This window comes from Thalassophryne amazonica, chromosome 16, assembly GCF_902500255.1.
Source record: "Thalassophryne amazonica chromosome 16, fThaAma1.1, whole genome shotgun sequence".
NCBI classification, from domain to species: Eukaryota; Metazoa; Chordata; class Actinopteri; order Batrachoidiformes; family Batrachoididae; genus Thalassophryne; species Thalassophryne amazonica.
In genome coordinates, this window is record NC_047118.1 from 35,801,625 (window position 1) to 35,945,803 (window position 144,179).

Sequence of the window (144,179 nt, forward strand, 5' to 3'; positions counted from 1 at the left end):
TCTTATTGTATTCATTTTTTTTTTTTACTGAATTGTATATATTTTTATTTTTCATTCACTGGCTTGTCTAAAGCCAGCAGGCTGTGTAAGTGATGTACACATTGTACTTTATTATTTTCAGTTTTTTTTTTGTATCATATTGTCAAGTGTTGTTTTCACTTTGAAATGAAACAGCATTATCTGTAACATTTTCGCATTAGTAACCTTGATTTATTTCCATTTCATTGTATATAGCTGTAATAATGTGGACAAATACTGGAAACACTGCTCCAATTACTCGAATTAAAGCTGTCTAGAAATCTCTTCTAAATGACTGGACAACACCTACTACATAGTCAAAGTTTTTTTTTATTATTATTTGTATGGCAACATTGTTGAATTATGTTCCACATTCTTCTATATGCACAAGTGGAAACAGATTTTTGCCTGTTACATAAAGAGAACAAACGACCCGCCCCAAAAAAACCTTAATATATAACATTAGAAGAGACACATTTAAATAAACCTTATGTTCAGTAACACTGCCCTTAGTTTCTTATCTCTAAAACTTTGACACAGTTTCAGCATCGTTCCATTTTATTTTGCTGAGGTACACTTTTTTTTAAAAAGCAGAATCCTTGCACAAAAGCTCTACTACAAATCAGAGTAAAAACCTGCACAAGTTCCTTCTGTACACAGAGTGTTTTTAGGTCAAATCAATAACATAGAAATACAATAAAAAAAAATTCTGAAAATTAGTTTAAAGTGACCAGTAATGCCATTAACATTACGTAAAACCTGAAAAAAACATTAACATTAGTGTCAGGAGTTTGTAACAGATGCATTATACATACATACAATGTGTTCAAAAATTGTGCAAAATGGCTCCGATGTGAGACATTTAAATCAAGTGAAACTGGACTTTCACAGCAACAGGCTTCATTAAGAAAGTGCACATAAACATTTCTTTAAAAGAAAATGTATATTCCATTTTAAACAATATAAGTGTCAAGTCTGGGAGAATGTGCTGGTGCCACCCCATGCACACATACCATCACTTGATCACAAAAAAAGCCATGGTGACCCCCCCCCCCCCCGAAAAAAACCACAGAACCCATAAAAATTGTAATAAATCCTACAAAGATCCAGCAAATCTTAAGCACATTTTAAGAAATTTGATAGACCTAAACTTCAGTCTGTGTACGATCATTCCCCAAGGTTTCAGTTATGTTGGTCGCTTTGCATAAAAGTCATGTTCTTTCAAAATCATGCTCCAAATGGTATGATTTGTAGGCAAAATAGGCCTCCAGGCAAAATAGCTTTTCCTTGGTTGATCAAGACATTTTGGGGAAGATGACGACATGTCTTGATCAACCAAGGACAATACATTTGCAGGATTTATGACAATTTTTATGGGTTCTGTTTGTTTTTTTTGGGGGGAGGGGGGGTCCTCCTGTATCTGCCACCATCAGGTGATGGTTGGGCATCCCCTCGTAGTGGGATCCGGCTCGGTTCTGGACGGACGTGTCCTATCCTCAAGCCTGCCCACACGTCACCCAACGTGTAATTGACTGTAGTTCCAAAACTTGCTGTTGTCTGTATTCCGTTGTGCACAATTTACAACATTAAATTGTTACTGTTTGGCTTATCCATTGCCCGTTCTTTTACGCCCCCTGTTGTGGGTCCATGTTCCTACACTTTCACAACACTTAAGCCACCACATGAACCAACTACTCTAGAAAGAGAGAAAAGCATAAACACAGCACATAGCGCTGTGTGTATGTTGTGTTGTCTACCACGATGTGTATCTCCTAAACTCATTTACTGCCATTGTTTAAATCTCGTTTTACTGTATCAATATAACACAGAGCTAAGTGGCTAAAAGACTCGAATGCATTAGCGAGCGCAGTCACCTGGTTCTGTACAGCAGAAGCAGTTCATAAATATTGATGATTAATCAGTTGGCTGCAAGGTTCCATTATCTCACACCATCCAAAGGAAAAAGGAGCGAGAAAATGAAACAGAATGACAAACAGCACTGCCTGTAGAATCTAATCCATAAACACCAAACTTTACAGCATTTTTGCAGCATGTCTGGATGCAAAATCTGCTCTAAAATATATCGCAAAAAAGAAAAAAAATTGCAGTAAAAAGCACTTAGCAGTTTAAAATAAAGTAAAAGTACCCTACAGTTTGATCACTTCAGTCCAGTTATTCTTTAATGGACTGAGTACTGAAAAAGTAAATACTTTGCTTTCTCTCTGAAATTTGATCTGTTGCCTTCTTTAATTACATACAAATAGTTATGTAACCTCTGCTTTTTGACCAAATACGTGCTACAAAATCTGACCTTTTCAATGACCAAAAAAAAAAAAAAAAGATATTTACACTTAGCAGAAATTCCAGAGGACTTACGGTAAACATATTTACACATAATCAAAAGATACAACAATCCAGTCACCTATGTTGTCACATGGACCATAAAATAAGCACAAGAACATAATTTAAGAGCAAAGTGGTGCATATTTTCCTTGATGACCATTAGCAGACTTTATGTTCAGTATGATGCCAATGAAGGCTTCTGCCAGCATTCGATGCCGAGTTATCAACGTTATCAACAATAAATTATTCATACAGTTGAAAAGCTGAAGCAGGTAATTGGGTTTGTGAGTGTGCAGTGCATTCCAAAACAAATTAAAATGATAAAATCTGACACTAATAGCGGAGGACAACATGGTCCAAGGTCAGTAAGATCAAAGTAAAGGCATCATCATCATCATCACCATGATTACACTTCTGTGTGTAGAAATAAAAGCATAATTGCAACTGAAAAATGGCACTTTAAAGAAGAAAATAATATTAAATACACACACACACACACACACACACACACACACACACACACACACACACACACACACACACACACACACACACACACACACACACACACACACACACACACACACACACACACACACATCAGCCTCTTGTTCCACAAACTCACTACTTGCACCCTTCGTCCACCTCCTCCTTCTCTCCTCCTACTCCTCACCACTCACAGCAGCAGAGGAAGTTGCAGGACGCCCCCTCTGGGCCACGGAATTTGCCAGAGCTGGGCGTGTCCGTGCACCGTGCAATGAAAGCATGCAGGTCTGTTGTGCGCACCTGCTCCTGTGTTTGGGCCTGCAGGAAAACAACATAATGTTTAAGAACAATATGCAGGCACACTTATGTCAAGGCTGAATAACTTTAGAATCTTACGGAGGGATTGGCAACAAATTTAACTCAGATCATGCTGACAGAAATTTCAACAGGGGTGGTAGCCAAGTTGTTAGTGCACTTGGTTTCAGTACAGAAGGTTCCTGGTTCAAACCCCACCCCTGCCACGTTTCCTCATGTAATGTGGAGTTGTGCCAAATCAACATGCCGATCCACCTTGGATCTGCTGTGACGACCCCAAGTGCAAAAAAAAACCCCCCAAAAAAACAGGGGATCAGCCGAAGGGACTTACTTTTTACTCTGAAGGAAATTTCACTCCTTTTTGAGGTCAAAAACACAGAAGAGCCTCCATCAAAGTTGTTCATGATTTTCCATTGTAAATTTCAAAAAAAGAAAATGTCTCTAATTTTGGAAATCTAAAATTATGATTCTTGAAAAATCATATCTTGCGAATATATTTCGCTGGCCAAAAGTAAATGATGTGCTGATTACATTTACACAAATAAATGACACAAATTTATATAAAATTATTATTTTGATCTACCATCGCTTTCCAGTGAATTTTCTGATGAAAATTACGTATGAATATGCACCAATTTTTGTGCATTACTGTTGTGTTCTATCCCCTGTCCTTATGTCCTGTTGGTTAGTTGTGGTGGTTTTGTGTCTTGTTTAGTTGGTTTCTTAACTACAATACAGAGGGTTTTTATTTTATTTTATACTTTAGCCATTGTTTATTTGTTTCTATGTCTCAGCCAGTGTTGAGTTCCTGTTTAGTTTCTCTGTACACATTTTCAGTTTGATCATTATTTATGGTTTTGTTTTAAGTGCTACTCACCTAGGTTCTTTGTAGTTTGATGTTTCATGCCATCATTCAGTCCCTGTGTGTGTTTGTAGACATGGTCTTGTCATTTGTCATCTTGTCAGTTCCTCACAGCTAGTTCTCATCATAATCACCTCATCTATCACTTGTGATCTTGTTACATGTCACTATAGAAGTTTGTCACTGTTCTGCCTTTTTTGCTGGATTATTCTGGTCCATTTGGTTCTGTTTGTGGTATTAATTCCTATTTGATTGTCTCCCTTTTCTCCGTGCTGCTGCTAACTCTCCTCCCTTGTTCTTGATCTGGTCCAAAACTGTGGAAGAATCAGTTCTGTGTGTTTCATCTTCTGCAGCAGTAAAATAGTTTACACCTTACTCCTGTTTGGTCTCTCTGCATTTTGAGGTTCAGTTCTTCACAAATCATAACAACTACTTTTTCATATGCTTTACTACAAATTATTCGTAAGAACAGGCTGAACTAATTCATCATCAATCCAGCATCCACTAACCAACCAGCAGGTGGTAGAAATATCTGAGATATTACATAGGCAAAACAAAGTTGCTTTTGTGATTGATGTGACGCACCAAAGTTCACCATATTCAAAAGCGCTATTCCTCATTGTGTGTTCTTTCAATTTGTTTATAAGATGATAGCATTTAATGTTTTTGAGTTATTGTCTTAACAAGCTGTAGTGGATTCATTCATTCATCTATTCATGCTCTGCATTTTAGTTTGTACATGCCTAGGTTTTTCCAAAGCTTTGGAAATTTGCTTGGGTTTTCATGTTAAACACCCTCAAAACACCACAATTTCCACTAAATTGCTTAGAAACAAAACAAAACCTGCAGTTCATTCACAGGTTTGTGAAACCAAGACGTGCCAAAAGAAACTAAAGTGGCATTACCATGATGGTGTCATAGGCTCCAGTGATGAGAGCGATGAAGAGGGACAGCACCATGTAGATGAAAAGGGACATGAAGGTGTAAAGGTAGACCTGGCTGAAGATCCACACCAGCGTGCCGCTTTGCTCCATCTCAGTGAAAGTCACAAACATGTCATCTCCATTGATCAGCGAAAACAGGCACTCAGACACCATAGACAAGGAACGAAACTGTGGAACGACAGCGCCGCCAAACACATCATCAGTGAAAGTGATCCACTCTTTTCTGCAGCAGCAGCTGTTGCAGACAGGTGACATTACCAGTGAGGAAATGGATCAATCAAATGATGTTAATCTCTGTCCATATGTTCCGCTCTGTGTTCATTTTATTGTTCTTATTTCGCTTGTTTGAAGTTTGCATTATGTAATGTTTGAGTACTGGCCCACACTTTAAGCTTTCACTTGTTTAACATGGGCTCAGAGCAGCTCCAGGATTCAGCTCCGGGATCAGTAGAACAATTTGCTGTGCCACAGTCCTTATTTTAGCAAAGAGCACTAGAGACTAAATGTCATGACCCACATTTTTTTAATGTCAGTGTTCTTTTCTCATTAAATAAGGGCTGCAAACAGTAGTTTCTGGAGGGCAAAATATGAAAATCATGTTATTTCTGGCCGTTAAAGGAGTCATATTACGCAAAATCTACTTTGAGCATTTGTAATGGTTACATATATTTGGAGTTTCATGTTAAACACTTCGAAAGTCCCACATTTCTGACCATGTATGGATATGTTCTTGATAAAAGCACAGAGTGTATATACACAGTAAATTTTGCAGAGTAAAATATACTCTGCTAGGATAACATTTGGTCCCAGTCCAGATAGAGTTAAATATACTCTATTAAAGTGCTAAGTCAATTATCAGAGGGTAAAATCAACTATATCATGCTGTGAATGACTCTTGTTGGAGTTGAAAAATGTGATCTGACAAGATGGTAGAGCTGATTTCACTCCATAATAGAGTGTAATTAACTTTATTTGGACTGGGACCAAATGTTATCCAGGCAGAGTATATTTTACTCTGCAAAATTTACTGTGTGTGTGTGTCTATATATATATATATATATATATATATATATATATATATATATATATATATATATATATATATATATATATATATATATATATATATATATATATATATATATATGGTGGCTTGAAAAAGTATTCAGCCCCTTGGTATTTCATGCACTTTAATTTGTTTATGGCATTTCAAATACAAAAAGTAAATCAGTCTTCTGACTATAAAAATTTCTAAAATTATCTTCTTTAAACTCAAACGGGAAAGTAAATCTCTACAAGTTTATATAAATTAATTAAAATATAAAAGCCAAGATGATGGGTTGCATAAGTAATCAGCCCCTTTGGTATAATAGATGGATTAATGAACATTTCCAAGTCACTGAATATGTCTTGGAAATGATGAAGTGGCACAGAGGAGGGTTTAAAACATTAAATCAAGGCTTGCATCTCAGATGTACTTTCTGGCAAATTGTAGCTGAACTTTCAGGTCTTCTTTTTAGTAAAACCCTCCTCTGTACCACTTCATCCTGAGGCTGTATAACTGGGGATACAAAATGCAAAACATTCACAATGCATAATTTCTCCAATCACAGCCACAGAAGCCAGTAACTTTTTCTGGGTTGTCTGGGTGTCTTGGTGGCTTTCCTCACTCTTCTTCTTACACAGTCACTCAGTTTTTGAGAACTGTCTACTCCACACAGATTTACCAGAGAGTGCCATACTGTTTGTACTTCTTCATAATGTCAAGTTCAAGACATATTCAGTGACTTGAAAATTTTCATGTATCCATCCCCTGACTTGTCTGAAGAAAACTGGCAATTAAACTGATTATTTACAGGTATTATAACAAAGGGGCTGATTACTTACCCATCTTCTTGGATTTTATATTTTTAATTAATTTATATCAAGTTGTACAGATTTACTTTCAGTTTGAATCTAAGGAAGATAATTTTAGAAATTTTTATGTTGAGAAGCCTGATTTACTTTTTGTATTTGAAATGCCATAAACAAATTAAAATACATAAAATACCAAGGGGCTGAATACTTTTGCAAGCCACCATATATACATATATATATATATATATATGCCACCATCTTGGCAATATAGTCCACTTCCCACCCAATCCAGAAATGGGTAAAGAGGAGGACCCTGGGAAAGATCTATCTTATCTTATCTGCATGACCTGGGCGGTACAAATGATACCCATTGTTTAAATAGCTTAAACTGATGAATTATATAACCCACCCACCCACCCACCCACACATACACACACACACACACACACACACACACACACACACACACACACACACACACACACACACACACACACACACACACACACACACACAAAATATAGTCATGGGAGGGAAACTACAGAGAGCTACATTTTTTATTTTTGTACCAGGGTGTAAACAGGCTTATTTCTGCTGTAAATGTTAAACACGGGTTTCTATGAGGAGTGATTCACTTTTGCATTCAACAAGTGGCTATTCAAGAAATTGCAGGTTTTGGCTCTTCTGCATTGACTTCATTTCTTCAGCACCGGAGGTTGCCCCTTGGCTAAAGGCAAAATTTATGTCAAAAATGGGATCATTTTAGATTCTGTGACATATGTATCTGAACTTGTGGTTCTTTTGTGAGATACTCTCAGTGGGTTGGTTTGGCGGTTAAAAAAAAAAAACACTGCAGATTCCTCTCTCACAAAGGCCAGAAAAGCTGCTCCTTTCCATTTAAAGTGACAGAGACCAGGATTTGCTATTTTAGGATTCTTCACCTTAGTTTCAGTATGGGGTATTTTTGGAAAACATTTTTTTGTATCAGTTTATAAGACACCTGCTGACCTATACTGGCTTGCTTTAGAGGTACCTAATGTGGACACCTTGAGAAATGATGCGTCTATTCATTCCAAATTAGAGACACTTCATAGTACATGTACAATACCTTCTTGTGATAAGGCCCAAGCACAATCCACCCGCAGAAGCAGTATCCCATATAAATGGCGGCTGCACAGCAGCAGAAGCGGATAACATTTGGAAAAGCAGCTCTGAGAGTCACAATCAGGATCTGTGGAATAATTTGACATAATAAACCAGTGAATCCTCTGTTTATAGATCAAAAAGAGAAACAAAAATAACCATTCCGGGGGGGGGGGGGGGGGGTGCATGTACATTTAAGGATATAAGTTTACACATACCTATTCCACATTACATTTTTTAAACAATATGTATTATGCCTGAAGGTAAATCCATCAATTTCTGGAATCTGCTGTCTAAAAGGGGCCTTCATCTCGTATGTAAATTGTTGACTGACTATAAATCTGGTATCAGGAATAAACCCTGAAATAAATCTTATTTGTAACTATTATTTTTTTCATTAGCTTATAAGAAAACATTGTAAACATTCTCACTGACTTAAACATATTGTTGCTCAAATAAATATGTGGAGTACAAGAATATGGTCTTGAGCCAAGGTGTATGTCAACTTATATCCAGAAATATATGTCACGTACGTTGTACTTCTGGAAGAAGCTGAGGTAGCGGATGACTCCCACCCACACCAACAGAGTGGAGGTTCCCAGGAGGATCGCACACATGTCATAAGATGACAAATTCTGCATGAGACAGTCAGAATAGTAACAGCGTTAATGACCAGCAATTGGAAGTTATTTCTACAAGATATCAATTTTATAACTTTTGTAATGTTACCTTAGACTCTATACTTATTTTGATGAAGCTGCCAATGATCGTGAACATGTCACTGATGATGAGCAGAATGTACCAGCCATTAATGAACTCCATTCTTTCTCCCCAGCTCACACCTCGGCCAAGTCGTCGTTTGAAATATTGTACGTACTCCTGGATGGGAAATATAAAAACAAATGAAATCAGAAGCCATATAATGACTTAAAATACACACATTCTGAACATCAACAATACTTTACTGTGATTCAAAAGGCAAAGACTAGTTCAAGTCACAATATATGTTCAAAGATCTGTTTCCAAAATCATGAAGTCATACATTAACAATTAAATCAGCAGTGTTCAGCCCAAAATATGAGTGATATTTTATTAATACCATATTATGAATACAAGATAGACTTTTTTCTTAGAAATGCATTTGAAAAAAATGGGGTTGTCTTATATTCAGGGTTTATACTTTTGCATGTCACATATTTATATGCTACAGTAGGTGGCACCAAATAAGCATAAAACAAGTGTGCCTCTCTAGCTATCAGTGCTGCATGATAGACACTGATCACCCAACATGAATTTCTTAAAACCTGTTAAGCTATTAAGATGTTAAGGTATCAATGGATACCCTGATTGCAGCATCTGAGAAGGTTGAGTGTCAAATCAGAGTATCTGGGTTTGCAGTTGCACAGCATTAAGACTAAGGGCCCTGTCCCACTGGCGTTTAGAAGGATTTGCGTATGGATTGCACACAAAATTGGCCCATATTCGCCAAACATCCGCAAATCCGTGTAACATGCCTGTATGAGTCGGCTGTCATCTGAACACGCCCGTGATCATCTGCAGAGGCACGCATGTCCGCAGCCAGGATTTTTGAGCTGTTCAAAAATCTGAATGCGGATGACATCCGCCTTACATACTCCATATATACTCAATTCATACACAATACATACTCACTCTATGCGCTGTATATCTGGCGTTAACCGCTGATATCCGCAACTGACGGGGATTTGCGGCTTGGCAGCAGACTGGGACAGTGTGTAAAACAGATATATCGCATGCCCATCATGTCCACATCACAAACTAAAATATGTTGTAGCGAATGCATACAAATTGGCCACGAATAAAGCGTTTTCATTACATCTGCTTTGCAGCTGATTTGCGGACAATCTGTGAATGCATAACAAACACGTCACATAAACCCAAAGTGTGGCAGAAAGCGACAAACCTGCCAGTCAGTGCCAGTCCGGCTGTGTAAATCCACAAAGACATAGCTGCTGCAATCCAGGACTTTTATTTAACACCAACAAAAGGAAGAGTTGCTGTTTAGCAGCGGCTTCCCCCTCCCGCTCCCCAAACTCATGAACAGTTAACCCTCGCATGACAACACTCTGTGATCAACTTGTCCAAGTCCAGCAAATGCTCCAGAGGCTGTATTGTTAGTGTGAATAGTGATGCCGAAAGGAGCGAGTGCGCTTCTTTTATGACCGCAATGCAGATGCCGTGCACGCGCAACACATGTGCGATGCATTCATAATACACCCGTAACACTGCCGTGTCGGATCAGTTTCCTCACTACATGCGTTATATAACCATTATTGTTCATCATATATTCGCTATATATTATTAATATATCCGTAATTCATACTGGGACCTTTGTCATTTTTGGCCATTTTTGTTGCAGACAACAACGAACGCCCGCGATTTGTGTACTCAATTCATGCACAAGTAATCCTCTCTCCAGTGGGACAGGGCCCTAAGATCCAGGCTTTCAGTGACTCGACCACCTAAAGTGCAGCTGTACACAGTGAAAGTAGAGGCATTCACACATCTTGGTAGTTACATTCATGTCTCTGGGTCCTCACCCTCTGATATCAGGAGACATCTGGAAAGAGCTTACAAACTCATGAGTTCGCTGAAGATGTCAATGCTAATATCTCTGAGGAGAATGCAGGTCCAAGTCTTTAGGGTCCTGGTGCTTCCTGTCTTACTGTGTGGTTGTGAGACTTGGACACTAACCAGTGACAAAAGGTAATGACTAGATGTCTTTACTCTATTTTGGGCACCACTGGAAACAGTTCTTGTCACATGAGCGGTTACTTAGGAAGACTCAGATGAGGAGTATCACAAATTATGAGGGAACATCAGCAATGACATTTGGACCACCTGGTGCACTGGGTACTTCAGTGTTGAAGAACCTGGTCAAAGCTTAGGGGACGCCCACATGCCACCTGGCTAGCCGATAAATGGTTACTTTTGAGAGGTGGGGATGGACCAGTTGTCTGCCTGGGTTGTTACCATCCAGGTGGTTGCTTGGTGCCATGGATGCTTCAATGCATGGCTGAGTATTCCATTAACTTTAACTAGTAATGACTTCATGACTTTCTTTGCTAACAAAATTTTGACTATTAGAGAAAAAATTACTCATAACCATCCCAAAGATGTATCGTTATCTTTGGCTGCTTTCAGTGATGCCGGTATTTGGTTAGACTCTTTCTCTCCGGTTGTTCTGTCTGAGTTATTTTCATTGGTTGCTTCGTCCAAACCATCGGCATGTTTATTGGACCCCATTCCTGCCAGGCTGCTCAAGGAAGTCCTACCATTATTTAATGCTTCAATCTTAAATATGATCAATCTATCTTTGTTAGTTGGTTATGTACCACAGGCCTTTAAGGTGGCAGTAATTAAACCATTACTTAAAAAGCCATCACTTGACCCAGCTATCTTAGCTAATTATAGGCCAATTTCCAACCTTCCTTTTCTCTCAAAGATTCTTGAGAGGGTAGTTGTAAAACAGCTAACTGATCACCTGCAGAGGAATGGTCTATTTGAAGAGTTTCAGTCAGGTTTTAGAATTCATCATAGTACAGAAACAGCATTAGTGAAGGTTACAAATGATCTTCTTATGGCTTCGGACAGTGGACTTATCTCTGTGCTTGTTCTGTTGGACCTCAGTGCTGCTTTTGATACTGTTGACCATAAAATTTTATTACAGAGATTAGAGCATGTCATAGGTATTAAAGGCACTGCGCTGCGGTGGTTTGAATCATAATTTGTCTAATAGATTACAGTTTGTTCATGTAAATGGGGAATCTTCTTCACAGACTAAAGTTAATTATGGAGTTCCACAAGGTTCTGTGCTAGGACCAATTTTATTCACTTTATACATGCTTCCCTTAGGCAGTATTATTAGACGGTATTGCTTAAATTTTCATTGTTACGCAGATGATACCCAGCTTTATCTATCCATGAAGCCAGAGGATACACACCAATTAGCTAAACTGCAGGATTGTCTTACAGACATAAAGACATGGATGACCTCTAATTTCCTGCTTTTAAACTCAGATAAAACTGAAGTTATTGTACTTGGCCCCACAAATCTTAGAAGCATGGTGTCTAACCAGATCGTTACTCTGGATGGCATTTCCCTGATCTCTAGTAATACTGTGAGAAATCTTGGAGTCATTTTTGATCAGGATATGTCATTCAAAGCGCATATTAAACAAATATGTAGGACTGCCTTTTTGCATTTACGCAATATCTCTAAAATCAGAAAGGTCTTGTCTCAGAGTGATGCTGAAAAACTAATTCATGCATTTATTTCCTCTAGGCTGGACTATTGTAATTCATTATTATCAGGTTGTCCTAAAAGTTCCCTAAAAAGCCTTCAGTTGGTTCAGAATGCTGCAGCTAGAGTACTGACGGGGACTAGCAGGAGAGAGCATATCTCACCCGTGTTGGCCTCTCTTCATTGGCTTCCTGTTAATTCTAGAATAGAATTTAAAATTCTTCTTCTTACTTATAAGGTTTTGAATAATCAGGTCCCATCTTATCTTAGGGACCTCGTAGTAATATTACCCCATTAGAGCGCTTCGCTCTCAGACTGCGGGCTTACTTGTAGTTCCTAGGGTTTGTAAGAGTAGAATGGGAGGCAGAGCCTTCAGCTTTCAGGCTCCTCTCCTGTGGAACCAGCTCCCAATTCAGATCAGGGAGACAGATACCCTCTCTACTTTTAAGATTAGGCTTAAAACTTTCCTTTTCGCTAAGGCTTATAGTTAGGGCTGGATCGGGTGACCCTGGACCATCCCTTGGTTATGCTGCTTTAGACGTAGATTGTGGGGGGGTTCCCATGATGCACTGTTTCTTTCTCTTTTTGCTCCGTATGCATCACTCTGCATTTAATCATTAGTGATCGATCTCTGCCCCCCTTCACGGCATGTCTTTTTCCTGGTTTTTTCCCTCAGCCCCAACCAGTCTCAGCAGAAGACTGCCCCTCCCTGAGCCTGGTTCTGCTGGGGGTTTCTTCCTGTTGAAAGGGAGTTTTTCCTTCCCACTGTTGCCAAGTGCTTGCTCATAGGGGGTCGTTTTGACCGTTGGGGTTTTTCATAATTGTTGTATGGCCTTGCCTTACAGTATGGAGCGCCTTGGGGCAACTGTTTGTTGTGATTTGGCGCTATATAAGAAAAAAGTTGATTGATTGATTGATTGATGAGCACACAGTCACAGACCTGACCTGCTAAGATATTTAAAATCATGCCAAAATATAAGAACATTGTTTTCTTACATGTTGCAGAAGGATGCCTCTGAGAATGGAACGCCCACAGAGCACCAGAGAAAGCAGGCAGACCAATGCCACCAACACGTCAAAGACCTCCCGTGCGTAATTCTCAGCTGAGAGGAGCATTGGAGACAGGAGGAGGCAAAGTGAGAAAACTGGAGATTGTGCGAATGCTACAGTGGCCACCAGCTCTTACTCACCATGCCCAGATACGTTGGGGTCTTTGCACTCCTGTATGGAGGCCTCATTCTGGAGGCTGATCTTAACTCTGCCGCTGTGCGCTCTGTTATCCATCACAATCTGATAACACAGGCAAGAGCTGGCATGAACATGAGGGGGTTTCCAGGCAATTCTTCTTATCCGAATACCTATCTCAGGATTCTTTTGATTTTTATCCCCAAAGTGTAATTTAAGAAATGATAATGACTGAAGAGACAGATTTCTACTGGTTTGGAGAAATGCATCTCCAGCAACAGAAAAGGACTATTACACTGAAGAGAGTGACGGAAAAAAGTAGAAGAGTTAAATTCACCGTGATAGCAAAGGTGTAGCAGTTGGGGATTTCATTGTTAATGATGGTTTGTATATTGATAGCCTTCAACTGGAAATCAATTGTTACATTGATCAGCCTGGAAACAAATACACAACAGAGATATAGTTAAACGTGAACAGAGGGTTAGGGTTAACCCGAACAGAGAATTTGTCTTTTTATTCTAATGTAGTCTTGCATTAAAACAGTTCTGTTTTCTAACTTGTAAAACTTGAGAGTGAAGTTCTTGTAGTCACTGTTGACTGGAAAAGAAAGTGGTGGACTCAGGCCAATACATTCTGGAAAATATCAGAAAATAACATTAGAGGGGGGGCATGGGGACATTTTACAGTGAAACAAATGATGTTCTTTTTCCATTTTAAACATCCTGATTTGGATGTGGAATTGCCCATGTAAAGCTTATATCTCTTTCTTATCATCACCAAATCAGCTGATGCATGCAGCTACCTTCTTTCCAGAGTTACAGATGTGCGGCTTTGCTATAAAATGATCAAAAGTAAGCTTCCACACTGTGTTATTGGGATTAGGAACTATTTCAAGCTTGTAAAAGTAGGGCACAGTTGCAGGTCACATCTTGACATTTATGAAGCAACAAAATGACTCACTCACACATTCCTTAAGGCCCAAAAAAGGGGGATGGGGGGCTGCTATTCAAATGTGAAAATGGAGAATTTAATGGAAAGAATTAGGAACAATCGTCCTACCAGTGACAATGTAGGGGTCGATGTCAAACGTGTCATTGGCGGGGTCGATAGTTCCCTTCCTGTAGTACCTCTGGCAGAGAGACAGTGCACTTCTGTTCACCCCAGCGCCTAACACGTATGCATACTTTCCCAGCGAGATCTGAGGCAGTGCCAAGTACTGAAGGAGATAAGTCAGGTTAAAACTGAAACAGGTGCAACTGATTATTTGAACCATGTTTGCCTGTTTATTCCCCTACTGCTCCTGGTTTCTGTGGCTGATTTCCACCAAGGTTGACCCAAGAATTGCCCTTAACCTGTTTATGCCCAGATTTTTTTTATAAGTGGAAAAAGTTGCATTAGTACCTTTCAGATTTTTTACTGCGTGTAGAAAATGACAGTGATACACTTTGGCAACAATTGTTGCCAGTGAGACAAAATGGGTTAAAGAGCTTGTTTTGACAAAGCCCAAGTTCACTGGGGTCAAAAGTCAAAATTTAAACCTTTACTGTCCTACACTCTGATGTCCACCACCTTGGCACACATTTGTAGATGGGTTCTGGAATTGCATGACAAAATCAAGTATACCAAAGGTCAATCATTGAGGTGAAAAGCCAAAATTTTAAGTATTCACTACAATGTGCCCCAGACTTGGCACACATACTATGGAGGTGGGTACCAGGGCTGCCTACACAAGGTCAAATATGCCAAAGGTCAATCATTGGGGTTGATATAACTGGGATCAATGATCAAAATTTAAGTTTTTCACTTCAATTTACACAAAACCTGGCAATCCAGTAGCTGGATTCTCAACATGTCCACATTTACCAAAATTCAAATGTCTCAGCCAAAGACCGATCACTGGAGTCAAAGTCATTGGGATCAAAGGTCAAAATTTTATTTTTCACTTCAATTTGAACCAAAGTTGGTGCGCATGTTTACGTGCATTCTGGAATTCCCCAGCAAGGTCAAATTTACTAAAGGTCAACCACTAGGGCCAAGGTCATGTCTGCCTGTCTGCTGGCCGACTCATCCCAGGTCCTTCTGCTGATTTCTACCAAACTTGGTATGTCAGTGAGAGTAGATCCAAAATTACCCTTAAAGACTTCATGTTGACAAAGGTCAAACACACACTTAGTTGGAGTCCAGAAATGCCCTGGCACTTTCAGCCTGAGGTCAATTATTTGAGTGAAGGTAAAAATTATTAGGGTCAAACGTCAGGTTGCTGTTGCTTTTACAGTCTTCATGCACAAGAGTACTATTAACTAGAATAACATTAAGAAAACAATGAACATCTAAAAACAGATCCGACCTCACACTGTTTTACACAGTGGAATATTTAAACGAACACAGGAAATTTTGCTGAGTAAAATTTGCTCTGCTGGGATAGCATTTGATCCCAGTCCAAACAGAGCCAATTATACTCTATCACAGAGCTAAACCAACTCAAAACAGTGTAAAATCAACTCTTATTGGAGTAAAACCACTTGCATTGAACAGATGGTGTTGCAGGCCAAACGGTCCTCCGTTAGCCCTGACGTCACTGTGCTTACGTCATCAGTCACGCTTAAAACTGCACTCCAGTCATCATTTATCTCAGCGACAGATTTCTGAAGCTTTTGTACAACAATCCTGTCCGCATAAATTCAGCATTATTCCATAATAACAGATGGCGGAAGCAATCGGAGCAGAGCGGCTGCACAAGCTGTTAGCTGATGCTGACTTTAGAATGATTCAAGAGGTTTTACCTTGTCATCTGATGGTTAATAATCCCATTAATCCATTTGATCGCTTTGGGTGGACAGACTATGTGTCACACGGGCGGCTGGGCTCCAGCATGACACATGCACAGTGGAGGCACGGCGGACCAATGTTTAGGGGCCGGACTGTTCAGTCTGCGACAACTGTTGAGCCAATTCACTCTATGATAGAGTGTAATTTACTCTATTTAGACTGGAATCAAATACTATCCCAGCAGAGTAAATTTTACTCAGCAAAATCTCCTGTGTAGTAACACTCATGTTCATGATGAGTTCAATCGTTTTTAGACTACCTGCTCTATAGCGTAGTGGATATGGCTGTACACCTCGCTCTGCGTGTGGACGGCCTGAGGAGAGTTGTCCTGATAACCTTTCAGGAAAAGGTGCTTGAATGTTGCTGTGATTTCCTCTTTAAATGTCACAACCATCTGGTTACTCAGTCCAAACAGCACCAACTAGGAGAGACAGTCAGGGACAGAAACAACCTTTGACAGTCAGCCAAATCCAGAACCGCATTAAAAGGATGAAACAAGGGAGGTTTTGGACAGCAGCATGTGTTTCACGTTCAGAGGTAAGTCCCCCGCATGCATAATCCAGTACCCACCTGCACAGTTACGATCATGATTTTAAGCAGCTGCAAGCCCAGTTTGAAAGGCTTGCGGCCTTTAGCGTGATACTTGTCACAAGGACTCATAAAGAAGTACTTGAGTTTCCTCCTCAGGGCCTCCTCTTCTTCCTGCTGCTGGTCGAGCTTGCTACCCTCCAGGCCAGTTAGATAGGAGCTCCTTTGACAGTGAAGGTCCCCTGACCCATAGGTGGCAGCAGAGGACAACAGCCTGTCTTTCTCTGAGACCCCCAAAAATGTAAACACAAGGAGACGGACATTTAATCCAGGCTGTTGTTGGAACACTGTCGGTGGACATGCATAGTCAGCAGGACTAGAACACAAGGAAGAGTTTGCACCAACACAAAGCACCAGAAGACAGAAAAGCCTGAATTTAAATGAGAAGTCATCAAAAATAGAAGGAGTCTTTAGAGGTCAGTTCAGGGTTTATTTAAGAGGGACGGTGACATGTACTGTAATATTAAAGAACGCCTAGAAATGATGTTGTAATTACTGTATTTTAGCAGATTTGATATAGATATTTATTTTATAGTGGTTGTGTTGGGGTTTAAGCAACGTTAGTTGTTTAAATTTGTAGGGGAGGCTGGGAACAGCTGCAACAATAAGATCACCTCTTCCACCAAGCTGGAGTCATGTGAAACTTACTGTAAATCGATCACATTCATACATGCATTTTGTTCAACGCAGTACAAGAACAGCTGCACATTTCACAACATTAATGTACAAAAGTAAATTTGTACATTGATATAAAATGAATCATTATGTTAATTTGCAAAAAGCAAAATTATGCCATGGTTGTAATATACACTCACTCGCCACTTCATTAGGTATGCCTGTTAAATCTCATTAAAGCAAGTATTTAATGTATCCAATTACGTACATGGCAGAAACTCAATGCATTTAGGCATTTCAACGTACTGAAGTTCAAACCAAACATCAGAATGGGAAAGCAGGCTGATGACTTAAATGACTTTGAACATGGTTGCTGGAGTGAGACACACTCAAAAAAAAAAAAAGTCTCATTGGATGAACTCAATTCAATTATGTGCAGGATTTCTATCTAATAAATATATGTAGCCCCAACTCAAATAAAACACATCCACGCAAGATAATGTAATGTAATTTAGTTGGGACTACATATGTTTATTAAATGAAATCCAATCCAATGAGTCAGTTTTTGAGTCAGTGTATCACTCAAACAAATGACTCACTGGATGAACTGGAGGAACAGGATTTCCATAAAATCTTGTAGTACAGTGAACGGTAATCGAATGCTTGAATGCGTGAGGACCCTGCTGTAAAGAGACTCATTGTGCTGTATTTAATACTGTTTACGGTGGCTAGCCAGGATGTCCTGAATAAAGATATTTTATTATTAGTATTATTAGTATTATTATTATTTATGACAAGTTAACAAAATAGAGTCAATAGATCTGTGATAAGTAGCTGATTCTGAACGAATTCATCTTCAAGATGAATGTGTTCTAATGCATTTGTAGTCAATGAAATGAGAACAAACTACATATTTGACGATTTAATATTTTGATATTTTAGGGGAAGCTGAGATTCCCTTGCAGTCTTAGAGAAACCGCCTCTGCGGCTGTTAACTATATGAGTGTACTCACAATGTCACACAGGCAAGGGCGCAATTTAGAACTAGAAATTGGGGGGGACAAAGTGCGAGGCCCGCAGGGCCCCCAGAAGCCAACAGTTTCTAGATAAGCTCAGATGCATTCTGAGCATCCAGAACAGTAATTTTAATGTTTTGAGAAGACCATAAAGTGGACACCATTTGACTTATACAATTTGAAACTGTGGATATAAGTACTTTATTCTGAGAGTAGCCAGCATTGATTTTATCAACATCCTGGTGTAAATAAGGTATCACCACATGTGTAGAACTCAAAAAGAATGATAGGTTGAGTTTTCATTAAAAAAAACAACTGCAATGTGGTAAAATGTATTCATAAATATGAAAGAACAGGCTCTTAATAATTATTAACTATCGCATACTGTATTTTATTTTCTCAAGCTTTGTTTTTGCATAAGTTTGAAAAAACAACAGATCATAAGTTTAGGATAAATTACTTATCATGAATTTAATTTTCGAAGTGGCACTAATGACAACACTCATACTGAACATAATTTCGCTTGCATAGACTGATTTTGGAGATTAAGCAATAATTGCAGATGGGCTTTCTGAGGTCCCAGATAGCTTTTCTGATTTCCTTTTCGAACTTTTAGAATTTAGTAAATTAGCATATGGTCCATTGATACTTATGTGTAGACACTAGTCCCTAGAGGCAACTATTTTTGGTTTCAAATCTGGGCAAATGCAGTCCCAGAAAATTCCGAATGTGACAAACAAGAAACAGGTGTAAACAAGTCAATGCTGCTAAAAATACAAACTTGCAGAAACAAAGATACTATTCTGACATGGTTTTACACATAAGACCAACATAGCATGTTTCAAGTATATATGTCAGAAGGTGGGGGGGGGGGATACCATATTCTGTCCCCCCTGGTTGAAAAGGTGGGGGGGACATGTCCCCCCTATCCCCCACCAAATTGCACCCATGCACACAGGTGATTCTTCTTTCATAGCAGAGCTGCAATGATTAATCAATTAATTGGTCATTAATTGCCTATTAAATTAATCAGCAACAATTTTGATCATTAACTGTTCTGAGTCATTTAAAAAACTAACTATCTTTTAGACTGAAAAAAAAAAAAACTTAAATATGAATAATTTCTGGTTATGTTACTAGTTTCTTTACTTCTCTCTGCCAGTAAGCTGAATATCTTTGGGGTGTAGACAAAACAAGACATTTGAAGGCATCATCTTTAGATCTGAAATACACTAATGACATTTCTGACAATTTATGAGCCTAACAACTAATTGATTCCTCAAGAAAATAATCCATTAAGAAAACAACTGTTAGTTGCAGCTCAGCTTCACTGTGGCATAACTCAGTCACAACAAGACCACACAGCAAGAATTTTGCATGACTGGCACTTAAGTCATCAATTTACTGTTAAATAGAAGGAAATATGGCTCTGGCATATTTCCTTCTATTTAACAGAAAACTGATCATGTGCAGCCAATGTACATATTTTAGGCATGTTTCCTTTAGTTTTTAGTGTAGTATGAGTTTTGGGCAATTTGCAGCCATTTTCAATAATTTTTTTTAAACAAGTTTGCCATGGCAATTCGAACCAAGCTCCTGCTGCGGTCGTACAGGGACCGGATAGCCCTTAGCAAAGGACCCCGGACCCCGTACTCCCAGAGCACTCCCCACAGGGTGCCTCGAGGGACATGGTCGAACGCCTTCTCCAGATCCACAAAACACATGGGGACTGGTTGGGCGAACTCCCATGAACCCTCGAGCACCCGATGGAGCGTGTAGAGCTGGTCCAGTGTGCCGTGACCAGGACGAAAACCACACTGCTCCTCCTGAATCCGAGGTTCGACCATCAGTCGAATTCTCCTCTCCAGTACTCTAGAATAGACCTTACCGGGGAGGCTGAGGAGCGTGATCCCCCTATAGTTGGAACACACCCTCTGGTCCCCCTTCTTAAACAGAGGGACCACCACCCCGGTCTGCCAATCCAGAGGCACTGTCCCGATCGCCACGCGATGTTGCAGAGGCGTGTCAGCCAAGACAGTCCCACATCATCCAGAGACTTAAGGTACTCAGGACGGATTTCATCCACCCCGGGAGCCTTGCCACCGAGCAGCTTTCTAACCACCTCGGTGACTTCGGCCTGTGTAATGGATGAGTCCGTCTCTGAGTCCCCAGTCTCTGCTTCCTCTTCGGAAGACGTGACGATGGGATTGAGAGATCCTCGAAGTACTCCTTCCACCGCCCGACAACATCCCCAGTCAGGGTCAACAGCTCCCCACCCGCACCGTAAACAGTGCTGGTGGAGAGCTGCTTCCGCCTCCTAAGGCGTCGGACGGTTTGCCAGAATCTCTTCGAGGCGGACCGATAGTCCTCCTCCATGGCCTCCCCGAACTCCTCCCAGACCTGAGTTTTTGCCTCTGTGACCGCACGGGCTGCAGCACGCTTGGCCTGCCGGTACCTGTCAGCTGCCTCTGGGGTCCCACCTACCAACAAAGATAAGTAGGACACCTTCTTCAGCTTGACGGCATCCCTTACTTCCGGTGTCCACCACCGGGTTCAGGGATTGCCGCCGTGACAGGCACCAGAGACCTTGTGACCACAGCTACGAGTGGCCGCATCGACAATGGAGGTGGAGAACATGGTCCACTCGGACTCCATGTCTCCAACCTCCCCCGGGATCTGGGAGAAGCTCTCCCGGAGGTGGGAGTTGAAGACCTTGCTGACAGAGGGTTCCCAGCAGACCCTCACGATACGTTTGGGCCTGCCAGGTCTGACCGGCTTCCTCCACTCCCAGCGGATCCAACTCACCACCAGGTGGTGATCGGTCGACAGCTCTGCCCCTCTCTTCAGTCGAGTGTCCGAGACACATGGCCGAAGGTCAGATGATACGACTACAAAGTCGATCATCGACCTCCGGCTCAGGGTGTCCTGGTGCCACGTGCACTTATGGACACCCTTGTGCTCGAACATGGTGTTTGTGATGGACAAACTGTGACTAGCACAGAAGTCCAACAACTGAACACCACTCGGGTTCAGATCGGGGAGGCCGTGCTTCCCGATCACCCCCCTCCAGGTCTCACTGTCGCCGCCCACATGGGCGCTGAAATCCCCCAGGAGAACAATGGAGTACTCAGTTGAAGTGCTATCTAGTACCTCTCCCAGGGACTCCAGGAAGGTCGGGTACTCTGCACTGCTGCTCGGCCCGTAGGCCAAGACAACGGTGAGAGACCTGTCCCCGACCCGAAGGCGTAGGGACGCGACCCTCTCGTTCACCGGAGTGAACTCCAACACATGGCGACTGAGCTGGGGAGCAATAAGCAATGCGAACCCAGCTCTCTGCCTCTCCGTGTGGGCAACACCAGAAAAATTAAGCATCCAGCCCCTCTCCAGGAGTTGGGTACCAGAGCCCAAGCTGTGCGTGGAGGTGAGCCCGACTATCTCTAGTCAGTATCTCTCAACCTCCTGCACAAGCTCAGGCTCCTTTCCCTGGTTCACATTGCTGGTAGTAAGTCAAACCTGTTTCCAGTGCACGGTGGCCTCCTCCAGGGCTGCCCTTTGTCACCGGTTCTGTTCATTATTTTTATGGACAGAATTTCTAGGTGCAGCCGGGGGGGGGGGGGGGGGTCTGGTTTGGGAACCACAGAATCTCGTCTCTGCTGTTTGCGGACGGAGGAGCTGGGGGAGGTGTGTGTGGATCGGGAGGTCTGGGCGGCTTTGTTTGAGCTGCTGCCCCCTCGACCCGACTCCGGATAAAGCGGAAGAAAATGGATGGATGGATGGAAGTTTGCCATGGAGTAATTTTCCTAAACTATAAGTATATTATTATGATATGAAACTAAACATTTAGGCCCCATTTTGTCATATATTGACTGGAGTACGTACTAACCGGATCTCACGCCAAGTTCCTGATGGCATCACAAAAAGTGCTATAATCTATTAGTTTGTGATACTGTCATGAAATGGAGTAGATTTTGTGCTGGTGTCATAAAAAAAAAAAAAAAAAAAAAATCCTGAAATCTGGGGTGACATGGTGGGGGAGGAGGGGGGTTGGTGGGATGGGGGATAAAATTAGTGAGCAAAGGGTAACTGTGTCACAAAAATGTAATGTATTTTAATGATGGAATCATGAAGGGAAGGAAAAAATGTAAACCTAGGCTGACTAAAAGAGATTTACATTACGTTTTTTTCTTCTTCCTGTTAGACGGTGACAATGAATCAAAACATGTTTCAATTGTCCCCAGTCTCCCCTATGAAGTGTTTTTCTCTGTGGTATATTTTCCAGTGATAACATTTTATTTTTCCCACAGTATTCAGTATTATCACTCCGGCTAAATGCACCCCCCCCCCCCCCCCCCATACACATTAATATGCGTTTATTAGCTGCGCGCAAGCTGATAATTAACATGTAATGCTTCAGTCAGTGCATTTGTAGCAAAATACTACATTACAAAAGCCAATCATACAGCCACACAATCGATACCCTCAAATAAATCAACTAAAGGAGGTGTGTGTTGCAGATTGTGGATAGAGTCTTATAATGAGGACACGCCGGGGGGCACAAAAATAATTGACAAAAACTGGAAAATGTGCGGTAACAAACCTGTAGCGTTGTCTTGGATATAATTGTGATTTGAAGACGCCATATCGATGCTTTGGGGACAACAGAGGAAAGCCGAAGAACATTAAAATAGATAAAGGATGCGCTCTGTCGTAATGTGGTAAACAGATCGCAGCTTCCTGACTGAGCACGTGACTCCGCCAAGTGACTGGTGCCCGCATCACTGCAGTAGGCGCGCGACAGAAAGTCACCTGGCAAATAGAAATCAATATATTATACGTCCAGAAAAAAAAAAAAAAAAAAAAAAAAAAAATGGAATCAAGACAGCTTTTCATTCACCAACTTTTTTTTTGATGAGTAAAAATTTACTAAATTTCAAGCTGCTGTTTTGTTTTTTATAGAAATACAGTACACATCTTTTAAATTGTGGATTGTTGGCCTCACAATAGTAGTGCTCAATTAGTCTTCTGGAAAATGTCAGTGCCTTCGGAAATAACACTGTAATAAAATTCCCAAGCATTTGCAGCGTATGAATAGGAATAACGCAGAGTTAATAAAACATCCACAACTCTGTAAAAACTAGAGCATATCAATTTTTAGGTGAAGACTAGTGATCCTTCTATTTTTGCCCGTCTTTATAAAACAATCATGCATAACAAAAAATACAGACAGCACACTGATTCATGTAACTTTGACTTGTGCTTTCAGCAGATATGCCACATTAATATTTAATATGCTATTGTTTTTTAATCATTTTAGCAAAATAATACACATACCACTTTTACATATGCATAAAAATTGATGAATATACTCACATCATTTCATAGTTTTACATTTTTATTCAAGGTTACCAGAGAGCACCTTTGATTATATTCAGCACATCAAACACATTATGAATCATTTTAACAGAAATAACAGGGATAATGGAAAATTACCTGGAATGAGTTTCGTGGGTAAAGCTTTCAAATAAAAATTACTGTGTGACATTAAGGTACATGTCAATTTGACAAATATGCTGCAACCATTGTCAATACAAACATTAGTAAGTTACATTTTTAGTTGGTTGTCAAAGCGAGTCAGTGGGAAGACGAACTCTTTGTCACAGATTTATTAGATGTATTTTTCAGTTGTAAGTTGGAAATTCTGACTTCCCAGTTTCCGCCAAATGCAGCAGGAACTTCAAGGCTTGCATAGCCACTTCCTCTTTCACACTGTATGCAAAATCTCACAGGGTGATCACACATTTGCCACTGGATACCCCAAAATACACTTTACTCATCATAAAATTAGCTGTGATTTATGTGATGTGCCACAGAAAAAAACAGCATGTTGTAATAACTAGAGCTCAACATGAAGCAAATTGTCACTTTTGTGAAAAATCAAACTACACCTTTATTATTTTACCTTCAAAGAATGAGCAATGATGTGAATATGTGCAATGAACCAACAAAGTAAAAGAAAATCTACAGTATAATGGCAAAATAATTTGTGCCACTTCATGCTGTACAACAGGAGTGAGATGATCCACAGAAACTTCTAGAGTTGATAGAACTCTCTTCATGCTTCCTGCTCTTTGCGAAGCTCGTTACAGAGCATTCACAGATCCATCAACCTGAATATTCAACTATAACGTATCAGCAGACACAACGAAATTCAGGTGATGACCAACAAATCTCAGTTTCCTGCAGCTCAGAAATGTACAGTAGAAATCGAGGATGATTTAACCTTCGAGTTTTTCTTATCTGCTGTCCAAAGCTTTATCTCTGGTTATAACTGAATCGTTGAACTTGATCATTAGTGTAGTGCCTTTGTGCCAGTGGGCAGTGACCTTGGCAGGGAAGCCGCTGTGTGTGAGGATGGCCTCTACAATGCCAGCAGTAAAGGCAGCACAGTTCAAGCTGCTGTTCTCCTTGGGCACAGAGATGTAAGCGTTAATAAGCGGCTCCTTCTCTATGATGTAGTAGGTTTTGTCATCGTCGTTAGCCTGCTCCAGCTTATCAGCCTCCTTCCCAAACAGAGACTTCCAGACATTAACCTACAGGATAAGAAACTTGCGAATGAATTTCCAACCAGACACATGCTACTTTATAACATGAGCACATTAACATATTTTTTAAAATAAACCATGTGTTCAGAAAACTGGTATATTCCATCCAACAGCCAATCACACCATGTGATATTTAAAAGAGAGAGAGAGAAAAAAAAAAACCCATCTCATAACCACTTACCTTGATGAAAAGCAGCATGTTCAAGAGTTTGGTCTCCCTCTTCCCGTTCTTCTCTCGCAGTACCAGCACATCCAGCAAGCTGGCACCTACTCTCTGACCCATGTCTGCCAGGCGTGTCTGCAGCTCCGACACGGAGTAAACACAGCTCTGACAGTACTGGACCATCTCAGAAAATAGCAGGGCAAAAGCACTCACGCTGACTTCTGTCTTGGGCCGGGTCAGGGGCCGCTCCAAAATGTTGGATTTCCCTCGAGTGAACCGTGTGTCCATTTTCTGTATGGGAGAATGATATTAAAAGCTTCAATCATTTCCCTCCCAACTCATCTTTACTTTGCAGTCACGGTGTTATTCCCGATGGAACGTAACCTCGTGCTACCAGACCCGACTTACCTACCCTACTCATTTTGCTTTTATTGTTAACAATGACTGACTGCTACCCTTCCCTGAAGTCGGCACATTTTGCTGGACTGGTTGACATAGTGTAGGTGTCAGTCAGGAAAAGGTGAATGATGGGAAGAACAGTGTACATTCCAGGCATTTGCTGCTCTTAGTAACCAAGGGGCAAGACAGGTTTTACTGTACGGCTATCACAGTTGCACCTACGCTGATACGAAACCCAAATTCTATTTACTTTGCTGGTAGATGCTTGTGACTTGACTGTAGGCACTGCTGCAGAGGCAAGTAGAGAGGACATGGGCAGAAGAGAGACTGCAAACTAAAAATTCACAGGGAGAAAATTTGTGTTGTCTGTAGCATCTACGACACAGGGAATAACCAGCAGAATTCTACGCTAACATATTTGTGACAGACATATGTGAATCCTTTCCAACATCTTATGTAAACAAAATACATGTCACTATAAGACAATAAAATGATCATTTTCACAAGTAGAAAATACAGTTTAAATGGTTGTATAACAGCGTTTTTGAGAGAAAAGGCACATTACACTTGTCTCGCCTGTGTGGCACCAGAATTTACTGAGAGTTTGTTTGCCCCCTTTCACAGTTTTGCCATGCTTCAGCAGCAAAAATGTGGATGAGTGAGTAAGTGAGTTTGTGTCACATACTTGTGACTTTATTTACCTATAACAGCCTCTAAGAGACTGCGTCACTGTCTAATCGGTCCCCGGAAACACATGAACTAGGAACCACAATTATTTGTTACATCTTTTCTTGTAGCATAATCCCCTGCCTTTGCTTCTCATTCACCGTGTTCAGTATTTTCTTGACAAATTAACTTGTATTCTCAACATCAATAAGGAAATCAATTGCAATAAAACTTGAGAATAAATAAAATAATAAAAAAGTAAAATGATCCTGTCTGGACTGCTTTATCACTTTATTTGTAACTACTAAATATATACATAAACAACATACTGTAATAGTGCAACCAAAGAATCCATCAATCTGTGTATATACTTTCCATCTTTACTTCTTTTTTTCTATTAAAAGGTAAAAGAAAGGGAGGAGATGATCTAGTGGTTAAGTGTTGGGCTTCAGACCAAAGGACCAAGGGCCTTGTGTAGTGAGCACCTCGCATGGCAGCACCCTGACATCGGTGTGTGAGTGTGTTTGTGGGAATGGGTAAATGTGAGGCATAATTGTAAAGTGCTTTGAGCTTCTGATGCAGATGGAAAAGGGCTATTTAAATGCAGTCCATTTACCACACATAGTTTTTTTTTTCTCTCTGTCCAGTCAATAAGTCATTAACATAACAACTCAGGGGTAGACTACAGTACATCTCAAATCACCCAGCAGGTCCCAGGTCACCCTCTCAGATTCTTCTGAAAAAAAATTACAGGTGCTTCTATGGCACAGATACATAAAAACCCAAAATATTAGGTCTGTATCTCCAATAGTATTGAAGCCACATCCCCTGCAAATTTTATTTCATTATAATATATATATCTGGCTGTATCTGCTGTGGCGACCCCGAACAATAACGGGCGCATATATAAATAATATAATAAAATATAATAATACAGCTCACAGTGAAAGCCATCTCTGAGATCTTGCAAGATTTTGCAGGATTTTAAACCTCAATAGGGTGACTTAATTACTGGCTATGGAGAATGAGTCTCAGCCAATAGAAAATCTTTGTTCAGCATATCTAATTAGAGTCCCTTAATTGAGAGCGTAGTCACCTCAGAACATGGTACCATTTTGGGGCCAATTGTGCTGAACTACTTATATTTTCAACATTTTTTTTATTATTATTATTATTTAACCACATACAGCAACACATCCAGGTACAGGTACTATCAAAATAAATATAAAAAGAGTTAAGATGTCAAATTTACAATTATGATGATTTATTTAATTCATTTAAAGCCTAATTTATGCTTCTGCAAAGTGCATGTCAGTTTTAAAGTTCTCCGTCTCTGGATTATGCTTTATTATGGATTAATTTGACCCTCAACAAGCTTTTCTTTCTACAATCATCACCCCCAATTTAAAAGGTAAGATGTGCAATTTCCTCTTTTTCCACTCCGTGTTGTAAAGTTGCAGACTCTTCTGGTCCATTTGTAATCACCGTGCACAATGCAAAAACTATTCAAATATGATGGCAGACTAAGGAGTGACAGCAGAAAAGTATTAAATCCACAGCCTTTTGCTGTGTCTGATTTGTGCACATAAGGCTGCGGGTCAGAGTCTGAGCACAGTGTTGGGGAAAAAAAAAAGGTCAGGCTTTTAATCACAGACTCCGGTGCCACGTGTGAGGGGTTTTTAATGGAAATACATTGCAATTGGATGGGACATTTTATCTGATGTGAGTGAAAAATCCATTATACAAAATCTGTTATATAGGGTGTTTATTACATCCATTACACTGTGTTCACTTTTGTCCGGTGACTGTGAATATCCAGTTTATACGATGACGATTTAGGTGAGTTTTACTGTACATGGGACTGAACAATAAATTTACCTCGCAAAGCTTTGACGATGTTGGCTTCCATCTCACATGGCTGACTTTATTTTCTCAAATTTTTCTTCTGTTCAGATCTATTTGTGCATCCAAATGCACAGCAACCCGTCATTTTCAGCAAATAAATAAATAAAATAGCTACATTTACATGCAGATAAATTAACAGAGATCGCGAGTACAAGCGGCCAAGATGAGTTTCCTCCACAGGGTGGCCTTAGAGATAGGGTGAGGAGCTCGGAGTCAAGCCGCTGCTCCTCCACGTCGAAATGAGCCAGTTGAGGTGGCTCGGGCATCTTTTCCAGATGCCCCCTGTACGCCTCGCTGGAGAGGCATTCCGGGCACGTCCCATCGGGAGGAGGCCCTGGGGAAGACCCAGGACATGCTGGAGGGACGACTGGCTTGGGAACACCTTGGGCTTCCCCCAGAGGAGCTGGGGGAGGTGTGTGTGGATCGGGAGGTCTGGGCGGCTTTGCTTGAGGTGCTGCCCCTGCGACCCAACTCCGGATAAAGCGGAAGAAAATGGATGGATGGACGGAAGGAAATTATCAGTGAATGCTATTTTGGCACGAAGACGGCACCAGGAGTCACATGACTGTTTTTTTCCCCGACTCCTCATGTCGCCACTCTCTCAATTAAGGGACTCTATATCTAATATCCCACAGACTTCTCTACCATCTGCTGGATGAAGCATCCGTCTTCACATTACAAGCTAACAATTTAAACAAGCAAAGGTAGAGAAAAGCATGCCATCTTTTATGTGACCAAATACAAAATATACAAAAAGAATCAGAATGAATAAATGGTTATAAAGTGTGACTCTGTTGATGGCAAACGCAAAGCACATTTCTAAATCTTTGCAACACTTGTTTTTGAACGTTGTTCTGGTGTCCATAGCCCAAATACGATATAAAACACACAACAGAACAAGTAAAAATCAGAGTTAAAGAATGCATAACGTGTGCTTGGGGATGATGCCAATATTGCCGGCACTGTAAATCTCGTTAACTACATATTTGTTACATTTGAAAAAAAAAAATGTATTTCACAGTATAAATGGAAGTAAAGAAACGCGAAAATGCGTATTACTTTTTAAGGGCTTTTTTTATTTCTGTGTATTCACGTAACTAGGTTCTATTAACCTTGCTCTGCTATGTTAAAAACACACACGTTATAATTTATATTTTCTTCCCAGTGCTTGTTTAGCTGTTAGCTCTGCAGCCAGTCACAAACCACCGCTTATCTTTCTCATAATAGCTGTAATAATACAAAGACATTCCGGGAATAAAATAACGCCCGTTAAAACACATAACAAATAACAAACGACAAATTGTCTTGCTTTCCGTAGTGGAGTTTAGTATAAAACGTACCTTTGTATGAGCTAATCCTGCTTAGCAGGGTTTCGTTCCTCTTTTTTTTTTTCCTCCAACCACAGCATAAACGGCACAGCGCCATCTATTGTTCAGGAGCTGATATCAGCAAATTTATGATTGTGATTATCGATTATTCCGTCAAGGTACTTCCTAAAATTGATCAACAATGTAGATTTAAAAACTTTTTATTTAATTGAAACTGCCACAAAATCCTCCATGTAATGTGGCATTGCGTCAGGAAGGGCATCGGGCGTAAAACCTGTGCCAATTCAACATGCAGATCCACCTTGGATTTGGAGGACCTGGTCAATGACCTGAAGAGAGCTGGGACCACAGTCACAAAGATTACATTAGTAACACATGATGCTGCCATGGTTTAAAATCCTGCAGGGCAGCAAGGTCCCCCTGCTCAAGTCATTCATTACATTCATTATATATATATATATATATATATATATATATAGAGAGAGAGAGAGAGAGAGAGAGAGAGAGAGAGAGAGAGAGAGAGAGAGAGAGAGAGAGAGAAATTTTCAAAGCAGCAAAGACATATTGGCAAGGTTAGAGCCAAAGAAGGTTTCCCATTTTCTTCACTAATGGCTTCAAAGATGAATAAAACTTGCCAGTGATGTTCGACCAATTAACCAATGTCCTATTCCTTTCTGAATTTATATACAGTATATACTCGTATACGCATCACTCATCTTCAACCGCTTTTCCGGGTTCGGGTCGCGGGGGCAACAGCTCCAGCAGGGGACCCCAGACTTCCCTTTCCCAGGCCACATTGACCACCTCTGACTGGGGGATCTTGAGGTCTTCCCAGGCCAGTGTGGAGATATAATCTCACCACCTAGTCCTGGGTCTTCCCCGGGGTCTCCTCCCAGATGGACATGCCTGGAACACCTCCCTTGGCGCCCAGGATGCCTTGTTTTTATTTGATATGATTCATTTCTCATTTAAAAGTAGTTCTTAATGGGATTTATTCATAACCGACATAGATAATGATGGATTTCAACATTAAACATACAGAAATGTTTCCATTACATCTTTGTCAGATAAATGACCCATTAAGAACAGGGTGTAGTCTTTTAAGCCTTTGCTGCCTCATTGTGTCATTAACACTATTGACTTTGTGTTTCATTGTATAGCTTAGTGTTTGCACATTTCTATGTTGCGTTGGAATATTTGATCGTCTTATCTGCATCCCAGAACTTCTGCAACGGGTTTTCCATTGTCACACTGAGCCTGTGTCTACTTCCTGTTACCACAGACTCGACAGCTATAAACTCACTTTCAATTTTTTCCCCCCAAACAACATTAATGTGTATATATATAAAGGCTACATATCATTTAACAGTGTTCTTTCCAGCTGGTTTAGCTGTAAAGAAACCCTGCAGACTGTTGATCCAGTCAAACCCACCCCCTGGCTACCTGCTGGAGGGTGTTCTTGATCTGGACAGCTGTTACAAAGGGAGTTTCCTCCAATTTCCACAAAAACAGCTGAACAGCCAAGTGTGGGAGAAGGTGTAGATACTGCTGAGTAGATGTCCTGTAATATCTTAAATATTCATCCCGTTTTCATGCACACAACATGAAAGTAAGCTGAAAGTCTGTCCTTTGGGCTAAATTAATTTGTTTGCCGTGGAAGACACATAAAATAATGATAACTTCAACAGTGTGCAGATATTTATGGACCTGGCTGCATATGTGTGTGGGTACTTTTTTTCATTAACCTTGGAATCGTTTTTTTTTTTTTTTTTTGACATGAAAAAGAACACACAATCATTGCATCAGAGAGGACTGTCAGTGATTTATCCAAAAATGTACATTTTAGCTTCCTGACGTGCCCTCAGGAATATTGCTTCACAAGCAGCAGAGACATTCATGAAAAAAAGGGAATTTACTGAAGTACAGTATTGAAACTGAGAATTTTTCAAAAGTGTCCGTCTCATTCATGACCTTGAGCCGGGACCAGTGTAATTTAGGTTCACACGACAGGTGCCAGTTTTCCCACATTGCTCAGTAAACCACAGTAGCAGATTAAATCCAGGCGTGTTTGCAGGACGTGTACAAGTGTTACCCAACCGCCTCCTTACTTTGCATTTCAGCTATAAATAGGAAAGTCATGACAATGTGCTGGACACTCGAGGTGTGGAGTGGCAACTGTCCGGTGCTCAGAGATGTTATTTCACTGGAAATGGGTTGTGACCCTTCTTCTGGCCTTGGTCAGCACCAGAACCAAAGGTAACACCATTTATTTGCACTTGTAGCAGTAGATTCTTTTTTCACTATTATTTTTTTAAAATGATTACTATTACAAAAATCCTGTTTTCTTTTTCTAATGCTGTATTTCCATATTAAATTTTTATTCATGTTTATATGAGTTTTGTTTGTGCAAAAGCTCATTTAAAGGGGAAATGTTGTGCAACATGAGATTTTATCTGACTGCTATTAAATGAAGTTCCAGTTTCATGTTAAACATCCTCAACGTTGTTGCACAATCCTACAATGTTACATGTAGAAACTCCCCACTATACACAAAATTTCACCCTGAAACAGCTCATTTTAGATTTCCTTGACATATGTTACAGGAGTCCATTTCTGAACTCTTGTTTCCTCCGAGACACACCCGTGTGGTCTTTCTGCACCCTGTGGAACAGAACTTCACATTTTTGTGGGATAGAGACAGAGCATAGGGGAAAGGGGCGTGGCCAGCAGTACCATTTAAAGCAACAGGCACAGATACAGGACGTACTCTTCTGGGACTACATTTGGTTCAAATAGAGTTAAATAAGTTTTAACAGTGAGTCATCATATAAATGTTTCTCGAGTTGAACAACTTGATATGATCATAGAGCTGATTTAGCACTATAAAAGAGTATACTTGTTGAACCAAATGTAGCCCAACAGAGTCTGTTTTATACAGGGTGTATAGAGCATTTTTATCTACAAATGTTAATATGTGTTTTTAAGATAAGCTTGTTGAACAGGTTTACAGTTGATAGTTGTAAGGTGACAGATCCAGCAGTAGCAGACCGAGACTTTGAAAATTAAAGAAACTGACAAACAAGCTCATCTCAGGCTATATGTAACTTTAAAACATATGTATGGTGAGAGAAGGAACAAGTGTCTGCTTCAGCTACATCCATCCAAAAAATTTTCCACAGGATTGTGCAGACTTGTGGCTAGTTGTATGAGTTTCAGAATTTAACTGCTGTTAAACAATTAGCAAGTATGTTATTTTTCTTAGTCCGTGGGCCAGATACATTCATCACTACCAACTGGGGGCAAAACACTTGATATGGCATTTTGGAAAATGTATGATAGCCATGCCAGGGTAGTTAGGTAGGGGCCAATGAGGAATTGTGTAACGGAGGCCAGCAGGTGTCGCTATGCAGATGTAGTTAGTAAACTTCACTCCCAACAGCTCAAAAGGATTCTCTGGTCACAAGGCCAGACCCCTGGGTTTTAGCCTTCTGGTTAGAGAGTCTGACTCCCATGCCAAGGATCATGAGTCTGCATCCTGAGGGGAGCGAATAGGTGGAGTCATAACAACACAACATACGAGGTCTGTCAATAAAGTATAGGTCCTTTTTATTTTTTTCAAAAACTATATGGATTTCATTCATATGTTTTTACGTCAGACATGCTTGAACCCTCGTGCGTATGCGTGAGTTTTTCCACGCCTGTCGGTGACGTCATTCGCCTGTGAGCACTCCTTGTGGGAGGAGTCGTCCAGTCCCTCGCCGGAATTCCTTTGTCTGAGAAGTTGCTGAGAGACTGGCGCTTTGTTTGATCAAAATTTTTTCTAAACCTGTGAGACACATCGAAGTGGACACGGTTCGAAAAATTAAGCTGGTTTTCAGTGAAAATTTTAACAGCTGATGAGAGATTTTGAGGTGATACTGTCGCTTTAAGGACTTCCCACGGTGCGAGACGTCGTGCAGCGCTCTCAGGCGCCGTCGTCAGCCTGTTTCAAGCTGAAAACCTCCACATTTCAGGCTCTGTTCAGGACGTCGTGAGAGAACAGAGAAGTTTCAGAAGAAGTCGGTTTCAGCATTTTATCCGGATATTCCACTGTTAAAGGAGATTTTTTTAATGAAAGACGTGCGGACGGATTGCAGCGTCGGCTCGCAGCCGCCGCGACGCTCCGCCACAGGAAAAACACCTCTGTTGGAAGCCTTAAGGACAAGTTGGAACATGTCCAGCTCTTAAACAATTTCTCATATACTCACTCCACTGAAAGCCATCAAAAGCCGCCTGGATTTTACAAATGTTATCAACACGGAGGTGTTTTTCCTGTGCCGCCGCACCGCGCCGGCTGCGTCCCGACGCGCGGACCCGTCCGCACGGACCCGTCCGCACGTCTTTCATAAAAAAAATCTCCTTTAACAGTGGAATATCCGGATAAAATGCTGAAACCGACTTCTTCTGAAACTTCTCTGTTCTCTCACAACGTCCTGGATCAATAGAGCCTGAAATGTGGAGGTTTTCAGCTTGAAACAGGCTGACGATGGCGCCTGAGAGCGCTGCACAACGTCTCGCACCGTGGGAAGTCCTTAAAGCGACAGTATCACCTCGAAATCTCTCATCAGCCGTTAAAATTTTCACTGAAAACCAGCTTAATTTTTCAAACCGTGTCCACTTCAATGTGTCTCACAGGTTTAGAAAAAATTTTGATCAAACAAAGCGCCAGTCTCTCAGCAACTTCTCAGACAAAGGAATTCCGACGACGGGCTGGACGACTCCTCCCACAAGGAGTGCTCACAGGCGGATGACGTCACCGACAGGCGTGGAAAAACTCACGCATGCGCACGAGGGTTCAAGCATGTCTGACGTAAAAACATATGAATGAAATCCATATAGTTTTTGAAAAAAATTAAAAGGACCTATACTTTATTGACAGACCTCGTATAGTGCACCGCTACAGTGATGCCGTGACCTGGATGGGAGTGAATTTAGGGGTGTGAGTGTAACGGAGGCCAGCAGGTGTCGCTGTGCAGATGTAGTTAGTAAACTTCACTCCCAACAGCTCAAAAGGATTCTCTGGTCACAAGGCCAGACCCCTGGGTTTTAGCCTTCTGGTTAGAGTCTGACTCCCATGCTGAGGATCGTGAGTTTGTATCCTGAGGGGAGCGAATGGGTGGAGTCATAACACAACGCAGAGTGCGCTGCTACAATTGCACAAAAATTTCTAAATTTAAAAAATGACCCAGAAATACTGTGAAGTACTCGTATATCACATTATTTTTCTGATGACTGGGATTCAAAAAAGGGTATAGTTTGGGTTATCTATGGCTGAATGTAATGGAGGTATGGGTTAAAAACAGCAAAAATGGTGACAATGGTCAATTTCGAAAACTCAATAACTCCAATAACATTCAGTCATAGACAGGCCCAGTTGTACCTTTTTTACAATCTTTGTGGTCAGACAAATAATGTTGTATGACTGGAGGATCTTTAAATATTGACCTCTAGTTTGAAAGGTTTTGCCACCCTAGGCAGTACTGACACTCCCACTTTAAGAGATCTGGCCCAAAGCCTATCTGATTTATTTCATTTCTGTCTCACTGACAACCACACCTGCTCCAAATCTATCGTCAATGCAGCATTCGCTAACCATCCAGCAGGTGGCAGACACATCTATGGGATATTGTGTAGGAAAAACTAAATTGCTTTTTGGATTGATCTGGTCCATCAAAACTTGCCAAATTTAAATGTGTTTGTTCTTGTAAACCTTTTGAATTTGGCAAGTTATAAGATGATAGCATTTATTATTTCTGAGTTATATTTAAAAACTGGGGGTAGCTATTCTATTTTACAGAGTTCATGTCTAAGCTTTTCCACATTTCCTTCTACAAATATAAATCTTAACTATTTTAATTTGTGAGTTTGTGTGTGTCAGGAAAATGAGCAGCTGTTTGAATCCAAATTTATGGCTTGTTTGTTCTCATCCCCAGCTTCATTTTCCCTCCACATGGATGAGTTCATTGGGGTGGTAAAGCAGGTAGAGGACGAGACACCGACACTGGAGCCCGTAGCTGTACTGAAGAGGCTGCGGATGGCAACCAGACTAAGTGATGCCTTCATTCAGTACTTCCTCCGAAATTCTGGCTCTGATTGGCCTGAAATGAATTCTAACATCTCCTCTTACATTAGAATGGCAGTGGATCACAAGGTGGACAGAGACGCCAGAGAAGAAGGGGTGGTTTTGACTGCTGATGGCACCACTGTTGCTCTTAAACCGGTCCTCTTGGGCATAGAGGCTGGCCTCCTCTCCACAACCGCAGGGCGCGCTCGGGGTCTGTACCAGCTTACTTTGGCCAAAGACCTCGGCCTTTCGCTCAGGCAAGCCCGTGGCTCTGCTTCCTCACGGCGTCTAGGACGTGATGGCTGCTGGGATAGTGTAATCGCTCCTCGAGTGTTCAGGCTCTCAGATAATCCCTCCCTGCTCACAACCGCTCAGATCAATGGAGGCATGGATGGGTTCATTCTTGGACTGGAGGTCTCTGTCAAACCCAAACGTCCTCTTAAGCTCAGCAGTCTGTTGGCAGCATATTACTCCCACTGCCTGGAAAATAAGGCTCTGGATTCAGCGCCACGCCTCATCAGCCGGAACCGCAGGGAGAACTTCAGAAGGCTGGTTGTCCTTCAACTGCTGGCCAGACAGGTGATAAAATCAGTGGAGCTGCACCGCAGAGTGCAGGGGCACCCTAAGATCAACGCAAAGGAAAAGAAGCAGCTAATGACTGTGGCGAAGGAAGGAATGAAGGAGTTCACCCATATGTTCATGGGTGAGTAACTACAGAGAAGCTGAAAGAATAAAAATACACACATGGTAGGAATAATATTTTGGACTGACAGTCATTAATCGTAAGATATGATTACCCATTAATATAATTACTTCAGAAAATGATCCATTATTTCTTCATACTCAGAACAGATTAAACCTTTGCTTCAGAAATTAATTCACTGAACTGAAAGAATTAAAACACTAAATAAAACAAGTGATTCATTAAAAAAAAAAAATGCTTGAACCACTAAATGAAACAGTTGCTTCTAAAAATGATTGCCAATCTGTTTTTGTGACAAATAAATTAAACTATTCTTCAGCAAGTGATTCAGTGTTTCAAATGCTTCCAGTGATTTGTGAAGCAATTGCCTGGGAAAATGGTTCACTGTTTTAAAACAAACGAAAGCATTGCTTCATCAAGTAATCTGCTGAATTAAAAGACTAAAATACAAAATGAAACATCTGCTTCTGAAAAAGATTCATTGTTTCAAAACACACACTAAATAGTGAATCAGTGTTTTGAAAATCTTGTACCACGAGCTGAAACAAATGCCTCTTTTTTTTTTACTCCAAACTAATTAAATCATCGCTTCAGTAAATGATCTAATGGTTCAAAATGCTGGCAACACATTGTGAAACAATTGCTTATGAACGTGTTTCAATATTTTAAGTTGCTAAATGAAGTATAGGATTGTTTGAAATACAAAAGCGTAAAATGAAAGCACTGCTTCTGAAAGTGATCCCATTTTTCAAAATAATCAGAGCACTGAATGAAACCACTCCTTTATTGCTTCTTTGTGTTCATAACAAATAAAAATTGCTTCCAAAGTGAAAACACTAAATAAAACAGCTTGAAACAACAAAGCATTGTTTCAGAATGCAATTCACTGTTCTGAAATAGCTAAAACATTAAATATAGCAATTATTTCTGAAATGGCTTCAAAACACTGAATGAAACAATTTTATAAGAAAATATTTCAATATTTTGAAATGCTTGCAGGTATAAATGCAGGAAAAGCTTCAGAAAATGATCAACTGTCACTATTTCCAAATACTAAAACTGATTCATTGTTTCAGAACATTCCAAGCACTGTTTATAAGCACAGTCTAGGAAAGTGATTCACTAATTTGAAATATTGTAATAATTCTAATTCAAAACACCAACTAAAACAGCTGCATCAGAAAATGATTCTCACTTTTCAACAGCATGAAACACTAAAGGAAACCACTGCTTCAGAAAATGATTCTGTTTCAAGTTGCTCAAAACACGAGGATGGTGACATCTAGTGGAATTCTTGGCTATGCCCTCTACATGCTTGCAGTTTTAACCTCTGTGGTTGTCTTCCAGATTGTCCAGCCATCATCCCGCGATGTATGTGGGGAGCTCGGCCGTACAAAGGAACTCCCACCAACTTGTCCCTCCCTCTCTCTTTCATGTACATCCACCACACCGTCACACCGAGCAAACCCTGTCTGACCTTCGAACAGTGCTCTGAAGGCATGCGCTCCATGCAGCACTTCCACCAGGATGACAGAGGCTGGGATGACATCGGATACAGGTGAAGATTAACGGCACAATGTTAACTAACTTGGTATAAGCATTGTGCATATAGTGAAACAGATAACAGAATATTTACAGAGGAATCTGTCAAATACTGAAACAAGCACCAAATTTGGCACAAATACTCCTTAGACATTTCTCTTTTGTAAACGCACGTTAGCCACCTAAATTTTCAATAGGCTGCCAGGTAGGGGTCAAATAAACAATTAGACAGGGGTCAAAATTTAAAAATGCTCCAATCATATAGTAAACCAGGCCACATTATTTGTTTCATCACAAAGATTCTAAAAAGGTATAGTTTGGACTATCTATAACTGCAGATTATGGAGTTATGTGTTAGAAACAGCAAGAATGGTGACAAAGGTCAGTTTCAGTTTGTACAGGGGTCAAAAATTAAAGTTGCTATAATTTTGGTAAAAAGTGATGCAAATTATTGGTTGAGCTAATAGGATTAATAAATGGAACAGTTTTGACTGTGTTGAATGCTTGGTCTCCAAATTAAAGGCCAAACCTGTGGCATGTGACATATGTTGCACTGTAACATGATAACTAAGCTTGACACATGGTGCAAACTATTCCTTTTTAAAACCCTATTAACTCAACCAATAATTTGCATCACTTTTTACCAAAATTATAGCAACTTTAACTTTTGACCCATACACAAACTGAAACTTTAACTTTTGAGCCATACACAAACTGAAATTGACCTTTGTCACCATTTTTTTTTCTGTTTTTAACTCCATAATATTCCATCACAGATAGTCCAAACTATACCTTTTTGGAATCTTTGTGATCAGACAAATAATGTGATACAGTTTTAAATATGATTGGAGCATTTTTAAATTTTGACCCCTGTGTAACTCTTCATTTGACCCCTAACTGGCTGCCTATTGAAAATTCAAGTGGCTAGCGCCCTTTTACAAAAGAGTAATGTCTAAGGAGTATTTTTGCCAAATTTAGTGCTTGTTTCCAGATATGAACAATTGTTAGTTATCTGCGCCATAGTGATCCAAGAAGCCTATTGATTTTGGGGTCAGTTGGTCAAAAGTAGAAATGACTGAACTGTACTTTATAAAAGTCTTGTGCAGAAAAGCATAATTTTTCATTGGTAATCTTAATGTTTGCACATTGTGCTGTGTATTAGTGCAGATTATGTGATTGTTCCTACCCTTCACCACAACAGCAGAACATTCAGTAAAAAAAACAAACTAGTGTATAATGACCAAAATACCTATGTACATGTTGGTCTCTGGACTGGAATTCAGCCTATATTCATCCGTAAAATACTGAGTTTATGTCCCCTGGGCCCTTACAGCTTTGTAGCCGGTTCTGATGGGTACATCTACGAGGGTCGAGGCTGGCACTGGCAAGGAGCTCACACACTTGGACACAACTCCGTAGGCTACGGGGTTTCCTTTATTGGAGACTACTCGACCACATTGCCATCCCAGAATTCCATGCTGCTGGTGAGAGATCGCTTGGCTTCCTGTGCTGTTGGTGGCGGTCGATTAATGGCCAATTTCACCCTGCAAGGCCACAGGCAGGTAGTGAGCACGTCATGTCCTGGAGATGCTCTGTATGATGAGATCAGAGGCTGGGAGCACTTTGGGGTAAGTCAGAGTGTTGACCAACACAAATAGAGGTATAAAAGAAAAATCAGCTGAGTAAATGGTCGTAGAAACAAAGGATGGATATTAAATTATACATGTGTTGTTCCATTCCACTCAGTTATTTTCTTTGCTATTTCATTTCTTTCTTACAGGAAGTCAAGAAATGAAAATGAAGTGAGCAAATGAAGATTGCTGGAGAAACTGAAACTTAACCAAATAAATCAGTTTCCTTATATTTGCCAGTGGCTTCCCACTCTGTTTTAGTCACTGAATTTTTACCTCTACACAATAAAATTAATCAGATTTGCATAAATGTGATGGGAGAGTGGGCGGCACGGTGGCTTAGTGGTCACTACTGTTGCCTCACAGAAAGAAAGACCCGGGTTTGCTTCCAACTTGGTCCTGTGGATTTGTGTGGGTTCCCTCCAGGTCTTCTGGCTTTTTCCCACTTCCAAAGACATGCAATCCAGGTGGATTGGTGACTCTAAATTGACCGTAGGTGTGAGTGAGAGTGTGCATGAGTTTGTCGGTCTGTATGTGTTGACCTTGTGATAGACTGGCACCCTGTCTGGAATGTACTGCGCCTCTGACCGCTGGGATAATCTTCAGCTCCCACCCTTAACTGGAATAAGTAGGTGTAGAAAATGAGTGAATGAGTGACAGGAAAGAAAGAATCAAGCCTGGAACAGTTTTTATAGAATTTACAATGTTTAGGAAATTAAAAAAAGAATGTTTCAAAAATTAATTTTTGTTTGTAACTTTTATTTTTTTTTTATTGTATGCTTTGTTGATTTTTGTCATTGGTAGTATGATCAAAGCAGATGGTGGCCCCTGTGAGTCTGGTCTGCTTGAGGTTTCTTCCTGCAATGAAAAAATGCCAGAGGGAGTTTTTTTTTTCTTACCACTTTTGCCTACACAGTAAATTTTGCTGAGTAAAATTTACTCTGCTGGGATAACATTTGATCCCAGTCTAAATAGAGTAAAATACACTCTATTATAGAGTGAAATCAACTCTACGGTCTTGTCAAATCAACTGTTTTTACTCCAATAACAGTTGGTTTTACACTGTGATAGAGTTGGTTTAGCACGGTGATAGAGTATGTTTAACTCTATTTGGACTGGGACCAAAAGTTATCCCAGCAGAGTAAATTTTACTCTGCAAAATTTACTGTGTATGTGCTTGCTCTGGAGGGTGGGGGGGGTGGACCTTAATCTAATAAAGGCCCATTTGGGGTGACGTGTGTTGATTTGGCACTATATAAATAAACTGGTAAAGGTGCACTTTTTAAAAAAAATATCTTGTAATAACATTAATTTTAAAAGCTGAGTGTGACGTCAATAAACTGTACAAACATTCTTCAGGAACATCATTCATTCAGAATAACAGCATTATGGTCTATATGGTATTCTTTCAACAGACACACTTTAAAAAAAGGGTACATTCAAGAATCCGGTAATAAGCATTAACTAACACTGAATGAAGACTTAATGTTTTGTATTGATTTAATAATGGTGTTCATGTTGAATGAAGTATTAGTTTATATACTGATCACCATTAATAAAGGATTATGAAAGTTAACTCTTAATCACCATAACTGTGAATTGTTGTTTTGTTTTTACTTTCACTTTTGATACTCTGTGTGCTTCTTACCCCATGTGCTGCTATACAATGCTGCTGGAACCTCAATTTCCCTGAGGGAGTCTTCCCAAGGGATCAATAAAGTTCTAATCTAAATGATTATTACTGCATAAACTAATGTCAATTAATGTACCCTTATTGTAAAGTGTTACACTACACTAGATTAGACGCTTTACTGTCATACTTGTACGTTGTACAATGAAATTTTGTTTAATGCTTCTCAGTCAACAGGCTTTGACAGACAAAAAAAGACAACTTAAACATAGCAACTATAAACATGTAGTTTAAATTAGACAGTATTCTATAAAATTATACAGTATTTAATGTTGAGGTAATACAGTAGGATTAGCTCCAGGACCCTATGACTTGGACCTTCATTCTCGTGTAAAGATATCGGCATTGCCAAACACCTCTGTCGAGTGACCTCATGACTCTATTAGCTCTTCTTAGGCGTCTGTTGCTCTCAAAGGTCGAGGATCCAGAGACATGACTGTCACCGATGATAAGTGAATGTCTCTACAAGTTCAACACTTTCAACACATACAGATATGCTTCTGATGGTTGAGTCCAGAAAGTTATTAAAAGCCTGGATCTTACTCTTGATCCAGGAGAATCGCAAACTCAGATGTGTCCATACTCAGCTTCTCAAGTGCTGCAGTCAGAGAATCCACTGATTCCGCAAAGATCACTTCATTGTCAAGGTCAGTAAAACTTTCCTCACCAACACAAGTACCCAAGTCACTGGCTTCCACAGCCCTACCCAACATCGAGTCTGTGCAAGTGCTGAACAGTGTTGGAACCAGAACACACCCCTGAAGAATGCCAATTTTTTCTGGGAAAACCTCAGAGTCTGTGCCTCCTCGCTGTACAGCCCTCAGACTGGCTGTGATGTCCAGTGGCTTCTTGCTGATCCCATGAATTCTCAGGATGTCCCAGAGATCAGTCTGGTCAACTGAATCCAAGGCTGCAATAAGCAGTAAAAATGTTAAGTTCATCTCACTAAATGACCTTGAAAAAACTATTTAAACTTCACAAAGATGCATTTTAATTCAACTAAAAAGTTCATATAAAATGCACAGTCCATCTTAATTACTTTTCTCAGTGTGGTTAAAAAGCAGGGAAACAAATCTAAAGAATTAAGGCAGAACAACCAGAACTGTGGACTATGACAAGTTCATCCTTATAGCCATCTTAAAAAGATTCTTGTGCCACGAGCGGCAGCACAATCTATTATACAAAAATAATAAGAGGCTTGAGACCATGGACTTTGTATGTTTTTTAATAATTAAATTTAAACTGTCCAGTGTACATTTTAAACCTGATTTTTTATTTCCTTACATCAAATTTTTTAATGTTTGATTCTTTTAATATACTTGTATATATTTGTTAAATTATATACTGTAATTATTTTTTAAAATGGTTAATAGCATTAATTTCTGAAGTCATTCTGAATAATGTCATTTAAAATCACGGGTGCTAATAATTTTCATAGATTGTTTTAAAAAATAATTTTGTTTCCTCTTTTAGTATTATTTATTTTACATGAAGATATTTTAAGATTAAAGACCACATTTTTGTACAAAATATCTTAATTTTTAGTCTATATTAACTGAATGTTAAAATTAAATAAAAGTATTTTGCCCAAGCAGGTGTACGCAAAGGTTTGTATACAACTGCACCACGTGTAGGTAAATAAATAAATAAGTAAATAAATAAATAAAAGGTGGCTCATTTCGATTAGTAATGTAAATGCAGCTTGCAGAAAAATAATTCTATGTTTGGCCAGTAGAGTGCGCAGGATGATTTTACAATAACCAGTAATAAGGTGTTTATGCATATCTTATAGCTTAAAAAAAAAAGAAATCCCGGCAGAAAGAGTTCAAACCCCAATAAGCAAGTTATGCTTGTAACATTCTACGGTTAAAAACAAAATATTTTGCAAAACTTAACGCGAATGTGCTTTTCTATGTAGGCCGAATCATAAATTATGAATGCACATGAATATTTTGTACACTCGCATTAATAATAGTTTTATACATACATATATGTGTGTGCGTGTGTGGGGGGTTAAAAAACGCATTTTATTGCGACATTCCGGCAACATGTTTAACGCTTTTAAACGAAACACCGCTTTGATTCAGTGTTAGCGCGCGCGCATCCATCCACACAAATAACACCAGAGGCAGAAACGTGCAAAGAAAACACCGGCACAAAGTTGAAGTGAATAAACTTGTTGTCGGCGCGTCGGTCGGTGAGGAGTGTGTGGCGGCCCCGGCCCTCCCCGTCGACGTTACGCACGCAGCCGTGGCGTGCCCGCGAGCCAAATAACATGGAGTCGTCCGTCTGGCGTCTTCAAGGGATCCATGCAAAAGCCTGAAGCGGCGATCAAACGCAAACTTTCTACACCGGAGCGTCCGAAGCGTGTCTCCGAGCGTCGTGTCGGTGCGTAAAAAGGCGTCTGTGAGCTGAAGTATGACGATCGGCGCATAAACGGCGCGCCGTCCCCTACCATCCGCAAACCAGCTCCGCTTTCAGTGAGTATTTGCACAATAAAACTACCGTTTGTGGGCGTTCGAGGCTTAAAAATTCATTGTGCGACGACTGATCGTCGGAACGGTCACCTGACAGCGGCCGGATCGATACTACCGCGTCCCGCGGAGCCACACAGGCCAATCCCGTGGGACACCTTGGTGTATCCGGGCATTTTCCTGCTTTTTAGTGGGGCAGCAAGAGAGGACATGGGCCTGAATATAAAGGCCACTTCTTTATGTAACCATCCGGGCGCTTCATTTCATTCTTTAAGAGCAGGCAGACTGTGAAAACGGGTCAGAACAGTCAGCACATCTCATGTTTCAACATTTTTGCCAGGTTGGACCTTATTCTGCATGGTGTAAAATGTGCCATTAATGAAAAATAAATGTCTGTTTTGTTGTGTATTTATTTCTGAATGTTTCTCTGGGCACAGACGAGGAGGAGGCTGCACAATGTAGGAGGTCTGGTCACTGAGGGACTCCATACTGTTCTCTGGGGGATCATGGAGCCTGAAGGGCCCCCTCACACCCCAGGGACCAGCTATGGGCCCCGGACTCCCAACTCAGCACAAAACTCTGATGCATCCATCTTCCTCAACTGCACCTCAGAGGTAAGTTTGTTCAAATTAATCCAGACGTTTTCAAAATGCTCATTAAAGTCTTAGACTTTGTACAGTAGCACTGTAAAAAGCTGGTGAGTCACTTCGACTCAAACATGTTTGAGGAAACGGATTTACTTAAACCATTAAAGATGTACAGACTTCCAAATTTCGCAAAAAAAACAGAAAAATTTAGTTTCTTCTGTAATCCAAGCATTATCATGTTGGTTTATTTTTGAAACAGATTACAAAAATACAGATCATTTTAATGAAGAGAACATATTTACCTGGGGGAATTGATAACAAATGTTTTATTACCTGAGGACAAAATATGGCCATTGGGTATTGCAAAAACTTTGCATCCTTCCGTCCGTCCAACTGTGCTCAGCATAACTCTAGTCCTATTAATGCCAGGGTCTTCAAATTCACAGGGATCATTCTTGGGACACAGACCCTGGACAAGTTCAAAGATGGCCAACCTTGACCTATTTTGAGAGGTCAAAAGGTCACATTCTTTCTCTGCACTCCATTATTGATTACATACTCATACAGCTGAGGGTATTTTTGCATGGCGTTCTATATTTTTCCTTTTAACGCTATTTGCAGGAGGATTTACATGTGTGCATGCATGAGGATTCAAAATTGCTGGATGTTACCTTTGACCTTGTGTGATGAGCATACATGGGGCGTGCACGCTAATATCCAAAAGATGTCTTGTAAATCACTTCAGAGGTGTTATCTGTTTTCAAAAACAGAGTTTTTAGATTTAGAAGTGTTTATTTCCAGCCCAGTCTCACGGTTTGTTTTGCGTGCTTCCGTCAGGAAATGAGTCAAATTTTCGTGACAGGGTTTTTTTTTAAACTCACTATTACTAATCCTACTCCTACCCCCAACCCTACACTCTAAGAAATAAAATGTTGAATTTAATTGATGAAGTTAAGGTAACTTTTTCCACATAACTTTGTCAATTAAGTGCAACACAATATTGGGATTTAAGTAATAATGTTTCATTTGATTTAATTAATGTCCATGACAATGTTGTTTTGCACTTAATTAACAATGCTATGTGGAAAAAGTTACCTTAACTTTATCAATTAAATTCAACATTTTATGCCTAAGAGTGTATGTTTCATTTCTATTAAGAGTGTAACCTTAACCATAACCTAATCCTACTCCTTCCCCCAACCCTAACCATAACCACCCCGACCCCCCCCGACCCCCCCCACCCCCACTTCACTTTTAATTTCATGCAGCCATCACGGAATAAATTATAATGAATTTGTGCTGCTGTGACGAAAATGAGGCGCTTTTCATCACATTATCACGAACCAATAGATTAATGTATATTTTGTGCTGCTGAATCACGACTTGCCGTGAGACTGGGTTGTTATTTCTTGCTAACCTTTGCAAAATATATATATAAAAAACAGATTAGAGTTAGTGTATTTAGAAATAAGATGTTTCTGAGCATTTTCCACTATGTTGGATTATTTGATTCAAGAGAACAGCCAGCACACATCACTGGGCATCTATATTTTGATTGGCTGTCACCATGTGCTTCCCTGCATCCTCCGCTCTAGTCGGGGGAAGCCCCCATGTGATCTATGACATCACTATCATGGACTGTATGGGTCGCTACTGTAAGTAGTTCAAGGCCGTCTGTTCTTTTGAAATTTTCCCCTTCAGGGAAACTATTCATAATTTTTTTTCTAGACAAAGCTAATTTTGATGATATTGGCAATACCACAGTATGAAGGTTTAAAGGTTAATAAACAGAATTCTAGTGTTGCCAAAGAAAATTCTTTAGATGACATAAATCTTAAAAATTTGAAAGGCTGTATAGCTATAAACAATTTTTTACATTTTAACTTTTATCACCATCCAATATGTTATTGGCCTATAATCAAGCTATTTACAGATTTTGTATGATATGATCTGAAAAATTATGCACAATATCTTGTGCATATTCCAATAACCTAACCAAGGCTTTTGACACGGTCAGTCGTGAGGGTTTGTGGAAGATTCTTGCACGCCTTGGCTGCCCTCCAAAGCTCCTCACCATCATCCGCCAGCTGCATGAAGGCCAGATGGGACAAGTGAAGTACAACGGGACTCTGTCCGGCAGCTTCCCCATCTCAAATGGTGTCAAACAAGGTTGCATCCTCGTGCCCACTCTGTTCTCCATCTTCTTTAGCATGATGCTTCGTGAGGTCAAAGAAGACTTGACAGATGGCATCTATATCCGCTTCAGAACCGACGGAAGTCTGTTTAACTTGCGGCGCCTTCTGTCCCACACTAAGATCACAGAACATCTAATCATGGAGCTGCTCTTCGCAGATGACTGCACCCTCGTCGCCCATACGGAGCAAGCCTTGCAGCACATTGTCAACTGTTTTGCTGAAGCAGCAAGAGCCTTCGGCCTCACCATCAGCCTGAGAAAGACAGAAGTGCTATATCAACCGGTCCCCCATACAGCATATACCCCACCCCAAATCAACATCGAGGGTACCAGCCTGAATGCAGTAGAGCACTTCACGTATCTCGGTAGTGTTATCTCAACGACGCATCTGTTGCCAAGGACCTAGACAGTCGCCTTGCCAAGGCCAGCAGTTCTTTTGGTCGACTCTCAAAGAAAGTCTGGCAGAATCATGCACTGCGCCTTTCCACAAAAGTGCAGGTCTACAGAGCCATTGTGGTCCCTACCCTCCTGTATGGAGCTGAAACCTGGGTTCTGTATCGCCAGCAGATCAGATTACTGGAACTCTTTCATCAGCGTTGTCTCCGAAACATCTTTGGGATCAAGTGGCAGGACTACGTCTCAAATGAGGACATCCTTACCAGAGCCAAATTGCCCAGCATGGAGTCTATTATACTCAAACAACAGCTTCGTTGGGCAGGTCACGTAGCCAGGATGGATGATACACGCATGCCGAAATGAATTCTCTTTGGCGAGCTCAAGGAAGGGAGACGAAACCAAGGGGCCCCCAAAAAGCACTGTAAGGCAGCATCTAGCTACAGATAGACTCAGCTGGCGTTCCAGCATCAAATCCGCCAGCCTGAAGTTTGAAGCAGAAAGAAGTGAGGCCTCACACCAGAAGCGTCAAAGACAGAAAGAGTGGGGAGCAGCACAAGCCCAAACTACTCAAGTGTTCATTTGCCCCAAGTGTAACAGGTCTTATGCATCCCGCATCAGACTTTTCAGCCACCAGAGGGCTTGTAGAAAATAAACAAAAAAAAAAAAAGGCCTTCCCACTATCCTCGCAAGCGAGGAAACTGCCAACATTCCAATAAATTTCTGTGCGCAACATGCATTTCATATTTGGTTAAGTTCGGGTTAGGGTTAGAATAACAATAATAATAATAAGTAAAAGACAATTTGCCAGTTTTTATTTTCACTCAAATGATCCACAGTTGTTTAGTTGGTGACATCATCTCACCTCCCAGCAGAAAACCAGTGGGATATATATAAATTCCACACAAAACATACACATTTTTGTGCACATTTTGAACATTTTACTAGAAAATTTTCACGAGAATACACTGTAACGGTTACAGTTTTACACCTGTTCTTTTTGGCATCTATGATTTATTTAATCATTATGCCCCATCACACATACGCCGATTGAGGCCAAATTGCATCAGAATGACACATCCAGACACAATCGGGAAATATTGACTTGTGGTCCGAAGACCAACGGACGGTAGTCTGTGAGCTTCTACATATTTGGTCCCATTCACTCAGCTGTCTCGAGTGTGTTGCACATGTTCAAAACACTCTTGGCGTCATCGAGATGGAACGCACATCTGACAGCAGCCTACATGCAGTTTTTGCGTCATCTGATCCAGGGTTGGGTAGGATTACTTTGAAATGTAATCCAAAAGTAATCAGATTACAAGTAATCCAAATGTATGTACATACATACATGTAATCCACATGCATTCTTTCAAAGTAATCCTACCCAACCTTGATCTGATCGCAGTCTAGATATTCTGATGGCATCAAAACAGCATTTGAAATGATCTGATCGTGGTTGATTGAGCTCTGAGATCGATCAGTCACTGCAAAGTCTGCCAGCATGTTGTGCCACATATGTCCACCTCCACTGACCCCCGGCCAGGGAGGACAAAGGAAATGTTGATATGTAATAACATGTATGTGGCACACATTCATCATATACAGTGAATGTGAACAGCGCACAATCAAACCGAAAGTACCGTGTCCCGCTGCCACTCTCTGTGGTCATGCGCAATAATGCGTAAACTCTGTAGGAGTTGTGATGTGGAACTGTATCCCAGGCTGTGACAACATTATTACACATGAAACTCACCTGCAGCATGGAACCACGATCCTTTCACAGCGCAGAGCGCACAGGAACCAAACTTGTGGTGAAAAGCCTCGCCCCGGCTGAAGAAATTAAATCCCATGTGATGATCCAACCGACATCACGGTGTACAGAGTTGTGTTGTGCTCCTGAAGTGAGCAAAAAAGAAACAAGAAATTAAAGTTTGCTGGAAAGGCTGCGTCTGACGCATGGTGGGACTGCTTGGCCCACTGCCAGTAAACTTTCAGTGAAGGTATCCTGCACGCGCTTAGTGGCTCATGCAGCCTTTTTGAACACACACACAGCTGAGTGATAATTTCAGTCCCACTCGTGTGCGCACGTGTGTGTGAGGAACACAGCACTGCCTCCCACTCCGGTCCCGTTTGCTATCCAAGCGCTTGGACATCAGACAGTCTTAAGCACCTTTTATGGCCGTCTGACAGCAGTCTGTGCCATCTACCTGTTGTCTACATGCGCTTTGGATGCCATCGTGCAGGTGTGAACGAGGTAATCCAGATGTGTTCTGACCACGCCTCTCCCTCCTGACTGCGTCCGATGATGGTAATATTTATCGTTTCGGGAAGGGTTCCTGCACATTCTTGCTATGTGTGACAGGGGCTTTAGCATTAGCGTCTTTTATAGCAGAGCGATTTTTCTGGTTGATTAAAAACCACTATTTTAATGTAATAATAATAATGATGATGATGACAATGATGCTGATGATGCCGATGATAAAAGTAATAATAATAATTTATTATTTTTATTATATCACAGGGAAAAATTAGAAGTATTTTCACTTCACTATATGGGTACTATTTTTGCTTAATGTTTGTCTGATAACATACTCATGGGACACACCTGCAGTTTCTTAGATGTTTTCACTTTTGGGGCTTTGGGATGACTCGTTACTATGCTGCTGGATCATTTTTGGAAGATTAGCCACTTTGGAGAAGGTTTTCTCAGTTTGGATTCTCTGTGGTTCTGTGGAGTCTCTGAGACTTGAAAGGTGTCTTGCATCCCTTCGCATACTGATGTATTTCAAACACCTTCTTCCTCATCTCATCTGATTATTTTTATTTTTAACTTTGGGATTTGAATGAGGCCATGCTACTGAAATAATTCTGTTTAAGCGAGGATTTGCTTGAACAGGGCCGACAGCACTGAGCTCTGGGTGTGTCAAGGTCAGCAGAACTGAGTAATCAAATTCACTTTGGCATATTTGTGGACTTAGTGACTAAGTGTGAAATATTTTATCACACGGACCCAGTTGGTATTGGACAACTTTTATTTTTGCCTCTGTATGAAATATTTTAATCTATAACCTGTGTTTTGTGTTTAACCTAGTTGCCTTTGTTTTATGTGAAATTTAGTTTGAATATCTGAGACAATTAAAATTAGTTAAACAAATAATCAGAAGGGGGCAAACACATTTTCAGTATTAAATATCTCATATTTAATTTTTATAACTAAAATAATACAAAATTAAATATTTCATCAGTTTCTCACTTCTGTGTTTGGTTGATGTGGGTTTTTGTTTTTTTTAATAACCACATGCACTTGCAAGTCTATTTTTTATGTTTAATGAGATTTTGACTCAGGCCTATTTTTCTCATGGACACTTTACATAATGCACAGGAGTAATCACTAGGGCTTCAAACCACTGTTGTTTTTCAGTCAGTTCATTCAAAACAGAATCTATATTTTAGCATTTTTGGTTTTGGGTTCCCGCTTGAAATTATTGTTCATCAACCGATTAGAGCCAAATAGTTAATAACATTCCATGTAAGGCTGTGTGATATAATATGTATCTTTTGACCTATGGAATTTGTATCAGCTATATTTTACTCTGCAATCTGTCACTGGTGTTGGGGAAAGTGTAGTGACACGGACCCACAACAGGGGGCGCAAATGAACGGTCAATAGATGAGCCAAAAGGTAACAATTTAATGTTGTGAATGTGCACAACGAATATACAGACAATCTCAGAATCTGATTATAGTCAATTCACAAAGGTGACGTGTGGGCAGGCTCGAGGATAGAAGACGTCTGTCCTGAGAAGAGCCGGAACCACACGATTTCCACCGCCACAGAACCCGGTGAATACTGGAGCCGCCAAGTCCCGAATTCCCAGGTGATCACCGTCCCCGACTGTCGGATCTGGTACTGCTGGCGAGGAGCACAAACAGTGAGATGTGGGTGTGTGCACACCCAGCAACAAAAACAGTCAGAAGGTGGAAAGTCACCTCCACCTCTAATCACACACATGTGCAGCTCCTGTTAAAGCACTTATCTGGAAGGAGTGAGAGGCGAAGACGTCGGCACTCTCATAAACCACCAATCAGCTGACAAGGCTCCACAGGAAAACGGCTGCAAACAGATCACACGTAAGTCACAGTTCTGACACAGCAGAGAATATTACCTTCACAGGTAGATGATATCTCGGCAATCAGGTGGAGATGACGTCCGGTCTTTATGGAGTGAGATGATGTAGAGCAGATGGGTGACAGCTGTCACTCATTATCTCTTGACAGCTGTCCCGGTTGTGTCCGTGGCGGCAGCGCCCTCTCGTGCCTGAAGCCCGCACTTCAGGCAGGGCGCCCTCTGGTGGTGGGCCAGCAGTACCTCCTCTTCTGGCGGCCCACACAATAGGACCCCCCCCATCGGGCGCCTCCTGGCGCCCGACCAGGCTTGTCCGGGTGACGGCGGTAGAAATCGGCCAGGAGGGCCGGATCCAGGATGAAGCTCCTCTTCACCTAGGAGCATTCTTCGGGTCCATACCCCTCCCAGTCCACCAAATACTGGAACCCCCGGCCCATCCGACGGACGACCAGGAGCCGGCGCACCGTCCAAGCCGGCTCCCCATCGATGATCCGGGCAGGAGGCGGTGCCGGTCCGGGAGCACAGAGGGGCGAGGTGTGGTGAGGTTTGATCCTTGACACATGAAAGACTGGGTGGATCCGCAGTGAAGCTCCAACTCCCGGCTTCACTGCGGATCCACCCAGGACTGAGGATTTTGAGGATTCTGTATGGTCCAATATACCTGTCCTTGAGTTTCGGGGAGTCCACCTGGAGGGGGATGTCCTTTGTGGATAGCCACACCTCCTGCCCGGGCCGGTAAGCAGGGGCCGGGGATCGCCGGCGGTCCGCATGGGTCTTCGCCCTCGTCCGGGCCTTCAACAAGGCAGAACGGGCAGAGCGCCACACCCGACGGGACTTCCGCAGGTGGGCCTGGACCGAGGGCACACCGACCTCTCCCTCCACCACGGGAAACAATGGGGGCTGATACCCCAAACACACCTCAAACGGGGAGAGGCCGGTGGCAGAGGACACCTGGCTGTTATGCGCATACTCGATCCAGGCCAGATGTTCACTCCAGGCCGTCGGGTGTGCGGACGTCACACAGCGCAGGGCTTGCTCCAATTCCTGATTGGCCCGTTCTGCCTGTCCATTGGTCTGCGGGTGATACCCGGACGAGAGGCTCACAGTGGCCCCCAGTTCCCGGCAGAAGCTCCTCCAGACGTGTGAGGAGAACTGGGGACCACGATCAGAGACGATATCGGTAGGTATCCCATGCAGACGGACGACGTGGTGGACCAGGAGGTCTGCTGTCTCCTGGGCTGTTGGGAGCTTCGGGAGGGCCATGAAGTGGGCTGCCTTGGAGAATCGGTCCACTATCGTGAAGATGGTGGTGTTGCCCTGGGACGGCGGGAGGCCCGTGACGAAATCCAGGCCAATATGGGACCAGGGGCGATGAGGCACAGGAAGCGGCTGGAGAAGTCCTTGGGACCTTTTGTGGTCTGCCTTGCCCCTGGCACAGGTGGTGCAGGCCTGGATGTACTCCCGGACGTCGGCGTCCATAGACGCCCACCAGAAGCGCTGCCGGACAACTGCCATGGTCCTTCGCACCCCTGGATATCAGGAGAGCTTGGAACCGTGACAGAAGTCCAAGACTGCAGCTCTGGCCTCTGGTGGGACATACAGACGATTCTTCGGACCAGTTCCGGGGTCCGGGCTCCGTGCCAGGGCCTCCCGGACGGTCTTCTCCACGTCCCAGGTGAGGGTGGCCACGATAGTGGACTCCGGAATGATGGGCTCCGGTGGATCCGACAGCACAGTTTTGACTTCGTCTTCGTGTACCCGGGACAAGGCATCCAATCTCTGGTTCTTGGTCCCGGGGCGATAGGTGATCCGGAAGTCAAAACGTCTGAAGAACAGTGACCAGCGGGCTTGCCTGGGGTTCAGCCGCCTGGCGGTCCTGATATACTCCAGGTTCCGATGGTCAGTGAAAACCGTGAACGGCACAGACGCTCCCTCCAACAGGTGTCTGCACTCCTCAAGAGCCTCTTTCACCGCAAGGAGTTCTCGATTGCCGACATCATAGTTCCGTTCCGCGGGGGTCAACCTGCGAGAAAAGTAGGCACACGGGTGAAGAACCTTATCGGTCTCCCCGCTCTGGGATAGCACGGCTCCTATCCCTGAGTCAGAGGCGTCCACTTCAACCACAAACTGGCGGCTAGGGTCGGGCTGCACCAGAACTGGTGCAGACGAGAACCGGCGCTTCAACTCCTTGAACGCGGCTTCGCACCGATCCGACCAGGTGAAGGGGACTTTTGGAGAGGTCAGGGCTGTCAGGGGGCTAGCTACCTGACTGTAGCCCTTAATGAACCTCCTGTAGAAATTTGCAAAGCCGAGGAACTGTTGCAGCTTCCTACGGCTTGTTGGTTGGGGCCAGTCTCTCACCGCCGCAACCTTAGCCGGATCAGGGGCGACGGAGTTGGAGGAGATGATGAACCCCAGGAAGGACAAAGAGGTGCGGTGAAACTCACACTTCTCGCCCTTCACAAACAGCCGGTTCTCCAACAACCGCTGCAGGACCTGACGTACATGTCGGACATGGGTCTCAGGATCCGGAGAAAAGATGAGTATATCGTCTAGATATACGAAGACGAATCGGTGCAGGAAGTCCCGCAAGACGTTGTTAACCAAGGCTTGGAACGTCGCGGGGGCGTTGGTGAGGCCAAACGGCATGACCAGGTACTCAAAGTGACCTAACGGGGTGTTAAATGCCGTCTTCCATTCGTCTCCCTTCCGGATCCGAACCAGGTGATACGCATTCCTAAGATCCAGCTTAGTAAAGATTTTGGCTCTATGCAGGGGGGTGAACATGGAATCTAACAACGGCAACGGGTATCGGTTGCGAACCGTGATTTCATTCAGCCCCCTGTAATCAATGCATGGACGGAGTCCGCCATCTTTCTTGCCCACAAAAAAGAAACCTGCACCCATCAGGGAGGTGGAGTTCCGGATCAGCCCGGCAGCTAATGAGTCCCGGATGTAGGTCTCCATTGATTCGCGCTCAGGTCGTGAGAGGTTGTACAGCCTGCTGGACGGGAACTCAACGCCTGGAATCAGATCAATGGCACAATCGTACGGACGGTGCGGGGGAAGGGCGAGTGCCAGATCCTTGCTGAAGACATCAGCAAGATCGTGGTACTCAACCGGCACCGCCGTCAGATTGGGAGGGACTTTGACCTCCTCCTTAGCATGTAAACCGGGAGGAACCAAGGATCCTAAACACGCCCGATGGCAGGTTTCGCTCCACTGAACCACCACCCCAGATGGCCAATCAATCCGGGGATTGTGTTTCAACATCCACGGGAAGCCCAAAATCACGTGGGAGGTAGAAGGAGTCACAAAAAACTCGATCTCCTCCTGATGATTCCCAGACACCACCAGAGTTACAGGTTGTGTCTTATGCATGATTAAAGGGAGAAGGGTGCCATCTAGTGCCCGCACCTGCAATGGCGAAGGAAGCGCCACCAGAGGGAGCTCTACCTCCCTTGCCCATCTGCTGTCTAGCAGATTCCCTTCTGACCCCGTGTCCACCAGTGCTGGGGCTTGAAGGGTTAAATCCCCACTCAGGATTGTAACTGGGAGTCGTGTGGCAATATGTGTGTGTCCCACGTGAATGTTATGACCCCCCCTTAGCCCAGTCTCTAAGGGCGGGTGTTGTCGTTTTGGCCGTTTGGGGCAGTTTTTCTGTATGTGCTCTTTTGAGCTGCAGAGAAAACACTCCCCGCGGACCAGCCTCCTCATTCTGTCAGTTGTTCTCATTTTGGCCCTGTGCGTCTCCCTAGCAACGTCAGCAGGGGGAGCTGTTGCCCCACGGAGCGCTGCGGCTGTGGAGCGTGGGGAGGGCGGAACCTTTTTGAACCCGGAAGGGAGAGGGACGGCGCATGCCCGGCCACGTCCTTCGCCTCGCTCCCGACGGCGTTCCTCCAACCGATTGTCTAACCGTATAACGAGATCGATAAGCCCATCTAAATCCCGCGGTTCTTCCTTAGCTACCAGGTGCTCCTTCAGGACCGACGACAGTCCGTTTATGAAGGCGGCGCGGAGCGCAACGTTATTCCAGCCGGACCTCGCAGCCGCGATGCGGAAGTCGACTGCATATTCGGCTGCGCTGCGGCGCCCCTGTCGCATTGACAGCAGCACTGTTGAAGCGGTCTCTCCTCTGTTAGGGTGATCAAAAACAGTTCTGAGCTCCCTCACAAACCCAGTATAAGAGGCAAGGAGCCGTGAACTTTGTTCCCAAAGCGCTGTAGCCCAAGCGCGTGCCTCACCTCGAAGCAAATTAATCACGTAAGCCACCTTGCTGGCATCAGATGCGTACATCACGGGACGTTGTGCAAAGACGAGCGAACACTGCATAAGAAAGTCCGCGCACGTCTCCACACAACCTCCGTACGGCTCTGGGGGGCTTATGTATGCTTCTGGGGATGGTGGGGGGGGTCGTTGAACGACCAGTGGAACGTCTGTATTCGGCACCGGGTCGGCAGGAGGAGGAGCTGCAGCAGCGCCCTGAGCGCGCGCTTCCACCTGTGCGGTGAGAGCCTCCATCCTGCGATTTAGGATGATGTGCTGCTCGGTCATCAGGTCCATCCAAGCGGTAAAGGCGGTGAGGATGTGCTGCAACCCACCAATCACGCCTCCAGCCGACGCCGGTGCACCCTGCTCTTCCATTGGCTGTCCAACAGATGGTTGACGCCCCTCGGGATCCATGACAGTAGCCAAGATATCCTGTTGGGGAAAGTGTAGTGACACGGACCCACAACAGGGGACGCAAATGAACGGTCAATAGATGAGCCAAAAGGTAACAATTTAATGTTGTGAATGTGCACAACGAATATACAGACAATCTCAGAATCTGATTATAGTCAATTCACAAAGGTGACGTGTGGGCAGGCTCGAGGATAGAAGACGTCTGTCCTGAGAAGAGCCGGAACCACACGATTTCCACCGCCACAGAACCCGGTGAATACTGGAGCCGCCAAGTCCCGAATTCCCAGGTGATCACCGTCCCCGACTGTCGGATCTGGTACTGCTGGCGAGGAGCACAAACAGTGAGATGTGGGTGTGTGCACACCCAGCAACAAAAACAGTCAGAAGGTGGAAAGTCACCTCCACCTCTAATCACACACATGTGCAGCTCCTGTTAAAGCACTTATCTGGAAGGAGTGAGAGGCGAAGACGTCGGCACTCTCATAAACCACCAATCAGCTGACAAGGCTCCACAGGAAAACGGCTGCAAACAGATCACACGTAAGTCACAGTTCTGACACAGCAGAGAATATTACCTTCACAGGTAGATGATATCTCGGCAATCAGGTGGAGATGACGTCCGGTCTTTATGTAGTGAGATGATGTAGAGCAGATGGGTGACAGCTGTCACTCATTATCTCTTGACAGCTGTCCCGGTTGTGTCCTTGGCGGCAGCGCCCTCTCGTGCCTGAAGCCCGCACTTCAGGCAGGGCGCCCTCTGGTGGTGGGCCAGCAGTACCTCCTCTTCTGGCGGCCCACACAATAACTGGTGCCACAGGCTATGCTGGGCACATTTCAACCCTAACTGGAGCTAGCTAACTATTTCCAGCATTATTTTTTTCTAAAAAAAAAAAAATAGAATATTATGCAATCTAAAAAGAAACTGCTGTCTCAACGAGAAAAAATAAATGGAACACTTTGCATAGATTTTTTTAAGTTAACTGGGCCCGGCAAAAGACAAACAACAACTTTCAGTTAAGTTGAAATAACTTTGGTTAAGTTGCAATAACTCAGAAAAAAATGTATGCAAATTGTTACATCACTTTTACTCGTTGAGACAGTGGTTCATTTTTTAGAGAGTGAAAACGTTCAATTTTTTGTCAGTTTTTTCATAAAATGAAAAATTTCTATAGTCTAGACTCATTACATATGAATTAAACATTTCAAGCATCTTTTTAATTTTAATTTTGATAAGGCCAACCTGGCGGCACGGTGGCTTAGTGGTTAAATCTGTTGCTTGCTAGAGAGAAAGTTGTGGAATTGCATCCCACCTGGTCCTTTATATATGGAGTTTGCATGTTTTTGCATGGGTTCCCTCAGGGTACTCTGGCTTCCTCTTACTTACAAAGACATGCAGGTTAGGCGAACTGGACATTTCAAATTGACTGTAGGTGTGGGCACGAGTGTGGGTGTTTGTCTCTCTAAATGTCGGCCTTGCGGTAGACTGGTGTACCCTGCCTCGTGTCCTTTGGCCACGGTCTTCCCTGTTACTTGTGCATCTTTTCTGACCACACTTTTCCCTTTCAGTCAACTTTCCATGAATATGCTTTGCTATGGCATTCTGGCATTCAGCCGTTTCAGCAATCACCTTCTGTGACTTACCCTTCTTGTGAAGGGTGTCATTGAGTGTCTTCTGGACAACTGTCAAGTCAGCAGTGTTACCCATGATTGTGGCTGTGTGTACTGATTGAACCAGACTGAGAGACCAATTATATTTATACTGTATAAATAGGTACTCAAACTTGAAATGAAATATTATCATATTTTGAAATATATATTTATTTATAATTTTTGAGCTGGAGGTTATAATGATCAAAATGAAAATTTAAAGAATGCTTGAATTTTTTTAGCTTATATATAATGGGATTGGAATATATAAAATTTTCATTTTCTGAAATAACTGACAAAAAAAAAATGTTTTTATGATACTCATTTTTTTGGAGATGCATGGCTATCAGACACTGATGAAGATGATGTCTAAGACTAACATTTATAAGGTACATAGCACAATATTTACCTATTCTGGTTGGAAACAGGGAGGCCACACCATATTTTACTATAATCACCTGCTGCTGGTGAATTTCTCTCTACCATTCAAAGATGTGCATTAATCAGCCGTCCTGCTTTGTGAAAATTCAGTAAGGTATGTCTTCTAGAATATATTCCTTTTAGAATATAGAATATATAGAATAATATATTATTGTTTACACCTGATGACGTCAGGTCTCAGAAGTGAAGCAAAGTAGAGCCTGATTAGTGCTGGGCTGGGAAGACTGGAGGCTGTGTGTGTTTCTCTATGTACAGTTTGAGTAGCATCATGAAGGGCATCCAGTGTAAAATTTGTGTCAGATTCCAGTGCAGATCTGTACTGGATCCTCTGTGGCGACCTTGTACAACTGGGGGCAGGCAAAAGACAAACAACAACATTCAAAGATGTGCACGATGTACAGAGGAAGACAGGAAGTGAAATCAGCAATAAGTTACTGCAAGCAGAACATAACCGGTTACCATTATTTTATATAAACATTTATTTTCTATAACTTAAAAAAAAATGTTTCTGGTTTTGTTTTTGCTCCTTGAACCTGTTCAAAGCTTTGGTAATCACAGATTGATCCACTGATCTTTTATTTGTGGACAACCTGGTCTACAACCTGAGCCTATATCCTCTTTACATTAATGTTACTGTTTTTGAATAAATTGATTGAATTTAATAATGAAACTAGTTTATAAATTTATTTTTTGTATCTGTTTTCCCTTCAAATCAAAAATTCAGATAAAGGCTACTCTTACTTTGGAGAATTATTGGACGTTCTTTATGTCCTTTTTTGTTACTGAGACAGAATCACAACAAAAGGCAATTGCATTATAAACTGTGTAGAAAATGGTATAATGTAAGATGGCTCAGGTGGACGCAGGATGTCAATAATCTGAAATGCTTTTTGATTGATTCATGATTGGTAATAAACCCCATTTTGCTTCCAACCAGGCCAACAGTTGGGTGGGTTAGTGTAGGAAAGACCACTCAGCAGGCCAAGATCAAGACTCTTCAAATTCCATTAACCCCACAGTGAATTAGGAAAAAGAAGTGTGAAGATGTCAAGTAGTAAGTCCGTTGTAGATCCTTAGGCCCATTGCTGTTCATCCCCAGATAGCACAACATGAAGGAGATGCAGGTTACTTTCCAGACGAAGGTCAGTACCAATTTACAGCTCTGTGGACTGGGACAGTACGCATGAAGTGTCTTGTCCATGGACACATGACTGGGAATTCAGCCCAGGTCTACACATTGGTAGTTCAACCCATTATCCCACTGAGCTACACGCTGTACAAGATTACAAGATTTCCTCAAATAGTTTGAGTTCAATTACCTCATCAGGTGTTACAGTGTATTTTCAAATACAATGGATGCACGTTGCTTTTCTGATTGTTGCTGTTGTTTCATTCACCTGGGAAGCAAACGTACAATTGCTCTGTGTTTTTATTCCCACCACCAGCCTTCATGTTCTCCCAATGTGAGAGACGACCTGATGTCTGCCAAATGCTCGTTGGGCCACAATGGAGATGAGACCTCTGAGCAGACTGAGAGCATTCAGCCCAGTGCCGATCCAGGGAGGAGTGCACAGAGGAAATACAAGTCCTCAGCCTTTTCTTCCTCCCTGAGCTGGGACTCTGACTCGGAGAAAGAAATACTAGATGGTAACACATGGTTAAATACCAACCAAATTCTGCTGCATAGTTTTCAAAGGTAGAAATTGGTACCATGTGGTGATTTGACTGTGCAATAAACTATGTATATAAATCGAGTTTTTCCTGTGTGGCGTCTTGCAAGAATGTAGCCAGGGGGCCCTGATGGATGCCTTAGCACCTACTCCAAACCAAACTTAGTTATTTTTGATTACTGCAGCCTTTGGAATATAGATCAAGCTATTATTATATTTTTAAATGCTGAATAATCGTTCTGAAATTCCAGTATCTAGAGTCATGGCGTTCGTCATCAGATAGCAGTGGCACAGCTTCTGTTGGACCAGGTTTGGAATGGCATGTGCCAAATGCTGTTTCTGGCACCTTGCTTTCAGGGATGGGATGAAAACAGCTTGTCCTCATGGTGAGGGTGGTATGACATCAGGATCCTAACAGACATGTTTGCCGTTTTGCCTCATTTTTATGATCCAGTTATTATTGTTGCTGATGATATCATACAACCGGTCAATCAACTCACCAGACTGGAGTCAAAATGGAGTCCGAATGTTACAAATTTTGTTGTTGTTGCCACCCAAACACTTCTCAAAATTCTGGTGAACTATGCCATGGCCTTTTAGGCTGAGTCAGGCTTTTGCTTCAAATGTAGACGTACCAATGCAGTGTTGTAGTTCCACAGTTCCCACCCTGGGGTACTGGCCCCCTCAAAGAGAGGGGCCAAAGACCATGGTTTGTGTGAGGTGCTATCTACTTTGAGGTTGTTAAAATTAGATGTGCACATGTCAAATAAAATCATAACACACTTACAGGACAATCAAAACCAACTAAACTAATTAAAAGCATAATTGTTTTCATCAGTTAAACTAAAGATAAAAAAACACACAAAATATTTTTTACATTTATTTTTTCATCAATCTTATTCTGGGTTTTTGGGGGGGAGTTGAGGAAGGGGATTCTTAGATACAAATGGGGGGGATCTCTATGGGAAAAGGTTTGGAACTATTGCTGTAGTCTGTAGAAGTTTTAGAAAAAACTCTTTTTCTCTTGCTATTGTTCATTAATTCCAACAGCAAAATTTGAATTAAATGGGTGTCTCTATTTGAAAAAAAATACAGTACGATAATGTGCAACATTTTGTTTAGAAATTACAGAACCACAGGTGTGGCATAAATAATGATGAACATTATCTCAAAATACTAGTGCATAAATGTGCAAATGAAAAACACCTGCATACCCAGACTTTTAAAAATTAAAACCAGTTTTATTAAATGCTCAATTTTGTGTATCTTGTAGAGCCCCCCCGCGCCTCCCCAGAAAATCCTGGCTACACCCCTGGTCACACCCTCTGTAATGTGCGCTTATTGTCATCTCCTTATTGTTCTAAGTGTGACATTGTCTCCTTGTAGTCAAAAGTCTACTCTCTCTCTCTTTATGTAACTTGGACATGTATTATGTTTTTGACTGTGAATTGTGAAGTGTTAAACTGTGAAGTTATTGCTGTGGTTGTGTGTTTTGTGTGCTGTTGTTGTGTGTCAGAGGACGAGCTACAGCACTTTTCAAACCCTCACGGTCTGGCTGCTCACAGCCCTGGATCTCCTTCTTCTGGACTCAGGTAAGGAGGAGTAGCAGTGGGGTGGGGAGCAAGTGGTGTTGTTGGGAGCATCAGCCGGATAACTGACCCTGGATTTATTTTATAAAATTAACATACCGGTACACAATTAACCACAGCCCAATTGTTTTTGCTTTCATTCCAGACTTGATAATGAAGAAGAGAAACAACCTGAAAAAGCGCAGAGCTCGCATAATAAGATGGGCACGTCTGACCCTGTGGAGGGACAGGCCAACGGAAGCACAAAGACAGAAGGGCCAAATACACCTCAGCTTCAACTTGCCGAATGTAAGATGAAGTAAAAAGTCTGCCTACACACTCAACACTTTCTATCTTAAGGTTTCTTTCACTTCTGATTCCTCTGTTTTTGCAGTGTCAGAGAGCAAAGTCTGGAATCTATCTGAGGGAGCTGAAGTGTTTCTGTCCAAAGTAAACCCAGAAGACGCTTGCCAAGTGGAAGATGAAGGAGGTAATGGTGAAAGAGAGGACATAAAAGAGATCCAGGACTCTGAGGAGAGAGATGTATACACCTTCCCTGGAGATTCAGACCCCGAGAGTCCCCCGCCAGCCCCCTGGGCTCACTGCACATTTGTTCAGCGGTGCCGAAAGAAGAGAGTCTTGTTGAAGCCCTTCTCTGGCCTCAGCACATGTAAGTCCACAGTGCCTGAGACAGAAAGCCAGTCTGGATTGAGTCCCCAAAAATCTAAAACTGCAGAGCTAGAACAGTTGAGTCAAGAAGGTGGGAACTGTGACTTTGAGGAACCCAACTTGGGAGGAGTGGAAGAACAGTCAGAGTTTACAGAAAGTGACGGACTCAAAGAAGAAAGTGGGGTTGAGCCCAACAAAGAAATTTTCACCTGTGTGGAATGTAGCATTTACTTCAAAAAGCAGATCCACCTGCAGGAGCACATGTTTGAACACTGTCAAAGTGATTCAGGGGGTGACAGGAGGGACCCTTTAGGAAAAGGTTGCCCCTTTCGGTGTGTGGAGTGTGGATGGAACTTGCCAAATAGGCTTGAGCTGACGCAACACCAAAGGATGCATGAAGAGTCCCGTGTGAAGATCCTGGAGGAGATAGAGAAGCTGAATGAAAATGGGAAAGCAGAGGAGATTCCAAAATCAGATCCAGACTCTGCTGCTGTGCAAGAAGAAAGCTCAGTCTTGATCAAATCGCCACCTCTATCCCCAGCCACCATACCGACACTGGACACAGAACCAGCAATTCTTGCCTCGGACACAACTCCAGCAAATTCATTTCCAACCCAACCACAGTCCCGAGCTGTTTCGTATCGTCGCCGCTTTTTCTGCTCCAAGTGTAACTTCAGCACAAGAACCTCACAGGCACTGTCTAATCATGCAAAGACCCACAATAGAAGGAAAACAGCAAACACCCCAAGTCTCCGGATTAAAGGTCTTGTGGATGATCATGCCCTATCCCGTAGTTCCACTTTACGTTTAGCACCCAGTTCTCTGGCCTGTGCTCACTGTGCCTTTGTAACACAGAACCCATCTATTTTGAGGCAGCACCAAAAACTGGTTCACCCAGGAGACACCTCCATCAGTAGGCCGTGGAGTGATGTGATTAGCCGCCATTCAAAGTCAGGTGTGGGTGCTTTAATTTCCAACAGCTTGGTAGATTCAGACCATGTGTCTGGGTCTGGATCCACCAGTACTCTAGAGGGCAGTCAGCAAGAAGTCATTATTGTGGAGGACAGCACAGAACCCGAGGGTGATCCAGATAAACCAGCTGGAGAGGTTTTTAAGATCACAAGGAGATCCAACAGGAGAGGGAAGGATTGGACTGAACAGGACACATTTCAACTCAGGTTAGAGGATAATGAGCTGTCTGGGAGTGACACGGAACAAGATGAACATCAGAGCACAGATCTTCCCCAAAAGGAGTCACCTGTGAGACTGAAACCACACACCAGAGCACAATCCCGCACAGGTGAGATTAACGGCAACCTGAAGACTCTCAAAAAGAATGCTTTCCAGAAATCAAATACTAATATCAGACAAGATTTCTACATAAACTTTTAGAGTACAGAGCTCTTAATTCACCTATTTGATTGGGAAATGACCAAATATGTTGTGATACCAGATTTACTTGATGGACCAAATGGCTCAAATTCTTGCAGTGTTGTTTCACTTGGCAGCTTTAGCAACTGCTTGGGTACTACAAATTGATGTGGTTACACCTAAAAGCAGATCTAGAAGTAAAGTATGATTGGTGGAAAAAGTGGAGATTAATCACATGGCTACTTTCAAGAATCAAAAGCTTTTAAAATATATTTCAGATTGGGTTATACTGGAACAAATCTTTAAAAAGACATATAAAACAGGTTGATACTGTAGTAGTTTAAAGGCGAGGCTAGTTTTCAGGGAGTGATTGGCACTGCTGTCTTAAAGCAAGGAGGTTATGGGTGTGAATCTAACATGGTGTTTCATATGGAGTTTGTTGCCTTTGTGACCTCCCAAAGGAATTAATATTAGGGTAATATGTAAATCTAAATTGACTTGAGGCTTGTCTCTGTCTTGTGATGGAATGATGACCTGTCCAGAAAGTACAGTTGTGCTCCAAGCTTTATATCCCCTGGCAGAAGTTTTCTGTTTTGGGCCATTTTTCAGAGAATATGAATGAAAACACAAAAGCCTTTTTTTGGTTGGTTAGTGGTTGGGTGAAACTTTTGATCGGGTCATTTGAGTAGTTTCTGTTGTCATTATGATTTAAAAAGAGTAAACAGTTGCTTGACAATAAATGACTTCATCCAACCACTAACCATGAGTGAAAAACGTTTTGTGTTATCATTCATATTCTCTGAAAAATGGCCAAAAACCCCAAAATTCTGCCAGGGTATGTAAACATTTGAGCACTACTATATGTCAAGTGTATGCTGTATTATCATCCAGTCCTTTGTTACCCCCACGCTTAAATTTGTTTTCCCCCTTCAGCAGAACCAGTGGTGGACACAAGTAAGCTTCAACAACTGCTAATTTGCTAACTGAAATGTTAACTGTGGTAAAGCTAAACCACTAAAGCGTTTAGCTGAAGCTCTCACTAACTTGTAACTTTTATTGTATGAATTTTAGCTTTGGCTTGGGTTTTTTGCTCAGAAACCTGAAAAACACATCTAAAGAAATTTAATTTTAATATGTTGTAGTGTAAACATGGAGGTTGTCAAAACGTTTTAACATGCCAAGCTCAGATGATGATCATGATGTACATAAATTATCAAATAATAAACAGTTGTTTCCATTCAACATACAGTTTATTCACAGCACAGAAAGCATTAAAAGAATAAGAAATATTAAGAAATAAAAATATGTGAAAATGATTTTAATAATCTAATTAATACATTTACTCTGGCTTGAGGTGATGCTTGTTACATTTACCTGTTGTGTTGATTTCACTTATTGCATTCGTGCATATGATTTTCAGTTTTAATTTTTTACTGTTTTTGACTGTTCAACTTTATTTTAAAAATGTTAGCTGAATTAAAAACGAGCAGAACTAAATTTAGCGGAAGCTAACTGGTCTGCTAATGGTTTTCAGAGTTAGCTGACAAGCTAATTTGCACACAAAAAGTTAACTTTGTTAATTAGCTGATAAGATGAACTGCCACTGCAGAAAGCAGACTTGAATTATGCGGTCAGCAGCTGAAATTCTGTCAGTCTGGATAAGAATTTTTTTTTAATCAGAATTGATTTCTTGCAATTTACACAGAAAGTTAGCTAGAGAAGCTGCTGCACTGCCATGTGCCACCATAATTTCATATACTTTATACTACTTTATATTATTTTATTACTTCATTGCTTATATTATGTTGGTGTTCTGTTTGTTATTTCTTCTTGTTATTTTTATTAATTATGATCATTATGACCACCAACACCTGAGCACTCTAATTTCGTTCTTTCTTGTCTTACAGTAGTGTTCAGAATAATAGTAGTGCTATGTGACTAAAAAGATTAATCCAGGTTTTGAGTATATTTCTTATTGTTACATGGGAAACAAGGTACCAGTAGATTCAGTAGATTCTCACAAATCCAACAAGACCAAGCATTCATGATATGCACACTCTTAAGGCTATGAAATTGGGCTATTAGTAAAAAAAAAGTAGAAAAGGGGGTGTTCACAATAATAGCAGCATCTGCTGTTGACGCTACAAACTCAAATCTATTATGTTCATACTGCTTTTTTAGCAATTCTGTGAATCACTAAACTAGTATTTAGTTGTATAACCACAGTTTTTCATGATTTCTTCACATCTGTGAGGCATTAATTTTGTTGGTTTGGAACCAAGATTTTGCTCATTTACTAGTGTGCTTGGGGTCATTGTCTTGTTGAAACACCCATTTCAAGAACATGTCTTCTTCAGCATAAGGCAACATGACCTCTTCAAGTATTTTGGCATATCCAAACTGATCCATGATACCTGGTATGCGATATATAGGCCCAACACCATAGTAGGAGAAACATGCCCATATCATGATGCTTGCACCACCATGCTTCACTGTCTTCACTGTGAACTGTGGCTTGAATTCAGAGTTTGGGGGTCGTCTCACAAACTGTCTGCAGCCCTTGGACCCAAAAAGAATAATTTTACTCTCATCAGTCCACAAAATATTCCTCCATTTCTCTTTAGGCCAGTTGATGTGTTCTTTGGCAAATTGTGACCTCTTCTGCACATGTCTTTTATTTAACAGAGGGACTTTGCGGGGGATTCTTGCAAATAAATTAGCTTCACACAGGCGTCTTCTAACTGTCACAGCACTTACAGGTAACTCCAGACTGTTTTTGATCATCCTGGAGCTGATCAATGGGCGATCCTTTGCCATTCTGGTTATTCTTCTATCCATTTTGATGGCTGCTTTCTGTTTTCTTCCACGCGTCTCTGTTTTTTTTTTGTGTCTATTTTAAAGCATTGGAGATCATTGTAGATGATCAGCCTATCATTTTTTGCACCTGCGTATAAGTTTTCCCCTCTCCAATCAACTTTTTAATCAAACTACGCTGTTCTTCTGAACAATGTCTTGAACGTCCCATTTTCCTCAGGCTTTCAAAGAGCAAAACATGTTCAACATGTGCTGGCTTCATCCTTAAATAGGGGACACCTGATTCACACCTGTTTATTCCACAAAATTGACGAACTCACTGACTGAATGCCACACTACTATTATTGTGAACACCCCCTTTTCTACTTTTTTTTTTACTAATATCCCAATTTCATAGCCTTAAGAGTGTGCATATCATGAATGCTTGGTCTTGTTAGATTTGTGAGAATCTACTGAATCTACTGGTACCTTGTTTCCCATGTAACAATAAGAAATATACTCAAAACCTGGATTAATCTTTTTAGTCACATAGCACTACTATTATTCTGAACACTACTGTACATGTTAGAATGACAATAAGGAATCCTTGATCCTTCTTTACAGATGACTGTTCATCGCAGCCTTTAAAGGATGAAGAAAAGCAGAAAATGGGGAAAGACTCAAAAGTTCCTTTCCTGAGGAGGAGCAGCCGGGTTACAGCTGCTTCTGCTAAAATCGACAGCGATGATGACGACGGTGTTGACGCGCAGCGCATGCGACGCTTCCTGTCAAAGAGCATCTGGATCGAAGACAAAGACGAGACGGATGATGATGCAGAAATGCTGAAGAGCGTTGAGAGGAAATGTCCCTACTGCCCTGATCGATTCCATAATGGCATTGGGCTCGCCAATCATGTGAGGGGCCACCTGAACCGAGTGGGTGTCAGCTACAATGTTCGTCACTTCATATCTCCAGAGGAAGTCAATGCCATTGAGAAGAAGTTCTCTTATCAGAAAAAGAAGAAGAAAGGTCAGCACTGTTTCAGTACAAAACACAATCCATACTCTTATTTTATCTGATTGTTTTTGCAACACTAAAGGATTTTTTTTTTGTATTTTTTTTTAATCAGTTGTATTTTTTTATTTTGCAAACCAGTCTTTTAAAAATGGGCACCAACTACCTTTCAGGATTCAGACATATTGCTAATCCTTCTCTGTTGTTGCCCGTCTTCCCTGCAGTTGCCAACTTTGACCCTGACACTTTCAGTGTGATGCACTGTGAGTTCTGTAGTGCTGGGTTCGACACCCGAGCTGGCCTGTCTAGCCACGCCCGAGCCCACCTCCGTGACTTTGGCATCACTAACTGGGACGTTACCATCTCCCCAATACACATCCTGAGGGAACTGTTTCCCAGCAGACCTGAACTTGAAATGCCCACATCTTCCCTGCAGAGCTCCGAGGATGACGAGGATGATGAGGAAATAATTGAGATAAAGCTGGAGGGCGAGTCAGGTGAAAGGTCACCAAGTACTTCTAATGTACCCAATTCAGCATCACCTCATCCGTGGAAGACCGAAGATGAAGAAAACTGCGAAGGTAAGTTTCTTTTCTAATTATCTTTATTATAATTATTGATGCCTCCTGGAAAGTTGTAGTTGCATATTGATTTAAATGTATTGACAGTATAGCTGTTATACTGATTATTGATTGGCATGATATCGCATTTTCATGTCCAACAATGCTATTGATACTGGAACTTTGTCTATTTGTCAATGCCAATCCAATACCTTTTTCCCCATTTTAAAACAACAAATCTGTTCACGAATACATTTGTCTGGGAGTACTTTGCTAATCTAACCATCGACCAAATCATCAACTCAAACTGTGAAGCAAATTTTCTTTTCCCCGAAGGAATATACATAGCATAGACTACAACATGACTCAGATGTACAACAGAAGGTTCAGATTGGATTTTGTTTGTTCTCATTTCGAACTTCCCATCCAGTAATTTTGGCCATTATTGAACCAAAATAGTGGGTCAAGGCGCCCCTGTTCATTACCACAATTAAGGGGGTTGTATTCTGCAGGATTACACAAACTGAAACAGAGCTGCAACTGATGAGTCATTAGTTACCAATTAAGTTTGATTATTTTTCATTGTGTCATTTAAAAACCATTACAACATGCAAAGGTGTCAATGACAGAACACAAGGTTACATCTTCAGCTGTTGTGTGTGTGCCCGCACGTGTGTGTGTGTGTGTATATCCACTCGACAGTTCAAAAGCAGAAAATATTCCATTTACAGAGAAAGAAAGCAGAAAAAGTATCTAAAATGTATATTCGGAAAGCTAGAACCAAAGTAAACTTGGTGCATTTTCTCTTGATATATGACTGAAAACAATGGTTTTCGAATTGGCATAGGCAAGCCTTATGTGGGCAATTTATGTAGCTACAATGATTAAAGAATGCTCCTTTGATGCTGCAAACCAATAAAAATTAATGTTGATGATATTTGTTTGATTTTAATAACAGAAATACCCATTGGTTAGGGGAATGTCATTCCAACATTGCTCTCCCAACGGTGTAACGTCAGAATGTGACAGTGATGTTACATTGAAATGTGGTTGGGTTCCTAACCTGTATCTTGATCTATTTTTAGTTTCTGTCAGAAACCTGTGAGTTTATTTATTTATTTGCACAAAGTAGCAGATGCGTTACTCTTTGATTTTAACATTTATTGTGATCATTTGCATATTATATTGAATCTCTACAGTGAATATAGTCCATGAGCCAGTCATCAGTTTTGACCTAATCGGTACCACTGAAGGTGACTAAACGACACTTAGAATCCAATCTCAGTGTACCATGGCCTACACAAAAATGTATGATAGCCATCCCAGGGTGGTAACTGTAGGCAGGTAGGGGTCAATGAAGAATTACACAGAGGCCAAACTTTAAAAATGCTCCAGTCACGTTGAAAACTATATCATATTTGTCTGATCATAACAATTCCAAAAAAGTATAGTTTGGACTATCTATGACTGAATGTTCTGGAGTTATGGGATAAAAACAGCAAAAATGGTGAAAACGTCAATTTCAGTTTGTACAGGAGGCAAAAGTTAAACTTTCTCCAATTTCAGTAAAAAATTATGCAAATTATTGGTTGAAATAAAAGGATTAATAAATGAAATATTTTTGACTGTGTTGAATGTTTTGGTCTCCAAAACAAAGGTCAAACAAGGTCCATTGGATTCTATGACAGGTGACATATGTTAACCTGTAACGTGATAACTAAGCATGACAGATGGTGCAGACTATTAGAACCCTATAAACCCAAACAATAATTTGCATTTTTTTTTTAATGGAAATTGGTGGAACTTTAACTTTTGACCCCTGTACAAACTGAAATTGACCTTTGTCACCATTTTTGCTGTTTCTACCCCATAACTCCAGAACATTCCATCATAGATAGTTCAAACTCTACTTTTTTGAAATTGTAATAAAGTGTAAATAAAGTGATATATTTTTCAACGTGATTGGAGCATTTTTAAATTTTAACCTCTGTGTAATTCTTCACTGACCCCTACCTGGCTACAGCTACCACCCTGGGATGGTTATACATTTTTGTGTAGGCCATGGTACACTGAGGGTGGATTCTAAGTGTTCTTTAGTCACCTTCAGTGGTACAAAAACCTGCTTGGCTCATGGACTAATATCTATGTTGATCCAGTGTTAGGATTTCTACTCTGATGCAATTTTCAAGTCAGCATCCTGGTTCAAACCCCACCCCTGACACGTTTCTCCATGTAATATGGAGTTGTATCAGGAACGGCATCCGGCGTAAAACTTGTGCCAAATCAACATGCAGATTCTCCTTGGATTTGCTGTGATGACCCCGAGTGTAAACAATGGAGCAGCCACAGGGACTTACTTTGTATTTTTCTGTGTTGACCTACCATCAGTCTTCAACATGAACCAGTATCATTTTGTATGCTGGGATGCGATTACTTCTGCCTGTGGACACCATTTGACTAAAAGTGATTTATAAAGTCTGAGAAATTTTTATGCAGAATTTTAATGCTGCTCGTGATGTAATTTAAACTTTTTCATTTTATGTCTTTCTATTACATTGTTGTATTATGACATCACAAAGGTCTGAAAAGTCAGACTTTTGAGTGGCTTCTTGTTGGCTGGCTGGATTAATAATGGCCATTATTACTTACGGACGCCTGCAAGTAAATAATCTTTATAAATCACACACTATTTTGAATTGTGCATACAATGATCTGCCTCATATCTCGCCCTCTACACGCCCACATTCAACCACAAATGGTCAGTACAAAACAGCTCTTTTCTGTCCTTTGCTGTACCACACTGTGCAGCCCTGGCAAAGGATGCTCATGATGATTCTTCGGTAGAAGTGTCTGAGCAGTTTTGGATCCAGACCAGCCTGCGTCAGCTTCCTCAGGAAGAACATCCTCTGCTGGGGCTTTTTTCACCAGGTTCTGGGTATGTAATGTCCATGTCAGATCCTTGGTGATGTGGGTCCCAAGGAATCTGACTGAGTCCACCCTCTCCACCTCTTCTCCACTGATGTGTAGTGGGGGCTGTGAAACTCTCCTGGTCCTCAAAGTCGGTGATGACCTCCTTGGTTTTGGTGGTATTGAGGACCAGGTCGTTGTCTGCACACCACTGTGTCAGGTGTTTGACCTCCTCCCTGTACCAGGTCTCGTTGTTGTCCCTGATAAGGTCTACCACTGTTGTGTTGTCAGTAAACGTTATCAGGGTGTTGGAGGAGTGAATGGGGACACAGTCCTGGGTAAAGAGGGTGAAGAGTGCTGGACTGAGCACACACCCCTGTGGTGTGCCTGTATTCATGGTTATGGTGCCAGATGTCAGGTTCCCCATCCTGACATTCTGAGGTCTGTCAGGAAATCCATAATCCATGAACAGAGTGAGGTGGAGAGTCTGAGGTTGGCAAGTTTATGGACCAGTTTATGAGGAATGACAGTATTAAATGCACTGGTAAAATCTGCAAAGAGCATCCTGACATGTGTGTTTGGTTGCTCCAGGTGGGGCAGGGCTGTGTGAGGTGCCATGGAGACAGCATCCTCTATAGATCCCTTTTCCCGGTATGCAAACTGATAGCTGTCCAGGTCTGCAGGGATGCTGTTTTTGATGTATGCCCACACCATCTTCTCAAAGCACTTCATAATGACCGGGGTAACGGCAACTGGGCGATAGTTATTGAGGGTGGTGACAGCAGGCCTTTTAGGCACAGGGATAATAGTAGTCCATTTGAGGCAGGTGGGTACAGCAGCATGTTGTAGGGAGAGGATAAAGATGTCCGTGAACACCCCAGCCAGCTGGTCAGCGCAGGTCTTCAGTAGGCAGCCTATCACCCCATCTGGTATGGTGGTGTCGAGCCATTTCAAGGTGGATCTCACCTAGTGCTGCTGGAGGACGAGTGTCGGCTCCTCCTCAGGCTGGATTCTTTCAGCATGCTGGACTCTTCCCTGCTGCTTATCAAAGTGAGCAACGAAGAGGTTCAGGGTGTCGGGGAGATCTGTGTCCTGACTGATCTGTGTGGTGTTGTTTTTATAGTCAGTTTTAAGTCCTTCATCATTCCTTCACTGATGACGTTGCAAGTTTCTTCTTAATTTTGATGTCACAGTTACCTATGGGCATAACTTTAACAAGCTTTCATAAACTTACCACAAGAACCAACATGAAAAGTTCCAAGTAACAGAATAAATATTGTAACAGTTATCTTAGAATTCTTTATATTATGTTACATTTCAGCAGCTGTGGTGCGCTGATTACATATTGTGGTTTAGATTTGACCCAGTTTGCATATTTACAAGTGGAACCAGTCACTCTGGAATAAGAATGGCAGTTTATGACAAAGTATGCATATATGTGACGTGTTATTAAGTGGAATGGAACGTACGAGTTACTGTATGACTCACTCGCCTACAGTGTCATTATACGTGTTATGCTGCCACTCACATCTGTAGACACTCCAAAACATTTGCACACATTGGTCACAGTTAGTGTACATATGCCAACATTTTCCCATCAAATTTGTTTTTATAAATGGCAACGTATGCGTTAAAATTGTCGTGCGCATCACTCAGGTTCTGTTTTGTGTGTGCAGAACTATTATTAACTGGGGCAGATACAGGACCTTGTAAAGTTGTTGAGGTTGGGGGGGGATTTGTGAACAAGAAGGAGGGGAAGGGGGTATGTTCCGGGGGGGAGCTCCCACAAACTTTTAAAATTTTTAGGTGCCATTTGATGCATTTTGGCGCATATTTTACACTACAGAGAAAAGATTGTTTATAACCTGTTTTTTATTCATTTGAATTGTACAATCTTGAATGTGATGCTATGACATTATGATGACAAATAACACAACGTTTGAAATGTCTGTGGCTAAAAAAAGTGAACCTTTGCTACACCTTGCTGAATCATGCTCTTTTACGCACTAGAGTCCCTTGACTGAGGAGAGTAATGTCAACTTAGAACATGGTGCCATTTTGGTTCCAACTGCACTGAACTACTGAATGAACCATTTTTTTTTTAAATAATTTAACCACATACAGCAAAACATCCAGGTACAGGTGCTATCAAAATAAATTTAAAAATAGTTAAGCTATCAAATTTACAGAAATTTCCATTTTACGATGATTTATTTAATGAATTTAAAGCCTGATTTATGCTTCTGCAGCTCTGTAACTCCGTGTCATACAATGACGTGCATGACAGTATTAAAGTTCTCCATCACTAGATTATGCTTTATTATGGATTAATTTGACCCTCAACAAGCTTTTCTTTCTTCAGTCATCACCTCCAATTCAAAGGTAAGCTGTACATTTTCCAATTTTTACTGACTCCGTGTTGTAAAGTTGTGGACTTTTCTGATCCATTTGTAATCAGCGTGCGCACTGCTAAAACTATTAAAATAAGATAGCAGATGCAGAAAAGCATCAAATCACAGCCTTTTGTGTCTGATTTAAAATAAACAGTTGGACTTTTAATCAGGGAAATGACTCCGGTACCACTTTCCTCAAATCGGCACGTGTCAGAGCACTGAACTTTAATTTGTACCTCAGTTACTGTGCATGTCCAGACTGCTTAGGGTTTTTAATGGAAATACATTGCAATCAGATGGGACATTTTATTCAAATGTGAGCGAAAATCTGTTATACAAAATCTGTTTTTTACTGTATTTATTACATGGAAAACAATACAAAAACTTTGTGACTTTTTTGTCCGGTGCAAATATCTGGTTTATACGATGACGGTTTAGTTGAGTTTTACTGTACATGGAACTGAACAGTAAATTACCTCGCAAATCTTTGACGATGATGTCGGCTTCCATCCCACACGGCTGACTTTATTCTTTCCAAATGTTTCTTCTGTTCAGATATGAAGGGAATCTGTACATCTTGAAGCCCTTGCTGTGTCTATTTGTGCATCCAAATGCACAACAACCCGGCATTTTCAGCCAATAAATAAATAAAATAGCTGTGGATTTCAATGCAGATTAACAGCGAATGCTATTTTGGCCCCAAGATGGCACCACGAGTCGCGTGACTGTTTTTTTTTTTTTTTTTTTTTTTTTTTGACTCGTCATGTCGTTACTCTCTCAATCAAGGGATTCTGATAAGAACCCCCACCGCAATGGGTCTGCCCCTGATTAATATGGCACCAGGTTTTGTGAAACTGGAATGTTTGATTTCTGTAAATTGAATTACAAAAAAAATTTAATTTGGTGATAAAAATGATGAATAAGATTAACCACTTTACAGTAGGTTAGTACAAAAAAACGTGTATGTGTGTGTGGTTCCAGACTGACTGTACCCATACAGTTTGGTCTGGATCCAAACCTGTGTGATTACTGGTTGAGGTAATCTGCAGTAGTTGGTGGTTGGTGTTGACCCTGCCTGTTCTTGTAGCTTTCAGGGATCATAATGTGCAAAAATGTACTTTTAGTTATTTTTTTTCCACAATTATGTATGTGCATTTGGGTCTTGATGATGTCACAATAGGTAGCCATTTCGGATCTAATGATAGCAAACAGTGACCGTCCACAGAGAGTGCATGTTTAGACCTAGATCATAGTTTTCTGGATTTGATTGCTAACCTTGTGAATATAGCTGGTGTTGTTTGTGGCCATGATGATATTTGACTGCTTATAAACAGATACAAGCAGAAATTATCTTTCTTGTGTGGAAAAGTGTCCCTACTGGCTGCTAGCTGACAACGTGATGGACGAGCCTCACTTTTGAATATGCTGACCTGCACACATTCTTGGTTGAGGCTCCAAGTGTTCATAGTGTTTGTCATTTATAAAAGACGATTACAACTTTGCTGTTTTAGTGTTTAATGATTTGGCTGACATTCAGATTAATGACACACACCACAGACCAAATCCATGTGCTGCCAAGAAGCAACCCCACATAGCTAACCAAGCTCTCTAAGCCAAATTATACGTCACAATTAAAAGTAACACAGCTCAAAGTAAATCAAAATCCCTCTGAAGTGATTTGAATGAACAGTTCTGTTTTGTTCTGTTCTTGCCATATTATAATCCTACCTTCGTTTTCCTTGTGGATAGCACTTAGCCACTTAGCTAAAATGGCTTTTAACCAGCTCAAAACAAAAAAACAAACAATTCTGTTTTCATTTTGTGATTGTGAAGACCAACAATGATGCAATTTGGCATATTTCTGAAATATTTTCTTGTTTTGAAGAGATATGTGTTTTTAGGTACACTCTGAACAGCAGCAATTTGGTTGTGTCTCAGTTCAGGGGCCGCATCCTTCAAAGGCTACATTCTACAAAGATCTGGTGTTCTGAAACTGTGGAGGTTAAACCTACCAATTTGAAATAAGATGGTCTAGCACATGTAGCATTTTCCGATTGCATCATTAGCTTATCCTACCCCTACCCCCTGTCGCCACACAACTTTGACAGTTGCACATGACCATAGAGTGCACATATACTGGACACACGATGTCGCCCATAGATTATCTGTGTAGACCATAGAGTTACATATATGAAAGGTAGAGTGAGGACTTCCTATACAGCTAATGTAATGCTGCCGTGCCTACATGGGGCACAGCCGCCATTACCAAAGAGGGTAAAAAAGAACACAAAGTACCCAGCTGTGCGATGCTGCGTGTGTGTTAAGTAAATGCAGAGGCCAGAACGCCAGACAGCCAGAAAGAAAACAAAAAGAACAAAGAAATGCAAATAAAAACCCAAGACACACACAGCTGTTTGCCCTCTTTGGTAATGGCACAGCACCTTGCTGGCACACGGCCAGGCGTGAGTCCTCACTCTAGCTTTCATCTACATAACTCTATGATATAGACCTGGAAAAACTATTTTGAAGCCCAAAAATGGTTGCTCTGGGTGTCGCCATGTTGGCAGTGCATTCTGTGTCTACCCCCAACCCATATTTGGATAAAAGAGGTGAAGTGTGAAACCATGCACGACCTGGGTGGGACAAATGTAGCCAGAACACACCCCGTTTTTGAGTTATCAGACATGCTGATGTAGTGGCTTGATCTGTGTTGTGATTTTGGCTCCTCCCACTCATTCCCCTCGGGACACAAACTCACGATTTTTTGGCATGGGAGGCGGATGCTCTGACCAATCGGCTAAAACCCGGGCTGTAACTTGAGTGACCAGAGTATCCTTTGGCTGTTGGGGGAGTGAGACATATTGACAACCATGTGCACAATGACTCCTGCTGGCCTCCATCACACTGACAGGCTAACCTCAGTTCGGTTGTTTATTGAATCATTTTATTTATTTACTTATTTATTTATGGCGACTGAGCAGCGTTTTTTTTTTTTTTTTTTTTTTAGCTTGCTTTGGTGTCTGCATTAAAACGTATGACCTGCTTATTTCCTTAGTAATCATGGATTAAATGGACCTAATGTCATCACCCTACCAGTAGCTACTGAAAGTGATAATTCTTTACCATATAACATTAAACAAGATGAAAATTTCATTCAGTGGAAATTACAAAAAAAAAACTTATTTGTAATTGTACATATGGAACCCAACATTGTCCTTTAAAAAAATACCAACTGTTTTGTGTTGGGGAAATAAATTGCTCAATGAAACTTTGGAGGAAAGAAGGCTGAATTGAGAGGCAGAGATTGTTAGGGCCCCTTCACACATAGTGCGAATATGTACAACTCCAGGGTGACTCACGGTGGCAGAGCTTGTATGAGCGCACCACAAAACATTGCGCGATGGGCAGGCGTGCACAATGCCGGTGCGACGGTTCAGCTGCTGTGAAGAAAAAATAAATACAAAAAAAAAATACACGCTGCGATGGTTCCATGCACGCGGGAACACAGCAGCTTTTCACAGCAGCTGCGTGATGTGGTTACACCCACGCCTTCCAAAAGCTCTGATTGCCAGTCAGAAACTTTACCACTGAGCTACCGTCGCTGGCCTGTGAAAGCTGCGGGAAACTGCCTGATATCAGAATGGACATGGAAGTATTTAAAAAAAATAAAACCACACATCATATAAAAACACCGCAATTATCAAGGGAGCAATACAAATATGATCCATCTGTTCCTCTTCATATGACCCATGGTCACAGACATACAGTCATGAAATGACATGAATGAGAAGCAGTTCGCTCTGATCATGTCCACATCTGCTAGCAGCCTGCAGCTGGCCCTGCGCGCGTGTCCTGCCTGACATGCTTGTCTTGTGGAGGGCGCGCTGCAGGACTGATGCCGCGTCATGTGGAACAGAGCTCACATGGGTGACGTGACAGTCAGATCACCCGCTGCGTGTTATGATCTGACGGTCCATTTCAACCTGGCGGCAGCCTGTCAATGTCCATTCCATGCTCGCTTGCTGCAGCCCATCGCCACAGCGATATATGTTTTTATTTATATCCACATCATGACAGCAAGCAGACACGCTTGTCACAGTGGGCAGTTGTTAGTCATTGTCCATCTAGTCCAGCTGGGATGTCCAGAACTACAGATCTCCACAGCCGCTTCTGTCGGCGGCCACACCTCCTGTTAGTTTAGCGCACACACCAAAGCCACACTTAGACAAATTTCATATCCACCACGACAGTGATTGTCTGCAGGCTGTTTTCTTGTTAATAGTACGAATGGCCACACATTTTCTAAGTGCCATGCGAGCGGTGTTAGATTTTTGTGCATGTCACATGGAATTTTGCCGACACCTGCTGTGAGAGTGATTGATGGGCTCGCACAGGGCACGCTTTGTCTTTCAGCCGCTGGTGTACGCAAATAGTTGTAACAACAGGTGTACGAGGTGTCGGAGCAACTACGAATTTACACGTTTTGTACATGATTCCTGCGCACTTAATGTGCAAATCGACCAAATTCGCACTATGTGTGAAGGGGCCCTTAGTTTGGTTACTCAGCTAACTCCTTAACAGGAAGCAACAAACTCAGCTGGATAACCAACTCCAAATTTGTAGGTTTTTTGCTACTCCTGTTTTTATTTTATTGCATAGTTGTGACACTTGGACACTAACCAGTGACCTAAAGCAGCGACTTATGACTTTGTGTCAGACAAGTGGTTATTAGAGGGAGACCTATTCAGACGGGACTAGTTTAACATGAGGAATTGGGGTAAAATAATTATTAGCAGAGTTCATCAGTGAGTTTTATTCTGTCCAAATGTATCGTTTCAGTAATTTTTACTCAATGTGCACTCCTGTGTCAGTAAAGATTTTGGTGACTTTTACCTTCTGTTAAAGGATCCACTGAAATGACCTCAGGTTATATTGATGATGTGCGAACAGAAACATTATTAACGTGCTCTGGAAAAGGACTTATCCGCAATATCGCTCAAGTATGGAGGCGCTTAAAGAGGCATTTGGAAGACAGTCACTGCACCAACAGCAGAGATTTGACATTCATGCTTCAGTTTTACAACCCCTGGCAATAATTATGGAATCACCAGCCTCGGAGGATGTTCATTCAGTTGTTTAATTTTGTAGAAAAAAAAGCAGATCACAGACATGACACAAAACTAAAGTCATTTCAAATGGCAACTTTCTGGCTTTAAGAAACACTATAAGAAATCAGGAAAAATAATTGTGGCAGTCAGTAACGGTTACTTTTTTAGACCAAGCAGAGGGAAAAAAAATATGGACTCACTCAATTCTGAGGAATAAATTATGGAATCACCCTGTAAATTTTCATCCCCAAAACTAACACCTGCATCATATCAGATCTGCTTGTTAGTCTGCATCTAAAAAGGAGTGATCACACCTTGGAGAGCTGTTGCACCAAGTGCACTGACATGAATCATGGCTCCAACACGAGAGATGTCAATTGAAACAAAGGAGAGGATTATCAAACTCTTAAAAGAGGGTAAATCATCACGCAATGTTGCAAAAGATGTTGGTTGTTCACAGTCAGCTGTGTCTAAACTCTGGACCAAATACAAACAACATGGGAAGGTTGTTAAAGGCAAACATACTGGTAGACCAAGGAAGACATCAAAGTGTCAAGACAGAAAACTTAAAGCAATATGTCTCAAAAATCGAAAATGCACAACAAAACAAATGAGGAACGAATGGGAGGAAACTGGAGTCAACGTCTGTGACCAAACTGTAAGAAACCGCCTAAAGGAAATGGGATTTACATACAGAAAAGCTAAACGAAAGCCATCATTAACACCTAAACAGAAAAAACAAGGTTACAATGGGCTAAGGAAAAGCAATCGTGGACTGTGGATGACTGAATGAAAGTCATATTCAGTGATGAATCTCGAATCTGCATTGGGCAAAGTGATGATGCTGGAACTTTTGTTTGGTGCTGTTCTAATGAGATTTATAAAGATGACTGCCTGAAGAGAACATGTAAATTTCCACAGTCATTGATGATATGGGGCTGCATGTCAGGTAAAGGCACTGGGGAGATGGCTTGTCATTACATCATCAATAAATGCACAAGTTTACGTTTTTTGGACACTTTTCTTATCCCATCAATTGAAAGGATGTTTGGGGATGATGAAATCATTTCTCAAGACGATAATGCATCTTGCCATAGAGCAAAAACTGTGAAAACATTCCTTGCAAAAAGACACACAGGGTCAATGTCATGGCCTGCAAATAGTCCGGATCTTAATCCAATTGAAAATCTTTGGAAGTTGAAGAAAATGGTCCATGACAAGGCTCCAACCTGCAAAGCTGATCTGGCAACAGCAATCAGAGAAAGTTGGAGCCAGATTGATGAAGAGTACTGTTTGTCACTCATTAAGTCCATGCCTCAGAGACTGCAAGCTGTTATAAAAGCCAGAGGTGGTGCAACAAAATACTAGTGATGTGTTGGAGCGTTGTTTTGTTTTTCGTGATTCCATAATTTATTCCTCAGAATTGAGTGATTCCATATTTTTTTCCCTCTGCTTGGTCTAAAAAAGTAACCGTTACTGACTGCCACAATTTTTTTTCCTGATTTCTTATAGTGTTTCTTAAAGCCAGAAAGTTGCTATTTGAAATTACTTTAGTTTTGTGTCATGTCTGTGATCTGCTTTTTTTCTACAAAATTAAACAACTGAATGAACATCCTCTGAGGCCGGTGATTCCATAATTTTTGCCAGGGGTTGTAAAAATTTATGGTTTTGGAGATTCTGGGTTTTGCATTTGAACCCTTCATATGTATATAAAAATATACATATACCCGTGATAACGAACACAAAATATAAATTAATCACTGAACTAAAATTTCAAAACACAACATCAAACAGCAGTGCACCAAAAACAAAACAAAATTGATAAACCTAAATCATCATGCTATAGTAAGTTATTAAATAATTTTTGTAGAGCATTTTAAAGCCAACCAAGTTACTGAGTGATTTTATGTTATCCGGCCACTTATTCCAAATATTCACACCTTTAACAGAAACACAATGACTTTTTACAGTAGTTTGAATCTTTGATTTCTGAAATAATAATGTTCATATTCATGTCAGTGCTTCATCCCTTCACATTCCCTCACTGTGCGTCTTTAGATTAGCTGTCGTGACAAACGGACAGAGTGCACTGTGCACCTCTGTATGCAGATTAAAAAAATAAAACCACACATTAAATACAAAGTCAGTGGGACGGGACACATTGGTTTTGTGTTTGTATGAGAGGTGTTTGGACCACCTGCTCTGACACACTGAGCGTGTGCTGCCCCACAGAGCACGCACCTCTGTACAGAGCCCAAATAGCCACACACATAAATAAATATATAAAAATCACATGAAACCAACAGATAACTAGACAGAAGCTAGATGACAGAAAGTGACTGTAGAGATGAATCCATTCTATTCAGCCTGTGTCATTTATACGGAGCTTTCTTATATCGTGCAAATCGACCATAAATTCTTTTGCCTACATTGACATCACATACCCAGAATTCGGTGCACAAAACATGCACTCCACATTGAAAATGGTGGCTACAGCTACAGATGTCATGGAATTTCTTTGTACACTGAAGGGATACTCAATCTTGATGTTCAAATTTATGGTCTGTTACTGCAGTGCAGAGGAGGTGAACATTGCTACATTATTTATCACAGTCACCGGGTTGATGTCGTGCACATAGTAATGCTAGAATGGAATGTTTGTGGTCTGGTGTCTGTTTTGGTTTTGCTACGTACTTACTGCTGAGAACTTGTTTTCTTGAATGGTGGACTTGTGTCTTGATAGTAGCGGTTGTCTGCTAGTCTGACATAACTAGAAACTCTGTGGCAGTAAGTTAGTGGTTTATATCAATTGCTGTTCTCAGACAAGCTCCAAATTGTACTTACAGTGGTACTGTCCCTTACCAAAAAGTAGTATATGCAAGTATGTTTCAAGTATACTTCTAGTTTACTTTTTATATACTTATCAGTACTATTTTTTGGTAAGGGGTGTACTACATTATGATTAATTACATCTCTGGATTTTCTGATCGGAATCAGCATGATAAAGGAATTTTTTTAAAAAACAGTCAGTTAGTCCTGTTGTAGAGTTTAACACAGGAACTGCCCACTAGTTCTAGGGTATATTAGTCCTAGTTCTAGGGACTACTAGTGCTAGGGTCCACTAGTCCTAGGGGACTCAGATGGGAACTTCCCACTTGTCCTAGGGTCCACCAGTCCTGGGGTACATTAGTGGTAGTTCTAGGGACCACTAGTCCTACTCCTAGGGTACAGTAATTCTGGTTAGGGTTTAGGGTAAACTTTAAAATCAGTTTGGGGTTGTAATAGACACCATTAAATAATATAAAGAGATTAAGACCAGTGGACCCTCCCTGTTTAACACAGAGTCTCAGTGAATGTTTTAGAAGTACATTAACCCACTAATTCACTTTAAACACAAAGCAAGTCTGTTTAATTTGCACAGTTCAACAGTGCATGACAGTCTTGGTCTGTTTCATAGGTTCCAAAGCAGAAAAAACAGCCAGCAAACCCGTGATGCAAGTTTGAAAAGGACATTAATTTGTTGTCTTTAAATATGCAACATCTATTTTAGTCATAAGGATTATGCTGAATGTTCAGCTTGCAGATTGGTAACAGCAGATGATGTAAACGATCCACATCCAACGTAAGTTTGCACCGCCACGAAAATGATGATGATGCGCCACCACCAAGTAACACAAATGTTTGGGCAGCCTTATATTACAGACGTCCTGTAGTAAAATGGCATTACTCTGCCTCACCATATAATATGAATCCAGTTTGCATAGGACTTTAGATGAGGAGTAGTGCTTGCATTGTGAGGGGATGTCAACTACAATATTTGGACTGTGTTGTCCTTTTCTGTTTGCATGATCCAGCAACAGGAAGAAGCCAAGGGAACACCAAAATCTTAGCCACCTGCAGCAGACAGATGGTTACTTTCGAGAGGTGGCAAAGGACTGGTTGTCTGACTCCATCATTGCCATCCTGATCCCAAAGCGGGCATGCTCCCAGACATTACCTGAATCCTGTTTCCACAGCAGAACCGTATTGATCTGTATGTTGATTTGGTACAAGTTTTGTGCCAAATGCCCTTCCTGATGTGGATGGGACACGAGTGTCTTTGAACTGGTGGCGTTCTTATTGGGTGTCAATCACAACCACTGCACCTTGTCTGTTTTGTGCCTTTGGATTATCACTTGCATCATGAAGGAACATCAGCTGTGGCATTTACCAGTGAGCATTTTTACATTGAAAAGACATTTAAAAAACATCTACGCCCACCATTGCAAAGATGCTCAAAAATGGTTTTTAACCATCATTTTGAATAGTGGTATTTTTCCAACCTGTACAATGAGTAAATTATCATTTTGAAGCCTAGTTAGCAAGGCACGTCCACATTTATCATTTAAAAGCTGGCAATGAAACCCCATTGAAAACTGGTTTAAATGCAAATGTTTATTCAATGTCTATAAATAGATGTTGAATAAGCTTTCACTTTTGAACTAGTTTTCAGTGTATCTTCACCATAACTATTTTTTAAACACCTATTCAGCTTTAAAATCCTCTATTTTGTAAGTCTTCATTAATGACCGTAGGATTTTTTTTGTTAACACTAGCAACAGACAGTTTACTGTACACTTTGGAACATTATTCTGGCTGTTGAGAGACAATTACAACACTGTCAAATATCACATATCTAATCATAATAGTTTATAAAAGGACAAAAAAAAAAAAAAAACACCATACAGGATTTAATAATTTTTTAAGGAACAATCTAAATACAACATAATGTCTTTGAATTGCCCCAGTTGGGGATAATTTTCTTGAATCTTTTCATAAAATTACCAAGAAATAAAATAACAACAGATGCAATATATATGAATAAATAAATAAAATTAATACATTATTTATATAGGTAGTCTCACTGAGACACTAAGTCTCATTTTAAAACGAGACCTGAACTTGTTTTTGGCAAAGTCACACACCAAATCCGTAAGACAATTAGTTTTCTTCAAAACCACTAAATAATTGACATCGATGCAACATGTCAACATACATTTTAATTTCAAATGTGTTTATGTAAACATACATACAAATTGTGACATTGTAATTTGTAATTAAAAATGTCCTTGTTAATACAATATTTAGTGTAATTTATAGTGCAGGCTATAAAATGACTGTCATGGAAATCAGGGAAACATTTCTCAAAATAATGTTGAGAAATAAGCTTTTTCCAACATATAGTCAATTCAATAAAAGCATCAGTTTAGAACAAACAATTGATTTTAATTAAGGAGACATATTTGGTTTATATTATTGTTGTTTTGTTGCAAAATAAAACTAATGTTTATTCATTTTGAGTGTAGACTCACCACACCACCAACAAAACAATTATGCTAACATGAAAAATTGAGAGTTTTCAACATAACTGCATTTTCTGTAATTATAATTTAACATTACACTCATTTTCCCCCCTTAAAATTCTACTCACAACACCCCATAATGACAACATGAAAAAGTTTTTTATTTTTGCAAATTTATTAAAAATAAAAAACAGGAAATCACATGTACATAAGTATTCACAGTCTTTGCTCAGTACTTTGTTGATGCTCCTTTGACAGCAATTACAGCCTCAAGTCTTCTGACTTGAGGCTGTAATTTAATTTCAGACCGATTGTCATGGTAACCAGTCTGATATGGGAAAATATCGGACAGGAAATCAGCCAATCAGAGCGCACGTAACAGCCTCAATCTGTATTGGCCCTGTTTAAAGCTTCAGCTGAGTACGGGAGTGTGGTTGACACCTGTAGCTCAACGTATCTAACACGAAGGAGCTGGTGGTTGACTTCAGAAGACAGAAGACCCGTCCGAACCCAGTTACCATCAATGGAACTGAGGTGGACATTGTGGACTACTACAAGTACCTGGGTGTCCACATAGACAACAAACTAGACTGGACTGTAAACACAGATGCTGTGTATAATAAAGGTCAGAGCCGACTGTACTTCCTCTGGAGGCTCAGCCCTTTCAGTGTCTGCAGAAATATGTTGCAGATGTTTTATCACTCGGTTTTTCTCCAACATCATCTTCTACGCTGTAGTGTGCTGGGACAGCAGGCTGAAAGCAGCTGACATGAACAAACTCAACAAGCTCATCAAGAGAGCTGGCTCTGTCCTCAGAGTTGAGCTGGAGTCTGTGGTGGAGGTATCAGAGAGGAGGATGTTGAGGAAACTGCTTAGCATCCTGGACAACCCCTCCCACTCCCTGCATGCCACACTGACGTCCTGTCAGACCACCTTCAGCCACAGACCGAGGTGCACCACAGAACAGCACAGGAGGTCTTTTCTACCTGTGACAATCAGACTGTATAATTCCTCCCCCTTCTGCAGGATGTATACATAATGAACAGAGTTATTCATTTATTCATAGTTATGTGCAATATTGTCGAACAGCTTGTGCAAATGTCTCCCAGTCATTTCGCATAAATTTGTTGTACTTATTGTGAAAAAGGAAAAAAAAAAGCATTGTACACTGTTTCAGTACTCTGGAAAAATGATTTCCTTCAGGATAATTAAAGTTTATCTTACATTAACTGAACGAATCGCCCATTGAATTAAAGAAATTCGCATTTTGTGGCACGTTGATAATGTAACCGCATTTTCACTGGTGGTCAAAAGTGAGTTTTCAACCAAAATTCAATGTTGAAATTACATCTTGTGCTCACTGGGATTGGCTATGTGACACATTTCTCTGGGCGTGATCCAGCATCCAGGTGCATCAGTCAGGTAGAACCAAGGGCACGCCCACGTTTCACATGGCTATGGTGTTTGCCATTCAGGCCCCAATGCCATTCAATCAGGTAGTGGATGCTGCGATGGGTAACGCCAGCGCATCCTGCCTGACTTGAAGAGAAAATATAATGCAATGCTAAAATTCCCTCAGCTGTATGATGTTGCAGAATAAACTCAATCGATCAATCAATCATAAACAATATTTTATATACCTTTTAATGGCGGCTGCAGGAGGGCGTACGTGTGCATACATGAGCTTTTGAAAACACCGGAAGGTACCACGTGTGACACGCGTGCAGGCAGATATCTGCGAGATGTCTTGTCAATCACTCTAGAGGTGTTATCAGGTTACAGAAACAGCATTTTCAGTTTTAGAAGTGTTTATTTCTTGCTAGCTTTGACATATGAGAAACATGCTCGAAACACAGTGGTTTCTGAGCGGATTCCGCCATCTTGGATTAGCAGCCAGAGAGAGACCAGCTGGTGACATCACAGTGCCTATCTACTCTGATTGGCTGTCACCATGTCCTTCCAAGAATCACGAAATACCCCCCCCCCCCCCCCCCCCCCCAGAAAAAGTGGATTTGCATGATTCATGCTGTCAGCCTTCTGAGTATAACAATAGGAAACAGAATGTGACCGTTTGACCTATTAAATAGGTCAAGGTTAGCCATCTTTGAACTTGTCAAAGGTCTGTGCTCCAAGAATGTTCCCTGTGAATTTGAAGACCTTGGCAGTAATCAGACTGGACTTATGCTGAGCACAGACAGACAGATATTTTGGCCGTGGGTGAAAAAAAAAGACTTCTTGGACTATGGCTTGTTTCAAAATTTTTAATGCATTGCCTCAGTGTCTGCTGGATGTTTTGGCTGCAAACTGTTTTTTTTAAGACACCCCCTGACTTGTACTGGCCCGTCGAACATGTGCGTAATATGACCCCTTTAAACTTTGCATTTGAATGGAGACTAAACGCACGAAGCAGATGCTGTATTAAAGGACCACCTGTCTTTTTATTCACAGTAAATCAAGCCGGCAGTGGGTGAGTTGAGTGTGTGCCGTGTCTGGCTCCGTGTGTGTGAGTTCCTGATAGCCGGCAGTTTTCTGTGGCACTCGGTGCGTTTATCGCGACCTCCGCCACCACTCGATTGGTCACGCCTTAGCTTAGCCGTGCATATGGGGGCAAAATGGCTGCTTCCACCTCCCCGCAGACCCAAACAATAGCGGAAAAGCAGTCTGGCTTCAGCTGCCGGGAGTCCGATGCACTGCGGTTGCGGACCGGTGAGTACCGCTCGGTGTGGTTCCTCTGCGCCCCGCGCCCTCGCATCGCACGGCGGCTTAACCGACCCGCGCGTCTCGCTCCGCATCTTGTCACATTGTAGCGAGACAACAGCCATTAAAACTCTTTATTATCACATGAGAGCGCGTTGGAGAATCAGCCACGCAGGTACAGAACCGTCAAAAGATCATAAACAGCTTCTTTTTTTTATGGCGGTTCTGGCCGCTTTACGCGCTCGCTCGGATTGCGCTCATTTACGCTTGTAATATTTTTGTTACACTTGATCTTTTCTTAATGTTTTTTTTTTCCTGCTGCACGCCTGGGATGACGTCCAGTATTTTCATTGCTGCAGGATCTGTAAAATTACCAGTCTTCGCCATTTTACTTTGATTTTTTTTCTCTCTCTTTCCCCTCCACAGACGCGCTGTGCGCTCCTGATTTTGCGCACGTTTTTACATTTTAAACAGCCCAATAATGCGATTGATCGGCAACTTTGTGCACGCAATCTTATGAGAACTTATCCGGATCCATACGGAGAGTAAATCGCAGCATCACTTTGGCCGAGGAAGTGTTGGCTTCAAGTTTGGCGATTGACAACTTTGTTTTTTTCTTGTTCTTCTTCTTTCCGTTTATTCTGCCTTCGTTTTACGGTGGATGGTGTTATTATGGTGCTCTCTGAGGCTGCACATCGCCGCTCTTTTACAGTCAAGAGATGAACTGTCAAGCGCAGAGCCGCCCACCAGACAAAAAGCATTGTCTGACTCCAGCGTCTCTTTTGATTTACAGATTTGTCGCAGAAAATGGCACATTTGTCCCAGCAATGCATCACTGCAGGATCCAAGACTGCTACATGCACGAGTGCATTTTTTTTAAAACAAGCTTTCAATTAAATGTATTTATTCTGTACCTATAAATGAAAAGCATTGCAGGCTGTTTCAATCTATAGATGTATAAAACTGGTAAGATTCATCAAACCCCTGTGAAGTGATGTGGCTTTTCTTTTTTTTTTTAATTTTACACCTTTGTTTTGTCTCGGAGGTGATGAGGAGGAAGCAGCTGAGGAAGAAGAGGATAAATTGCTGATTCCACCTCTGGATGGTGTGAGCTTGAGAGCCACCCGGAGGTGCGAGTCAGACCGAGACAGCCTCTCACCGCAGCAGGATGCAGACGCCAAGGGTGAGTGTGACACGTACGGCAAAGCTGACCCCACGCTGTTAAGAGGGGATTGGCTCGACTGCACCAAAAGATTGGGGAATTGTCAAACTGACATCAGGTCAGCACTGAGACTTGACTACTCTGCTGTACACGTGGACCCGAGGGGACACCCTGAAAGGTACAACCCCTACAAACGTTATGGAATCCCCTCCCATAGAGGATGTTTAGCCAGTTTTTTTTTCTTTAACTGTTCTTTGGAGAAAATTCTTATAATCTGGGCTTCATGCCACATTCTGACTTTGTGAAAGAAACCACAAATTAAATTTTTTTTTGTCGATTTAATTAATTCCATATTGTTTTCCTGATCAAGTAGAGGAAAAAAAATGATGGAATCACCTCATAGTTAGTGTTATTAAAATGAATACCAGCACAAGCCTAAAAGTGCAACTCAGCCTGGAGTTAAAAGAGAGAGTTTACCGATATTAATGAGCTGTTGGATTTGGCTGATTGAATGGAAACAAGAATCCAAGAAGAGATTTGAAACAATGGAAAGGATTATGCACTATGCTTTAAAACATAGAAAATGCCCTACAAAATAAATGAAAAACAAATGGGCTGGTATAGGAATCAGTTTGTGACAGAGCCGGAAGAAACCGGCTGAATGAAGTGGGATTTACGTAAAATAAGGCCAACTTTAAACCAGCATGGCGAAACAGAAGAAAGCAAAGTTACAGTGAGCTAAAGAGAAACAGGTGCTGAGTGTGAACAATAGCACCTTATCACTGTTAGGACGCTCCGTCGCGTCCTGGCATTCTGAGGGAGCGTCAGCTGCGACATTTTTTTACCCATGTGGCCCATTTCTTTGTGCGTGATGCAGCACGCAAGTGCCTGAGTGTTGAAGACCCCAGTAGTTGGAAAAGGCCAAGGCGACGCCCACGTGTCACCTGGCTGCAGCAGATAGATGGTTATGTTAGAGATGTGGGAATGGACCAGTTGTCTGCCTGGGTGGTTGCCATCCAGGATACAAAGCAGTTCCGTGGGGCTGTGGATGCGGGAAAGTGCAGAACCAGCACGTGCTCCCAGACTTGACTTGACTGTTCGGGTTGTTGTACATATGCATCAACGTGGAGGTACTCGGATGTACAACAAGCTGCCCAGGCAGTTTCAGCATTAGCAAAACAACACACCCATTAACATTCCTGACAGTGTTTTTATTAAATATCTCACACCACTTACCCAGTACACGGACAGCCTGAAGAATACTCATTGCCATCTTCATAAATGTTGATCCCATGGAAATAGAGACTGGAATGGACGTCACGTGACTAGCGGCGTGCCGCACAGCGGCCATTACTAAGGGTGAAGAAGAGCGCCTTGAGCCAGTTAAACAGAAGCGAAATGAGGGGGAAAAAGGCAGCCAGTGCTTCACCATCAACTGCACCAAGTACAAAAACAAATTCTCCAATACTAAAATGAACTGTACAAGAGCCTTAATGTAATTATGTAAAACAAATGTCAAAACAAATTTTAAAGTCGTTATGTCGCAATTTAATATCAGTATACTGAGACTATAACTCAGCGCTTAAGTTCTTTTCATTAATCTGCGTTCACATGCATACAAATACAGAAACAAAAATGTTTAAATATGTTTATGTCTATATATATACTTGCAGTTGTTGTTTAATATGATATATACATGGTGGTCACAGGCGGCATTTAAATTCTAACAGTGTGGTTGGAGGGGATGGAGGAGGTACTTTTTACCCTGATTGAGGGTCAAAAGTCATAAATTCTGAATGGCTTTATATCGACTTGTAATAAAATATTAGTAAAAATCATATATATGTTGTTGTCATTAAAAGACTAGCAATAATATTACAGTGGAAAAAGCAGCAAGGTAAATGAGCACAATGGCAAGGCATACTTCAGATTTATATTTTAATACATAAGGATTTTTTATACAGGCATGTATGGGTTCGTTAGAGCTTTTAATCAGCATGAATACAACTTACAAGGCTTCATTTCTAAAAAGAAGAATAATAAAATCGAGAATTATGATGACAGGAAAAAACCATCACAGTAAATGAACAGAATGGCATATTTTCCCCAAATTTCCACACTTTACATAAAACATTTTTTTTCCTACCTAGACATGTATGGGTTCATTAGAAAGAGCAATTAAAGGGCTTTAAAACAAGCCTACTTTTATTAAAATCTGTTAACAAATAGCGACAATGGAGAGAGAAAAGCAGCACAGTTTGTCATAATTTCCCCACATTTCTGCATTTTACATAAAAGTTTGTTTTTTTTTTTCACCCACACATGCATAGGTTCATTGGAAAGAACTTTTAAATGGCTTTAAAACAAGCCTACATTTATTAAAATCCATGAAGAAATAGCGGTCAGTTTATTATTGATGATCTGCACATCTCCACCCTTAATAATGGCGCCTTCCTGTCCTGAGTGACACTAATAGATTGAGGCGCGCACGTCCATTCCAGTCTATATTTCCATGGTTGATCCATGCCTGCTAACAGCAGTGGCGGCTACAGCTATCCAAAAAGTTAGCTTCCATATTATTCCATAACCCACTAACTGAAAAGTTAACTTTTATAACGCTAAACTGCTAAAAAATTTAGCAGAAGTTACAGCTAACCACAACATTTAATATTGACTCGGTGCACTGTCGGCTACCCATAAGTCAGTTTTGAGTTTAAGCACCGCAGGGGCTTCTGCGTAAATTCAAAGGCGATTTCAAACAACGAGCCGGAGCTTTTGTTTATGCACCTGGCCCGCTGCTGCAAAGAAGTGTCATTTACTTTTCACATACAACAACACAGATGGTGGCAAAAGAGATCAAATGCAAGGCACTTTTCACTCATGGTTTCATTTATAAACCAAATTAATTCCAGACTGTTTATCAACATTAATGGTAACCCTGTCATTTTTTCAAACTGAAAATATTGCACATATCTTTTCAAGTAATGCGCTAATTCTGAAGGTTTGAGCGTTATCCAACACATGCCAAAAGCCATTATGGGAAATGAGTCTCCTCTCATCAATCCCTCCACCCGGCCTTCAAAATGCATAGAACACTGCCATCCTCTGGAATGGGAATGTGAATAGCGACCATCCATCCATCCATCCATCCATCCATCCATCCATCTTCTACCGCTTAGTCCAATTAAGGGTCGCGGGGGGCTGGAGCCTATCCCAGCAGTCATAGAGCGTGAGGCGGGGTACACCGAGGACAGGACGCTAGTCTGTCGCAGGGCCACAAATAGACAAACAAACACAGACACACCCACACACACACCTACGGACAATTTTAAAGATTCCAATCCACCTAACCCGCATGTCTTTGGATGTGGGAGGAAACCGGAGCACCCGGAGGAAACCCACGCAAACACAGGGAGAACATGCAAACTCCACACAGAAAGGCCACGGGAATCGAACCCACAACCTTCTCGCTGTGAGGCAACAGTGCTAACCACTAAGCCACCGTGCTGCCAGTGATTAGCGACCAACATATTGTAAATCTCAAATGCAATTTTGCACTCAGAATGTCTCAATATTGTGTGAGCAAAGCAATGAATGCGTGTGATCAGTGATCCACAAATGTTGATTCACACTTTACAAACAGAATTTTCAGTTTTGCAAATGCCTTTTTTTTAAATGAAAAAAAAAAAAGACATATTTACAAATACACATTGATTTTTTTAAAACCAACACACAAGTTGCAAATTGGAAATGTGTGTTTGTGGATCACAAAACACATGTGCAAATCAAGGACAATTTGTAGATCATCCTTGGTGCATTTGCAGGTATTAAGCTTTACTCACTATGCCAGCAAAAAAAAAAAAAATGTTAGCGGGCTGAAAGTCACTCCGCAATAAGTCGCCAACGGTGACTTCTGGAAAGCGGAAGTCTGCAGGAACAAAATAGCATTCCCAACACAAAACTGATTGGCATTGTTTGTATTTGTCCTCCTCATCGTTGGCTTCCTGTTGCAGAACACCAAGCTTATCCACTTTATTTGTGAACTCAACTAATTATGCCTTTTTGTAGTTATTTATTTCAGGTAAATGTCTTTCAGTGTCTGTTTCTGAGCCATAAATATCTGCATACTATATATTGTGTCAAGCATCCTTATTAACAAACCCACCCTCTGTGCTATGAAGTGATGCTGAAACGATCCAGCTTTCGTGTTGTGCGTCCATGTGCATGTACACAGCACGCTATAACCCCAACCATGATAACTGCTATTGAATGGAAGTGATATTTGCTGATGAATCATAAATCTGCATTGACCTTGGAGATGATACTAAAACGTTTGTCTGCTGCTGTCCTCATGGAACATATAAAGAAATATCCTCATTGTGATTTGGGGTTGTGAATCAGGAGACGGATCAGGGGAGATGGCAGTCATGACCTCAGCACTCAGTGCACAAGGATAACGTGACATTTTGGACACTTATCACATTCCATCAACAGAAAATAGTTTTTGTGATGAAGTTATGTGTCAGGATGATCAGGCATATTGTCACAGACCAAAGTGCAATAAAGCTTTTCTACTACAGCAAAGACATAACATAGATCTCAGCACAACTAAGAATTTGTGCTTGAATTTAAGAAAATTGGACCATTAGTAGTCTTGATTTTGTAAAGCTGATCTGTGAAGCACTATTTGAGAAAGTTAAGAACCAGCTTGATGGATAATAAAGTTTTTATTAGTGAAGTTCATGCCTCAAACAATTCAGAAAATCCTCAGGAGGAGCGACAATATACTGATTATGTGCACTTTTGTTGTTGTTGTCATTGATGGTGATTACATATTTTTTCCTCTACTTGATCTGGAAATAAATATGCCATTATTAAATAATTTAGTATGTTTGAGGAATGTTTACAAAGCCCTAATGTTCTATTGTTGAACAGGAAATTTATGCAATCTGCGAATTGTTTGTTTTCTATGAAGTAAGAAAACTGGATGAACATTATCAACACGTGGCAATTCCATAAATTTTGCCAGGGGTTGTTGTGGACAGTGAGGTGACCCTGGGGTCAAATGTACAAAGTGAGACAAATATGTAGCCTCAATTTAATGTTTAGGTAAAGAAATGTTGATTTAAAGAACTTGAGCCACATTATGATTGCTGATATTAAAACAGTAGCTCAGTATATTGTATTTTATTTTATTATTACTTGTATTTTGTCATTTGATTTTTAAATGGAGCACAATGGAAATAAGCATTTTCACTTTCTTGTGTCATCCATGTATTTTTAACGTATTTTCAATTATATTATGTACTTAACATTGAACTTAATAAAATCATGCACGCAGTCACGCTTTTAATATAAAGATGATTTACTGCCCCCTGCTGGAATGGCGTGTTAGTTCAGAATGTAATTAGCGACATTAGCTAATATCTGTAGTTTCTCCAAAAATATTAGTCCTATCAATATTCTGTTTTGGCGCCGTTCATCCTTGACCCAAAATGCATAAGCATGTCAAATGGCAAATGTCAGCTGTCCCCAGTTTCAAGCATGCACAGCTTTTTGTTTTTTTATGCATTCTGCTTCAAGCAGGTGCTTTTAATTTTTACACACGCACAAATAGATGTGGCTGCTACAAGCAGGTGCTTTTAATTTTTACACATGCACAAACACAGATGGTGGCTGCTGCAAACAAGCACTTTACATTTTTTCACATGCACAAACAGAGACTGTGGCAGAAGACATCAAAAGCAATACTCTTTTCACTCATGGTAAAGGCAACATGACACTTAACTAAACTGAATAAACCAAGTGAACTACAAAAACACAATAAATCAATAACACTAACAACACTTAAACTAGCATGAACCACAATAACAATATTTAAACTGCAAAGCCCTGAAGTCCTATAGTGCATTGCAGCACAATGTCCATTGGTTAGCTAAAATTGCTAATTTCTTCAAAAATATTAGTCCTATCAACTTTTCGTTTTCTGTACATCCTTGACCCAAACTACGTAAGCATACCAAAAGGCAAATGTCAGCTTTTAAAGACATACACATGTATGCACACAGGGCCCACTTGGCTATTATAATATAGCTAAACCTTAAAGCAGAGGTCTCAAAGTGGGGGCCATTGAACATTGTTGAGCTTCCCTTGAATCATGTAACCATTGTTATACAACTTGAGATTATAGCAATGTTTTCTTTGCATGTGACACAGGTAGCAGCTGCCACATTAGTCTTAATGGATTTACCCTTACTTCATCATGATTTTGACATTTTGAAATATTTACAATACTGATATTTGTGATCAAGCCATCATCATCCAGATTGATCATGTCCTTCACCTCAACTCTGTTGCAGTCCATAACCTGAAGTGTCGAGTGTGTGGAGCTCAGTTTGAGACTAAGCGGGGGCTGTCCAGTCATGCCCGTTCTCACTTGCGCCAACTGGGAATCACGATTTCAGAGAGTAGCGGGGCACCCATTGCCCTCCTCTACCAGATTGCTAAGGAGCGCAACCTAGATGGCAAATTAGGCTCACCCCTTCAGGATCCCGCGTCAGCCAACAACTCCTCCTCACCTCGCAAAGATGAAGACTTAGAAGACGAAGACGACATGGACCTGGACGAGAAGCTGATCCCACTCTCTCTCCTCACCAAAGCAGCAAAAGCAGTACCGCCGTCCTCTTCCTCTTCCTCCACGCCCACACCTTCTCCTGGTGGGTCTCCACCTCCGATTCATTCAGGCTCTCCATCTGCAGTGGTGAGAAAAGCCCCCATTTCTTCTCTCCTGCCTGTGTCTTCTCCCTTACGCTCCCCAGAACACAAGGCGGGAGGAATGAAAAGCTTAACCTCTAATGTTACCAAACCCATCTGGGCACCACAGGAGGATGATGCTCCTCTCAACCTCAGTAAGTGTAACTTGGCAATTATGCAGTAACAGAATTACAGTCAGAGCCAATTTTTAATTATGAGCTTAAGTATTGTCAGATTTTACTGTCCTTGTTATCAGTTACCATGAAATTGCCCAACTGTTCTCTCACATTACCTCAGTCAAAAGCTGCATTGTTCCACTGACTGTGTAACATTGTATGTGTTGCTTTTTGGATGTAGAGTTTTCTAAGTCAGTCCTTTGTATTTTTTACTATTGAGCAGCGCTGGAGATGGAAGCAGACAAGGACATTGTTTGCCAACTGTGTGGGGCCTGGTTTGAGACACGGAAGGGACTATCCAGCCATGCACGAGCCCACCTGCGACACTTTGGAGTGGAGTACTCTGAATCCAAGGGCTCACCCATTGACCTCCTCAACCACCTCATTGACACTGATGACTTCAAGCACAAAGCCAATGAATTACAGCTTGAGAGCCACGTAGAGACTCACACCCTCTCCCCAGCCAAGCAATCTCACACAACTCTTTCATCATCTTTGTCTTCGTCCCTCCTCTATAAGATGACCACATGTGACATTGGGTCGACATCCAAAGCTACCTCTTCCACTGCCTCATCTTTGCTTGGTCCATCAGCTAAGCGCCCCAAGTCCTCTTCCATGCAGGTCTTCCGCTTGAGTAGTGGGGAGCTCATGGCTCTTCCCCACAGTGAGTGTTACTCTACGACAATGATGGTTTAAGCTCATGTCACATTGAAAGGCTTTGACAATTATAACTTTTAATGCAGTGTATAACACTTTTTCTGTTTGGTTGATAGTCCATCATTGTCCACTTTCCTGATCTTTTAGGTGACCCTCCAAAGGAAATAGGCTGTGAGTACTGCGGGGAATACTTTGAGAATCGTAAAGGTCTCTCCAGCCACGCCCGCTCACACTTGCGCCAGATGGGCATTACAGAATGGTCTGTCAATGGTTCCCCAATAGACACCCTAAGGGAGATCATGACAAGACGGGGTCTGCCTAGTGCCATTCCTGCAAAAGCTCTCAGAACTCCACCTCCATCTTCTCCAGGACCCCCTCGATCCCCTCTGTCATCGTCGTCTTCTCCGTCTGCTTCAGTCCTCAATCGTGTCCCCTTTGCCTTTGCCCGCCCATCTAGCCCTCAGCCTGTAGTGTCAAAGTCCAGCTCAGTGCCACCTCCAACCACTTCCAGTGGGCTGATCCTCAAACTGAAGCCGGAGCCAGTACAACTGGAAGTGACTGCGCCTGCAACAGTCGGGAGATCCACAGGGTTCTCTGCACAATCTCATAACTCCAGCTGGAACAGCTCTGACAGTGTGTTCCCCCTCAATCTGGGTAATTTTGGAAGAATCTTTTAATATGTCTCTTAAATCTTGTCTGTAGAGCTTATTTATAACTTTAAAAGAATAATTACAAACTCGGTGGAAATATGGTGTAACAATAAAATTAAGTGAAGAATGATGAGGGCTAAAAATTCAAAAAAGGGGAAAAATGCACAACTTTTACATGATGTAAGTAAAACTGAATAACTAAAACCTTTCCAATTTTAACGGACTACAGTTTCAGTTTTTGTGTCCTATAAGGGTGTTTTTGTCTTCAATCTGAAAGTGGGCATTAGGACCTTTTGCGGCTGTGGTAAACCTGGTGTCCTTGGAACATTATGTTCTTTTATGAAAACAATATTTGTTTGCACCAATGGGTTCCCTCTTCCCCAAATTGTAAACTGGAGAATGAGTCCTTTTCAATCATTGGCCTCAGATATACACCCACATTAACCTGGTTGGGTGTCGTACGCCTTCAAGAATACTTTTGGTTTCACTGAATAAAATTGTAGGACGGGTCTCTTTGGTCAGCATTTGAACTGACAGACATCACGGAACGCGTTCTTGCAGGATGTCCTCAAAACACTTTTAGATTCCAGAAAATCAGTTCATTATGGGGTCAAAGAGGTTATGAGTCATGTGATCAATGTATATGGTGATGCCAGTACCTTTACAGCACAATGAAGGTCAAAATCTTTAGATTCCTGGTGGTTCCAAGTTAACTGTATGGTTGAGACCTGCATACTAACTAGTGAACAAAGGCAACAATCGGATGTCTTTGGTACTTGGTCTCTCTGGAGAATCTTCAGGTACTGCTGGATGGACTTTGTGTTAAATGAGCAGTTACTTGGGGAGACCAAGTAACCTGTATTATTTACAGTGGGATCAGTTATAACTGTAGCTTGTGGTGCATTTCCCTGGGCCTAATCCAGCACGTGTTCCTCTGTGCTGTAGACCCTAGTAACTTGAGGAGGCCAAGGGGATATCCACGTATCACCTGGCTGTGGTAGATACAACGTGGCTACTTTCAAGAGATGAGAATGGACAGCTGGACTGTCTGGGTGGTTGTCAATCTAAATCAGAGGTAGTTCTTTAGGGTGGTGGATGTGCATCCCTTCTAGAACTCCACTGTCACACTTAAAGTTGAGCAAAACAAATAAATGGTTCATATGCAAAACTCACAAATTTTTTGCTGAGGCCAACTTGTACTTGTCTGCTAAGGTAACAGTCAGTGTGCAAAATATTAAAGAATTTTAACAGACCATTTTCATTTGAAGCATTTTCCCTTAAATCCCCATTTTAAATTATATTTTTTCTCCATTTTAAAAAATGTGTTTTGCATTAGAACCCTTCAAATGTTTTTAGTTTCTTAAATACATTCACAAAGCTTTCCATTCTAATTGTACAAACACCCTTTACTGGGGATCGTTATGTGCATATTTGAATCCAACCAGCAATGTTAACAGTTTTAATACACCTACTTTGTGTCCATTAATCTATGTGGAGTCTAACCTTGCTTTATTTTCTTTTTTGTTGTTGTGTTTTCTTAGCTGTGTCCCATCAGTCAGAGCCTACGAGGGACATTCGCTGTGAGTTCTGTGGGGAATACTTTGAGAATCGTAAAGGCCTCTCTAGCCATGCCCGCTCCCACCTGCGACAGATGGGCATTACACAGTGGTCTGTCAATGGGTCACCTATTGATACCTTGAGGGAGGTAATGCGCAAGAAAGGGTTAAGCACCTCCTCTAGGTCAGACCAGGGAGTGAAGAAGGAGTCGGGTCAAGGAGCCAACAGTCCTTCATGGGAGCGCCTTGGCAGCTCAGACGGATTGGGCATTGCAGGTTACCAGTCCTCCAGATTCCGTAAATCATCTCTCACTTTGTTGCACTCAGGCTCGAGGTTCCATAAGCAGAGCTTGGGTTCAGCAGGAACCTCAGTACCCTCAGCTCCAGGAAAGTTTTTCAGAATGTCCCCATTGGGGAAGAGGATTCTTTCTGAGGAGGGATCCACAGTGGAGTCTACCCACTCATCACCAAATCAGCTTAAGACTTTCTCATCTTCATCTAATGACGTCTCATTTAGAAGAAAGGTTTCGCCGGACAAACATGCACACCAGGGTATGTTTATGTTTTTATAATCTCATCTTGTCCTTAGCTTCAATAATTTCTTTTGTTTTATTATTCCTGCCTTCGTGTATTTTCCAGATCCAAGCTGTGAGCTCTGTGGATTCTTCTTTGAGAACCGTAAGGCTCTGGCCAGCCATGCACGAGCCCACCTCAGGCAGTTTGGCGTCACAGAGTGGTGTGTAAATGGATCACCTATTGAAACACTTAGTGCTTGGATTCGCAGCAGGCCTCAGAAGGTGGTGGAGATGCACCGTAGCTACATGCAGGGTAACCGCTCCATCCATAAAAAGGTGAGATGTAGTCAGGTTCTTTTACTGTGGAGGTTCTTCTTCTTCTTCATTATTTTAGCAGAGGAACCTTTTGAGTTAAATTGAACCTTTTCTTTCTCAACTTGGATTAATATGTGTTCTGAAACTCCAAATTCCATGGTTGCAAGTGAATTTTTCTTAAAAGAAGCAGGGCTGCAACTTAGAATTATCCTAATGGATTAATCTGTTGATTATTTTCTTGATTAATCAATTAGTTGTTTGGTCCAGAAAATGGTGAAAAATGTGTCTCCCAATACCCAACAAGCCATTAAATGTCTTGTTTTGTCTACAACCCAAAGATATTCAGTTTATTGTCTGAGGAGGAAATAAATTAGTAATGAAACCAGAAAATATTCACATTGACAGCATCATTTCTCACAAAGTAAAGAAATAACAGCTACATACAATTGCAGACCATGTGAATACACTGTAGATTACATTTCTTACAGTATCTTTAGATCTGCATCATGTTCTGATGACTCCGTCGGTGGCATTTGGTGACTTGGAAAGCTTCAGACGAGTTGTCTAACAGCTTGGCTCCTGACTGTGTAGATCTCGTGTCTTTACACTAAGCAAAAATCATCGTCTGTACAGATACCAGAGCAAGTCGGGTATTGACTTGATAGTTACCATGGTAACCAAGGTGGCTCGCAGCTTATGTTTCATCTTCAGATAAATTATAGCATTCTATTGGTAGAAGAGAAAGTATTTTTCAGCCCCTCCTGAATTAGTTTCTGGTGCATTTACGTCACTGTCACTCATTTTGTTGGAGCGGAGATGTGACACACATACAGAATGGTTGGATTGTAAAATGTCTTTGTTGTCATATTGAGAAGGCTGTCTGGCTCGAATTCAATGTACCAGGTAGAGACTGAGAAATGGTATTACAACCATTACATTAGATTCACCCTATCTGCTATTTTGATAGCAGTTTGAACATATTGTTTTTTTTTAATGAAAGACTGAATTTTTACATAAATAATGAATGTTTATGAGTGCAATGTGTTAAAATTAGGTTAGGGAATATTTTCATGTGGTGAAAGAGGGAACATTCCATCGTTCACCACATGAAAATATTCTTTCCATTGCACAAATGGAAAACCTTCATTATTTGTTTTATATGACACCGTGCTTTGATACTTTACTTAAAATTAGACAGGTGTTTCTTCTCAGAGCAGGGATCAGAGGGCAGTGGGACCCAACAGTTCACTCTGCCCTGCAGGCGACTCGGTGACGCACCACTGAGTTCAAGGAGAATTGCTGAGGACCTTAGTGGTGTGTGTGAAGTCTGCAGAAAATTGTCCAATTCTTCACCTGACAGCACTTGAACAGCTGCTAAAGATGTCCTTGCCAACAATGTTGCTGTTGGATTTAGCCTCCTCATATCATGGAAGCTTTTCTTATTTTACAGAAATCTGTTGAAGGCGTGCAAAAGAACAAAATGTATAGGATAAACATATACGGTACGTGATGTCACTCATACAGACGGACAAATAATGAATGTCACGTGACATACGATCCACCAATTAAATTACAAGGATCTATTTGGGTGTCATAAATTCTGATTATCCATGCTTCTATGTCCACTTCAGTAATCATCACTTCATTAATCGCCATATCTCGGGACTTGCTGGTTGTATATAATTTAAAAAAAAATCTTTATTCCAGAGCACGGTCTTTCAGTTTGAGAGCATGACTTACTGATTTCACATTCAGATTTGCTTTCCCTCAAAATCTTACCCTTTTACCCTTGAGCTAAATTAGCTCCTGTTTGTGCCTCAGTTTGATCTGTTTTGACTGTAACAGTGTGTTTGCACACAGATATATTGCTGCTTGCACAGATTTCCAGCTTCAGCTCTTCTCACACTTGGACTGTTTCTGTGCACTTATCAAACGTCTGTTCACGGATATCTCCTTTGCTGGCACTTTTTTGTTTGTTTTAGTGCAACAACTCTGTCAATTCTCCAACCAATAGAATGCCAGAAATAATCCTCGCCCCTTGACACAAGTGTGTGTGTGTGTGTGTGGTGTGTATGTATGTATGTATGTATATATATAAAACACACACACGCGCGCACATTGAATGGATGAAAGAACAATGATATGCTAGCAGAAGTACCCGTCAACGCACAGGTGAAGCGCATTTGTCAAATTGTAAGCATTTTTCATTGGAATCAACACAACAGTTTTAGGCTATAAATAAACAACAGTGCTGTTGTTCAGTCTTTTAAACTGCTTTATGATTGTGCCAGAACTATCAGACCTGTGCTATTTCCTAATAGAGCTCAACAGTGGTCATGTGGTTATCCTCAGATAAACACATAGAAGTAATTTTATTTGTATTAATTCACAAGTGTGAAGTTTATTCTTAGACTGGCTGGCTTTACCAAGGTGAGCCCTTTAAAGCAGTGATTTATGGTCATTGTAATCGTTCATGTGTCTTGAAAATGTTGCCTTTAGAAGTCGCTCATATCACATAGCGCTGCTAATGGCTAACATTAGCAAGACTGAATGGCTTCTTTGTGAGCATTTTATTCCAAATTTCTGTAATAATATGGCTTGGTGTGCAGTTAATTGGCCTAATGGATTATCTAAGAAGTGTGTGCTGCAGTTTTTCCATAGAGAGTGCCGCCTCCGCCGCAGACAGACGTACAGAGACACGCAGACACGTAAGGTGCTTCACATACAGGATCCAAAAACTCATATTTAGTACGCTTGCAGATTGTTGGCCAGCTTTGGTCACTTTCACAGATATTCATCCCGAAAAGTCACTTTTGAGACTTTGAGAGTTGTGCAAAGATCACAGTTTATCACAAATATGATCTAGCGTGTGCTTTGATGATCTAACGCACTGGTCAAATCAAAGTCATCTGCCTTGGCTGAATATCAAGAAGAGGAGATTTTGGGTTTAAATTACTTGAAGATTATATTTGACCAAACTGAACATTTTTTCCCTTGCAAATGATTGAAAATTCCTGGTATAACTTTTGGAAAGACCCCCCCCCCCACATTGGTTCAGTGATGCATCAGTATAACCGTTTCATTGAGGAATGTAAAGAATTACTGCATTATCTTATGGCAATATACTGAAATGCAGAAGTGAAATGGTTCTGCTTGTTGGCATTAATTTGACACTAAAATAAGGGTTATACACAGGCATGTACATAACTGGTACTCATGGTGCTTGCACTTGCTAAAAATAAATGATGTGCAGCAGAAAACACAAGAAAAGCAATGACGATTGTCGGAAAAGCATTTCCCTCTGCTATGCATCAATGATGATTAGCACACACGAGCACAATGAGTACCAGTTATGTGCACCTCTGGTTATACATCAGTCTGAAAATATGTTTGGGTGCAGCTTTGGGGGTGTTCTATGAAAGGGAGAAAAAAATTGTCTGGTTTATGGTTAAATGTCGAGCATGTTTATGAATACTCCGAAATTAGTTGATTTTGGAGTATTCACATGACAAGTACAGTGAGTTGCTTTTAAACAACACAAGTTATTCCTTTCCCTTTTTTGGATGGTACAGCTTTTTCTGCAAAACCGTCTTTCATAATAATCCCTTGCCTTTCTTCTGCACTGACCCGACATTTGCGTCTCATAATGAATTCTGAGTGCTACTTTTGAAATCAAAAGTCATTGTGCATTTACTATGGAGTACTGTGAACCCAAAAGCTCTCCAATCAACCTTCTAAACCAGCTCACTGATGCCGCAGACTCCAAGCAAATGAACAATCTCATCTTCCAAGACCAACTGGGCTCCTAAATAGTTGATGTGCACTAAGAAGCCCAGCAGTTAATGGCATGGTTTGATACATTAGAGTACTTCAAGTGATAAAGGTCAGTTATTTTAACTATATGCATTGCCCACTGACATCAGGAAAAATGCCCAAATTTATTAAAGGATGATTGGCATCATCTACTGTGCATGTTGTCTTTGTAACCATATTAAACCAAATTAATTGTTATGAGTCATACAACAGCACATTGTAGTAGCAATTTATTAGCAGCCCACATGTCTATATTTTACTCAGTGCTGACAGGATCACTCGTTTCTTTCCTTTGCTCTGCCTTCTTCCAGAAGAGCAGCTCTCCTCTTTCTCTGTCGATGGATTCTGATCATGTCCTCCCCATTTCATCGCAGAAGACCTCCTCTTCTTCCTCTCAGTGGTCATCTTCTACGGTTGCAAACCTGGTGCGGTCAGCGAACCATGACATCAATCAGAGCTCTTCCAAGACAGGGGACCGTGAAGCAGGTACAGAGTCACAGGCCCCACTCTCCAGGGCCGACTACGGACGTCCAGGTTCATCGCAGCTCTCTGGGGTCCTCCCGCTTCAAGCACAGGTAGCGCGGAGTGAGCTTAACGTCCGTCTACCAAGAGGTACGTGATGTTATAGCATATTTTACTCAGATATGCAGATATTATGGTGCAGGATTGGTTATACAATTTACATGAACCTAAGTGAATGTTTCTATTACAAACTGCAAATGTACTATTAGAGTCTATAAATAATTTGTAGGGTCAGAGTTGTAAGGTCATATTAGTTATACAACCCCTGGCAAAAATTATGGAATCACCGGCCTCGGAGGATGTTCATTCAGTTGTTTAATTTTGTAGAAAAAAAGGCGATCACAGACATGACACAAAACTAAAGTCATTTCAAATGGCAACTTTCTGGCTTTAAGAAACACTATAAGAAATCAGGAAAACAAATTGTGGCAGTCAGTAACGGTTACTTTTTTAGACCAAGCAGAGGGAAAAAAATACGGAATCACTCAATTCTGAGGAAAAAATTATGGAATCACCCTGTAAATTTTCATCCCCAAAACTAACACCTGCATCAAATCAGATCTGCTCGTTAGTCTGCATCTAAAAAGGAGTGATCACACCTTGGAGAGCTGCTGCACCAAGTGGACTGACATGAATCATGGCTCCAACACGAGAGATGTCAATTGAAACAAAGGAGAGGATTATCAAACTCTTAAAAGAGGGTAAATCATCACGCAATGTTGCAAAAGATGTTGGTTGTTCACAGTCAGCTGTGTCTAAACTCTGAACCAAATACAAACAACATGGGAAGGTTGTTAAAGGCAAACATACTGGTAGACCAAGGAAGACATCAAAGCGTCAAGACAGAAAACTTAAAGCAGTATGTCTCAAAAATCAAAAATGCACAACAAAACAAATGAGGAACGAATAGGAGGAAACTGGAGTCAACGTCTGTGACCGAACTGTAAAAAACCGCCTAAAGGAAATGGGATTTACATACAGAAAAGCTAAACGAAAGCCATCATTAACACCTAAACAGAAAAAAACAAGGTTACAATGGGCTAAGGAAAAGCAATCGTGGACTGTGGATGACTGCATGAAAGTCATATTCAGTGATGAATCTCAAATCTGTATTGGGCAAGGTGATGATGCTGGAACTTTTGTTTGGTGCCGTTCCAATGAGATTTATAAAGATGACTGCCTGAAGAGAACATGTAAATTTCCACAGTCATTGATGATATGGGGCTGCATGTCAGGTAAAGGCACTGGGGAGATGGCTGTCATTACATCATCAATAAATGCACAAGTTTACGTTGATATTTTGGACACTTTCTCAGGCATGGACTTAATGAGTGACAAACAGTACTCATCAGTCTGGCTCCAACTTTCTCTGATTGCTGTTGCCAGATCAGCTTTGCAGGTTGGAGCCTTGTCATGGACCATTTTCTTCAACTTCCACCAAAGATTTTCAATTGGATTAAGATCCGGACTATTTGCAGGCCATGACATTGACCCTGTGTGTCTTTTTGCAAGGAATGTTTTCGCAGTTTTTGCTCTATGGCAAGATGCATTATCATCTTGAAAAATGATTTCATCATCCACAAACATCCTTTCAATTGATGGGATAAGAAAAGTGTCCAAAATATCAACGTAAACCTGTGCATTTATTGATGATGTAATGTAATGACAGCCATCTCCCCAGTGCCTTTACCTGACATGCAGCCCCATATCATCAATGACTGTGGAAATTTACATGTTCTCTTCAGGCAGTCATCTTTATAAATCTCATTGGAACGACACCAAACAAAAGTTCCAGCATCATCACCTTGCCCAATGCAGATTCAAGATTCATCACTGAATATGACTTTCATCCAGTCATCCACAGTCCACGATTGCTTTTCCTTAGCCCATTGTAACCTTGTTTTTTTCTGTTTAGGTGTTAATGATGGCTTTCGTTTAGCTTTTCTGTATGTAAATCCCATTTCCTTTAGGCGGTTTCTTACAGTTCGGTCACAGACGTTGACTCCAGTTTCCTCCCATTCGTTCCTCATTTGTTTTGTTGTGCATTTTCGATTTTTGAGACATATTGCTTTATGTTTTCTGTCTTAACGCTTTGATGTCTTCCTTGGTCTACCAGTATGTTTGCCTTTAACAACCTTCCCATGTTGTTTGTATTTGGTCCAGAGTTTAGACACAGCTGACTGTGAACAACCAACATCTTTTGCAACATTGCGTGATGATTTACCCTCTTTTAAGAGTTTGATAATCCTCTCCTTTGTTTCAATTGACATCTCTCGTGTTGGAGCCATGATTCATGTCAGTCCACTTGGTGCAACAGCTCTCCATGGTGTGATCACTCCTTTTTAGATGCAGACTAACGAGCAGATCTGATTTGATGCAGGTGTTAGTTTTGGGGATGAAAATTTACAGGGTGATTCCATAATTTATTCCTCAGAATTGAGTGAGTCCATATTTTTTCCCTCTGCTTGGTCTAAAAAAGTAACTGTTACTGACTGCCACAATTTTTTTTCCTGATTTCTTATAGTGTTTCTTAAAGCCAGAAAGTTGCCATTTGAAATGACTTTAGTTTTGTGTCATGTCTGTGATCTGCTTTTTTTTCTACAAAATTAAACAACTGAATGAACATCCTCCGAGGCCGGTGATTCCATAATTATTGCCAGGGGTTGTATATCGTGCAGCACAATTTATTGTGATAGTCCTAATTATGACAACATGTATCAAAACATGTAGGTCTGACTAATTTGTCACAAAGGTTTTGACAACCAGTTAATTATTATTGCCAGAGGTTGTATTAGCACTCTGACTCAACAGCAAATGAAGCTGGGTCCACAAAACGTGGCATGCGAGGTGAACCTGCACCCTCCAGCTGGGCTTTGGGGCAGCTGGTGGATGCTCTGTGGAATCATCTCTGTCTTTGCATGGTTGACAAATCTTGTTGTACTTTTTTACTTATTTTGTTATTGGTAGTATGGCCAAAGCAGATGGTCATCCCACTGAGTCTGGACTGCTTGAGAGTTCTTCCTATAGTAAAAAAAAAGTCTGAGGGAGTTTTTCCTTTTCACTGTTGCTAGTGTACTTGCTCACAGTGGTGGTGGTGGGTGGGGGGTTAGGCCTTAAACCCCTGTCACACATATGCCAGTTGAGGCCGAATTGCATCAGAATGACACATCCGGCTACAGTCGAGAAGTGTTGAGGTGCAGTCTGAAGACGGACGGACAGCAGTCTCAGAGCAGTCTACATATTTGGTCCCATTTGCTCGGCTGTCCCGAGTGTGTTGCACAATTCAAAACACTCTTGGCGCCATCATGATGGGACACACATCTGATGGTGGTCTATAGGCAGTTTTTGCGTCATCTGATGGCAGTCTACGTATTCTAAAGGCATCGAAACATCATCTGAAACGATCTGATCGCGGTTGATTGAGCTCTGAGATCGATTGGTAACAGCAAAGCCCGCTGGCATGTTGTGCCACGTATGTCCACCTCTACTGGACCCTGGCCAGGGAGGTCAAAGGAAATGTTAATATGTAACAACATGTAACAGCGCGCAATCAAACCGAAAGCACCGTGTGCCACTGCAGGTCAACATTGCCCAGTGCACGCTGCAACAGATCTGAACGGGTTGTTATATCCATTATGTCCTTACAGTACAGATACAGTTCCATTCCCTCCCATGGGTGAGATAATTTGAAATATTGCGTCATAGCCGTTACACCACGGGTAGGTGAGCTGTGCTGCGTCATAGCGCACGTCAGAATGTTAAGATGCGTATCATGTACGCTGAAATGACCACAAGTAAAGGAAAAAGAAAATGGTGGATTGGCAAAAAAAAAAAAAGAGAAAAGTTCACTGGTTGCGTCTGAAGAATGTTGCGCACATGGGGAAAGTTGGTGCACTGTCAGCACAGTTCAGCAGCAGTTACAAGGTCCAGCCGGACAAATAAAGTCTAGCAATGCAAGTGTATCAAACACCTAAAGAGATTTTTGCCGGACTGTGCAACAGCAGGTGATCACTGACAATTGTCATCCTTTTATGCGCGTACCCTGGGTGGACAGCTCCTGGGCTTGCGCACACACGTGTGCACCATGTGCGCACAAGGAGCAGCCCATTCAGCCATCATGAACACACATACAAGCAGCTGAATGAACACTTCGGTCACACATTTGCATGCCGGTTTGATCATCTGTTCTACGCACGCACGCACAGCGGCTTGTTCAGCCATTATGAATACACACACGCAGCTGAGTGACCATTTCATCTGGCCACACACTTGCATGCTGTTTGTTTCACCTGTTCTACGCACGCAAATGTGCCCACTCCATCATCTGCCAGCGGACCCTCCTCCTGAAGAGAGATCAGTTTAGTGCTATGAATGTGAGGACGAGCAAAGATGTAATTGCGTGGGTTACAGCTACAATGTTGGTGGCGTCTGACAACAGTCACGGCTGACCACACCTCTATCCCTCCTGACTACATCCGGATTATGGCTATTCTTGCTGTGTGTGATGGGGGGATTACCCTTGTGAAGTTGCTTGGGGTGACGTTTGTTGTGATTTGGTGCTGTATATATGAATTGATATAAAATTGAAGTGCCCTGCGATAGACTGACAGCCTGTCTAGAGTGTACCCTGCCTCTCACCCAGTGCCTGCAGGGACAGGCTGCAGTCCCCCGCGACCCGATCTTGGATGAGCGGTTGAAGATGAGTGAATGAGTTATTGTAATTTCTAGACGACAGAGCGCACCTGAATATTAGCTGCACCCACCAATTTTAAAAAGAATAAAGAAATTGTACATAAATAGGCCACACTTGTCTATAAGCCGCGGGTCTCCACGTTGTACCATGAGATATTTACACAGAAAGATGTTAGACACAAAGATTTTTTAACTTTTAATTAAATACGTACCGTAAATGCTTTTTTATCCCTGAAGTGTTACATGTAAATATTGTCACGCACGTCATCCAGCGCATGTGCATGGTGTCTCTGCTCCACACGGAGAACTGAGTAATTTGAAGTTTTTCATGAGATTTCATCGCGTGCAGCAAGGATCGGATGGAGTCTGTGGTAAATGAGATGTTAATGATGCGCCGTGACTTTTTTGAGTTGTTGCGCCAAGACAGAGAACCGGTTTGGGGGGGGGGGGGGGCAGCAAAGGCTCCGCTCCGCTAACTGATCTGACGGCGCAAAGTGCCAGAGAGGGACTTTGCTTCACTAAAACAAACGGGTAAGACCTTATATTTACACTGTGTGTGAATTTACACCACATGAGAAGCGCAGCTAATAAATTGACAGCATCAATTGACCTATTTTGACTTATGATAAAGCCTGTAAAAATCCATAAATTAGCCGCATCATTGTAAAAGCCGCAGTGTTCAAAGCGTGTGAAAAACGTTGTGGCTAATAGTCCAGAAATTACGGTATATAGTCCAGTTTCACAAAGACATATGCTTGAAAGGACAACCAGTGGGCAAAGACCAGTGTCCTGACAAAACAAACCACATAACATTTCTGTAGTTCCAACATTCACCTCATGAAATATTCGTACCATTGAACTCATAAACATTTATTATTTGCATAATAGTTTTTACTTGTTGAAGTGTGAACTCCCTGCATTGGCAGCTGTGCTTGGCACTGAAATTACTCTCCTTCAAATTTGTCTGATTGAAAAAAGTGTTGACCTAAATTGACTCTGCAATAAGCAAGTTTTCCCAAATGAAATTATTGCTGTTTGTATGCTCGGCTGGCTTCAAGAAGAATATCTGACTGAGTTAGTCATCTGTGGCTCCCCATGCAGTCAATCATATGACACAAAGTCATCCCAGCAGCACTGGAAAGTATTTCAGTGCAGCTTCAGTTTGGACAAATTCTCTCTTTTTCTTCTTGTCAAGGTTTTGAGCGCCGGCCGTTGAAACATCCATCTTGCTCAGATGGAGGAGAGAGGGACAGTGGCCCCCCTAAAGTTCCCCGCACAAGCACCGTTCCTGCCCTGGTTCCAAAACCACCCGCTTACCCATTGGTCAAACTGGTGGGCAAGGTCTACACCCTGAAGTGCCGGTGAGTGTTTCTTTCTGAACGTGTGCTTCTCAGTGTAGTAACCTTGGACAGACTTAAGATTCTTGGCATAAGATTATTTTTAGTCAGAGGTATTACTGGAATTGCCTGGCAGAGTTTTAAGGAAGTTCCAACACGCCACATTTCCACCTCTTCAAGATTTTTTTGGTATCATGAATGAGTTAGTTCATAGGCCAGATAAATTGGTCACTGCCATCCAGGGTGACAAAATCTTTGTTATGGCATTTTGGTTAACTGTCTATAGGGATTTTAAAAAGATGATAGCCATCCCAGGGTGGCTTTAGTTGCCAGGTAGGGTTTAATTAAGGATTACACAGGTGTCAAAATTTAAAAGTTCTCCTATCAAATTGAAAAGTATACAGCATTATTTCTCTGATCATAGGGATTCCAAAATTGAATGTTAAGGAATTATCATAGTAAAACAGTAAAAATGTGACAGAGGTCAATTTCAGTTTGCACAGGGGCAAATAGTTAAAGTTGCTCCAATTTTGGTAAAAAGTGATGTAGATTATTGGTTGATTGATAGACAGCTTGAGGTTGTGTCTGATCTTTTGAGGACTGTGTACTGTACTGTCCTGGTGAAAAAAGAGCAGAGCCAGAAGGTGAGACTCTTGATTTACATCTACACGCCTATCTCACCCATAGTCATGAACTTTGGGTAATGACAGAAAAAACAAGGCCAGGGATAAAAGCGATGGAAATGACATTCCTCTGTCGGGTATCTGGACTTACACTCTGAGACAGGGTTAGAAGCTTGAATGTCTAGGAGGGACTCTGACCAGAGCCGCTGTCTTTTCACATTAAAAGGAGCCAGCTGAGGTGGGCGGGCACTTGTTGAGGATAACCCCTAGTTGTCTCCCTTGGGAGGTCAGGTCTTCAAGGCATGTCCAACTGGGAGGTGGCTCATGGGAAGACCCAGGACATACTGGATGCGTTATATTTCCCAAATGGCTTGGGAAAGTCTTGGGATCCCCCAGGAAGAGTTAGAGGACTTGGCCAAGGATAGAAAAGTGTGGGATGAGGTGTTTGCTCTCCCGCCACCTAAGCAGCAGAATATGAATGAATAAAATTATTGGTTGAGCTAAGATTAATAAATGAAATAGTCTTGACTGTGGTGAATGCTTGGTCTCCAAAGTAACACCCAAACAAGGTCAATATCTATTGGATTCTATATATGTATAGCCACACACTCCCAATGCAAGCATAAACACAGTAAAACAATGCAGATACAGATTCTTTATTGCCATTGTAACAGGTACAAGAAAAGGTAAGGTGCAAGTCTTTCAGTGCCAATAATCCTGAGTAAATTATGCGCAGACTTTAGAGATAGATTAGATTAGACAGAACTTTATTGATCCCTAGGGAAGACTCCCTCAGGGAAATTGAAGTTCCAGCAGCATTGTATAGCAACAGTTTGCAAATATATGTCCAAAGCGCAAAATTAAAAAAGAACAAAATAAGTATGTAGATATTGTGGATATTTCAGTGGCAGTGGATATTGCACATAAACAAATAATGCACTCATTTCAGTTGTGGCATGTGACATGGCTGTTTTGTTCCAGCAGCATTCATAGCTCCAACAGCAGTTGGGTAGAAACTGTTTTTCACTCTATTTGTACTGGCTTTAACGGCCCTGTACCGTCTGCCTGATGGCAGTAGCTGAAACAGAGAGTGCCCAGGGTGGGATGAGCCCTTTAGGATGGTGTTGGCTCTCCTGAGACAGTAAGAGCCATGAAGGCCCTCCAGTGTGGGTAGAGGGCACCCAATGATCATCTCTGCCATTTGGTAACCCTCTGAAGCTCTTTCCTGTTTGCCACCGTGCAGTTGGCAAACCACGTACAGAGGCAGGATATGAGAATGTTCTCCATGGTGGAGCAGTAAAAAGACACAAGCGATCTTTGGTTTGTTATTTTTTTCTGAGGATTCTAAGAAAGTGGAGTCTTTGTTGTGCCTTCTTTACCAACTGTGTGGTGTTTCTGTCCTAGATCAGTTTCTCCTCTATGTGGACTCCCAGGAAATGGAAGTCCCTGATCCTTTCCACACAGGTCCCCAATCCCACCCCCACCCCCATAATAATGGACTAAATGTCTGTTTTGTTTCTCCTGAAGTCTATGATTAGCTCCTTGGTTTTGGATGTGTTCAGGAACAAGTTATTTTCTCTACACCACACCATCAGCTGTTCCACCTCATCCCAGTAGGTGGACTCATCTCCTCCAGTGATACAGCCTACCACTGTGGTGTCATCTGCATACTTAATGAAAGTGTTGCTGGTGTGGATAAGGGTACAGTCAGAGTTGTAGAGGGTGAAGAGCAACAGGCTCAGCATGCAGCCATGAGAGGAACCTTGTGCTGAGTGTGAGATCTGTGGATATGTGAAGGCCAATCCTGACACTCTGTGAGTGATCTGAAAGAAAGTCCTTAATGCAAAGACACATTGAATAAGATAGACAGAGGTTCAGCAGTTTCCTCACGAGGCCATGGGGGAGAATGATGTTGAATGCTGAACTACTGGACACCACAATTAGGTAGTCTATAGTTCAACGGGTGCTAAGGTTGTTAATTGTTCTTTGCCTATTTTCCACCACTGCCGTAGAAGGTGTGTTGGTGCCCCCGTATGTGGTAGCATTAATCGATGAATCTATAGACGCCATATCATGAGATTCCGTGTGGCTGTGCTTACGATGTCTATACTGCTCAGTGGAATGTGATATCCTCTTGCCAAGACGCCCTGTTGAATCGGCAGCACAGCGGTGCTGAGACGGCCACAGGAACAGCTTGTGGCTGTTGTGTGATGGCCGTTGGCTCAAATAGAGCTCATCCACCCTTTGACAGATCTTGTTGTTTGTACTGCTGTCATGCAGCACCCTCTTCAGCAGTATGAACCTGGTGAGGAAGCCAGTTTAGAAACCCACCATGCAGCATGTTGTACTGGAATACACTGCTATCAGTAGCATAGTCCACCTGGACTTGACCTGACATGGAATGGATTCTTTGATTATATGTTAGCCTGTAACATCATAACTAAGCATAACAGATGGTGCAAACTCTTACTTTTTAGAACCCCATTAACTCTCAATACCCCTAACATTCAGCCATAGATAGTCCATACTACACGATTTTGGAATAACTATAATTAGACAAACAATGCGGCATGATTGGAGTATTTTTTTTTTTTATTTGACACCCATATAATCTTTCATTGACTCCTATCTGGCTACAGCCAACAGCATGGGATGGTTATCATACATGACTATTACTCGGAGATACAGTGGGGTAAAAAAGTATTTAATCAGTCCCTGATTGTGCAAGTTCTCCTACTTAGAAAGATGAGAGAGGTCTGTAATTTTCAACAAAGGTACACTTCAACTGTGAGAGACAAAATGAGAAAAAATCCAGGAAATCACATAGTAGGATTTTTAAAGAATTTATTTGTAAATCATGGTGGAAAATAAGTATTTGGTCAATAACAAAAGTTCAGCTCAATACTTTCTAACATAATCTTTGTTGGCAATGACAGAGGTCAAATGTTTCCTGTAAGTCTTCATCAAGTTTGCACACACTGTAGCTGGTATTTTGGCCCATTCCTCCATGCAGATCTCCTCTAGAGCATCGCTGTTCTGGGGCTGTCGCTGGGCAGCATGGACTTTCAACTCCCTCAACAAATTTCCTATGGGGTTGATGTCTGGAGACAGGCTAGGCCACTCCAGGACCTTGCAATGCTTTTTACAGAGCCACTCCTTCGTTGTCCGAGCAGTGTGTTTGGGATCATTGTCTTGCTGGAAGACCCAGCCACGTTACATCTTCAATGCTCTCACTGGTGGAAGGAGGTTTTGGCTTAAAATCTCACGATGCATAGCCCCGTTCATTCTTCCCTTAACACAGATCAGTCATCCTGTCCCCTTTGCAGAAAAACAGCCCCAAAGCATGATGTTTCCACCCCCATGCTTTACAGTAGATATGGTGTCAAATCAGCATTCTTCTTCCTCCAAACATTACTAGTTGAGTTTTTACCAAAAAGTTCTATTTTGGTTTCATCTGACTACATTATATTCTCCCAATCCTCTTCTGGATCATCCATATGCTCTCTGGCAAACTTCATATGGGCCTGGACATGTACAGGCTTAAGCAGGGAGACACGCCTGGCACTGCAGGATTTGAGTCCCTCTCTGCATAGTGTGTAGCCTTTGTTACTTTGGTCCCAGCTCTCTGCAGGTTATTCATCAGGTCTCTCCGTGTAGTTCTGGAATTTTTGTTCACCGTTCTCATGATCATTTTGATCCCACAGGATGACATCTTGCGTGGAGCCCCAGATCGAGAGAGATTATCAATGGTCTTGTATGTCTTCCATTTTCTTACAATTCTCCCACAGTTGATTTATTCACACCAACCTGCTTCACTATTGTAGACTCACTCTTCCCAGCCTGGTGCACATCTACAATTTTCTTCCTGGTGGCCTTTGACAGCTCTTTGGTCTTGGCCATGCTTGAGTTGGGAGTCTGACTGTTTGAGGCTGTGGATAGGTGTCTTTTATACAGATAACGAGTTCCAACAGATGCCATTAATACAGGTAAGAGGTGGAGGACAGAAGAACTTCTTAAAGAAGTTACAGGTCTGTGAGAGCCAGAAATCTTGCTTGTTTGTGGGTGACCAAACACTTATTTTCCACCATAATTTACAAAGAAATTCTTTACAAATCCTACAATGTGATTTTCTGGATTTTTTTTTTTTCTCATTTTGTCTTTCACAGTTGAAGTGTACCTATGTTGAAAATTACAGGCCTCTCTCATATTTCTAAGTAGGAGAACTTGCACAATCAGGGACTGACTAAATACTTTTTTGCTCCACTGTATAAGTAAGTCCCTTCAGCTTCTCTCTTTTTTCCCCTCCACTCAGGGTCACCACAGTAGATCTGAGGTGGATCTGCATGTTGGTTTGGCACAAGTTTTACACCGGATGCCTTTCCTGACACAACTCCATATTACAGAATGGGCAGGGGTCAGGTCTGACCCAGGAACCTTCTGCACTGAAAACAAGCACCCTTAACCATTTGGCCATCACCCCTGTCCTTTTAGAGAATACAACCCCAATTCCAATGAAGATGGGACATTGTGTGAAATGTAAATAAAAACAGAATGCAATGATTTGCAAATCCTCTTCAACCTATATTCAGTTGAATACACCACAAAGACAAGATACTGAATTTAATGTTCAAACTGATACTTTTTTGTTTTTGTGCAAATCTTTGCTCATTTTGAAATGGATACCTACAACACATTTCAAAAAAGCTGGGACAGCAGCAACAAAAGACTGGGAAAGTTGATGAATGCTCAAAGAACACCTGTTTGGAACATTCCACAGGTGAACAGGTTAATTGGAAATTGGAAAAAGATGAGTGTCATGATTGGGTATAAAAGGAGCATCCCCAAAAGGCTCAGCCGTTCACAAGCAAAGATGGGGTGAGGATCACCACTTTATGAACAACTGCATGAAAAATAGTCCAACAGTTTAAGAAAAGTGTTTCTCAATGATCAATTGCAAGGAATTTAGGGGTTCCATCATCTACAGTCCATAACATAATCAGAAGATTCAGAGAATCGGGAGAACTTTCTCCATGTAAGGGGCAAGGCTGAAAACCAACATTGAATGCCCGTGACCTTTGATCCCTCAGGTAGCACTGCATTAAAACTGATATCATTGTGTAAAGGATGTTACTGCGTGGGCTCAGGAACACTTCAGAAAACCATTGTCAGTTAACACAGTTTGTCGCTAGTCAATGACGGGTAGTTTTGCCATCCTCTGAGGTAGTGGTACGCCCATTTTCAGGGCTGTGGTCCAAGGCCTAAGTGCTTAAATAGTTTCAGTTTGTAGTTTCACTTTGCATCACAGTAAACACAGACACTTTTTTCTGTCCATGTCAGATTCTGTGAGGTGGAGTTCCACGGTCCGCTGTCAGTGCAGGAAGACTGGATCCGACATCTTCAGCAGCACATCGTCAAGATGAACTACAACAAGCCAGCTGCGCTCAAAGCAGCCTCAACTGAGCCCACCTCCCTGGCTGACGACCTATCCCCAGGCCAGCCCTCTACTCCAGCCTCCACCTCTACCTCCAGTACCAGCTCCTCCACCCCGGTTGTAGTCCCCGTTGCGGTCACTCCTACTCCCAACAGCCACTCTCCCACGCCGCTGGCCGAGCGTGCTCCAACTGACACTGCCACAGAGACAGAACAGATCTCACAGGAGCAGCCCACCCTCACTGAAACCCCTGTTCCCCTCCCCACCCCAATAGTGTAACCTACATCAGTCTTCTGATTCCATCTTTTCCTCCTCCCTTCACTGTTTCTTTTATCTATTTTTATTCTTTTGGCCTTCAGAAAGCATTGTTAAGAAGCACTGTTCCTCCTCTAAAGAGCTCTCTGAGCCCCAAGCCCCTTTTAAACAGCTTTCTTGACTCTTATTAAGTCCTGTTACCATGGGAACGAAGCTCTCCTGGCTTATCTGTGCACGGCGGATTGGTGATTGCTGGAACTATCCAAGGTTACGAGGAGAGATGAACTCATGTTTTGTTTGTTTATACCGAATGTCCAGTTGTTGACGCAGATCGTTACTGTATCTTTCCTGCCATTCAGGGGTTAATGTAGCCCTTATCAAAGTTTAACCCTCCCTGCCTTGTCTACTACAGCGTTGACCCCTTTTTTCTTGTAAGCAGTGCGTTATTAAGACCTGCTGGGCTTTTATCAGTTCTCCCAAGCATATTTGAGTGAAAGTGTGTCCATTTTGATGGCCTGAGCAGCTCTTTAAAAGGTCCTGACTGAGATTAAATGATACCTTAATTTTTAATCATGCTAGTCTTGTGGTTGAGACTTTAAATGTGGTAAAATGTAGGGCCAGATTTACAAAGTATGGCAATTTTAAAAATAAATAAATAAAAATTCAGTGGGAGTGGCCAGCTCTACAGATAATTGGCTATGAAGAATGGGCGCATTTTTCAGTTCGTGCGCAACCAGTTGATTTTATGAGTGGACAACACAGTCTACCAAACAGCACCATAAATTAGCATAGAGTTGCAAACAAGCACTTGATGAGTCTGGGGGTAATCTACAGTTATGTTCAGAAGTATACATACACGCAAAATGGGCATGGCAGGTCAAGGCAATATTAGACTTCTAGTGATTTCTTTGCACTGTTCTTTTTCTGGAACTGAATGATTGTACAGCGCCACTTTTAAAAAATGGTGCACCCATCTTCTGAAATCAATGCAAGTTTAAAATTACACATAAAGGGTCAGAAATATACATGCCATCTATTAACCTACCATCCCTGGTTCTCAAGACCAGGTACCTAAGTGGCTCTACTCTACTCTATTCTACTCTTCTATTCTACTCTTCTTTTTTTGATATTTAGATATACCTTAGTCTACACTAGTAGAGTTATACCTTAGAATCGGAATGTATTATAGAAGACATACCTTACTGAATTTTCATGCAGTACACCTAATTGGTTGTATTTCCCTTATATTTGTAGTAGACAACAACTTTCTTGAACACACTTCTTGTCAGAATTGGTAGAGTTCAGTGAATTTACCTCATCACACAAACATGGCATTTAATTACAGGACTGAAATCTTGAACCTGGTTGAGGTCAGGACTTTGGGAAGGCCATTTCAAAAGCTTAATGTACACCTGCTTTATCCACAACCAGCTTTAATGTGTATTTGAGGTCATTTTCCTGTTTAAATACCCAGTTGCATCCAAGTGTCAACCATCTACCTAATGGTTTAAGGTCCTCCTTCAAGATTACATCCACTTTGAGCATCAGTTCCACAGAGAGCAAAACAGATCCAGAGCATGATGCTACCATCACTAAGCTCAACAGCTGGAAAAGTGTTCTTAGAGGTTGAATGCCTCACATTTACTCCTCTGAACCATACTTTTGGTCATTGTAGTAAAATAATAATTCTTTGTCTCATTTGATCATAAAAACATACTCTAGGACAATGGTTCTCACACCAGTCCTTAAGTACCACCTAACCTACAAATTTAACATCTTTCCCTGCTCTTCCACAAGCTGATTAGCTCATTCATGTGTGCAGCCAATCAGGTTGCAGAAGAAGATGGAGAGATGGAAAATTTGAAGCTGAAGTGGTACTTGAGACAGGGTTGAGAACCACTGCTCTAGAAGTTTGTTTTTTCTTGGTCCATGTTGTCATTTGAAAACTTTAGTGGAGCTTGAAGGTCTCAATTTTGGAGCAGGGGCTTCTTTCTCAGATGGCATCCTCTTAGTAAAACTCATCTTACTGGAAACCATGACACTGATATTCCAGTAAATCCAGTTCAGACCAGGCCTGTGCATAAGTGGTTCTTGGGTTGTTCCTGACCATCCAAACCAAATTCCTGTCTCAAAACAGCCTCAACCTTTCTGAGGGGGGAAAAACAGGAGAGTATTCCAAAATTTCAGGCAGAGTTTAGTCATAAAATCATTTCCTTAAAGGTGTCCACAAAAATCAGAGAGAACCAAAGTCCCAAAACAACAATTCTTATTTTGCCGGCAAAAGGAAGCGATCACAGTACAAAAATACAAAAAAGACCAAATGGAAGAATTTACACTGGACTATGGATTTTATACATTTAAGGGGTCAGTGACTCCACCCAAAATGAGTGGCCTTTCTAAACGTAGCACTTTTTTACACCAATCAAAACAGTTGTTTATGTCTTCATTATGCAAAATGCAAGTAAGCATACTTCTTGGAATCCACCCAGTCAGTGGGGTCACTCTCGGTCAACATGCAGGTGATATCATGGAAATTTACCAGGTCAGGGCCTTTGTCTCTGATTCATCAGACCCTGACTCATGGATATTTACCCTTCATATGAATCTTGTGTTTAATCCAACATCAGAATTTTCTTTACAGATGAAGTGTTTCACTCAAATTGTACTTTTAACTCCAGATTCTGGTCTATAGTTTCCTGTGAAAGAAAACTTACATTTTGCACAAAACATATTGTCTGTTAAACATCTGTTGATGTCATCAGAAACACGGAATATACCACTTTCCTGGCGTTGCATACTATCATACGTTTTCCATTTAGCACATCATATTTCTTTAACAAGATTACACAACAGTCTATAACATGGAGTCAGAAACACTGTAACAAAGCAACAACAGACAAGAAGCAGGAGTCCAAAAGGATAGCAAAAGTTAGCAACTTGGAATAAAAAAAAAACAAAACACAATAACCATCCCTGGTTCTCAAGACCAGGCACCTAAGTGGCTCTACTCTTCTTTTTTTAGATATTTAGATAGACTGTAGTATACACTAGTAGAGTTCTACCTTAGAATTGGTATGTATAATAGAAGATATACCTTACTGAATTTTCATGGAACACTAGAGAGCAGAGTGGAACCTAAAACAATCTGGCACCGAAGAAATGTTCTAATGGTGGTTCTAAAGGATGCTGCTCGATTAAATCCAGAAGTGCAGGGACCAAAATGGGCCCATGCCAAGGCTGGTATCCATTTTACAGCAAGGTGGATTAGAACAGTGCAGACAAAGTGTCTTCTCCAAAGATAGAGACAAGTAGCATGATTGTTAAACAAACCCAAACCCCGAACTCTTATCCCACTGCCCTACCTGCTCTACACAGGTAGCTCTAAGTGATTGTATGAATACTTTTTGACCTTGTTGGTTTCAAGCAACTCGAATTAAAACCTGGCCACCAAATTCTTCTTATCTATGAAAGATCCGTGTTATTCAATAACTGCCTAGAAAGAGAATCGTTGAAAGGAGTCATTGAAGGCCTTGTATTGTCATGACATCCATGTCCATGATGAGTGTATGTAAACGTCTGATCACAGTTTTACTGGCATAACAGGTGCAGTTTTGTATTTGCACAATCAAAGCAGCGCTACAACTAGGTATGGTGCACTGAGCCTCTTTCACACATTTACAGAAGACAAGTGACACGCAGGGACAGAGTTTAGACATTCACTCAAGTTTGTCTTGCAAAATATCTCTGAATATGTTTTACAGATGTAGCCCCTAAAATATTATGATCATGATGGTGTCAGTGCTGGTCCTCTAAAAGTCTTCTAGAGTTAGTAATCTAGAGCAATCTGTAAATTTCAAAATAAAATGTCAATAAATAAGAAGTCGGTGGGATGTCACGCTTTGGAGGACTGGCTGCTCTCCTGTGGCACTGAAGCAAGGCGCACAGGGCCCAAATAACAATAAATGAAATAAAAGAAACATTTCTGCTGGATGGAGTTAATTTATGAAGTCAACAGATTAATGAAGAAATCAACAGGACTGCATACTGTGTAGTTTCTTTCAAATCACGACATTCCACACTTTTACTCCGTAATGTCAAGCGGTCTGCCAATTATCCATCTATTTTTTTTTGTCACTCAAAACACATGCAGAAAGTCTTACGCATTTGTAATTAGGTCAGAGTGGGAAGAAAAATGGATCAACTCTCATGTATCGGTTGCACGGGCTTTCATTCCCACACAATGCAATATTAAGAGGATTCATATTTCATCTCAAGTGTGAAAGAGGCTAAATCTACCTGAAATCCGGCCCCCACCTTCAGCTCTCAGAATATGGTATGGGTCTATGGTTTGTCTAAGGCAGGGGTCACCAGCGCTGTTCACGGAGATCACCTTTCCTGCATGTTTTCCACCTCTTCCTGCCCCGCCTACGTCAGGTGTGCTCAGCCAATCAGCTAAGTACCACCAGACTTGACAAATCATCTGTGGTTATGACAAGAACACATGGAAAACCTGCAGGGCAGGTGAACTCCAGGAGCAGGATTGGTTACCCCGATCTAAGAGAAACACTTCTTTTTTTTTTTTTTTTTTTTTTTTTTTTTTTTTTAATGGCCAGTCCCGAATAACCACAGTTTGGCTGGTTCCGGGATACAAAGGGGAGACAGAAGAACCAGCTGGCATTGTTGTCAGTTTTGGCAATTTTTAAAATTCTTTCAAAGGAATAACAGGAACATAGAAAAGATTTTCACAACAAACATTTTATTTTTATTCTTCTTTTATTCGATTATTATCATTATTGGTGATAAATGATTAATGTAATATATACATATATAATATAAAATATATTTTATTATATAATATGTAGCAATAATATATTATAGAAAATTATATATATAACATTGTTATTATTATTATTATTATTGACTCAATTTGGAGGTTTGAGATGTGCTTGATTTCTTCAGCAAAGAAAAATTAAATCTGCCATGTTCTGTATGTTCTCAGTGGCACCTCCTAGTGGTACCTCACCATATCACCCCTATTCGGGGTAAATCCTGGAGCAGCACTTGGCAGTAAAATTACTACCGCAAACCTTTCAGAAATCGCGATACCTGGTGCGTGTCAGATTCATGTGTACTCCTCCCTAAAATTTTGCGGGGAAAATACTGAAAATACAGTGAATGACCAGCTGAAAAAATAGCTCCCAACAGTTTATTTTATTTATTTATTTTTTTTTAATGCCAAAAGAGGTTTTGCGCTGGCGCAAACCATTAGTAAATCTGGCCCTTAGTGTTTATTTAAAAAGCTCCATTTTAAATGGTCAGAATTTTAACATTCAGGCTGGATAATGGAACACAAGGACATCCAAAAGGGAAGAGCCAGTTGATTTAAAGGTGTCATATTATACTTTTTGTCAGCAAGCTATAGGTCACCAACTCCATTAAAGGATAAGTTCACTTTTTTACCCTCGTAGTCATTTTAAATAATTGTCAGCACATATGCCTCTGAGCATCTTTGACAATTGTGGCATATGTGAGAAATCTTGTTTTTCGATTTATTTTTTGGTATAAATTGCAATACGTTCCAAATCCAGAAAAAGTCTTTCCCATTTTTGAGGTGGTCCACCTGTCTTTCACCTGCCTTCTTTGTGTCTGTTTGTCCACATATGAATGTCCGTGACATACAGTAAGAAACTCTGGAGTTTCTGACCTAAGTTTGGTTTATACAACCCCTGGCAAAAATTATGGAATCACCGGCCTCGGAGGATGTTCATTCAGTTGTTTAATTTTGTAGAAAAAAAGCAGATCACAGACATGACACAAAACTAAAGTCATTTCAAATAGCAACTTTCTGGCTTTAAGAAACACTATAAGAAATCAGGAAAAAAAAATTGTGGCAGTCAGTAAGGGTTACTTTTTTAGACCAAGCAGAGGGAAAAAAATATGGACTCACTCAATTCTGAGGGAAAAATTATGGAATCATGAAAAACAAAAGAACGCTCCAACACATCACTAGTATTTTGTTGCACCACCTCTGGCTTTTATAACAGCTTGCAGTCTCTGAGGCATGGACTTAATGAGTGACAAACAGTACTCTTCATCAATCTGGCTCCAACTTTCTCTAATTGCTGTTGCCAGATCAGCTTTGCAGGTTGGAGCCTTGTCATGGACCATTTTCTTCAACTTCCACCAAAGATTTTCAATTGGATTAAGATCCGGACTATTTGCAGGCCATGACATTGATCCTATGTGTCTTTTTGCAAGGAATGTTTTCAGTTTTTGCTCTATGGCAAGATGCATTATCATCTTGAAAAATGATTTCATCATCCCCAAACATCCTTTCAATTGATGGGATAAGAAAAGTGTCCAAAATATCAATGTAAACTTGTGCATTTATTGATGATGTAATGACAGCCATCTCCCCAGTGCCTTTACCTGACATGCAGCCCCATATCATCAATGACTGTGGAAATTTACATGTTCTCTTCAGGCAGTCATCTTTATAAATCTCATTGGAACGGCACCAAACAAAGGTTCCAGCATCATCACCTTGCCCAGTGCAGATTTGAGATTCATCACTGAATATGACTTTCATCCAGTCATCCACAGTCCACGATTGCGTTTCCTTAGCCCATTGTAACCTTGTTTTTTTCTGTTTAGGTGTTAATGATGGCTTTCGTTTAGCTTTTCTGTATGTAAATCCCATTTCCTTTAGGCGGTTTCTTACAGTTCGGTCACAGACGTTGACTCCAGTTTCCTCCCATTCGTTCCTCATTTGTTTTGTTGTGCATTTTCGATTTTTTAGACATATTGCTTTAAGTTTTCTGTCTTGACGCTTTGATGTCTTCCTTGGTCTACCAGTATGTTTGCCTTTAACAACCTTCCCATGTTGTTTGTATTTGGTCCAGAGTTTAGACACAACTGACTGTGAACAACCAACATCGTTTGCAACATTGCATGATGATTTACCCTCTTTTAAGAGTTTGATAATCCTCTCCTTTGTTTCAATTGACATCTCTCGTGTTGGAGCCATGATTCATGTCAGTCCACTTGGTGCAACAGCTCTCCAAGGTGTGATCACTCCTTTTTAGATGCAGACTAACGAGCAGATCTGATTTGATGCAGGTGCTAGTTTTGGGGACGAAAATTTACAGGGTGATTCCATAATTTATTCCTCAGAATTGAGTGAGTCCATATTTTTTTCCCTCTGCTTGGTCTAAAAAGTAACTGACTGCCACAATTATTTTTCCTGATTTCTTATAGTGTTTCTTAAAGCCAGAAAGTTGCCATTTGAAATGACTTTAGTTTTGTGTCATGTCTGTGATCTGCTTCTTTTCTACAAAATTAAACAACTGAATGAACATCCTCTGAGGCCGGTGATTCCATAATTATTGCCAGGGGTTGTAGTAGGGGAATTCCTACATACACGGGTAGAATTGGTGGACTTTAAGGATGTTTAACACGAACCACCAACCAGCTGTGAGCAGACGTTTGCATACATTCATCATTAACGTGAATGTTGCAGGAATATGGATCTTTCCCTGTTTTTATGCTCAGGTCACCACATGAAAACATAGTCACAAATATACATACACCACCGAATATTTGGTTGAATGTACGGTAGCTGCTCTTATGGTAGCTGTCTGCAAACTTCTAACAGAAAGTATTTAACAAGTTTTCTTGTCAGAATTGTTCGAGTTCAATTAGATTTTTTTGTTTTTCTGGCACAGACCTAACTTTTAAGCAAATCCAGATATTTTCTAAAGGGTCGAGGTCAGGACTTTGGGAAGGCCAATTTTATCAACAACCAGCGTTGGGGTCATTGTTATGTGGGAAAACACTTGTGTCCAAGTTTTAACCATCCAGCTGATGTTTTGAGGTTTTCCTGAGGTTGTCTTCCTTTATTATTCCCATTCACTGTGCACAATGCACAGTCCCACAAGTGGCAAACCAGCCCAGAACATGATGCTACCACCATCACAGTACAGTGCTCCTGGGGTTGAATGCCTCACCTGTACTCCTCCTAACGTCTCTCGTCATTGTGGTCACATAACTCAATCTTTTTCTCCTCAGACCAGCAAATGTTCCTCCAGAAGGTTCCTTCATTGTCCATGTGGTCAGCTGGAAACTTTAGTCAAGCTTGAGCGTGTTGATTTTGGAGCAGGGGGGCTGCTGCTTTCTTGGACGGCAGCCTCTTAGTCCATGGTGATGTAAACTTGCTTGATTGTAGACAGAGACTCATGTTCCTGCACCTTCTAATTCACGGCACGTTGGTGGTTCCTGGGTTGTTCCTGACCATCCAGTTTCCTCTTAGCTGAGACAGTTTGGTCTTCTTCCACACCTTAGCAAAGTAGCTCCACCTCCCATTAACTTGTATTTACCTACACATATTTGATGATGCTAGGATCTGCACTTGTCTGGAAATGCCTCCAAGGGACATTCCTGACTTGTGTAAATCAACAATCCTCTTTCTCAGATCTATACTGAGGTTCTTGGACTTTCTCAGTGTTCTGTGTGTTTGTCAGAAACCCTTTTTTTATGTTGGTTACAGAGAAACTAATAGTTGTTGTCAATCATGATCACAAACAAACTTGCGCACTAAAGTCTTGGATTTTTTTTCCAACTGCATATGTATTTTAATAGAATCATTCTGCCCCAGGAAAAGAACAGTTCAAACATATTACTGAAATTCCAGTATTGCTGTGACATTCACACCCTCAAGGAGTGTATGTAAACTTCTGTCTGCAACTGTAACTCTAAAAAAAAGTTGGCACAATATGACCCCTTTAAGAATATGGCAGTGGCAGGTACAGATACACAATTTACCATCTCCAATTGTTAGTTTTTGAGTGAATAGAGTTTATTTACAACCCAAATCAAAAAAATATGGGACAGCATGAAAAAAAACAGTGATTCTTACATTTACTTTGACTTCTTTTTGATTGCGGACCTTATGAACCCAAGGTAATTCATATTTTGTGTGGTCGACTTCATTTAATTTGTTCATATACATCTATTCCTGCTTTTATTCCCTGTAGCAGCACATCTCAAAAAAAGTTGGGATGCTGAAGTATTTACCACTTTGTAATGTTGCCTTTCCTTCTCACAATACTTAAAGGTTCTTTTGGAATTGAGGATACAAGCAATGCAGTGTTTCAGGTGTTATTTTGTCTTATTTTTCTGCAAACACATCTTAAGGTGTTCAACAGTGCGGTGTTGTATTTTTATGTTTCAAAATTCCCCACACATTCTTTATTGGGGACAGGTCAGGACTGCAGGCAGGACAGTCCGGTCTCAGGATCCTGCCCTTTGTGTTGTCTTGTTGAAAAATGCATGAATTTCCCTGGAAAATATGTCATCTTAAAAATAACATGTTGCTCTAAAATGTCAGCATGCTTTTCTGCATTAACGCAACCATCACAGAAGTGTAAATTACCTTTACTAAAGGCACTGACACAACCCTATTCATCGACAGACATGTTGCTTCTAACAGTCTGGATGGTTCTTTTGCCTTTGGTCATTTGGAGCACACAGCATCCTGTTTTTCCAAAAACAATCTGGAATATTGATTCATCTGATTACATATACATTTCCACTGTGTGATGGCCAACAAGATGCCTCCAAGACCAAAGAAGTCAATACCACTTCTGTACAAAGTTAACATAATTCATGTTGTATTGCACGGTCAACTATATATTATAGTGCTTGACAAAGGTTTCCCAAAGTAATCCCTTACCCATGTGGTTATATCAGCTATTGATGAATGACAGCTCCTGATGCATTGCCATCTGAGGGACCTGAAATCATGGGTGTTCATCTTAGGCTTGCATCCTTGCCTTTTGTGCTCTAAAATTCCTCCAGATTACTTGAATCATTTAATGATATTAATCCTTTAATAATATTATGCTGTAGATGGAAAGAAACACAAATCCCTTCCAATCTTCTGTTTAACTACATATTGTAGTGCTTGACAAATGTTTCCCAAGGTAATCCCCTGCCAATGTGGTTATATCAGCTATTGATTAATGACAGCTCTTGAAGCAATGCCATCTGAGGGATCTGAGATCATGGGTGTTCATTTTAGGCTTGCATCCTTGCCCTTTATGCTCTAAAATTCCTCCAGATTCCTTGAATCATTTAATGATATTAATCTTTTAATGATACTGTGTTTTAGATGGGAAAAAATGCTAACTCTTTCCACTATTCTTTTGAGGAGCATTGTTTTTAAACATTTCTAACTTTCTTACACACTTGTTGGCAAACTGGAGATTCTGTGCACATATTTGCTCCTCAAAGACACATGTATATCTACAAAAGAGATGACATTGACTGCTCAAAACACGAAATGTCTTGGATTCATATGGTCTGCAACGAAAAAGAAGTCAAAGTAAATTTAACAATCACTGCAGGTCCCCCCCCCCCCCCCCCCCGCATCTTTCATATGCCCCAACTTTTTGTGATTTGGGGTTGCAATATTTTGAATGCACACCTTCAAATCACATGCATCACATGGCGTTCATCACTACATACCGCTGGGTTCTTGCTTATACCGCCGTTGGTGTGTCGAAGGCACAACCGCACTGTTTTACAAGTAATATGTGAAGTAAGTGGGGCCACATAATACGTTCAAGGTTACGCTTTTCCATTTTCTGTTCATTGATGCCATTTTCTTCCTGCTTTTGTTAATGCAACTCCAAATATTTATTTATTATGCATCTGAATGTGGTAACCAAGGCCGCTTATAAAGCTAAAGTAGAACTCTGGAATGTCTGATGGTAGGCCAACAGTGCACTGTGGCACAAGTGTGTGTCTGTGTGTGTTTGTGTGTGTGTGTCTCTGTGTCTGTTGGGTTGTATGTTTGCATACATACATGGTACACGTGTGTGCATGTCTAAATACGACAGTAAAAGTAATTCACAGGAAGACATCCCCTTAGCTTAGAGTGAACTCATTGTAAGCATCCGTCGTCATGTTAGGATGTGCCAAAGACTCTGTTTACTTCCTGGTCTTGCCTCTGTAAAAGCTGTTTACATTGGACCTGATGGCGGAGGAAACTCTGCACAGCTATTGACGTCGCCACGGCTCCACGCTGACACAACTGACCCAACAGTGACTTTAACAAAAATCTGCGTGTCCGCTTCATGCACCACCGAGCTCCCACTTTTAAAGACTTTGGTCACAAGAGCTGGAGCAGCTTGGCGGGACTCACGCGACTATAGGGTTAGATTATTATGAGTACACAAAAACTCCAACTAAACTTGATTTTCAGGCAGGGCTCATGAGAACTGACAGGCCTCGGGCTGAGACTCCTGAAGCTGACGTCTGTGTCTTTGCTTCATATCAAATTAGTACTGAAGCAATAAGTAAAGGGTCCACGTTAGCCTTTTAAAGTTTGCTCCAGTGTCGACCACGTTTGAAACATGACTGTTTGATCCAAATGACACCCGAACCTCTTTATGGAGTGTAGACACATACAGTATAACTACATGTACTTAAAAGAAGCTGTTGATGCTAGTAGAGCCGTCAGCAGTTCTATTAGCCGCGTAGTTTAAAAAGAAAAATGATCTTAATTCCTCTGTTGTGATTTTATTTCGATCTTTGATGCTATGTATTTTTTATTGCTCCGTGCATTTCTGTATTTTGCAGTCCTGCAAAGGTGAATCTTAGAGTATTTTTATCTCAGAGTTTCTCCGAGCTGAAACTTTGGTGCTGATGGGATAGTTGTCGGAGGAAAACGTTTTATGTGTGTGTCACATCCTGGTGTCAAAACCACGTCACAGTCGGGCCTTAAAGGGGACTTCCTGTGCACGGGAGCTGTTGGACACTGTGGCCTGGGCCTCCTGCGTGGCCTTGGCCTCACGCGTGGCCTGGGCGTCCCGCGTGGCCTGGGCCTCACGCGTGGCCTGGGCCTCACGCGTGGCCTGGGCCTCACGCGTGGCCTGGGCGTCCTGCGTGGCCTGGGACTCCCCTTACAACTGCATTGCTGAGTGAGATGAGAGTCACAGATCTCTGTGTGATCGTGATCTTTTAAGATGCGTCTGCCGGCTCACATAGTGTGACTGTGACTGGTTGCTTCTGCGTGTTTATGCGTGTGTGTGTTCAAGACCCTGAGATGATGACAATAAAGAAAATCATGCGTTTAAGGAAAGAACTGTACTGTACACAAAAGGATTAAGTTTTAAGTGACTCGGCTCCAGAACAAACAATAAATGTGATTTAAGTTTCAGATATCAGCTTTATTGACATTATTATTACATTTTGGTTGTGACACGTCTTAGCCAGAAGGGGGCGGTAAAACTCAAGGTTTAACTCATGTAGCTTGACTATATACACATGACTTTGCCTTAATTTTCTTAAAATACTTTTTCATTACTAAATGTTTAATGTAATGAAAGTTGTTGATTACTACTTGAGTTCACTATTGTTTATATATCTCAACATTGTGCAGAATATTTTGTTAAATATTGAGCTAAACATTTAAGTATGCTCTAAATGTTCAAATGAATATTTAACTACATATTTGTCAAAACACTTACTCAATATTTAATTCCATATACATTTCACATTTCCATAAACATTTCAGCCAACAATTAGCACAATATTTAGGCTGAGATATGAACAGTGACATCAAGTTGATATATCTATCTAACCAAGTATTTACATCAATATTTAAACTGATACTAAGTGTTGAGTTAAATGCGAGTATATAGATAAAACATTTAGCTCAATATTTAGACTGGGATAGGACCTGTGACATCACGTTGATATATCTATCTAACCAAGTATTTACATCAATATTTAAACTGATACTAAGTGTTGAGTTAAATATATAGATAAAACATTTAGCTCAGTATTTAGACTGGGATACGAACTGTGACATCACATTGATATATCTATCTAACCAAGTATTTACATAAATATTTAAACTGATACTAAGTGTTGAGTTAAATATATAGATAAAACATTTAGCTCAATATTTAGACTGGGATACGAACTGTAACATCACTTTGATATATCTATCTAACCAAGTATTTACATAAATATTTAAATTGATACTAACGGTTGAATTAAATATATAGATAAAAATTTAAATGAATACTTAAACACGCAGCTATGTATTTATCCCATTATTTAGATAAATCAGCTTAAATACTGAGCTAAGTATTTTGACAAACATATAAGTAAATATTTAACTAACATTTAGCGTATCATCTTAAATGTTTACTAAACACATAAATACACATTTAGATATATACATCTTTTTTGTCAAGTAGTAATTGATCATTATTCTTACATTCATTCATAAAAAAATTACACTTTTCAGTATAAACGCCATGAAAGAGAGACTTATAAACAAAAGTTGAATTATTTTGATCAATCATCCTAAATCATCCTAAATATTGAATAGTTACACAACATTGAATAACTATGTAATTAAATGTTGAGCTAAACATTTTCTCACTTTTATGTTTTTTAACATAACAATGACAGGTTTTAATAGAAAAAAAAATGGCATGAAATGGTGAGCTGTCATTTTTTTTTTACTGAACCATAAATTTGGATCAGCATTAGTTTACAAATATTCCCTAGCAGAAAGAAAATCGGAAAAAGTTTGGCTGTAGTTTCTCCAGCTGATGAGGTCATGATTAGAGGTGTTGAGTTTTTATTGGTGCTGTTTGATGTGTTATTGCATCATGTGATGGAAGATTTCATCCTCGGTTAAAAGTAAAGAAACCAATTAACTGATCTTTGCAGCATTTCTGCACAATGAATCAAAACGGGCAGTTTTTGGAATCAGTGGCGTAAAAAAAAATCCTTTCTGCTCACAAAATGTTACCTAAGCCAGTTTCCTTTTCCTGAAGGCCAGGAATGCAGCTCAAATCTTATTAACATGACAAATCTTCAAATGAAAGCAGTAATTCTGACCAGTGATGAGGTTAATGAGTTTTCCAAGTAGGCGCCACGGGGTTGGACTCTTGGCGACGTGGATTTGCAGTCAGTTCCCGGAATTTTGCGTCTCCTCGTGTTCTATTGATTTACTGTACATGGCAAAATAATAAAATGCATCAACATCAGCAAGTGCACAATGTTTTCTCTGGAAGTGTATGTGCTGAGTCAACAGTAGATGCTTCCTTTGGCTCCTTTCAGTCGACCAATAAGAGGCCTGAAGCATCTCTGCTTTGTGACATATTGGTGTTGGTCTTATTATGTTTGGACGTCCAACTCAGACGCTACTCCTTCACAACAATACCGGTTTGTGTTACAGGGCTCATCTGTGATGTCAAAATTATATTTAATCACCTGAGTAAAGAGCACAAAGAATAGAGGGAAGAGTCATTGCACTTTGTTTACCTTTAATACCTCGAATTACATAATGAACATATTCACAAAATTTCTTACATCACACAATCGCACGATTGTGTGATTTACATTTATCGCACATATTTTAAGTAAATATAAACATTTCCTAGAGATGGTGTTTAATATAACCTACTACAAAAAGCTAACATTTTTCATGACTAACAATTGCAGTAAAGCAGGAAGAAATGTTTCAAATGTTGTTTCAGTTATCTGGTTTTAATTTGATTTTACCTCAACATTAAGATGTCACTCAAGGTGAGGTTGCGTATTTCTGTTGTGTGGGCCGCTGAAGAGGAGGTACTGCTGGCCCACCACCAGAGGGCGCCCTGCCTGAAGTGCGGGCTTCAGGCACGAGAGGGCGGCAGAGCAACCGGGAGTGGCAGCTGTCACTCATCAACAATGCCAGCTGTCACTCATCATCATCATCCACACCTCCATAAGAGCCGGGCAGCATCTTCACCTCACTGCCGAGAAATCGTCTACCGAACAAGTAAATGTCTCAGCCTTTTTGGTGTCATACAGTGGTAACGTCTTTACTTCTGTGCCTGACTAACATTAATTCTGAGTTTGCAGACTCTGTTTAGTGTGACTTCAGGATCTGCACGAGCTCCGAGAGAATTGTGATTGAGAGGTGGAGGTGCTTTCCACCTTTATATTGAACTGTTTGCTGGGTGTTCACGCACCCACCATCACCTGTCTGTTCTTCCTGTCAGCAGTACCCGATCTGACAGCCGGAGGCAGTGGCCACCTGGGGACCCAGCGCTTGGTGGCTCCAGGATTGCTTCAGGTCCGGTGGAGTGGAAGGCGTGTGGGATCCGGCTCTTTTCTGGACGGGCGTCTTCTATCCTCGAGCCTGCTCACACATCACCGTAAGTAATTTGACTGTTGATCTCAATTGTGTTGTCTGTTGCTCTGTTGTGCACATTCACAACATTAAATTGTTATATTTGGCTTATTCCATTGTCCATTCATTTGCGCCCCCTGTTGTGGGTCCGTGTTCCTACACTTTTCACAACAGGATTTCTCAGCCAGCATCATGGATCCCGAGGGGCGTCAACCATCGCTTGAACCGCCAATGGAAACACAGGGTGCACAGGCTTCGGCAGGAGGCGTGTTAGAAGAGCTGCAGCAAATCTTAACCGCCTTTACTGCTCGGTTGGATTTAGTAACCGAGCAGAATGTCATACTCAATCGGAGGATGGAGGCTCTCACCACCCAGGTGGAAGCGCGCACTCCGGGCACTGCTGCAGCACCTCCTCCAGCCAACCGAGCACAAAATGCAGACATTCCAGTGGTGATTCAACGAACCCCCCCCCATCCCCTGCAGCATACATAAGCCCACCGGAACCGTAAGGAGGTTGTGTCAAGACGTGCGCGGACTTCTTAATGCAGTGTTCGCTCGTCTTTGCACAACGTCCTGTCATCTACGCGTCAGATGCTAGCTGGGTGGCTTATGTCATCAATTTTCTTCGAGGAGAGGCTGGGCTACGGCGCTCTGGGAGCAAAATTCACGGCTCCTAACGACATATACTGGGTATGTGAGGGAGTTTAAACAAGTGTTTGATCATCCCAATAGAGGCGAGACCGCTTCGACTGTGCTGCTGTCTATGAGACAGGGACGTCGGAGTGCAGCCTAGTACGCAGTCGACCACCGCATCGCGGCTGCGAGGTATGGCTGGAATAACGCTGCACTCCGCGCCGCCTTCGTAAGTGGACTGTCTCTGGTCCTGAAGGAGCACCTGCTGGCTAAGGATGAGCCGCGGGATTTTGACGGGCTTGTCGACCTGGTTATACGGTTGGACAACCGGTTAGAAGAAGTGGGGCGAAGGGCTTGGCCGGGCATGAGCCGTCCCTCTTCCTTCCGGGTCCGAAAGGGTGCCGCCGTCCCCACGCTCCACAGTCAGAGAGCTCCATGGAGCCACAGCTCCCCCTGCTGACAAAGCTATGGACACGAGCAGGGCCAAAGTAAAATCACATGACAGACAACGGAGGCTGGCTTGCGGGGAGTGTTTTTTCTGTGGCTCTGATGAACACATACAAAGAAACTGCCCCAAACGGTTAAACTTCGATGCCCGCCCTTAGAGACTGGGTTAAGGGTGGGCCATAACATGCACGCGGGGAAAGCCCGTAGATCAGCACGCATCCCAGTGACGATCCTTTGTGGGGATCTTACCCTTCACGCCCCAGCACTGGTGGACACGGGGTCTGAAGGGAATCTGCTGGACAGCAGATGGGCCAGGGAGGTAGGGCTCCCTCTAGTGGCACTACCTTCCCCATTGAAGGTATGGGCACTAGATGGCACCCTTCTCCCATTAATCACACACCAGACACAACCAGTGACATTGGTGGTGTCTGGAAATCACAGGGAGGAGATTGTGTTTTATATAACACCTTCTACCTCCTGAGTGATTTTGGGGTTTCCATGGATATTAAAGCACAATCCCCGGATTGATTGGCCGTCTGGGGTAGTGACGCAGTGGAGCGACACCTGCCACCGGGAATGTTTAGGATCCTCGGTTCCACCCGGTGTGACAGCTAATGAGGAGGTTAAAGTCCCCCCCAATCTGTCAGCGGTGCCTGAGGAGTACCTTGATCTTGCTGATGTCTTCAGCAAAGATCTGGTGCTCGCTCTTCCCCTGCACCGTCCGTACGATTGTGCCATTGATTTGATCCGAGGCGCTGAGTAACCGTCCAGCAGGCTGTACAACCTCTCTCGTCCTGAGCGCGAATCAATGGAGACCTACATCCGGGACTCCTTAGCTGCCGGGTTGATCCGGAACTCCACCTCCCCGATGGGTGCAGGTTTCTTTTTTGTGGGCAAAAAGGACGGCGGACTCCGTCCATGCATAGACTACAGAGGGCTGAATGAAGTCACGGTTCGTAATCAATACCCGCTGCCTCTGTTAGATTCTGTGTTCACGCCCCTGCATGGAGCCCAAATTTTCACCAAATTGGATCTTAGAAATGCGTACCACCTGGTTTGGATCCGGAAGGGAGATGAGTGGAAGACGGCATTTAACACCCCGTTAGGTCACTTTGAGTACCTGGTCATGCCGTTCGGCCTCACCAATGCGCCCGCGACGTTCCAGGCATTGGTTAATGACATCTTGCGGGACTTCCTGCACCGGTTCGTCTTTGTATACCTGGACGACATCCTCATCTTCTCCCCGGATCCTGAGACCCATGTCCAGCATGTACGTCAGGTCCTGCAGTGGTTGTTGGAGAACCGGCTGTTTGTGAAGGGCGAGAAGTGCGAGTTCCACCGCACTTCTTTGTCCTTCCTGGGGTTCATCATCTCCTCCAACTCTGTCGCACCCGATCTGGCCAAGGTTGCGGCGGTGAGGGATTGGCCCCAACCGACAAGCCGTAGGAAGCTGCAACAGTTCCTCGGCTTTGTACATTTCTACCGGAGGTTTATTAAGGGCTATAGCCAGGTAGTTAGCCCCCTGACGGCCCTGACCTCCACTAAAGTCCCCTTCACCTGGTCGGATCGGTGCGAAGCCGCGTTTAGGGAGTTGAAACGTCGGTTCTCGTCTGCACCCATTCTGGTGCAGCCCGATCCCAATTGCCAGTTTGTTGTTGAAGTGGATGCCTCTGACTCAGGGATAGGAGCCGTGCTGTCCCAGAGCGGAGAGTCCAACAAGGTTCTCCATCCATGTGCCTATTTTTCCCGTAGGTTGACCCCGGCGGAGCAGAACTATGACGTCGGCAATCGGGAACTTCTTGCAGTGAAAGAGGCTCTTGAGGAGTGGAGACACCTGTTGGAGGGAGCTGCGGTACCATTTACGGTTTTCAGGGACCATCGGAACCTGGAGTACATCCGGACCGCGAAGCGTCTGAACCCCAGGCAAGCCCGCTGGTCACTGTTCTTCGGGCGTTTTGACTTCCGGATTACCTACCGCCCCAGGACCAAGAACCAGCGATCTGACGCCCTGTCCCGGGTCCATGAAGAGGAGGTCAAGGTCGAGCTGTCAGATCCACCGGAACCTATCATCCCCGAGTCCACTATCGTGGCAGCCCTCACCTGGGACGTGGAGAAGACCGTCCGGGAGGCCCTGGCACGGAACCCGGACCCGGGGACCGGCCCAAGGATCAGACTCTACGTCCCACCGGAAGCCAGAGCTGCTGTCCTGGACTTCTGTCACGGGTCCAAGCTCTCCTGTCACCCAGGGGTGCGAAGAACCGTGGCAGTGGTCAGGCAGCGCTTCTAGTGGGCGTCTATGGAAGCCGACGTCCGGGAGTATGTCCAGGCCTGCACCACCTGCGCCAGGGGAAAGGCAGACCACCAACGGGCACAGGGTCTCCTCCAGCCGTTACCTGTGCCCCACCGCCCCTGGTCCCACATCGGCCTGGACTTCGTCACGGGCCTCCCGCCGTCCCAGGACATGACCACCGTCCTCACGATAGTGGACCGGTTCTCCAAGGCGGCCCACTTCGTGGCCCTCCCGAAGCTCCCAACGGCCCAGGAGACTGCAGACCTCCTGGTCCACCACGTCGTACGTCTGCATGGGATTCCATCCGATGTCATCTCTGACCGTGGTCCCCAGTTCTCCTCGCAAGTCTGGAGGAGTTTCTGTAACGAACTGGGGGCCACCGTGAGCCTCTCGTCCGGGTACCATCCCCAGACCAATGGACAGGTAGAGCGGGCCAACCAAGAATTGAAACAGGCCCTTCGCTGTGTGACCTCGGCGCACCCGACGGCCTGGAGCAACCATCTGGCCTGGATCGAGTACGCACACAACAGTCAAGTTTCGTCTGCCACCAGCCTCTCCCCGTTTGAGGTGTGTTTGGGGTACCAGCCCCCATTGTTTCCACTTGTGGAGGGAGAGGTCGGGGTGCTCTCGGTCCAGGCCCATCTGAGGCGGTGCCGTCGGGTGTGGCGCTCTGCTCGCTGTGCCCTGCTCAAAGCCCGGACAAGGGCCAAGGCCCATGCAGACCGCCGGCGATCCCTGGCCCCTGCATACCAGCCCGGGCAGGAGGTTTGGCTATCGACGAAAGACATTCCGTTACAGGTGGACTCACAAAAACTGAAGGATCGGTACATCGGCCCCTACCCCATCATCAAGGTCCTCAGTCCTGCCACAGTGAAGCTGAGGCTGCCAGCTTCACTGCGGATACATCCTGTCTTTCATGTCTCCCGGATCAAGCCTCACCACACCTCATCCCTCTGTGCCCCTGGACCGGCGCCGCATCCTGCCCGGATCATCGACGGGGAGCCTGCGTGGAAAGTTCTCCGGCTCCTGGACGTCCGTCGTAAGGGCCGGGGGTTCCAGTATCTAGTGGACTGGGAGGATTATGGACCCGAAGAGCGCTCCTGGGTGAAGAGGAGCTTCATCCTGGACCCGGCCCTCCTGGCCGACTTCTACAACCGTCACCCGGGCAAGCCTGTTCGGGCGCCAGGAGGCGCCCGTTTGGGGGGGGTCCTGTTGTGTGGGCCGCTGAAGAGGAGGTACTTCAGGCACGAGAGAGCGCCGGAGCAACCGGGAGTGGCAGCTGTCACTCATCAACAACACCAGCTGTCACTCATCATCATCATCCACACCTCCATAAGAGCCGGGCAGCATCTTCATCTCACTGCAGAGAAATCGTCTACCGAACAAGTAAACGTCTCAGCCTTTTTGGTGCCATACAGTGGTAACGTCTTTACTTCTGTGCCTGACTAACATTAATTCTGAGTTTGCAGACTCTGTTTAGTGTGACTTCAGGATCTGCACGAGCTCCGAGAGAATTGTGATTGAGAGGTGGAGGTGCTTTCCACCTTTATATTGAACTGTTTGCTGGGTGTTCACGCACCCACCATCACCTGTCTGTTCTTCCTGCCAGCAGTACCCGATCTGACAGCCGGAGGCAGTGGCCACCTGGGGACCCAGCGCTTGGTGGCTCCAGGATTGCTTCAGGTCCGGTGGAGTGGAAAGCATGTGGGATTCGGCTCTTTTCTGGACAGGCATCTTCTATCCTCGAGCCTGCTCACACATCACCGTAGCTAATTTGACTGTTGATCTCAATTGTGTTGTCTGTTGCTCTGTTGTGCACATTCACAACATTAAATTGTTATATTTGGCTTATTCCATTGTCCGTTCATTTGCGCCCCCTGTTGTGGGTCCGTGTTCCTACACTTTTGACAATAATTTCTCCCGTAAACAGGGTTAGATTCCAACAAGAGAGAGAAATGCTACCATTTTTGCAAAAATAAAAAAATAAATTTGAAATTGGTTCCCCTATTAGGGCCTAAAATCTGATGTAATTGGTGATAAAGGTTGTGTCATAGAACACTGTGAGCAATCGGGAATTTTTTAAACATCTTAAAAATTTGTGACATTGGAATAAATTGTGAGCCAAAAAAAGTGAATAACTGGATTTAACTGCTGCAGATCAGGGATAATCTAGTGTAAAAGCAGGTGAAAGTGGTAATTTGGGTACACAGTACAGAATAAGCAGTACTTGGCATTAGAGCCCTACAAAATAACCTCCAGCAGGCCACTGGTGTGAATGTCCCCGACCAAACAACCAGAAACAGACTTCATGAGGGTGGCCTGAGGGCTCAACGTCCTGTAGTGGGCCCTGTGCTCATTGGCTGGCACTGTGAACCTCCACTGGCATTAGCCATAGTACACCAGATTTGGTAGGTCTGCCACTGGCGCCCTGTGATTTTCACAGATGAGAGCAGGTTCAACCTGAGCACATGTGCCAGACGTGAAAGGGTCTGGAGATGCTGTGGAGAACGTCATGCTGCCTGCAACATCAGTAAGCACAACCGGTTAGGGGGTGGGTTAGTGATGGTCTGGGGAAGGACGCACAGACCTCTACAGGCTAGACAACAGCACCCTGACAGCTATTAGGTACCGGTGTCGCAGACCAAACGGTCCGCCCCTAAAAATTGGTCTGCCCTGCCTCCACTGCACATGCGTCATCACATGCTTCGAAGCGCAGCAGCTCATCTGAGACAGAGTCTCTTCACCCAAAGCAATCAAATGCATTAATGGGATTATTAACCATCAGATGATAAAGGTAAAACCTCTTAAATCATTCTAAAGTCAGTTTTAAGCAGAAATGAGGCGATGCTCTGTGACGGTTTGAAATGACCGACACGCAGTGAAAACATCAACTAGCAGCTCGTGTAGCTGTCGCGCTCTGTTCGCGTCTTCCGTCTTTTATGATGAAATAACGCTGAATTTATGTGGAAATGATTGTTGTACAAAAGCTTCAGATATCTGTCGCTGAGACAGATGATGACTGGACTGCAGTTTGAAGCAGAAATGAGGTGATAATCTGTGAACCGCAGCTAAAGAGGCATGCGCAGTGAAGGCAGGGCTGAAGGATATTTTGGGGGCACTGTTCGGTCTGCAACACAGGGATGAAATCCTGGACCCTCCACTGGCGCAGTGGGTTCTGGATTCTTCGTGGTGCACGACAATTGCTTGGCCTCATGTGGCAAGAACATGCAGGCAGTTCCAGGAGGATGGAGGAATTGATACCACTGACTAGCCCCCACACTCGCCTGACCTAAATCCAACAGAACACCTTTGGGACATTATGTTTTGGGCCATCCAACGCCACCAGGTTGCACTTCAGACTTGCTAGGAGCTAAGTGATGCCCTGGTCTAGGTCTGGGAGGAGATCCACCAGGACACCATCAGTTGTCTCATTAGGAGTCTGCCCAATGTCATGCCTGCATACAAACGCGTGGAGGCCATACAAACTACTGAGTATCACTTAAGTTGCTGCAATGAAATTTTGACAAAATGGACAAGCCATCATTTTTTCCACTTTGATTTTCGAGGTGTCTTTGAATTCAGTCCCGTGTAAGTTGACAATTCTCATTTCCATCAAATGGCGTAGTATCCTTTTGTTCCGAACACATCACCCTGTACACATCAGAAAAGATACCCAGCATGATTTTTTTCCCCCCCATTGAGAACTGATGTGTTTTCAGTGGTCTTTTAATTTCTTTGATCAGTATGCATATTTGAGTAAGCGATTTATCTGTTGACATTTGACACATGCCGGGACAGTGTAAACTTTCAGAAGCAGCAAACATCCATTTGCAGATGTTAGGAGTTTTAGAGAGCTCTGTGATTGCACACATCATTCATTGAGGTCACTGACTGACAGCTGCAGTCATATTTACATTTTTAAGAGTAAATATATATAAATATGTGGACTGTAACACATGAAAATAGCATAAACATAAAAAAGAAGTCTTAACAAACACCATCTTGCAAAAGCTAGTTGGTGGTCTTTTGATGAATTTCAACTTCCTGTTTATGGTGACATGAATCAAAGTGTGACATCTTAAATTTTCCCAGCATTCTCAGTATCTGATCACCAGGCATGTGGAGTTACAGATTACCTGGACCATTAGGATTATCAGGATGCCAAACCCAACAGTATTCACTTAGAGTTAGAGAGAAAAAGGATGCAGTATAAGTATGGCAGCGATCATAAAACTAAAGAGTTATTTTCTTGTGCTCTCTCTCTCACCCACACGTCATCTTTGCTTTTCTCTCTGTGATCTCTGTGGGTTATTTAAATGGGTTTGACCCAAACAACATTTGAAACATTTCCCCCTGTTTTACTGCGATTGTTAGTCATGAAAAATGTTAGCTTTTTGTAGTAGGTTATATTAAACACCATCTCTAGGAAATGTTTATATTTACTTAAAATATGTGCGATAAATGTAAATCACACAATTTAAATGGGACTGCAGGCTCATCTAACAACCTTTGTTCGAAGCAATATGACACAGAACCTCATTACTGAAACCAAGATAAGCATAGAAAGTTTTCACTTTTTATAAATATTGTGGTTTGATTTCATTCTCAGATTAAGCTGCTTCAGTGCTGTAAAAAGAAACAGCTGAGAAAATAGAAATGTTTAAGGCAACCTACATCACAGTGATTTTTTTCAAATTATGATCGTTAGTTGGATCAGTTTTGGTTTACATCTTTGTTTAAAGCGATATGTTGAGTTTGAGTAACTTAATATTTTTAATTCAGATCTACTCACAATTGCTAGTTCAGTAAAGTTAAAATAATACATTTGTTGATAAACACACTTTTATAGTATTGCAGACTGTTATTCTGATTTTTATAAGGTTTGAAATAGGTGCAATTTAATATTTAGTATTTTTCTTCAAAGGTATTTTCGCAGACAGGTCTAGATGCCAACTGTTTGGTTTATACAGCTGACATACTTTACCATTTGAGTCACAGACACCTGACAAATCAAACTATAATATTTATTAAACTATTTACCCATTTCTTTCTGCTTATCCTATTAATGGCTGTGGTGGAGTGGAGCCTATCCCTGCATACAAATAATATTATACACTATAAGCAAATATGAATCAAATAAACTCAAATAAGATTAGGGTAAAGAAGTTGTTTCCTGTGAAACAAAGGATTTGCTGGCACCATTAGATTCACTCAATTTATCAATCAATCAATCAATTTTTTTTATATAGCGCCAAATCACAACAAACAGTTGCCCCAAGGCGCTTTATATTGTAAGGCAAGGCCATACAATAATTATGTAAAACCCCAACGGTCAAAAACGACCCCCTGTGAGCAAGCACTTGGCTACAGTGGGAAGGAAAAACTCCCTTTTAACAGGAAGAAACCTCCAGCAGAACCAGGCTCAGGGAGGGGCAGTCTTCTGCTGGGACTGGTTGGGGCTGAGGGAGAGAACCAGGAAAAAGACATGCTGTGGAGGGGAGCAGAGATCGATCACTAATGATTAAATGCAGAGTGGTGCATACAGAGCAAAAAGAAAAAGAAACAGTGCATCATGGGAACCCCCCGGCAGTCTACGTCTATAGCAGCATAACTAAGGGATGGTTCAGGGTCACCTGATCCAGCCCTAACTATAAGCTTTAGCAAAAAGGAAAGTTTTAAGCCTAATCTTAAAAGTAGAGAGGGTGTCTGTCTCCCTGATCTGAATTGGGAGCTGGTTCCACAGGAGAGGAGCCTGAAAGCTGAAGGCTCTGCCTCCCATTCTACTCTTACAAACCCTAGGAACTACAAGTAAGCCTGCAGTCTGAGAGCGAAGCGCTCTATTGGGGTAATATGGTACTACGAGGTCCCTAAGATAAGATGGGACCTGATTATTCAAAACCTTATAAGTAAGAAGAAGAATTTTAAATTCTATTCTAGAATTAACAGGAAGCCAATGAAGAGAGGCCAATATGGGTGAGATATGCTCTCTCCTTCTAGTCCCCGTCAGTACTCTAGCTGCAGCATTTTGAATTAACTGAAGGCTTTTTAGGGAACTTTTAGGACAACCTGATAATAATGAATTACAATAGTCCAGCCTAGAGGAAATAAATGCATGAATTAGTTTTTCAGCATCACTCTGAGACAAGACCTTTCTGATTTTAGAGATATTGCGTAAATGCAAAAAAGCAGTCCTACATATTTGTTTAATATGCACTTTGAATGACATATCCTGATCAAAAATGACTCCAAGATTTCTCACAGTATTACTAGAGGTCAGGGTAATGCCATCCAGAGTAAGGATCTGGTTAGACACCATGTTTCTAAGATTTGTGGGGCCAAGTACAATAACTTCAGTTTTATCTGAGTTTAAAAGCAGGAAATTAGAGGTCATCCATGTCTTTATGTCTGTAAGACAATCCTGCAGTTTAGCTAATTGGTGTGTGTCCTCTGGCTTCATGGATAGATAAAGCTGGGTATCATCTACGTAACAATGAAAATTTAAGCAATACCGTCTAATAATACTGCCTAAGGGAAGCATGTATAAAGTGAATAAAATTGGTCCTAGCACAGAACCTTGTGGAACTCCATAATTAACTTTAGTCTGTGAAGAAGATTCCCCATTTACATGAACAAATTGTAATCTATTAGACAAATATGATTCAAACCACCGCAGCGCAGTGCCTTTAATACCTATGGCATGCTCTAATCTCTGTAATAAAATTTTATGGTCAACAGTATCAAAAGCAGCACTGAGATCTAACAGAACAAGCACAGAGATGAGTCCACTGTCCGAGGCCATAAGAAGATCATTTGTAACCTTCACTAATGCTGTTTCTGTACTATGATGAATTCTAAAACCTGACTGAAACTCTTCAAATAGACCATTCCTCTGCAGATGATCAGTTAGCTGTTTTACAACTACCCTTTCAAGAATTTTTGAGAGAAAAGGAAGGTTGGAGATTGGCCTATAATTAGCTAAGATAGCTGGGTCAAGTGATGGCTTTTTAAGTAATGGTTTAATTACTGCCACCTTAAAAGCCTGTGGTACATAGCCAACTAACAAAGATAGATTGATCATATTTAAGATCGAAGCATTAAATAATGGTAGGGCTTCCTTGAGCAGCCTGGTAGGAATGGGGTCTAATAAACATGTTGATGGTTTGGATGAAGTAACTAATGAGAATAACTCAGACAGAACAATCGGAGAGAAAGAGTCTAACCAAATACCGGCATCACTGAAAGCAGCCAAAGATAACGATACGTCTTTGGGATGGTTATGAGTAATTTTTTCTCTAATAGTTAAAATTTTGTTAGCAAAGAAAGTCATGAAGTCATTACTAGTTAAAGTTAATGGAATACTCAGCTCAATAGAGCTCTGACTCTTTGTCAGCCTGGCTACAGTGCTGAAAAGAAACCTGGGGTTGTTCTTATTTTCTTCAATTAGTGATGAGTAGAAAGATGTCCTAGCTTTACGAAGGGCTTTTTTATAGAGCAACAGACTCTTTTTCCAGGCTAAGTGAAGATCTTCTAAATTAGTGAGACGCCATTTCCTCTCCAACTTACGGGTTATCTGCTTTAAGCTACGAGTTTGTGAGTTATACCACGGAGTCAGACACTTCTGATTTAAAGCTCTCTTTTTCAGAGGAGCTACAGCATCCAAAGTTGTCTTCAATGAGGATGTAAAACTATTGACGAGATACTCTATCTTGTTGTTTTGACTGGGTTATATCAATGTGTAGTGTAAGGTTTTCAGTAATGCTAAAAATAAGTAAACAAACAAACAAACAAATAAATAAATGCTTAACTGAGTTATGTATTTTTTATTATAGTGTGCTGGATAATGGCATAGCAGGTTGTCTATAAAAAATACAATAAAATAAAATAAAAAACTTGGGAGCTCAAACCATAGCTACTTTTGTGTCTCAAAATGTCCCAAATTGCTCTCCAATTGTGTTGTGTGCAGCTATAGAATTAAAACAACCTGCCATAATGTTGATGTTTATTTTCCAACAACTCAATTATTTTAAGTAAATTGAATTTGTGATTATGAGTTGATCTGAATCAAAATTTTAACTTGTATAACATAACATGCCAATAACATGCCATTATGACCAAACCTTTTTAAATTGATGCTTAAGAAAATTAACATAACAGGAGATAGCATGAGATAATTAAAAATGTGCAGCTGGTGACCTTATGATTCGAAGTTTTCTCAAGATTTTCTTTTGTCTTTTTTTATTACAGCAATTCTTGTATTTGCACATAGTCTTTAGAACATAAAATACAACCCCTGGCAAAAATTATGGAATCACCGGCCTCAGAGGATGTTCATTCAGTTGTTTAATTTTGTAGAAAAAAAGCAGATCACAGACATGACACAAAACTAAAGTCATTTCAAATGGCAACTTTCTGGCTTTAAGAAACACTATAAGAAATCAAGAAAAAAAGATTGTGGCAGTCAGTAACGGTTACTTTTTTAGACTAAGCAGAGGAAAAAAATATGGAATCACTCAATTCTGAGGAAAAAATTATGGAATCACCCTGTAAATTTTCATCCCCCAAATTAACACCTGCATCAAATCAGATCTGCTCATTGACATTGACCCTATGCCATGACATTGACCCTATGTGTGTTTTTGCAAGGAATGTTTTTGCAGTTTTTGCTCTATGGCAAGATGCATTATCATCTTGAAAAATGATTTCATCATCCCCAAACATCCTTTCAATTGTCCAAAATATCAACATAAACTTGTGCATTTATTGATGATGTAATGACAGCCATCTCCCCAGTTCCTTTACCTGACATGCAGCCCCATATCATCAATGACTGTGGAAATTTACATGTTCTCTTCAGGCAGTCATCTTTATAAATCTCATTGGAAAGGCACCAAACAAAAGTTCCAGCATCATCACCTTGCCCAATGCAGATTTGAGATTCATCACTGAATAGGACTTTCATCCAGTCATCCACAGTCCACAATTGCTTTTCCTTAGCCCATTGTAACCTTGTTTTTTTCTGTTTATGTTGTGTGTTGGGGGGTGTGGCTGGATATTTTGGTGTTCTTTTCTTTTCTTTGCTCTCCAGGTGGCATGAGAACTGATTTGTCTGTGGAGAAGGTACTGGCTGAAGAATCCTTCACCCTTATCAACATCATGTGTAGCACCTGTGAATGGTGCTCACATGCAACCTTAAAGACTTTCAGCTGAAGCAGATAATTGGATGGCGTTCTGCATTTAAGTCATGTGTGATTCAAGCAGAACGGCCGGGAACTACTGTTATGTGTCGACGCGGGTTGAGGAGCGGACCTGCGTCAGACGGAACCCAGCGCTACAAACAACCAGAAAAGCGGTTCCAAAAACAATATATTTATTTCACCCACTGGTGCATAAAAAGTGTAAAAACAGAAATAGCGTCCTTCTGGTGGAGTGAAGGCTGGCACGCTCTCCAGCGCCCAAAAGGATCGAAGCCCGGCGCTCCTGGACCCACTACCACCGCCAAACACCCCCCAGGTGGACACGACAAACCGACTCTCTGCGAAGCATAGAAGAGGTGAGGTAAGTTAGCAGTTACAACTAATATCCTTCAAAAGACACACACTATCAGCAACACATACAGGTCTGTATTTTAAGCTTTATGCAAATAAGCAGCTTCTCACAACAGGTGGAGGACCACTTGTCCGCATGCCACAGCAGTGAGAAGCGAGCTGCACAATCCTCATCACAATTCAAGTATACTGCGTAACAAAATACCAAGTTACTATCAACAATTAGTCAAACACTTAATCACCTTTGATGTGTGCTGACAGCATGTGTCCCTCACCCTTCCTTGCTTCACGGGCTCGATGTGTCAAACCCAGGCGCGGTCCTCAGCGTCTCACAAACAAACATCACAAGGTCGAGTTCCCGGCAGTTCTGCTTGAATCACACATGACTTAAATGCAGAACGCCATCCAATTATCTGCTTCAGCTGAAAGTCTTTAAGGTTGCATGTGAGCACCATTCACAGGTGCTACACATGATGTTGATAAGGGTGAAGGATTCTTCAGCCAGCACCTTCTCCACAGACAAATCAGTTCTCATGCCACCTGGAGAGCAAAGAAAAGAAAAGAACACCAAAATATCCAGCCACACCCCCCAACACACAACAGTTTAGGTGTTAATGATGCCTTTCGTTTAGCTTTTCTGTATGTAAATCCCATTTCCTTTAGGCGGTTTCTTACAGTTCGGTCACAGACGTTGACTACAGTTTCCTCCCATTCGTTCCTCATTTGTTTTGTTGTACATTTTTCGATTTTTGAGACATATTGCTTTAAGTTTCCTGTCTTGACGCTTTGTCTTCCTTGGTCTACCAGTATGTTTGCCTTTAACAACCTTCCCATGTTGTTTGTATTTGGTCCAGAGTTTAGACACAGCTGACTGTGAACAACCAACATCTTTTGCAACATTGCGTGATGATTTACTCTCTTTTAAGAGTTTGATAATCCTCTCCTTTGTTTCAATTGACATCTCTTGTGTTGGAGCCATGATTCATGTCAGTCCACTTGGTGCAACAGCTGTCCAAGGTGTGTTCACTCCTTTTTAGATGCAGACTAATGAGCAGATCTGATATGATGCAGGTGTTAGTTTTGTGGATGAAAATTTACAGGGTGATTCCATAATTTTTTCCTCAGAATTGAGTGATTCCATATTTTTTTCCTCTGCTTGGTCTAAAAAAGTACCGTTACTGACTGCCACAATCTTTTTTTCTAGATTTCTTATAGTGTTTCTTAAAGCCAGAAAGTTGCCATTTGAAATTACTTTAGTTTTGTGTCATGTCTGTGATCTGCTTTTTTTCTACAAAATTAAACAACTGAATGAACATCCTCCGAGGCCGGTGATTCCATAATTTTTGCCAGGGGTTGTAGATTTGGTATTAACAATGCTGAATGAGTTGCATTAACCCCCTACCACCCACCTCATTTTGGCTTGTCTTTATCTCACAAATGAAAAGCGAAATTTCCCATCGATGGGATATTCAGGCTTAGAATGGGTTAAGGGGCATATCTCATTCCAGTCAACACTCTTTAAAAAAAAAAAAAAAAAAAATTGTATACCTGTTTATAAATCATTTCTTCCAAGTCTTTAATTTGTGTGAGTCCTGATATAGCTGATAAAAAATAAAATAATCCAGAGTGCATTTTAAAAATACAAGGCAGGTCCACAGCCATTTTGATCCAGAATCATTACATAACCTTGGGGACGGACTGTTAGCTGCCTGAAACTGAGCCTGCGGCCAGTTGCAGTCCAATTCATGCTTGG

At 41.7% G+C, this 144,179-nt stretch overlaps 4 protein-coding genes and 2 long non-coding RNA genes across 9 annotated transcripts; 2 read left to right on the top strand and 4 right to left on the bottom strand.

Moving 5' to 3' along the window:
• Positions 1 to 573: 573 nt before the first annotated feature.
• On the bottom strand, positions 574 to 23,228 carry mcoln1b (mucolipin 1b). The gene is made up of 13 exons (XM_034189872.1): positions 23,081 to 23,228; positions 16,835 to 17,076; positions 16,524 to 16,685; positions 14,495 to 14,651; positions 13,993 to 14,068; positions 13,773 to 13,869; positions 13,441 to 13,540; positions 13,247 to 13,353; positions 8,698 to 8,847; positions 8,502 to 8,603; positions 7,934 to 8,056; positions 4,930 to 5,136; positions 574 to 3,165 (listed from the first exon to the last, which is right to left on the bottom strand). The coding sequence occupies exons 1-13, from the start codon at positions 23,121 to 23,123 to the stop codon at positions 3,031 to 3,033; spliced, it is 1,701 nt and encodes a 566-aa protein (XP_034045763.1). The 5' UTR covers positions 23,124 to 23,228; the 3' UTR covers positions 574 to 3,030.
• Positions 23,229 to 23,861: 633 nt separating this feature from the next.
• trappc5 (trafficking protein particle complex 5) lies at positions 23,862 to 29,616 on the bottom strand. The gene is made up of 3 exons (XM_034189874.1): positions 29,559 to 29,616; positions 25,267 to 25,539; positions 23,862 to 25,073 (listed from the first exon to the last, which is right to left on the bottom strand). Exons 2-3 carry the CDS (start codon positions 25,534 to 25,536, stop codon positions 24,777 to 24,779), a joined length of 567 nt encoding a protein of 188 aa, XP_034045765.1. The 5' UTR covers positions 25,537 to 25,539; positions 29,559 to 29,616; the 3' UTR covers positions 23,862 to 24,776.
• A 2,047-nt stretch (positions 29,617 to 31,663) lies between these two features.
• pglyrp6 (peptidoglycan recognition protein 6) lies at positions 31,664 to 40,878 on the top strand. Of its 2 annotated transcripts, XM_034190998.1 has the most exons (5): positions 31,664 to 31,802; positions 35,519 to 36,352; positions 37,700 to 37,910; positions 39,228 to 39,522; positions 39,675 to 40,878. In XM_034190998.1, the coding sequence occupies exons 1-5, from the start codon at positions 31,739 to 31,741 to the stop codon at positions 39,687 to 39,689; spliced, it is 1,419 nt and encodes a 472-aa protein (XP_034046889.1). In that variant the 5' UTR covers positions 31,664 to 31,738; the 3' UTR covers positions 39,690 to 40,878. The 2 variants fall into 2 exon arrangements, with proteins under 2 accessions (XP_034046889.1, XP_034046888.1); XM_034190997.1 differs by lacking the exon at positions 39,675 to 40,878 and having other exon boundaries at positions 39,228 to 39,567.
• Positions 40,879 to 43,432: 2,554 nt separating this feature from the next.
• si:ch211-194b1.1 (protein Wiz) lies at positions 43,433 to 114,999 on the top strand. Of its 3 annotated transcripts, none has more exons than XM_034191247.1 (17): positions 43,433 to 43,695; positions 44,127 to 44,303; positions 59,209 to 59,410; positions 60,950 to 61,025; positions 61,168 to 61,310; positions 61,396 to 62,970; positions 66,459 to 66,863; positions 67,073 to 67,429; positions 86,901 to 87,038; positions 93,377 to 93,925; positions 94,170 to 94,610; positions 94,751 to 95,257; positions 96,795 to 97,361; positions 97,449 to 97,660; positions 101,827 to 102,064; positions 107,862 to 108,027; positions 113,964 to 114,999. In XM_034191247.1, the coding sequence occupies exons 2-17, from the start codon at positions 44,196 to 44,198 to the stop codon at positions 114,334 to 114,336; spliced, it is 6,057 nt and encodes a 2,018-aa protein (XP_034047138.1). In that variant the 5' UTR covers positions 43,433 to 43,695; positions 44,127 to 44,195; the 3' UTR covers positions 114,337 to 114,999. The 3 variants fall into 3 exon arrangements, with proteins under 3 accessions (XP_034047138.1, XP_034047136.1, XP_034047137.1); XM_034191245.1 differs by lacking the exon at positions 43,433 to 43,695 and adding an exon at positions 43,994 to 44,029; XM_034191246.1 differs by lacking the exon at positions 43,433 to 43,695 and adding an exon at positions 43,994 to 44,029 and having other exon boundaries at positions 101,830 to 102,064.
• LOC117528623 lies at positions 70,071 to 92,900 on the bottom strand. The gene is made up of 3 exons (XR_004565838.1): positions 92,890 to 92,900; positions 90,520 to 90,523; positions 70,071 to 70,183 (listed from the first exon to the last, which is right to left on the bottom strand). It is a non-coding gene; the product is annotated as an uncharacterized LOC117528623 (long non-coding RNA).
• LOC117528624 lies at positions 81,061 to 87,181 on the bottom strand. Its single transcript, XR_004565839.1, has 3 exons — positions 87,170 to 87,181; positions 81,951 to 81,955; positions 81,061 to 81,145 (listed from the first exon to the last, which is right to left on the bottom strand). It is a non-coding gene; the product is annotated as an uncharacterized LOC117528624 (long non-coding RNA).
• Positions 115,000 to 144,179: the final 29,180 nt, after the last annotated feature.

Coding starts and splice junctions, on each gene's coding strand:
- mcoln1b (XM_034189872.1), bottom strand. CDS start 23,123: ATGGCGTCTTCAAATCACAATTATATCCAAGACAACGCTACAG. Junction 13,870..13,992: donor TTCACTCTCAAGTTTTACAA/GTTAGAAAACAG, acceptor ATTTGTTTCCAG/GCTGATCAATGTAACAATTG. Junction 13,541..13,772: donor GCTACACCTTTGCTATCACG/GTGAATTTAACT, acceptor CTGTGTTATCAG/ATTGTGATGGATAACAGAGC.
- pglyrp6 (XM_034190997.1), top strand. CDS start 31,739: ATGTTATTTCACTGGAAATGGGTTGTGACCCTTCTTCTGGCCTTGGTC. Junction 31,803..35,518: donor GGTCAGCACCAGAACCAAAG/GTAACACCATTT, acceptor TCTCATCCCCAG/CTTCATTTTCCCTCCACATG. Junction 37,911..39,227: donor TGGGATGACATCGGATACAG/GTGAAGATTAAC, acceptor GGGCCCTTACAG/CTTTGTAGCCGGTTCTGATG.
- si:ch211-194b1.1 (XM_034191245.1), top strand. CDS start 44,009: ATGTTTCAACATTTTTGCCAG. Junction 59,411..60,949: donor GGAGAAAGAAATACTAGATG/GTAACACATGGT, acceptor GTTGTGTGTCAG/AGGACGAGCTACAGCACTTT. Junction 94,611..94,750: donor GCTCATGGCTCTTCCCCACA/GTGAGTGTTACT, acceptor CTGATCTTTTAG/GTGACCCTCCAAAGGAAATA.
- trappc5 (XM_034189874.1), bottom strand. CDS start 25,536: ATGGACACACGGTTCACTCGAGGGAAATCCAACATTTTGGAGCGGCCC. Junction 25,074..25,266: donor ACATGCTGCTTTTCATCAAG/GTAAGTGGTTAT, acceptor CTTATCCTGTAG/GTTAATGTCTGGAAGTCTCT.